The sequence below is a fragment of the Felis catus genome, chromosome B2 (genome assembly GCF_018350175.1).
Source record: "Felis catus isolate Fca126 chromosome B2, F.catus_Fca126_mat1.0, whole genome shotgun sequence".
NCBI classification, from domain to species: domain Eukaryota; kingdom Metazoa; phylum Chordata; class Mammalia; order Carnivora; family Felidae; genus Felis; species Felis catus.
Genome location: NC_058372.1, coordinates 127,679,713 through 127,823,891, shown reverse-complemented (window position 1 = coordinate 127,823,891; position 144,179 = coordinate 127,679,713). Strand labels below are relative to the sequence as shown.

At 36.7% G+C, this 144,179-nt stretch overlaps 3 protein-coding genes and 1 long non-coding RNA gene across 4 annotated transcripts in view; 2 read left to right on the top strand and 2 right to left on the bottom strand.

Annotated features, from left to right (window-relative positions):
* Positions 1 to 31,381: 31,381 nt before the first annotated feature.
* Positions 31,382 to 100,854, bottom strand: VTA1 (vesicle trafficking 1). The gene is made up of 8 exons (XM_003986613.6): positions 100,704 to 100,854; positions 78,705 to 78,799; positions 75,765 to 75,892; positions 75,023 to 75,098; positions 58,193 to 58,301; positions 45,239 to 45,412; positions 39,126 to 39,206; positions 31,382 to 32,477 (listed from the first exon to the last, which is right to left on the bottom strand). Exons 1-8 carry the CDS (start codon positions 100,813 to 100,815, stop codon positions 32,332 to 32,334), a joined length of 921 nt encoding a protein of 306 aa, XP_003986662.2. The 5' UTR covers positions 100,816 to 100,854; the 3' UTR covers positions 31,382 to 32,331.
* Positions 41,486 to 70,029, top strand: LOC123385561. Its single transcript, XR_006598349.1, has 4 exons — positions 41,486 to 41,668; positions 54,991 to 55,075; positions 60,738 to 60,790; positions 69,787 to 70,029. It is a non-coding gene; the product is annotated as an uncharacterized LOC123385561 (long non-coding RNA).
* Positions 100,855 to 109,772: 8,918 nt separating the features above from the next.
* Positions 109,773 to 112,183, bottom strand: GJE1 (gap junction protein epsilon 1). Its single transcript, XM_019831654.2, has 3 exons — positions 112,061 to 112,183; positions 111,192 to 111,374; positions 109,773 to 110,660 (listed from the first exon to the last, which is right to left on the bottom strand). The coding sequence occupies exons 1-3, from the start codon at positions 112,097 to 112,099 to the stop codon at positions 110,265 to 110,267; spliced, it is 618 nt and encodes a 205-aa protein (XP_019687213.1). The 5' UTR covers positions 112,100 to 112,183; the 3' UTR covers positions 109,773 to 110,264.
* Positions 112,184 to 137,709: 25,526 nt separating this feature from the next.
* The window catches only part of NMBR (neuromedin B receptor), an 18,598-nt gene continuing 12,128 nt past the window's right edge, over positions 137,710 to 144,179 (top strand). The window contains exon 1 of the mRNA XM_003986612.5: positions 137,710 to 138,762. Coding sequence (XP_003986661.1) covers positions 138,341 to 138,762 — 422 coding nt within the window. The 5' untranslated portion in view covers positions 137,710 to 138,340. The remainder of the gene's footprint in view (positions 138,763 to 144,179) is intronic.

Below are 144,179 nucleotides of genomic sequence, written 5' to 3'. Positions count from 1 at the left end.
GGGAGCTATAAGCATCCAGCCTCTGGGCTGCCCCCAAAGCACAGCACTGAGGCCCTTGTTTCCCAGAACTAACTGCACATTAGAATCACCTGAGAAATGTAAATTATAATGTGGGTTGGTGGCATTATTGGTTTTAAAAGCTCTGCGGGTGATTCTCATACTCAGCTGGCCCTGGGAACCACAGACCTAAGTGGTGGCCTGGCATGGCCTGATCTGTGAGCTTGCTGATTTTGCTGCTCTTGCTGTGGCCTCCCTCCTCTGTCACGGTCATCTGCCAGCCCTCTAGTCTCACACACCTGTTTCTGGACTTATGATTTACAGCCATACCCTAGCCCAGCCAGCCTTCCCACAGCAGATTCTGCTGTACCTTGAACTCTGCTTTGGCCCCAGCAACCTGCTTATTTTTCTTTACTTCACAGCAATTGTTAGAGTTTCAGTCTAATTGATATTGATAAAGAGGTTTCAGTGATGCTGTTAATAGGGTTAAAGTGAATTTACAGTCAGACAGGGAGTCATTGGTTATTTGGTTTCTCCTGTTCATCTCCTATTATTAGCCAAAAGAAAATTAAGGGGGGAGAGAGAATATTTTCCCCAGAGTTGTCAGAGAACCCAGAACCCGGAGCCATAGAAGGACCACTGGAGACATGTAGTCTAAGGTAGCATTAGCATAAAGAGGTACAGAGACGTGGAAAACCCACCTGGACACACTGAGAACTCAGCTCTGCTCACGCCCAGGCAGAGCTCTGCCCAACATAGGCTGCCGTCTTCCTTCAAATAAACATTCATTTAAAGCAAAATCAAATAACTTGTAATCCATATAACAAAGCAATTATTTAACCGTCAGAATGACTTCTTAAAAAGTATGGGCTGGGAAGGGAGAAATATCTATGTTTTGTGGATTTCCAATATCATATAATTTGTGGGACTCTCATTATGGAGAAGAATGAATCAGGTAGGAAAACAAATACTTATTTAAAAACCAAAAAGAGGGGCGCCTGGGTGGCGCAGTCGGTTAAGCATCCGACTTCAGCCAGGTCACGATCTCGCAGTCCGTGAGTTCGAGCCCCGCGTCGGGCTCTGGGCTGATGGCTCAGAGCCTGGAGCCTGTTTCCGATTCTGTGTCTCCCTCTCTCTCTGCCCCTCGCCCGTTCATGCTCTGTCTCTCTCTGTCCCCCCCCCCAAAAAAAATAATAAAAACGTTGAGAAAAAAAAAAGTTGAGAAAAAAAAATTAAGAAAAAAAAACCCCAAAAGAAATAATAACTGATTTTCAAAAACCGATACCACAAACCTGAAAATACAGAAAAGGTATTTCATTAATTAACTGCTGAGCCACCTTATAATACATTTTTACTATCTATGTTTTGCTGTATATAACAACTGTTATTTTACTCTTTTGACAAGAAAGGGAAGAAAATTCAATCTTTCCAACATTATGAGAGGCTAAAATGATTAGTCATTAATTAGTTTTTGATATCTTAGAAAGTTTTCAGATTCAAAACCCAATACTGATAATGTTATAAATTTTTAGGATTGTTATAAATTTTTAGGATTTTTTTAAAGTATATTTATATATTTTTGGAGACAGAGAGAGAGAGGGACAGGCAGAGAGAGGGGGAGAGAAAGAATCCCAAGCAGGCTCCATGCCTTTAGCACAGAGCCTGACATGGGACTTGAACCCAGGAACCCCGAGATCATGACCTGAGCCGAAACCAACAGCCAGAAACTTAACTGACTGAACCACCCAGCTTCCCAATTTTTAGGATTCTTACCAAATCTAGAGAACCTCTATCAAGTGCCTTTTTACATTTACAAGTTATAGGATTTTTGACATTTAAAGTTTTCTTTTCTATTGACTTATTTTTTTAATGTTTTTTTTATTTATTTTTGAGACAGAGAGAGACAGAGCGTGAGCAGGGGAGGGGCAGAGAGAGAGCGAGACACAGAATCAGAACAGGCTCTGAGCTGTCAGCGCAGAGCCCGACGCGGGGCTCGAACTCACAAACCATGAGATCATGACCTGAGCCGAAGTTGGATGTTTAACCGACTGAGCCACCCAGGCGCCCGTCTATTGGCTTATTTTAAATGCTCATTGAATTGCCAACACTCATTAACCAGTTTGTCGTTGATGAAATTAATAAGGACATGAACAAAAAGCATGGTCCAGGAAAGGAAGGAGTGAAGTTTGGATGGAGTGTGCTGTATAGGGAGAGCGGGAAGGGAACATCAACTAGAAAGGTCTGTTTCAGCCAAGTAGGACATGGAAAGTAGTGTCACATGATGTTTGGTGGCTGAGGAGAGACTACCATGCTTTTAAATGAAGGAAGCAAACACTCGTGTATGGATCACTAAGCACATGAAAAGCAGGGAAGGGTCAGGAGCATTATCAATGGAGCCAGACAAACCTCTAAATCTTACCTCCACTAGACTGTGATGCCTCCCTATAACCCTGCCAGACATAGGAGTGACTGAAAACTATATAAATAGATTTTGCTAAACCTAAACTAAATGTATCATCGACTCAACTCCCCCTTAGCTGGATTTCAAAAGTGACGTGGTTACTCCAGCTCTAGTTGGCTTGAGAGATCTCAAGTTGGAGTGGAAAGGGAGAGGGAGAGTATTCTTGATCAGTTGGCTAAAATATCTTATTTTTGCAAATCTTGTAAGAACATATGACCATGTGAAGATATTATGGGGGTTCCACCCAGAGCCTGGGAGTGGTCCATGCAAATGAGAAGTCCCAAAGTTTAAGCTTCATTAACTCATGGTAAATTCTTAGCTTAGAGCCAAATGCCTGGGTTTGAATCCTAGCCTTGTACCTTTCCTAAGTTACCTATCTGGTGACTCCAGGCCACAGTCTCCTCATTTGTGAAGTAGCAATAATCATATTATCTACCTCGTAGGGTCATTGAAAGAATCAGTTCATATACATAAATAGCTAATAATGGTGCTTAGCACATAGCAAAAATCTTTCCATTTCAGAAGTAAATTAGTAATCGATTGCATCTGTATGGTATTCTTAACTTTCAAAAACCTTCATTCTAATTCATCTGATCCTTTCAATATACATGTGGTATAGTTATTTTTGTTTCCATTTTTCAGGTGAGAAAATCCAGGTTCCAGAGTTTAAGCAATTGGCCTCCCAATATGTTAGATGTCTCTCATTGGTTGGGGCTTCTTTGCATACTTTCTTAATGCACAAATTATATTGTAACTTTCGTATTTGTCCATCTCTTTTATTCAAGTCTAACCATTGAGGAGACAGGCCAAGGTTTTGTCTGACTCCTAATCCCCAGTGCCTCTCGGTGGGCAATCAACACACGTGCTCTTTATATGCCTACATTTCTTAAATGACTGGTACTTATGGCCACCATCAGGCTTCACTTGTAAGCTCTACAGGTGGTTCTTCAAGATATAGAAATATGGGGGCACCTGGGTGGTGCAGTCGGTTAAGCGTCCGACTTCAGCCAGGGCACGATCTCGCGGTCCGTGAGTTCGAGCCCCTTGTCGGGCTCTGGGCTGATGGCTCAGAGCCTGGAGCCTGTTTCCGATTCTATGTCTCCCTCTCTCTCTCTGCCCCTCCCCCGTTCATGCTCTGTCTCTCTCTGTCCCAAAAATAAATAAACGTTGAAAAAAAAATTAAAAAAAAAAGATATAGAAATATGAACATCTCTGGACATGGTAATGGTAAGAATCATTTGTAGTTCCTATTCTTTAAGAACAAGGCCCCCTTTCTCACATACAGGTCCTTCATTCATTTTGAGTTTATTTTTGTGAATGGTCTAAGAAAGTGGTCTAGTTTCATCCTTCTGCATGTTGCTGTCCAGTTCTCCCAGCACCATTTGTTAAAGAGACTGTCTTTTTTCCATTGGATGTTCTTTCCTGCTTTGTCAAAGATTAGTTGGCCATACGTTTGTGGGTCTAGTTCTGGGGTCTCTATTCTATTCCATTGGTCTATGTGTCTATTTTTGTGCCAATACCATGCTATCTTGATGATTACAGCTTTGTAGTAGAGGCTAAAGTCTGGGATTGTGATGCCTCCCGCTTTGGTAACCATCAAAACCCTAGAGGAAAAAGCAGGAAAAAACCTCTCTGACCTCAGCTGCAGCTATTTCTTACTTGACACATCTCCAAAGGCAAAGGAATTAAAAGCAAGAATGAACTATTGGGACCTCATGAAGATAAAAAGCTTTTGCACTCCAAAGGAAACAATCAACAAAACTAAAAGGCAACCGATGGAATGGGAAAAGATATTTGCAAATGGACAAAGGGTTAGTATCCAAAATCTATAAAGAACTCACCAAACTCCACACCTGAAAAACAAATAATCCAGTGAAGAAATGGGCAGAAGACGTGAATAGACACTTCTCTAAAGAAGACACCCAGATGGCCAACAGGCACATGAAAAGATGCTCAACATTGCTCCTCATCAGGGAAATACAAATCAGAACCACACTCAGATACCACCACACACCAGTCAGAGTGGCCAAAATGAACAAATCAGGAGACTATAGATTCTGGAGAAGATGTAGAGAAACATGAACCCTCTTGCACTGTTGGTGGGAATGCAAACTGGTTCAGCCACTTTGGAAAACAGTGTGGAGGTTCCTCAAAAAATTAAAAATAGATCTACCCTATGACCCAGCAATAGCACTGCTAGGAATTTACCCAAGGGATACAGGAGTGCTGATGCATAGGGGCACTTGTACCCCAACGTTTATAGCAGCACTCTCAACAATAGCCAAATTATGGAAAGAGCCTAAATGTCCATCAACTGATGAATGGATAAAGAAATTGTGGTTTATATACACAATGGAATACTACTTGGCAATGAGAAAGAATGAAATATGGCCTTTTGTAGCAACGTGGATGGAACTGGAGAGTGTTATGCTAAGTGAAATAAGTCATACAGAGAAAGACAGATACCATATGTTCTCACTCTTATGTGGATCCTGAGAAACTTAACAGAAACCCATGGGGGAGGGGAAGGGGGAAAAAAAGTTACAGAGAGGGAAGGAGGCAAACCACAAGAGAGTCTTAAAAACAGAATAAACTGAGGGTTGATGGGGGGTGGGAGGGAGGGGGGGGTGATGGGCATTGAGGAGGGCACCTGTTGGGATGAGCACTGGGTGTTGTATGGAAACCAATTTGACAATAAATTTCATATTAAAAAAAAAGAACAAGGTTCCCTTTTACATTGTGGGAAAAACATGTAAATCTTCTGACTATATTAAAGCATGAGAACTACTCATAATGGGGAAATAAAAAAAAAATCCTTCCTTTTAACTGCAGCCAGTGGAGAGAGACAGAGCCCTGCAGGCTGGAGCCCGGGCCATCCTCACCATTTTTGTTGGCCTTTTTGTAATAATTGGCATTTCCTTTGGAAATCACTTATTGTAGGTAGTTTCCCTCCCCTGGCCCACTATTTTTAGAACACACTTATTGGTTGTAATTTCTTGCCAGCGTGTGAGTTATTTGTAATGTTTTCCACCATCAAGCATGCCTGTTGTGGTTTATTTTTAATGGACTTATTGCCTATTCCCAGTAGGAAAGTTTTACGATGGAATTTATAGCTACTCAATTACTTTCTTCACGTGTTTTAGATTTGTGAAGCTCCTGGGAAGCAGTGTAGAGCAGAAATGTGGATCTGGCTCGGTCTGTGATTTTTACTCTGTGCCCCTGCAGGAGTATTCCAGCCTGCACAGTGGCCAGCCTTACCTCCTCCCTTGTCAGGTTGTGGTACAGCCTCATCCATCAGGAAATCGAACAAAAGTAAAACTGGAAAGTTCTCCCTTACACTCAAAATCATTCTTGGTTCATTTCAATTTTGTTTCCATTACAACTTTGAAGCACCTCAGCTGTGTGGGAAAAAGGAACTTGAATTGGGGCTATTTTCAGGCCTGAGCAGATTAGAATTGTTTTTTAATTATGGGTTTTCTTTGTCTTTGAAACACACACACACACACTCTTTCATCCTTTTGAGAAGATTCTTGCAAACTGAGTAATAATTTTAAAAACTATGCAACTACTTTTCAAACTAAGAAGACTTGGTGTGTGAAAGATCTGGGTAACCAGAGCTGTTCTGGGACACAGATGTCCCCAAAATGTGTCTGATAACCCTTCAAGGAGCAGACGCCCTCCCCCTCCCTTTTTAAAAAATGTTTTGGTTTTGTTTCCATCTAAATTCAGGGGGAAAGCATTTTGTTACTTAACTGATATTTAAAAGCGAACATTGATGAAAAATTAAGACTTTTTTGAGCAGAATAAAACCACTGACTGGGAATAAAAAGTTAACGGGTAAAATGGAAGTTAGTGGAGTGATAGCAAAGACAAAATATCAATAGTATCTGCATTTTTTTTTTTTACATCTTTAGACTTTTTGAATCTTTAACATAATCTTCACTGATCCACATGTAACTTCCCTGAGAGGCCTAGGAATAAAAGATAGGACTCTATCACTCCTTCCCAATAATAGGAAAGAGAGGGGAAAAGGATATTTCATAACAAATGAACTGACCTTTTTTATGTTAGATGTATTCCAAGGCTCCAATTTCTAGAAATTTTAAAATAAGGAGCTTTTCTTCATTATTAATGGAAAGTTACATCCACTTAAAGGACTTAAAGTTTTGAATGTATCATTTGGGAGCACTTTAATGAGTAAGAATGTGTTACTCATTCTTTCATGATCTCAGTATTAATAGCTGTAATTCAAGTGCACCATAAAGGTTCAAAGAACGTTGATCCCCCGGGAGTTAAGGTCCTATTTTTCTTATACACTGAAGAGGTTAATTAAGAGGCTAAAGGACATGGGGTAAAGAAACAGAACAGTATTTCAAGTTTTTATTTTGTTATTAACCCACCAATCCTAGCATTCTTAACCTCTTTCCTTTTCCTTAGTTATCGTTAGTAATTCTGAAGCCTCTGCAGAACATCTCATGGTCTTTTAGGAAGGACCCACTAGGAAGCAAGATGGAGTTAATCAAGAGTGGATTTAGAACACCGTCCTTCTTGGGAAGTCTGGTCCATTCTCTGAAGCTCCAGAGAACCTCGGGGGAAGGAGGCAACTGGATCCTTGAGTGTGTTTGAAATCATGATAAGTAAATGCTCTTTATACTGAAGGGCCAGTAAGAGAATAAACAGCCCTATAACACATTCCTTGGTAAGAACATAAAATTAAACAAGACTTCACTCACCAAGTTCTACAGGCCAGGGATCATATAGCCAATGGAGGATAATACAGAACTCCCCATAAAGGTTGGGAAGAATCAGCCCAATTCAAGGGCCAGATTTTATATTTTCCAGTGCTCAGGTATTCAGTTTGGTTCAGTTCAATAAACTCACTGAAGGCCAGGTGTGTGTTAGTGACAGGTGCTGATACAGTGCATAAGGCATATGGTTTCTTCCCGCTAAGAGCTTGGCAATCGATCACCCAATGAACTGAATCTTGAATTCTTCCCAACCTGACTATCGGTGCAGCCCTGGGTTTGTGTGGAGTTTTGCTTCCAAAGATAAAACAGATTCAGTTTCTTACCTGCCTCACTATATGTCTTAGTCCTTTATTTGGGTTATTTGTTGGCAGGAGTGGTTATTGAAAAGTTATTCTAGATATATGGGTCTCTTTATTACAATTTCACTTAAGCAAGTTTGCTTTTCATGAGCCCTTGAGATTTATCCCTGGGTTTTTCCAAGTCATATATTATTAATTTCCTTCTCTCTTTATCCCTGGTCCTGACACATTTCTCTCTCTTTTTGTTAAGAATAAACCAAAGGCAGAAGGCAAAACCTTGCTGCAAAACTAAAATGAAGGCTAAAAAATATTAAAATATTTAACAGGTAACTAGGGACGCCTGGGTGGCTCAGTGTGTTAAACGTCTGATTTCGGCTCAGGTCATGATCTCACAGTTTGTGGTTTCAAGCTCCACACCGGGCTCTGTGCTGACAGCTCAGCGCCTGGAGCCTGCTTTCGATTCTCTCTCTCTCTCTCTCTCTCTCTCTCTCTCTCTCTCTCTCTCTCTCCCTGCTTCTCCCTTGCTTACTCTCTCTCTCTCCTTCAAAAATAAATAAACTTAAGACACACACACATAAACACACACACACACACACACACACCAGTATTTAACAGGTACTACATACAAACTCGATGATGTATTTGGCAAATAGAATGGGAATAAAAGATTATGGTACTTCAACTTCGTGTGTAAGGACTTATCTCGTTAAAAAACTCTGAAGTAGCTACTCAGAAGATGTGAGGAGCCTGTTTGCTTCAACAGGCAGATCCATTAGTTTTTGCTGTCCTTTGAAGGCTGATTTTAGTTTGTAGAATTCACAGGTGAATGCGTGTGCTCACACCACACACTCATGACTTTACTGTGAGGATAAAGCAAAAACTTCTTGGGTGCCTATGAAATAAAATACAAATGCTTAGTCTTAGAAATTATGGTCATCTGTAACTTTTCTGTCACTTACCTCTCCAATCTTTTTCTCCCTCCCTTCCTTCTGTTTCCATCTTGCTGCCTTCTTACTGCTCCGTGATTTCCTGCCTTCCCACCTGTGTTCATGATCTTCCCCCCGCCCCCAGCTGCATGGCCCTGAAGCCTACCTACTCTGCCTTCACTGTCTCTCTCATCACGAACCTCTTAAAACATCTCAGACCTTTGAGAATAATAATAGTAACAATAACATCAACAATAATGTTATTAGAGGCGACCATGTGTGCCTGCTTTGTAGCAGCCAATTACCATGCTAAGCATTCTGCCTGGTTGGAATTGAAGCCAAGCAGAGAAAAACCATGTACTTTGAGATAATATCTTAAATACAACCTGTGGCATTTTTCTCTGAGTAACTGAGGTTAGTCCTTGGCAGCCTTTCTGCCAAGAAGGCTAAGACCTAAGCCTGATTTTATTGCTTAACGGCAGCAGAAGGAAGATCCAGACAAAGAAATTTTTAGACAATAATCATTGTTCCGCTTTGAAGTTCAAAGAGAAAATTTTGAAGTCCGTCACGAGATGACCGTCTGAAAGAAGTCTTTTGATTTGTCAGAGCCTTTCTTTGTGGGAGAGAAAGAGTGTTCTTAGAATTTCCAAAGCTAGGCTTTGAATATTAAGAGTCATAAACAGGACTATAGCATAAAGTCTTAATATTAAATTATGGAACAAAGAAGGATGTGGTTGTGACATGAAGGCAGTTCCTGTTAGGGAGGAAAAGGAAATCAAAATTCTTTCCAAGTCTAGGGGGAGGAGCTGGGGTGTGTGGGGAGAGAGAGGGTAGAAGAGAGAGCTCATGAACGCAGTGAAACACGAAGAGAGGAGCAGATGGGCCAACTGGGGATCCAGTCCATGCTCCATTGCTGCCTCACCAAGGTAAAGGAGTAGAGGATCTGGTGCCAGGCCTTGTGGTGGAAAAAAACCCAGTTGGTTTGGGAAAATCCGAAAGAAGAGGACTGTTCCTTCTTTCCTATGGCATGGCCCCTCTGAAAAGGCCTGCATTCAGCATAATCCCAGAGCAGAATGACATGCCAAGAATACAGTCATGAACAAAACAGTAATGTCAGTGACAAAGAAGGGGTTTAGGTAGATGGGCCTTCCGTGTCCCTCCTGGTTCCCAGAGCCTGTGTGTGGATTGCAAGGTATCCAGGACTTTCTGTATGTCTTGGAAAGGAACACGGAAGTGGTATGAGACCCAGCAGAAGCCATGAGGGCAGGACATGGCGGCAGACTAGGTGAGCCTTTCCTCTTCACGCAACAGGACACAGAGGCTACATGAGACGTTACATCACCTCCGGTCAGACAAGCAGAAAGGGAAGACGCAGAGACAGTTGAGGGAGGAGCATAAAATTTATTCTAGGATTTAAACAAGAAAGACATTAATGAATATAAATTGGCAGGCAGAAAAGGCAGAACAGCATGTGGGGTTATCTTCAGACGAGGCAGTTTAGATAATTTACAGAAAAAAAAAGTTTACAGTTTTCTTGGAGCGCGTGGGTGGCTCAGTCGGTTAAGCATCAATTTTGGCTCAGGTCATGATCTCAAGGAGAGTTTGAGACCCTCTTTGGATCCTTTTTCCCACTTTCTGACCCACCCCCACTCATGTGCATGCATGCTCTCTCCCCAAAATAAATAAATGCTATAAAAAAAAAGATTTTAAAAGAAAAATAAGTTTAAAGTTTTCTGAATCTGAGTTAAAGTGGGTCCATTCTGATTTCTCCACTACAGATGATCTCAAATCAACTTTGTACTTTATGGTGTGGTACCCAGATTTGTGTCATTAACAAATGGAGGCTATCTGGTAGCTTCCTATGTTAACTATTTTTTTCTCAATATGTAGGTGCTAAACTCAGATATTAAATTTCGGAATTAAGAAAACATTGTTTATTAAAAGCCATGTGCCTTATAAATGTGAATAGCTGGGACAAAGTTCTAGTTGTCCCACCACAATTACACTGATGAAAATAGGGAGCATAAAGAAAAAAAAAAAAGGCTTGGGAGGGAAATTTATGAATTCATTATTTAAAAAATTTTTAATGTTTATTTATTTTTGAGACACAAAGAGAGACAGAGCATGAGCGGGGGAGAGGCAGAGAGAGAGGGAGACACAGAATCTGAAACAGGCTCCAGGCTCTGAGCTGTCAGCACAGAGCCCGACGCGGGGCTCGAACTCACGAGCTGCAAGATCATGACCTGAGCTGAAGTCAGACACTCAAATGACTGAGCCACCCAGGGGCCCGTATGAATTCATTATTTTAACAAAATTTTTATTTTAGAATAGTTTCAGATTTACTGAAAATTTGTAAAGATTGCACAGAGGGTTTCCCTCTACTCACACTCAGTTTCTCGATTCTTAACCTCTTAGTGTGGTACATTTGTCACAATTCATGATCATATATTTATACATTATTGCTAACTAAAGTCCAGACTTTATTCAGATTTCCTTAGTTTTAATGTCTTTTTTTTTCCTGTTCCAGAATATCTTCCAGATTACTACATTGCATTTAGTTGTTATGTCTCCTTGGGCTCATCTTGTTTGTGATGGTGTCTCAGACTTTTCTTGTTTTTGATGATCTTGTCTGTTTTCAGGAGTACTGGCCAAGTATTTTGTAGAATATCCCTTGATAGGGATTTGTCTGATTTTTTTTTTTATGATTACACTAGGATTATGCATTTTGGAAAGAAGACCACAGAGAAAAAGTACCATTTTCATCACATCATGTTAAGGGGATGTACTATAAATACTGTGGTTGATCTTGATTATCTGACTGAGGTGTTTTCCAGACTCCTCCACTGTGAAACAATCCTTTCCCCTCTTTTTCATACTATACTCTTTGTAAGGAAGTCACTGTGCACAGCTCACACTTAAAGGAATGGAGAAATATGCTTCACTCCTTTGAAAGAGAAGTTTGTATAAAAAATGAATTTTTAAAAAAATGTTTTAATCTTAACCTTTGAGAGAGAGACAGCATGTGAGCAGGGAAGGAGCAGAGAGAGAGGAAGATACAGAATCTGAAGCAAGCTCCAGGCTCTGAGCTGTCAGCACAGAGCCCAATGTGGGGCTCGAACTCAAAGATTGTGAGATCATGACCTGAGCCGAAGTCGGATGCTTAACTGACTGAGCCACACGGGTGCCCCAAAAATGAATTCAGTTTTGACACACAGAGTTTGGGATGCCATAGAAATAAATAGTGGATACTCTCTGAGTTTTGAAAATGTAAAATTGTAGCTCCATGGAAAAATGATGGTGAGAAAGAGAGAGAAAAAGACATCAGTGTCGTAGAAGGATGATATTCAGCAGATATTCAGAAGATGAGACAGATGGAGGGAGATAGAACTAAGAATAATGCACTGGAAGCCAATAGAAAACAGTTTCAAAAGGAGGAAAGATTTTAAACACTGTCAAAAAATACAAGAAGTTCTGGAAGCCTATTAATTAACAGAAACTAGAACATGTTCTTTTGAGTTTATATCATTGTCAACTCAGCCATTCCCACAGTTGACATGCCTGCCTCTCCACTGAACTCTGGCCATGTGTTATCTTGGTTTTCCAATGAATTCTTTACTACCATTATTACAAATTGGCATCCCACAAACCAATGGAAGGCAGGGATTCCTGATGTAACAAAGTGTCATATGCTTTTAGATTACAGTTGGGTATTGTCTTATGAAAGACTTTTCTTGAGTGAGCTTCTTTTAAGTTCAGTGGTAATGAAGAAAACTAAGGGATGAGTAGCCAAATAGTGTTCCAGAATGATACACTGGGAGAACATTCCTTGGGAGTTCAGCATACAAATAGCACCCATGCCATCAGTAAGAGATGTAGAGGTGCAGTAGGAGAGGCAGGAAATGGAATGAGGAGAGCTACACAGTATCCTGATCTGCATTTCTCTTCAAGCTGCATGATGTCACAGGGAGACTCCTCCTCTTCTGAGTTGACTTCATCACCTATAAGGTGCACCTGTAAGGTGCAGACTGGGCTTGCTGCACCCTACGTGTCTTTCATTACGTTATGTGATCTGAAGTGTACAAGGTTTGATATTGAATAAACTTGAGATACAAATAAATATTTTATTCTATATATCAGTAAACATCTTCTAAACTAACTACTTTTAGGCAAAGGAGAAGAGCACATTTATACCTCAGTGAGATCCAGTTATTTATAAAGTCAATACTATCCAGGGTTGCCTGGGTGGCTGAGTCAGTTAAACATCTGACTCTTGATTTTGGTTCAGGTCGTGATCTCATGATTTGTGGGATGGAGCCCCACATCAGGCTCTGCACTGACAGCATGGAGCCTGCTGGGGAGTCTCTCTCCCCCTCTGCCCCTCCCCTGCTCACGCGCTCTTTCTCTCTCAAAATAAATAAACACTTAAAAAAGTAAAAAAATCAAAATATAAAGTCAATACTCTCCCGACAGCCTCAGGGCCTTGTCAAATATTTCAGTCAGAGCCACATCGGAATTTTTCTCGCTTAAAGCTTACTGTAGAAATGGTCAATTCTAAACCAAATACTTGTGATCCCACATAGATGAAAATCAAAAGGAAATTAAGGCTTTTAGGGCCTTGCTTTTCAAACTCTGCCCTTGAAGTAGTATTTGGTAGATGAAGGGAAGGTTGTTCCTAGAAATCAAAACATTGTTGGGAAGACTAATTCAGGGCTCTAGGATAAAAATTTGTTTAAAAAGACAATTCTGAGGGAAAAAAAAAAGAAGAAAAAGAAGACTATTCTGAGGAATTCTGATAGGGATCATACATGTAAATCACCCAGAACCATCTCTGGTTCATGATAGTAACTCAATATATCTAACTTTTTATAACAAGGCTTAACTTTCATTGTGTACTAATTAACTGCCTTAGCAATGGGCAGCCAAAGTACTTTTCTTTTTCTCCTAATGCAACATTAAGGCGCTAGTGATTTCCTTTTTTTTTTTTTTCTTTCAATTTTTGGCTTTCTCAGGAGAGTTATGTATAAATCTTTTATATTTTGAGCCATTTTAAAAATTTACCAGTGAAGATAATACTTATAGGAAACATGACTTTTGAAAATAAACATTTTATTTTTTAGAAATTGGGCTGTGGAGAAAGATTTCCAGGATCTTGTTGAATTTATGCTAACCAACCCCAACTGTGGAAAGATTACCCTGCCTGTTCTGGATGGAAGCCTGATTTCCATTCCATGTACACCAACTTGAAAAGAATTAAGTCCAGATGAATGCTTATCACACTGTTGTACTTATTTATTTACAGGTCTCTGTCCCTTGAACTAGACCCTGATCCCTTTGGGAAAACATATTGTGTCTTTGCCTGGCACTTGGTAGAGTACATATGAGGTACTCAGTATATAGTCAAAGGACAGGTGTTATCTTTAGGCTCCAAAAGTAAGGATAAAACCAGTTCTTCAACCCAAATTTCTGAGATGGTGGTAAGGGGTCACTGGGTCTGAGTGGTGGGTAGAGGTTGTGGTTAAACATTCTCCATAGTCTTCACCACCACCAAAGGTACATTATTAAATAAAGTCAGAGTACAGGTCAACCACGCTTCAAAGCAGATCTGTCTGGTTCTCCTTCCAAGTAGATGGCCTCTAGGCCCAGCTACATAGCAATTTTAGAGCTGATGGTGCTAAGTTATATTTGAGTGCTTTCTGCAACTGCAAGTATTCCATTGATGTGAAAATTTTATTCATGAGCTTTGAGAATTTTCCCAGAGCCTAGATTCATTGTGTTTTTCCAAGAACAAATGCACTGGGTTTATTGCATGTTCATCATTTTACACTCCTTCAGAGGTGAGCTCCTTAGAAGTTAGGAAGAGCAATTTTTGCTCTCTTTATAATTTGTCCTTCCATTTTATGGGCTTTATGGCTAGTATGATGCTTTTTTGCATAGTCAAATCTCAATAACTATTTTTTTTAGGTGAATCTATATGCAAACCCACCCTAATGGACTTATAACCTCATTGCTTTATAGACAGGTTGTTCACATTGCTCTGGGTTACTCAGTGGCTGATGCCCCCTGTGATCTATGCTTGTACCTGGAGAAGCCTCTGCAAGTAGACATCTATAAAATATCAAGAATAGTATTCATACTACTACTTTTCACCGTGTCTCAGTGACCCACTGTTCTACCAAAATGAATAAATGAATTAATAAGCTCCTAAAGTATTACTGTATCTATTACATTAAGCATCAACTCCATGTAGTAAGCAATCCAGGCATTTCACACCATTATTTCTGGCTGTTTAAACAACTCTTCATTGTTATTTCCCTTTGCAGGTGAAGAAATTGAGGCTCAGAGAAGTTAAATAACTCTCCTTCACATAACAAATGGCAGGCCTAGGTTTGTAATACATTGACTGCAAAAGCCTCATTTTTTTGTATTACATAACCAGCTTCCTCAGATCAAGATTGCCTTGGCTTCCCTTGAATAAAGATCTCACAATTTCCCCAAAGGATTGTTTAAATAGTGACTCTCTACTCTCACTTTTAGCTTTATAGGGTTTGAGAGAAAAATTGTTTTTATCATGATAACTATTTTGATACTATTCCAGGTGATAGTTTTTTTCCCCCTAACTAGATTAATTTATTCCTTAAAGAAAATTCCCTCAACAGGTGTGTATATATATATATATATATATATATATATACCATAGACAAAGCCCTGTTCAAATTGTGCGTCTTACTGGAAAAGTACCAGTGTGCTGGGAAGACCTCAAATGTATAAGATGCACCTTTTCATTGAGATTTGAAGGAAATTTTTAAGCTAACAAATATAAAAAATAAGATGTAGAATATAACATTTTTATGCATCATAATTGACACCTCATGATTTCAGAGACATGTCATGTTCTGCTCTGCTCCACAACACTTGGCAGGTGTCCATTCATTCTCCTCTGCCTTCCAGAGAACATTCGAGAAGCATCGACTTATTCTATTTTCAAAAAAGCAATCCCCTGCCCTTTACCAATTATATCTCCCACTTTATTTAGACAATTTTTTTCATATTTTAACATATTTTTTCTTCAGAGACTAGAGTTTTGGATATGTCAATTCTATAGCTTGAAAGGGAAGAAGTGGATTTTAGGGACAGCTTTTCCACTGATGGTCACTGCTGTGCTCTTACTTCACGCTGAGAACCAGATTCAGAAGATACAATGTTTTTTTCATCATCATGGATTAGGACTCTTTGCATCCTGTGTTGATTTATCACCAACTTGAGTGTCCAGAGATGGGAAAAGTTGATGGGCCCATCTGCATGATTCATCACGAGCATGCCCTAAAACATGTCCATATATATTTTACTCTACACAAGACATCACATAAGTGCTTCAAAAATATTCTATTTTTATTCAAGCAAACCTTATGTGGTAGGTGTTATTATATCCTCCATTTCATAAATAAGGAAACAGAAGTTTTGTAGTTTTAAGTAACTGGTCCATGGCAACATGGCTAGTAAGTTGCTGAGCTTGAATTTGTTCTGGTTACTGGAACTCGGGGCCTGTATTTTTATATTTGTTTATTTTTCCCCATGAGGAGATAATTATTGGCATTTATCATACACCCAGAAATACAAAATTAGAGATTAGTTTATGTACATAAGCATGCACTTACTGATTCTACTGAGGTTGAGAGAGTGAAAGACATACTTTTAACAACTGCCTCAAAGGAAGTATTGAAATGTTACAGTTCTAATTGGAGATAAGAGAAATATTCTCTTGGCTGATCAGAATCCAGTGCTAAGTGATAGAAAAGAAGTTGGTGAAAGCCATTGCCTACCTCTTGTTAACATATCTAAAGGATTTGGTTTTTAGATAAGTTGGACACATGCACAATAAGAAAAATCCTTTTCTTCAATGAAGATGGCTTTTTCCCATCATAAACTAAGACATTCTTAAGAGTAGGGTCTGGTGACTGACTAGTTACTCCCAATAGAAGAGCTCAACATCATAACATTAACTTCTACACACACACACACACACACACACACACACACACACACACACATTTTGGTATACATATCTAACATTCAGAAACTACAGTTCTCAGTCACTCTTTAGACAAATTAACTGATTCTGTTACTTTGGAGACTTTTGAGGGCAACTCTTCCTGTTGGGGCCATCAGAGTAGAGTATAATTTATACTAGATTTTCTGAAGAATTCATTCTTTATGTCTTTCAGGATTACTGGTACTTCCTGGCATTGAACTTTCTAGATTAAAATCTTTGTCATTATATTTTATGACAGGAGTCAGGAAACTTTCTCTAAAGGGCCAAAAAGGAAATAGTTTAGTTTTTCTTTGGCAGGGAGCTATACAGTTTTGGTCATGACTACTCAACTACTTGCATTGCATCATGAAAGTAACCACAGGCAGTACATAAATGAATGAGAATGATCATGTTCCAGTAAAACTTTATTGGTAAAAACTAGTGGTGGGCCAGATTTGTCCCATAGATCATACTTTGCTGATCTCTGTTCTATGATATAGAGTCCTGAGGTTTCTTCCTATGGGTAGCATTGTTTAATACCTTGACAGAATCAGTGCTAATTTGCCCTAATGAAGGGATGCATCTTCTCCAGGCAAATATACTCTTAGTGTTCTTAATTCTTATAATGAAATGTCAACTTTACTTGAATACACAGTGAAGTATGAGAAGCACTTAAATTACTAATAAAATATATATTCATTAGTAATTTTTCAAATAACTGTAAAATCTAGAACTTAAGATCTCTTCTTGCAAAAGTGTGTTAAAACACAAATGTTTCCATATGCAATCTATCTGATGTCAAAAATGAATGAGATTGAACGAGATTAAGTACAGAATGAAGTTGAGGGAGAGAGTGTTTCTAGGCATAGCTTCAGTACATGTGAAAATTCTGGGACAGGATACAGCAATGACTTTGGGGGACCAAGAAGAAGCCTAGGGTGGCTTAACCCAAACAGCAAGGCAGAGAGTGATATGAAGCCAACTAGAGAGGCAAGTGTGGATCAGATGACAGAGCACCTGAGAGGAATGGTGAAGGATTCTGGTCTTTATCCAGAAACTTGACCTCTGCTCAGCAAGTATTGCTTCTTGAGATCACACGAGTGCCCTCCTCTTCCTCCCGGTGGTTTTCCTTCTTGGGTGTCCTGTCAGAGATCCCAATTCCCCACACATCGCAGAAAGTAGTCAGCCATGATGGGGGCGATGGGGGGGGGGGGTTGTCATCCTCCAAGCTCCGTGCAGTGGGTGGATGAGGGTGGAAAGTGGCCTCATGGGGAAGAGTTGAAGTAACTGTGTACAGTGGGGGTTATGATTTTCATAATTCTTATCTATCCACAGTGTTAGGCCAGAGAGAGTGGAAGACGGACCAACACAGACAAATGGAATTTCACTAAGAAAAGCAGGCCAGCCTAGGAGATTTTGACATGCTTTTTCTACATAGATATAGCTGAAAAAGTACAACAGACATTGGGATTTCTCTTTACACACAGATGCTAAAAGAGGTGAGTGGGTGAGATAAGCAGGGAGCTATCAGTATTTCTTGGGGAGGAGAGCTTTTCTTTTTCAAACTCTTCACCACTGGCGAATTAAGTTTGCTAATACTTTGTTAAGGATTTTTCCGTCTGTGTTCATCAGGGATATTGGCCTGTGATTTTCTTTCCTTAGGGCATCCTTGTCTGGTTTTGGTAGTATGCCATTTTCTGTGAGAGAAAATTAATTAAAAAAAATCAGAGCTGCTAGGTGCAAACTGTTTGCATCACCAATATGCATTTTCTGCCTGTTAACAGCATTTACCATACAATGCACAAGCATTTAGGAAGTGTGTAGTTATATGAAAATACCAACAAAATGCTAGTCTCAGTTGAGGGTTGCTATTAGAGATGTGAGATGTTTTTCAGGTGTGAAAGTATGCAACTGCTTTAGTGAAAAAAACTTCCTATAAAACACAAGTTAAATATTTATGGATTTTTTAAGCTAGATTTTAGCACCACGTTTTCACATGTTATTCATTTTAATTTTTTTTAATGTTTATTGATTTTGAGAGAGAGAGAGCACGCACGTGTGGGGGAGGGGTAGAGAGAGAGGGAGACAAAGAATCCCAAGTAGGCTCTGTGCTGTCACCATAGAGCCAGACACGGGGCTCGATCTCACAAAACCTGAAATCGTGACTTGAGCCGACCTAAAGAGTTGGACGCTTAACTGACTGTGCCACCCAGGCGCCCCATACTTTTTTACATTTTAGAAAACTCTGTATAAGGCATTTAAAAAATCTTCCATGTAAAAATACACGTCATTTAACACAACTTTATGTCCCTGAGGCCAGAATGACTATGCATCTTTAGTAATGAGAAATATTAGCTTTGAATTCCTGAAAATGCATTGGGGTTCGTGAAGTATGGAAAGCAGATGTATCAACTAAATTAGACCTTGCACAGTGGAAAGCTGGCAACATTCTAGGTTTGGCATTCCATTTTGTCCAAGGTCCAGATATCATACTTTATTATATACTGTATGTACTTGACCTCAGCAGAACTAGCAGCTCTGTCTTTAATCACCCAGAGGAGCCAGTCCTGGGAAAGGAAGGTTAGATTGTTTTATGCATATTTTCCAAAGCACACTGATCAATAATTTAGAATTTTACAATGTTTGCATTGGCAGTTCTAATTTTTTTTTGTTGTTGTTGTTTTCTGTTTTCCTAAGATCCAAAAGCACACATTTAGCAAGACTGCTGGTAACAAGAGAACGCGGACACGCAGAGGGGTGTGTTGTAAGTTGTGCCTCAGAGCAGACAGATGCCGCTGCTGTTGACAAAGGCATATTCGTGTTGCTTCATGATTGTGGTTTTCTATGGAGGAAGAAACATCTCTTTTGGAAATACAAAGAAAGATTTTTTTTTTCATTCTGATACACACAAAATAATAGATAAGAATGCACTGGTAGAATTCTATCAGGTACTTCCCTAGAACTTTACAGAACCCAAACATTGTTACCAATTCTAATTAATCAGATACTTCAAAAGGTGCCATTTACTTTTAACAAGTAAGGAAATGAAAACTCTTTTTTAAAATCATTTTTGCATTAACATGTTATAACAAATTAGGAATTGATCCCAAGAATTTCAGTAAAGAATCTTCAGAGACTCTATCACCACTGGGAATGGAAAACACATCTCCTTTGGCACAGGTCCTCTTTATTCGGTTTTCATTTCCTTACAACAGTTCCCTCGCATGATATTTTGGAGGCTGCTGGGTTCATTTGGAAGCTCATAAAGTAATAATGTCGATTAAAAGGATTAAAATCACTCCTCCCTTGGCTCTCATTCCCACATGAATGAGCTGCATATATGAATGTAATCCAGATTTGGAAATGTTGGAAGCCAGAAAAAATACGAAGCACTGAGAAAGAAGGTGGGAAGAAAAGTAAAGCTTGAATAAGAACTATAGTTGTGATTTTGCTACAAAAATTTCTACGGGAACATTTGAACCATTGTCAAAAAAATATACAATCTACCTTTGGGGCCCCAATACATACTGACAGGTGTCACTGGGCAACTACCTAAGGTTTTCCTTTGAACTGCAGCAACAGACAGAAGTGGGCAGTTTTCAATCTATTTTTGTGCATAAATGCCCTTGGAGAAGTTTCTCAGAGTATTATTTTTAAATATATAAAATAAATAGTATACTAGCTTTCTATTGCTGCCAGAACAAATATCCACACAGTTAGCTGGCTTAAACAGCACAAATAAACTATCTTCAAGTTCTGAGGGTCAGGAGTCTGACAGAGGTGTCTCAGTGGGCTAAAATGAAGGTGTTGACAGGGCTGCACTTCTTTCTGGAAGATCTAAGGGAGAATCTGTGTTCCTTGTCTTGTCCAGTTTCTAAAGGCCACCCACATGCCATGGCTGCTGGCTTCCTTTTTCCACCTTCAAAATCTGCGAAGGTTGATCAAGTCCTTTTCACATTCTCCTCTCTGACCACATTGGGAAAGGTTCTCTGCTTTTAAGAATGCTTGTGATTAGGTTGAGCTCACCTGGATAATCCAGGATAAGCTCCCCACCTCAAGGGCCTTCACCTTAATTACATCTGCAAAGTTCCTTTTGCCATGTAAGGTAACATATTTACAGATCCTGGGGGTTAGGGTGTGGGCATCCTTGAAGGCCATTATTTTACCTAATTAGGATTATGGATGAAATAGTTACGCAGAAATAAGTAATAAAGATACATTAAAATCCAAATGTGCAATATAATAGTACATGTTTGCCTTTATTAACACACTAATATCTAGAACAGGTCAAATATTGTCTGTGAATTCAAAATAGTGGTAACCATAAATGACTTTTCTTTTTTTTTTTAATGTTTATTTATTTTTGAGAGAGACAGAGTACGAGTGGGGGAGGCAGAGAGAGAGGGAGACACAGAATCTGAAGCAGGCTCCAGGCCCTGAGCTGTCAGCACAGAGCCTGACGTGGGGCTCAAACCCACAGGCTGCAAGATCAGGACCTGAGCTGAAGTCAACCATCCGACCGACTGAGCCACCCAGGTGCCCCCAAAAATGACTTTTCAATATATCAGTAACAACTGCAATGGCTGTAATGAGGTAGGAAAATCTCTGTAATTTTTCTTGGTGACAGAGTCACAAGAAGTGCTAATTCTACTGATTTATTGTTTGTATTCATAACTGCGGGAATGTTAAATGTCAGCTAGAGATTAAGAAAGAAAAGATGTATTTTTTTTTCTCATCCAAAACCACAGATCCTTTTTCAGGATAAATAAAAAAAAAATGTTCTAAAGAGACATCAAGAAATGATACCCTGAGGTCGCTCTGACAATGGCAGAAAGACCACAGAGCCTTATACAGTCAAGTAAAGTATCCTGGAGCATGAGGCACAGTGAAGATAGCAGGTAAGTGGGAGTTTCAATGACGCCAGGAAACCCTATTATGTTCAAGCTCTGCTTTCTCCATAAAGCTGGGAATCAAAGAGTTCATGTCACTTTACTAAAATTTTTAACACTTCATTAGGACTGAGTTCAAGTTTCCAGGATTATTCAGTTTCCCCAAGCCGTTTAACAATTTAAATGTCTGAAGATTGAGACTTTCCTGAGAAGGTAAATCGTGACTCTATCACACACTCTCCTAATACAATTTATTCCTTCTTTCAAAAGACTCATTTGAAGTGACAGGCTATCTCCAATCCTAGTCCAATTCTTTCATACCCAGATGAAAGAGGGATTAGTTGGTAAGGTCTTCAGAAACTTTTTTATGAAAGCATGCTGTGAATTTTTCTACAACTTTCTTACAGAACTTTGAGCATCCAGATAACATACCTTAAGCACTCCCTGAACAGACAGGGCAGCAGTGAGTCTCCGAGCAGGACTTTAGTGACTTTTCCTGTAAATGGTTGAGACGGAGTTGCCCCCTTACTTCTGTCTTCTAAAAATCTTAAAATATCCACCTCTTCACCTGCCTCCCATTTTCTTCCCTACCCTGCTCTCCCCACAACCCTGTTCTGTCTTGTCTGTTCCACAGGACTCTCCCCAGGGTGAACCCTTCCTTCCTTCTATCCTAGTCTCTAGGAGATGTAAGGCACAGAGCAGCATGGATGAAGATTGTCAAGAGAACTGGGCTTATATCAAGTTGGCATCTACAAGCAGATACACGTTCAGCTTCAGAAAGAATAAAAACACTTTATTTAGGAGGATTTAGAATTTCCTTAGGATTTATATAGTAGGAAAGGGTTTAGACTCGAATCTGTTCCATCTTTAAGAGATTTTGCTGCCTATCTCTCTGGGACGACATTACTATACTCTGTTAGGTGGTTTCTCCTTATGGCTGTTTTGCTAGAATTGAAGAAAAGGTATCATGCACTTTCCCACTACTATATTTCTCTTTTTATGCTTTTCCCTTTACCTTAATTACCCACTTCATTTTATTGGAATAAGGTGCAGCTCAAAGGTCACCACCCCAGGAAAATGTCCTGTCCAGATTCCGTAGTTTGGGGAAAAAAATTATTTTATTTTATTTTATTTTATTTTATTTTATTTTATTTTATCCTATCTTATCTTATTTTTGAGAGAGACAGAGTGTGAGCGGGGAAGGGGCAGAGAGAGAGGGAGACACAGAATCCGAAGCAGGCTCCAGGCTCTGAGCTGTCAGCACAAAGCCTGATGCAGGACTCGAATCCACTGATGGTGAGATCATGACCTGAGCCGAAATCAGATGCTCAACCGACTGAGCCACCCCAGGTGCCCTGGGGAAAAAAAAATTATTAAGTTTCAATAGCAATTCATGACTTTTCTCTTTATGGAACTTAAAACTATGCCTCCAGTTATGTTTACTTGTGCACATCTGCCTCCTTACATAGATTTTAAACTCCTGAGCAGCAGAGACTTCTAATAAAACTTTGTGCTCTTAGGTTATAATAATAGAAAATAAGTTATTTCCTAATTTTCTTTGCTTTTTGGTCCACATAACTTTAAAGATTATTTTCAAAAGGATTACTACTATCTGATACATAAACATCAATATATGCATATATGAGATATATATGATACATAATATTTTATAAACACACACAAAATATATACTTAATGGGATTCTCTATGTTATTCTATCTGCAGTACTGGTATTTTTCTCAAAAATGATACAAATAAATAATAAAATTAATCTGAGAGTTTCTGCTATAGTAACCTGGAATACATTTTTTTCCCAAGCTGCAGGCTTACAGGCAGCTTGGGAAAAAATGTATTCTAAGTCACTATAGCAAAAACTCTCAGACTAATTCATTTTGAAAATACATAGAATATCAGGGATTTTTAAAAAGTTTATTTATTGGGGCGCCTGGGTGGTTCAGTCAGTTGGGTGTCCGACTTTGGCTCGGGTCACGATCTCACCACTTGTGAGTTCGAGCCCCACGTTGGACTCTGTGTTGACAGCTCAGAGCCTGGAGTCTGCTTCCAATTCTGTGTCCCCCTCTCTTTCTCTGTCCCTCCCCCACTCATGTGCACGCTCTCTCTCTCTCTCTCAAAAATAAATAAACACTAATAATTTTTTTAATGTTTATTTATTTATTTTGAGGAGAGGGAGTGCACACATGAGCAGGGATAGGGGAGAGAGAGAGAGAGAGAGAGAGAAAGAGAGAGAGAATTCCAAGCAGGTTCCATGCTGTCAGCATGGAGCCCAACTCGGGGCTTCAACTCATGAACCGTGAGATCATTACCTGAGCCAAAATCAAGAGTCAGATGCCCAACCAACTGAGCCACCCAGCTGCCCCTATCATGGGTTGTTTACAAGCAGCATCACAAGACAGTATTAAGAAAATAATCAATAAGTATATATACTCAATAAATATATATACTCATTTATAAATAACTGAACACACCCATTTTATTAAAAAATTAAGTTTATTTATTTTGAGAGAGATAGTGAGGTGGGGGAGGGGCAGAGAGAGGGAGACAGAGAATCCCAAGCAGGCTCTGCACTGTCAGCTTGGAGCCCGATGTGGGGCTTGAACTCATGAAACCATGAGATCATGACCTGAGCTGAAACCAAGAGTCGGAGGCTTAACCGACAGAGCCACCCAAGTGCCCCCACTCCCATTTTAATTCATCACCGAAAGAGGCAGACATGTTTGCAATCTTCACACATATAGAAATAAACTCTCCAATCATGAGAAAAACAGGGTCATAAGGACAAATCTAAGGGTCCAGTATACCAGTCATATTTTCCTACTGTTCTATCAATTATTGACATGGGTATTAAAATCTCTGATTATAATTGTGGATTTGTTATTTCTCCTTGCAGTTGTATTAGTTTTTGCCTTATGTATTTTGAACTTCTCTTGGTAGAAACATAAACCTTTAGGATTGTTATGTTCTCTTAACTAATTGACTCCTTTATCATTTTGAAATGATTCTCTTTATCCCTGGGGATATTCTTTGCTCTGAAACCTTCGTTGTCAGATTTTTGCTCACTGGGAATCTTCACACTGGCAGAAGAAAATTCTCTATCCAAAGGAACAGTAATTATTTAGCCGTCCTGATCCTTCGTTTCAATATTTATTCAAAGGGATGTATTGCTGAACTCTTGACACATTGACCTAAGATATTCAGGGGATATTTATTTATGAAATAGGATGGATGTAAGGATTTAAATTTTGAAAACATAATGTAACAATGAATCTAGTTCAGTAAGAGGCGATTCGAGGACCGCAGACCTCAAATTTTGTCTACAGAAGTCTAAGAATTATTCAGAAGCATAAAGAATCTTAGATCTTCAGAAGGATGTTAGGTCTCCAGCCCCGTCCCCTCACGCTATCTGTGACAGGATTAATGTTTAGAGGAGGGTCAGGAAAGGCAAAGTCTGTGGTAGAACCGACTATGGCAACAGGGGGACCAGAAACCCAGTTTCCTGTCTCACAAAAGAATACTCTTTACGTTATGTCACCCTATGCCCATGGCTTTATAATTGTCACTCCTTTTTTTCAGTTGTTTGTCTTTGGACCAATGGACAGAAGAGAGTATATGTATTGAGGAAAAAAATTCAAATGAGTTCCAACTTCCCCCAAAGTGTTCGGGTTTCAGTGTTCAGTGGCAGTTTCTATCATTTTAAACGTCCGCTTCTTTGTCCATTCACCTGTAAAAATAATTTTTCAGTTACAATTCCCTCAGACACACTAATTATTTTCAATTACAATACAGTCCACGTATTTTCCCCCTATTTTCAATACATGCAGGTTTTTCTGTTAAATAATCCGGATGGCTTGAGCATATTAATCTCTCCAAGAGTATGGATAGACCAAGAACACATAAACTATCTGCAGAGAACATGGATGTTGTTATTCGGATGTTATTAGTGTATAAGGATGCTCTGAGGACATCTGATTCACTGTTACCCTTCACGGTTTCAACAGATAACCATGCATTTGAATTAGTAATCAAGACTTTCTGGGCGGCATGGATGAACTCTACCCAATATCCCACTATTCGGATGTTACCGAATGAGGATTTTTTAGATAACAATGATCAATGATTTCAGAGTTTTTCGATGCAATTCTCATTCTAGTTTTATCTCACACTACAATAGCAGGGAACAGAGTTTTCTGAACATAATAAACCTTAATTTGATGATTTCAGTATAATTTCTTCACTCAATCATCTATTAATTTTACCAGTTAGTGGGGTGCCAGGATGGCTCAGTTGGTTAGGTGGCCGACTTCAGTCAGGTCATGATCTCGCAGTTTGTGGGTTCGAGCCCCGTGTTGGGCTCTGTGCTGACAGCTCGGAGCCTGGAGCCTGCTTCAGATTCTGTGTCTCCCTCTCTCTCTGCCCTCCCCCTGATCACGTTCTGTCTCGCTGTCTCTCTCAAAAATAAATAAACACTAAGAAAAAAAAATTTTTTTTTTTAATTTACAGGTTAGAGATACTTAGTCTGCATCAGGCATCACACAAAGTACTAGGGATTTACAGATTTAAATAGCTCTCACCATTAAGGAGCTTAGCATCTAATGAAAGATTTGTCATAATAAAGCTTAACCTACATGATATACAAAGTGAACAGGTAAATTGCTAAGTTATAGTCAGACGGGTATAGTTAGTTTCATACAGAAAGTATAGAGGCACGGCACAACAGACACATCTAAATGTTCTTCCTTCTGAAGAAACTCTGAATGTCCCCCATACTGCCACACAAATACCATATCTGAGGGGTCAGAGCCAAGAACAATTCTATGGGTTACCCAATAAAGCAAGCGATCAATATGGTCGAGAGCATATTTGAGCAAAGCCTTTATAGAGATTTGTAGATAAAGACCATTTTCAAAAGTGCAAATTGGGCCACAGATTTTAGAGGAAACTGAGAATTGGAAATCATGCTTTCCATCACTTTCGAGATGAAAATATCAATTCTTTGGCAGGACTCTCAGTGCCTTTATCCTTTTGCCCCTGTTTTATTCGGCCTGGGCTGCCATTACTAAATACCACAGACTGTGTGGCTTAAGTGATGAAAATTTATTTTCTCACAGTCTGGAAGCTAGAAGTTCAAGATCAAGGTGTCGTCATGGCTGGTTTCTGGGGAGGTCTCTCTTTTCCAGCTTGTAGATGGCTGCCTTCTTGCTGTGTCCTCACATGGCCTTGTCTCTGTGTGCATGGAGAGAAAGAGGAAAAGAGAGAAAAAGGGAGAGAGAGAGGGCAGAGGAGAGACACGAGAGAGAGATATTTGGTGTCTCTTCCTCTTTTCATAAGGACACCGGTCCTATGGGATTTGGGTCCCGCTCCTCATTTGGTCTTATCTCCGGAAAGGCCCTATCTCCAAATATGTCACACTGTGGGGGCGGGGGGCGGGAGGTGAGGGGGCGCTGGGGGGGAGGGCTTTAACATACAGTTTGGCGGGACACAATCTAGTCCTTAACACCTCTTCACCTGTGTAATCTCACACTTACAACTCCTGTTCTTGACAGGCGTTCTGCCATAGCAACACTTATTCAAATTCCCCTAATTTCTTACATTTTTTTTCCCCTGATGCTGCTGTGCATGCTTTTATTTTTGCTCACTTCTTCCTGCTTCTCTGCCTGGCATACCTATAATTCAACCTCTTCTTCGAGACCTTCCCAGATTTTTCCCAGGAAGAATTACTGGGTCTTGTATATAACCTCCAAGGATACAGCATTATCACGTTGAACTTTAATTGACAAAGGATGCTCAATACATATAAATATTTTTGAACATATGGAAGATACTAATATTTTTACAAGATCTCCTAATATCGTTGAACTACAGAGCTAATTCTCTAGAAAGCTCTGTCGTGGACTATTGTTATACAATAATCTCTGCCCACTCCCCCTTTCCAAACTTCAGGGGGTTTCTGAAGAGACAGGTGCTCCTGCCTCAGACTTTCAGGGAGAAGTTTGAGGAAATAACTAATTATAAAGATTATTGTTAATTTTATATTGACGTTCATATTCCAATTGCATTTCCTGAAGGTAAAGTCTAATGTATTTTAGAATAAAAATATTTAAAATAGACATTATATATTTGAAATGAAGATAATAATGCTATTTAAAAAAATGGGAAACTCGGGTCTCCCTAGCAATGTGGGACATGCTTTTCAAGAGAATATATTAATCTATTTGTATCCTGGGTATTTTCTCCCTGGACTCAGTCCATTTGCTGCCAGGCCATCGGCTCCAGAGTTTGTGTTCACGTTTTTTATTCACTGCCTAGCACCCCCAGTTAATTGGAACACATAGGCCAGATAACAGAAAAGTCTAGCTGAACACCTCTCACTAATAACAGGAATTGTGACGTTGGTTGTGACCCATAACCTTGATAATGTGGGGTTCACTTAGAACTTCTCACTATACTTACAATAATTTAACCGATGATTTACCTAATGGGTGATTTACCTAAATGGGTGATACATATTGTCTGAAACCGGTAACCTGAGCTTAGAAACTTTCTGTATTAGCTGTTCAGCTTCAGCCACATTTACTATCTGGTGGCTCAGTTTTCTCACCTATAAAACGGGGACAGTGAATGATAGGACCCCCTCTCAGGATCGCTGGCAGGATTAAATGTATTAATACATTAACATTAATCATTAGTTAATAATTTTAATTATTGATTTTAATTGATTTTAATTAATTTTACTTAATTAATTTTAATTAATTTTAATCATTTTAATTAGTGATTATATTACTATTATAATCAAAAATAATAAATAAGTTAATAAAATATATTTAATATAATTTTACATTAATATAATTTTATATTAATATAAATTTATATTAAATGTTTAATTAAATAATAAAATATTAATGATTATTAACATTAATGATATTAATATTAATTAGTATTAATGTTAATACTAGTTTTAATACTTAGAATAGTGCCTGGTCCCTAGTAAGCACCTAAATGTGAGCTACTATATTTATTAAGTATTCTTACTTAGAATTACTTCTACTTAAATAAAGTCCAGTGAATGAGGTTTTGGTCTCAGAATTCCATACACGCATCAGAGATTATAACCAGGTAAGCATACCTCCACGTGAGGGGTGTCTTAAAATTTTGTGAGCAGTACTGGTGGAGGTTTACTTATGGTCCAAGGTAGATGATCTGCTCCAACTGCTCGGATACATGAAATGAATTTTTTTTTTTTTTTTTTTTTTAATGGGGATAGCTAAAGAAAGCTGTGCAGATAACCAAAACTCTTCAACCCCTTGTCAGTTATCATTTTTTCAGTTGAAGGTATTTATAACGATGCTGCTAATAGGGTGTAAGTTTCTTTAGAAAGAACAGCATATAACCTTTTAGTGCATACACAGTAACCTCAAATTTCTACATGTCATATAAATAGGGAGATCAATTCTATGAACACCCTAGGCTGTTAATTTTCAGGACCTGTAACCGGGATTTTTTTCTTGGAGTAATCTTGAAGGCTGCATACTTCCTTGGCCAGGCTAACCATGGGCTCTGTCCTTGGCTTCTAGCTCCAATTCAGCAGTGATTTGGCGAGATGTCTGTGACAATCAATATAGACAGAACTTACCTTTTTTCTTCTCCCTCTGTCTGCATTGGCAAACCAATGTTATTGAATAGCTTTACTTGGGATGGTCACCAGAACTTGGGAACATTGTACTTCAGCCTAAACGTCAGCAGAATTTGGCCACTATCCATATTGCAATTAACAACTACTCTTCTAAGTGTTCAGGTTGCAAATTTGGGAGTCAATCTTCACTCCTTCCATGCTCAGATCTCATATCCAGTTTATCAGAAATTCGATGTCTCTACTTAAAAGGACAGCCAGAAACCAAAGGCATCTTATTACCTCCACTGCTACCCTTGATCTAAGCCATCATATCTCACCTTTATTATTGCAATACTCTTAACTGCTCTCTCGGCTTCCACTCTTACCCACCCTATGGTCTAGTCTCCACACAGTAGCCAGTACGATCCTCTTAAAAGTTAAGTCACCATCAGGCCACTCTTCTGGTCAAAACCTCTCAGCAGCTCATTTTGTTCAAAGTCTGGTCTCTTATAAAAAGCCTGTATATGTTCCTAAGCCTGTGGCTCCCTTCGCCAGTCTTTGTCGCTTATACCTTCTGACCTCTTCTGTCTACCTCCCTCTGCTAGGAATGCTCTTCCTCTACCTCCCTCAGGCAGTCACCTCAGTGAGGCCCATCCTCTCCTACTTAAACATGAGCATGCATGTCTACACCCATCTAAGCATCTCCTATCCCATACTCTAGTTTTCCCCACTGAATTTATCACTACTACATAAACTCAAGTATGATCCCCAGAACTTTCTGGCAAGTTCCCAGGTGATGCTGATAGCTAGGGGTCCAGGAACCACACACTTTGTGAGCTACTGCTTCAGGAGAATCTCTCTTCTCACGTTCCTATTTGTGATTTGGGTAGGACTGTATCACTTAAAACTTTAGGGACCATCAGACTAAAGTGTTTCTTAACCCAGAATGCTGGGCCCCCACCCTTACAACTTTCTGATTGGATAGGACTGGGGCAGAGCCTAAGATTTGCCATTTCTAACAATTACCCTTTGAAAACCACTGGTTGAATATAAACTTTTTATTAAGTTTGTTTCCTTTCCCTAAGAATATAAACTCTAAGAGGCCAGAATTCTTTTCTTGTTCTCTGCTGTTTTCTCATGCAAAGGACAATACTAGGTACACAATAGCTGCTCAATAAATACACGTTGAGTGACTAAATGAAAATCGCTTATTCTAGCACTACATCAAACAATTTTAACCTTATTTTGACAGATTTTATATAAAGACATGCAAAGCCAAAAATCTCTACAGTTCAATCCTCTCAGGTAAGAAAGCACTGCCAGAGACAACTGGGATTTCCTGATATTTGGAAAACAAATTATTAATAATTTACATTATCTTAACACGAACATTAACAATAAACGTTTATGGTAAGCTACTGGTTCTTGAGCACTTCATGTAAAGTATCTCCTCTAACAAATTCTGAGGAGGCTGGTGATATGGCTTCCATTTTAGAGATAAGGGCTGTTATAACACAGCGCACTTATCAGCGGACTCCAGGGTTTCCACATTATCTTTTCCCCTCAATGTGCTCTCCCAATAGGGAGCAACACAGTAGGGTGTGAGATGGGAGGTGACAGTTTTCTTTCTGGTATCCACACACGTTAAAATCTGAATTAAACTTCACTGAATTTATTTACTTCTTATAACATTAAAAGATCATCCTAGACACTCTTGTACTACAATAAAGTGCTAGAGGAATGTTTCAGAGCACTGGAGTTCTAGATGCAAATATCAAATTCCACAAATGTTATAGGAATTTAGTTGTGAAAGGTATGAAAATGTTTTTCAGGAGGCATGGTTTGTGGGCTTGTTTTTGTAATGATTTACAATAGTTTATTCTGTCTGAATATTCATTCTATCAAATGCTATGCAATAGCATTATACTTACACAAAGAAAAACTGAAAGACGAATGGTTATGAGATAATGATTCATTTTCTTTGGAATAGACTGTTAGAACAGGTTCAGCAAATGTTTTCTTAAAGAGCCAAAGAGTAAATATTTTAGACTTGCAGGCCATGTGATTCTGTAGTCAGGAAAAGCAACCACAGATTAAACATAAATAATGGGCAAGGTTTTAGTTCAATAAAACTTTATTTACATAACTGGTGGTCTGCCCATTGACCGTACATAGTTTGTGGACCCCTACGTTAAATGACTCCAATCTCAGTGGGATGAATGAAATGGACCAGATAAATTTCAGGTAAATTTAGCAAATTTACCTCCCTCTTTTTAAAAATTGTTCGCCTTTTACTTTAGAAACATCCATGTTCCTGTAATTAAACATAATGACTTAAAAAAAAAAATGACAACTCTAGCATGCAAATTAAAACAGACATTTGGCTTTGTAATAAACAGAACGAGTGAAAAGAATCCTTGTATTTATTTTTTACACAGCACAAATGTAGGTGACACACAGTAAGTCCATCACTTCCTACAAAACTTATAAACTGAACAACTGAGAGTCTAAATTCTTGTAGTCTTCTGCAGCGCTCAGAGCTATCCACTTTATGGAATCCATTCCATAGCAGCAGAGGAGAACCTTAACTTAAAGCACCAAGTTTCCAGGCATTACTACAAATGTCTTCTTTTCATTCCCTAATACATGCAGTCAAACTGCCTATGAATAAATACCAATTCACTTTAAGCTTCAATAGAGAAGGGAAAGCTGTTGGGAAACCAACATTATTCTTAAGTCTAAAAGTGATTCTACCTCTTTACCTTGGTTTCTTCTGTAACAATTTTCACTTTTAATGTAGTTCTATTAAACATGAACATATTTTAATTTTGAACATAATCCCTTTCAAATTCATCTAACAGTTTAGGATGTTCATATTTGTTTTATAAATCCGGGGGGGGGGTGGAAACATGATCTCTAATCTAGAATATTCTGGCAATTTCTATTAAAAGTTAAATTTAGAATTTCATAGCAAAGTAATATAGCCTGTGCGTCCAAATTATAAGATTTTTAAAAGTCTTTAATTTATGTATATTAAGATACACTGCGAATCCCAATACATTTTATAGAAGTGTGATTTCATTCTCTGAAGCAGGGTTCAATGGGCATTTCTGGATCTTGCTAACATCAGCCCGATATACCCGGAGATTACTGGATCCACTAAATGGACAATGAAAACTGGTTGAGGCTGCTGCTGAATGCTTCAACAGGAATCTGATACACAGACACAGATTTCATTGTTATAGTCAATGCAACTGAAGTCTTCCTTAAAACTGTGCTCCTGATAGGCTGAAGAGAGAGTAATGGACTGTTAGTTCTTTAAGCCAAAAATGTACGGACGTGTGGTACAAAGGCTTCATTCTCTGCCCGTAGTTAGCAACTTGAGGGCCTTCTGTAGATTCTGCACCGCTGTGCTGACATCCTCATACTGCAGAGCACTGCCAGCATACTTGCAGTATTTCTGAGCTCTGGCAAAGTCCTCTGGTGTTAGACGGATATCCGCTGGAAGACAAACAGAATAATTAAGACTATCCGCAAGAATAGAAACGTGTTCTGTTAGGTTAAATGCTTACATTTAAAGTTATAAAAAAATATTTAAGGTTATATAAAAACATGAAGGCTTTTTTCAACCCCAGGGTATTTAAATACGTTTTTTCCATGCTTTTCAAATTTTTTCTTACTCACATAAACTATACACATGCCACTACACAATAACTTATATGAAAAGGTTTTTTTCCCCCAAGTAATAAACTAGAGGCCTTTGTATTTTGGTAGATTAATTGCAAAAAAAAATTATATTCTGTGTAAAATAAGGACAGTAGTTGGGGTGTTTATGTTAGAATTGCTCAGCCTCTCTCTTCATGGAACAATGCACACAGACTAAACCACTGAACCCTCATCTGAACTAGAATATAAAGATAATTCTCAACGACAAAAATAAGTAACATTTTTAAAAAATTACATAAGCCATTTGACTTTTATTTTAGCATGAAAATATTTTGTGTTTTTGTGCCATCCGTATATAAAACTCTGAGGTTTAACGAACATACTATCATTGAACTACAAAATTCAACACGTGAACAACTTTTACAATTTATGTCCAAAATTTATTCTTGGCAAGTTTTCCAGTTACATATATGGTTAATATGGGTAGTGCTCAACTAAATAACCTGGGTAAAAAAGAAAACCAAAATGCTAAAAACATTTCATTTAATCTAAAATTTGAATATACCTGAATATATATTTCTAAAGACGAAATTAAAAACTGACTTTATGTCTTGTCTTTTGAAATACCATTTTCTTTAGAATTTTTTATGAGGATTCTAAAAAGAAGTGATAGGAGGCTGAGGCACAGAATACAACGAGCAAATAATATATTTCAAATTCTATTTATAAGTCTGTACTTATAAACAGACTATTTTTGTTTAGTTACCTTTAATTTTGCCAAAGATATATGTGCGTATGTTATACATATCTACACATATAGCAACGGCAGGTATCTGAACACTAAGTTCTGATCCAAATTATTGTTTTCTTTAAAATTTTCAAAAGAGTTCTGAAATAATGGATCATAAAGTTTCTAGGGCAGGATCAGGCACCGATAAGTGCTGAAGAACTTTAATGAATGAATATGTTTCCACTTCACATTATTTCCTACATTTTAAAACGAATCAAGTTCACACAGAATTACATATTAATTTCTGACTTTAAGAGAATATAAATATACACATATCTACATATGGTAACTAGCCAGTGTGCTACATATAAATTCTTCAAATACTTGTTGAATGCTATTAAAGTTATAATGGTTAATCTTACTATTGTAAGAAATTACACATTCCAATTTTGACAGAACTTACTTCAATTTTCTTAAGTTCCAGTCTTGCTTTTTTAAAAAGCAAAAAATACAAATCAATAAACTAGTAAAATGTAATTATATATTTAAAAAAAAGTTCTCCAGTAGTACTAAAAGTTTTAGTACTACTGAAAGTACTAAATTCTTTTAGTATTTAGTGACTTGGCATTTGTTACCACTTAAACTTAAAAACCAATTATCCTGCAACTCTATTGACAATTTAGTCAGGACACTTTAGGTTGTATTTTTTTCTTGAAAATACCTACTAGATTTTTCAAAGTTTTTTCTAGATATATTAAGAGGCTCTGGTCATCTAGAGCTAGACATACTATCTAGGTGTGTGAGACATTTTTGAAAACTGAGTTTACCCCACTCATCATTTTGTACTTTAACAGCCTGTCCTCTTATCTCAGGGCAATTTTTAAATATGTAGGGCATCCATCTAGAATTTACTGGACTTGCTGGAAGGAAACCCAATGCACAGAACTAATATTTTTTATACCATTGGACTTAGCACTGTTTTGCTGACATACCACTTACTTATTAATAAGATGTCTGTAGTGGCAAGAACTCTGTGACTATTTTAGTTTTTACAAACTAAACTTATACACCAATGATAAAACTATCTTAAAACACAAATATTCAGAAAATATGAATGGAAGTATTTTAACAGGAAAATGTCATTACAGATACATATGTATCTTATAAACTTGTATGAAATTATGTAACTAGCAGATAAAATATCATTAGATAATAACCATCTTACACAGATACAAAATGTAACTTACAGATTTATATAGAGATGTTAGATTTATTTTCAACAATTAAAAGAACTTAAAAAGCCGTGTCAAATAGTTACTTTTGCTATTCTGTAACACTTCAGGCTTTCCTTCATTTAACAAATATCATCTAAGAGTCATCAATAATAAAACGTCATTAAACTTTCAGGGGCTCCTGGGTGGCGCAGTCGGTTAAGCGTCCGACTTCAGCCAGGTCACGATCTCGCGGTCCAGTAGTTCGAGCCCCGCGTCAGGCTCTGGGCTGACGGCTCGGAGCCTGGAGCCTGTTTCCGATTCTGTGTCTCCCTCTCTCTCTCTGCCCCTCCCCCGTTCATGCTCTGTCTCTCTCTGTCCCAAAAATAAATAAAAAATGTTGAAAAAAAAAATTTAAACTTTCAAATTAAAAAAAATAAAATCTGCTTAAATATGATTCTTTTAAATTAGCAGTTGAAAACTGAAGTGGAAAATACATAAGAGAACAAGTGTTCAATTTCAGTATCTGATATTATATTCCAAATTGTAAAAACTTCTTCGTGCACCCATATAGAAGCTGTTTTTTCAATTATTAAAATTTACTAGAGGCCATAATCAGACCAGAGAGAGTATATTGTGGACCTAAAAGGTGTTTAAAGGATGAGAGAGGCTGTCTAACAGAATATCTCTTTTCTGAACCCTATGCTTAATATGTTCCAAATGGCTTTAGGCAAGACAGTCCTCATCACAGGGCTGCTTTTCTCCTTTACAGGGCAGTACGAGAAGGCAGAAGACAGCCAGGGCTATTAGTGAAGTTCCCTATTGCAGCACAAAGAGCCTGGGTCAGCACTGGATCAAAGATAACATTTTTGGTGTAAAGAGAAAATCTCTGCACACTCAGTTGACAGGATAGAAGAATCCATTTCCAAGGTTGATTTATCTAATGTCATGACAGAGCATAGAATATTTCATTGTAAAAATTTCCAAAATGGGTCTTTAAAGACTCTTTTCTATCTAACTTGGTAATTTTAGAAATTCACGTCAGGGACTTTGGATAATCTGACCCTAGTGGACTCTATAATCCTCTGACTTGAATGGAAAGCACAGGCAGGATCATAGGGGAACCATCTGATACCCAGTAAACCTTAAGGGTAAAGAGAAACCTCAGTACTAAACCCTTATATCCAGGCACTGCCAAGATATGTCACTTAAAAATGGCAACAGCAGTAATGATTTGAGGCAGAATTTGACTGCATCGGGCACTGTGCTAAATACTTTTCAGATATTCCATTTAATCTTCAAAAAAAACTTACGAGGTACGTTGTTATTCACATTCTAATACTATATAAACAAGTTAAAAAGGGAAATGCTCTGCTTCCTGTATCTACCACCTTTCCAATCCCATTCTCTTCTCCATAGTCAGCCACAGACTCACTACAAAAATATTTAATATATTAACACACATATAATATGGGTATTAAAAGGTGATGAGTACTAAGCACTAAAGAGAAAAATGTAGCAGCAAAGGGGTTTAGGGAGTATTAGAGGTGGTGGTGAAGCCAGTGATGGTTATGAGACGACTAGTTGTAGTCTGTGCATTCTCTAGAATTTTTCTATGTACTTAAACACATACGTACATGCGGGAAGATAGAGTCTTAATCTTTTTTCCCTAAACAGGCTCATACTATACAGAATGTTCTACAACTGCTTTTTTAATTCAGTATGTGGAGGAGATCTTTCATGTCAGAGTTACTATATTCTTTTTTAATATGTGCTCAGTAGTCCATAGGACAAATGGACCATAATTTTCATTATTATTAAATAATACCATAAGATTATTTTCTACTACTATGATGATGTTGAAATAAAATATCCTTGTAAACATGTTTAGTGTTCATGTCTACGTTATTTCTTTAAGACAGATTCCTAAAAGTGGAATATAGCCGGGTCAAAAAATTAGTGACATAATACTGTTGCAAAAAACTTTACTAACGTATACTGCCCAGCAACAGCATGCCAAGAGTCATTCCCTAGGTCTTCACTGACACTGTAGATTATCAATCCTTTAAAATATATTTTAATTTTTGTAATTAAAAAAAATTACATTCCACGTTAGTTAGCATATAGTGCAACAACGATTTCAGGAGTAGATTCCTTAATGTCCTTAATTCCTAATTCCTTCATTTAGCCCATCCCCTTCCTACCACCCCTCCAGTAACCCTCTGTTTGTTCTTCATATTTAAGAGCCTCTTATGTTCTGTCCCCCTCCCTGTTTTCATATTATTTTTGCTTCCCTTCCCTTGTGTTCATCTGTTCTGTGTCTTAAAGTCCTCATATGAGTGAAGTCATGTATTTGTCTTTCTCTGATTCTGCTTAGCATAATACCCTCTAGTTCCATTCATGTTGTTGCAAATGGCAAGATTTCATTCTTTTTGACTGCCGAGTAATACTCCATTATGTACACACACACCCCCCACATCTTCTTTATCCATTCATCCATCAATGGACATTTGGGCTCTTTTCATACTTTGGCTATTGTTGATAGTGCTGCTATAAACATGGGGGGTGCATGTGCCCCTTTGAAACAGCATAACCTGTATCCCTTGGATAAATACCTAGTAGTGCAATTGCTGGGTTCTAGGGTAGTTCCATTTTTAATTTTTTGAGAAACCTCCATACTGTTTTCCAGAGTGGCTGCACCAGTTTTCATTTCCACCAGCAGCGCAAAAGAGATCCTCTCTCTCTGTATCCTCGCCAACATCCGTTGTTGCCTGAGTTGTTCATGTTAGCCATTCTGACAGGCGCGAGGTGGTATCTCACTGTGGTTTTGATTTGTGTTTCCCTGGTGATGAGTGATGTTTAGCATTTTTTCATGTGTCGGTTGGCCATCTGGATGTCTTCTTTGATTCATGTCTTTTGCCCATGTCTTCACTGGATTATTTGTCTTTTGGGTGTTGAGTCTGAAAAGTTCTTTATAGATTTTGGATACTCTTTATCTGATGTGTCATCTGCAAATTTCTCCCATTCCGTCGGTTGCCTTTTAGTTTTGCTGTTTCCTTTGCTGTACAGAACCTTTTTATTTTGATGAAGTCCCAATAGTTTATTTTTGCTTTTGTTTCCCTTGCCTCTGGAGACATGTTGAGTAAAAAGTTGCTGAGGCCAAGGTCAAAGAGGTTTTTGCCTGCTTTCTTTTCGAGGATTTGATGGCTTCCTGTCTTACATTTAGGTGTTCCATCTATTTTGAGTTTATTTTTGTGCATGGTCTAAGAAAGTGGTCCAGGTTCATTCTTCTGCATGTCGCTGTCCAGTTTTCCCAGCACCACTTGCTGAAGAGACTGTCTTTATCCCATTGGATAGTCTTTCCTGCTTTGTCAAAGATGAGTTGGCCATATGTTTGTGGGTCCATTTCTGGGTTCTCTGTTCTGTTCCGTTGATCTGAATGTCTGTTTTTGTGCCATAAAATATTTTATCTATTGACATAAAACGAAATTCCTACTAATTCTCAATTTCCCTGATTATTAGTATGGCTGGGCATCCTTTCATGTGTTCACCGCTTATCTGTGTTACCAGCCATATTCTCTGCCTGTTTTTTGTTTTTTTTTGGTGAACTGAGTTTTAGTTATTCATTTGTAGAAGCTCTTTATATATGCTCTGGACATTAATTCCTTAAGTTTCAATTCCCTCCTGGTCTATTAGTTGCATTTTAAGAACGTAATAGGGAAGAGGGAATCTTCCGTGGTATGGAATTTATTATTTTTCATTAGTTAAGCCTGTTAAGATGCAACTAAATCAGATACGAGAACTGGGAGACAGAATCTAATATATATTTTTTCCTGATAACTAACTGTTGTAACATCACTTCTGAATATATACTCTTGCAACATTGCTCCAAATGCCACCTTTATCATTAATTTCCATACTGTGTGGCCTGGTTTCCAGATTCCCTACTGTGTCATTGATCTATCTTTTTCAGATATTTTCACAGTAGATTTTAGATAGAGCTTTTAAAATTGAGGGGGATTATAGAGGGGAGTCTGGAAACCAAGTTTAGCAGAGGAATATGGTATTCATTGGGCAGGTGATATGTTTTCCATTATGTTGTTGGGTAATCTGCCAGTTTATTAAAGGTTCTTTTTTGTTTTTATTTTCAATTACAGTCAGTTCTCTTTTCGGATAATCTAATAATTTAATGTAGTAGATAAGGAAGACCATAATCATAACACATGGTAATTCTGAAGTAAAGTCATCTAGTATAAGCTTTCATGATAGCTTTGGCTATATGTTTGTGCCACTATATCCAGCATTATACAAAAAAAGGAACTGTAAAACTAAAAAAAAAAAAAAAAGGGAATGCCTTCAAAGTTGGGTATTTTGGATAATATGAAATAATCTTGGCTCACTGGAGAATCTAGTGAACACAGCCATTCAAAGAAATGTGTTTCAAATTACCTAGGCATTCAAATATACAACACTCTTAAGGTAAAATTACCAAACAATGCCCAAAGCAGGAGATACAATATATCACAAAAACAGCTGACTTACCCTGGGACACTGTACTGAAAAGTGCAGGATCAATAGCCGGAACAGTCTGAGGAGTAGGCTGGATAGTATTACTTGTTACACCTGCAAATCGGAAAAGCACAAATGGGTATTACAGTTATACCTCTTAATTATACACTAGGAAAGCGTTTAGAGGATCATGAAGGAATTTCATTTCTTAGTATTTTGGAACCTTAATGAATTATAATTTGACACACTTATTTGATGTTGGAAGCTGCAATGGAAAACATGCAGGAAAATATATTTTGAGTGCTTACATAATGTATTTAACGCAAATGGTAATATGTCTTGCATACTGTACTATTTTGTACATTTTTCACTTAATATATTTTCGCAATTTACCTTATTAATTTACATGGGTACATAAGTGCTCCATTTCATGTAGGAACCACAATTTATAAAGCAGTCCTTTACTGATGGACATGTAGGTTGCTTTCATTCTTTTGCTACTATAGATAACACTACAGTGAATATTCTTATATACTGTGTACATAGACATATGTACAATGTGTATGAATTTATAGGAAAAATTTAAAGAAGTGTAACTGCAAAGTCAGGTTTTAATTTTAAACTGACCAATTTAATGACTATCTTTTGCTTGATTTTGATAATTGCTAACCAAATATATTAAACTATCAACATCTGACATAATTGTTCCCACAAAACTTGTTAACCTTTAAAGGCACATAATAAATAACATTAACAAAAAAAAGGGAATGCAACCTTTGGGAGGGATCTTCAAGACTACCTAATCAAGTGTAGTGTTTTGATGTATCTAAAGCATAGAGACGTGACTATATATTTTTCATATTGATGTTAAAAAAAATGAGCAGATCAATCTAGATATCATTGCCATTCGTGGCTAAATAATTTGTGTTTCTATCTAAATTAAGTTCTCCAAACAAATCCGTTTCTCTAGGAGAAGGAATATTTTTATTAATCAGCATCTTGTTATTTAAAAATTTTTAAAAATGTTTATTTATTTTTGAGAGAGAGTGAGCAAGAACGAGTGGGGGTGGGAGAGAGAGAGGGAGACACAGAATCCGAAGCAGGCTCCAGGCTCTGCGCTGTCTGCATAGATCCCGTTGCGAGGTTCAAACCCACAGACCTCGAGATCATGACCTGAGCCAAACACTTAACCTGGACACTTAACCAACTGAGCCACCCAGATGCCCCAATCAGCATCTTGTTATTAAATTTTAAATGCTTATTTGTACATCTTCACATGACTAAGTAGACAATATTAATTAACAAGAACAAAACAGAATTTGCACAGAAATTTAGTTATGTAGTAAAATTTTATTTAAGCAATACTAAAAAAAATTATGTGGTGTGTATTTTATTTTTTATTTATTTATTTTTTTAATTTTTTTTTTCAACGTTTATTTATTTTTGGGACAGAGAGAGACAGAGCATGAACGGGGGAGGGGCAGAGAGAGAGGGAGACACAGAATCGGAAACAGGCTCCAGGTTCCGAGCCATCAGCCCAGAGCCCGACGCGGGGCTCGAACTCACGGACCGCGACATCGTGACCTGGCTGAAGTCAGACGCTTAACCGACTACGCCACCCAGGCGCCCCCGTGGTGTGTATTTTATTAAGAACTTGTGGTCACAGTCGTTCAACCAAGACTTGAACTGACAACACAGGCTGCTCAGCGCCTCACGCAGCAGTAAGAAGATGCTGCCTCCATTTGTCCTGATGCACTAGCCAAGGGCTGTCCTTTGGCAGCCATCATGACATGTTCCCAGGGGGACCTAGTGTACAGGCCCAACACAAGCTCATAAATACTTGTTTTGTTTTTTTACATTTTATATATTTTTGATAGAGAGACAGACAGACAGAGCACAAGTGGGGGAGAGGCAGAGAGAGAGGGAGACACAGAATCCAAAGCAGGCTCCAGGCTCTGAGCCCGACACAGGGCTCAAACTCACAGACCGTGAGATCATGACCTGAGCCGAAGTCAGGCGCTTAACTGACTGAGCCACCCAGGCGCCCCTCATAAATACTTGTGAAATTTGTAAAAATAGCTTGTGGTTTATGTTACTTTTTTTTTTTTTTTTTCCGAGATGCCCAAATCTATTTTTCTTTCTTTCTTTCGGGATTTGGAAAGGTCTCGTTTTTCAATTCATAAATGGATCGCAGTCCCCAAGACTGCAATATGCTGGAGTGATGTGACCATAAAAACATTCCTGGGGAAAGCAGAACTGTGTTGGAAATTTCCTTCCTTCTGTTATTTAACAAAAAGAGATATTAACAAGTAACTTCTGGTTAATTTTTAAGTAGATGGTTACATAGCTTATTAAATGGCATTAATATACATTCAAGAATTAAACATTAAAAAATGTCTAATTGAGTACTGAATTGTTGTACTGCCTACATGATGTGGGGATTCTGAAAAGGGAGAAATAATAGGTAGTGGTTAGAAAACTAGAAGATTATCCAAAAAGTATAACCCTGAAGAGTAGCATTTGGAGAGGCAAAGAAAAGAAAGACATGCTATCTACAAGGAACACTGTAAGCAGAGGTAAGAAAATGGGAGGACTGGGTTGAGTAAAACCTCAGTATAATCACGGAAAATAGCATTGATTGAAATGGTTAGGACAAAATATTAACAACTCTGAAAGCTGTATAGGAGAACTCAAATGCAGTGCTGATACTTAAAAGAACAACAATAAAAGCGCTAAGTTTTTGATCTTTGTATGTGCTGAGCTACATTTATCATCAAAAGGCTAGCATTAAGTATAAAACAGTTCTAATATTTAATCTACTTAGATTTATTACTGAGCTCTTCTTCCTGAGCACTTACAGGCTGTGTAAAGCGTATGTTTCAAGAGAAAGGAAAAACCATCTGCTCCATCACCTACTTCTGATAGTCCACAGTGGTTAAATACAAGAGGCAAACACTCCCCCTGCTTAAACAAACGTTATCGCTGCCCTCCTTGCACCTCGGTACGGTTTTGTGGAAGAACTAAAAACTGTATATTAGTACATACTATTCTTTTCAGCTATCTTAAGGATTTCCCTTTGATAAAAGTGCATCCTGGATCTTTATATGAGGGAAAGTAAATCAATCTTAAAGTGAGCAAGAGGGGAAACATCTGCTATATTTATAAACTAGAAATGTTATTTCATTTGCTATTAGGCAACTGTGGACTTTTTTTTTTTTAACTGTTTTAAATATAATAGAAAAAAAAAATCTGCCAGCTAAGAGGAGATTCCAAAATCTTAAACCAGTATTAAGGGGTAAATTACTATATGGGAAAAGTAGATTTTGATTTAACAGGGTTTTAGTTCCTTGGAGGAAGAGACATAGAAAGGAGGTGCCAAAAACAAAATCAGAAAGACACGGGTTCAGTTTCTAGTTCTGTCACTAACAGGTATGCCTGTACATTTGTTTTCATGGGACAAGTGCTTAATTTCTTTACAGTATGTAAATAAGAGACAACAATTTCTAATATAGTTGCTGTAAGAATTAACTTATAAAATAGCTATGGCAATTATTTAAATCCTAAGTCTATTTAGAGTGTATATAAAGTAACACAAGAGAACCTCAACCTAAATAAGTTCCAAGGCTTTTGGTTTTATGTGCTTGCTCTGAGGAACAAAAGAGAAAACATAAAATAAAATAACTAAGGTTTATGCCAGTTAACTGGATCAAAATTAACTGCTTATGCCAGAAAACTTCCTAACAGAAAACTACCTCGATATCTATCTTTATGTATGTCATGGATATTCTAAGCAGGAGATACTGTTAGTCTGAACGTATGGAACTACTAATATTTGATCACTTTCGTTGTACCAAACCTAATTCAGCCTTCCTACTAGAAATAAGCTTTCCCTCTTCTATATATGTACTGTAGAACTATATAGTAAATATACAAATATATGCCTCTACAGAATTCTGCCCAAAGATATTTTGTCTAAACCAACACCCCTCATGCAACTTTTTTTAAGGTCAATATCCTACCCCCAAAGGTGACACTTCCCTTGATTCACAAAATGGTTTTAAGTGTTCATTAGCTTGCTGCTAAATACCCGGTCTTTGGCACAGAAATAGGAAGGAAGCAAAAAAAAAAAAAAAAAAAAAAAAGGAAAAGGAAACTAATTTGCTGAACACTGATTTTGTGTTAGGCATAGTAGTAGTGAATTTTCAACCTTTTTCCCCTTTAATAATTAAAATCACTATGAGAGTCTGGTTAATTTCATTTTAGAAAGAGGCAAAACCTAGATCAGGAGAAGCTGTATAACAGTTGAGTCTGTGCTTTAGCAAGGGGTAGGCACTAATAACCAATACAATTTGACTTCAAAATGCATTTTATTTTCTAAAACTGGTGTGTCTGAGGCTCCTGGTTAGTGTTTAAATTCACTAGTATAATTAGAATAGTATTAACCTAAAGCAAATACATATAAGTAGTTGGTGGTGTTGCTTATATTGTTCTACCTGAAAATATTGAGTATTTCTAAAAGAAAAGAAAATATTTATAATTCTGTTCCATGATACTTACAGAACAAACTCAAATTGGTGTGTCTATTAAAGTCATCATACAGACCATAAAACAAAGTCAGGTTAAAATATGCAGAATGGTGACACAAAAGAGGTCAGTGTTAAAATGACCACATTCATCAATATTCTTCAAGACCAAAATAACAGCAATATTTGCAGGTAATATAAAACTAAAAGTTTTAAAGGTTTTCTTTTTGTTTGTTTGTTTCTTTTATTTATCTGAGAGAGACAGAGGCTCAGGGAGGGGTGGGGACAGAGGATCTGAAGCAGGAAATCCTGACCTGAGCCAAAGTCGGACACTTAACTGACTGAGCCACCAGGTGCCCCTAAAGCTAAAAAAGTTTTAAAATAGGAGGAAAGAAACTAACAATAACTGGTACTACAATGGTCAAGTAGAACACTTTTAGATAGTGGTCAACTCATGCAAAATAACCTAGAATGGTTTGGGTAAACTGAGGCTGAAAATTTAAAAGTCAATGAAGTAATGATGTGTTATTAATGGGGCTCAAAGGATGACTTTCCTATCGATCAAATATTCTGAAATGTTTAGGGGCGCCTGGGTGGCTCAGTTGGTTAAAGTGTCTGACCCTTGATCTCCGCTCAGGTCATGATCTCACGGTTCATCTGTGGGACTGAGTCCCATGTCAGGCTCTGTGCTGATAGCAGGGATTCTCTCTCTGCCCCTCCCTTGCTCACACGCATGCTGCCAAAAAATAAATAAACATTAAAAAATATATTTTGAAATGTTTGTACAGTTTACTACCATAGATTATGCGGAGATAAAAGAAATATTGTAAGAATAATTTTTGGAAAAAAATCAAGATATTAAATTATGGTTTTAAATGCCCTTCTATTTGAAAAGTAAGGGTGATCTTTTGTCAACACTGCAAGTACATGTCTGCAATTTTTAAAAGTATCTTTCATTTACTGACATTGACATTACTAGAGACTAGTGTTGTCAGATCTGTTCCATGAAAGCACAGACCTATGATACTGATTTATTCAAGGATAGTAGTTATCACTTCCCTTTTTTTTCCTTTAGTCAACTGTTTGTAATATTAAAAGAAACAACCCAAATCCCCTGTTTTCAGTTGTCTGTGATTCCACTGCTACTGAGATTCTGTGCCTCAGTGCCTGCTCCCTCCATCAATAATGTCTATGTTGAGGGCAGAGGTCAGGTCCTAAGGAAATAAAGCAAGAAAAATGAAATCTTGCTCATACAGTGGGACGCTGACCAACACTTCCTGTAATAGACCAGCTCACCTCACTGCTAATCCTGAACAGCACTAAAGGGCAAAAAAAGGGAGAGGAAAAAAAGAAAATGTGACTCATGAAAAGCACAGAAGTTCTTAGTAATAAAACATATAAAGTTAATAGTAACATATGTAAATGTTTTATCATTTCTCAAAAGAAAAGACAATTACTATTAAAACTTCAACAAAAAGGATTTAACATTTTTTGTGGGTTCAAATAGAATTTAAAGATCTTACCATGTTTTATGACCATCACTATGAGGCATAAACATGAGGAAAAGTGCGCTTCTTGTTTACGAAAGGAAGAGTTCAAAACTGGTTAACTTGAACTTCCTACCTGCGCTGGAAGGCACTTCCGCTGGCGTGTTGGCTGGAGCGTGCGCACCGGGGGGGATCTGGATTCCCGTGAAGCTGCTGGACGGCACGCTGCCTGGGTCGTAAGCTGAAGATGAAGGCCGGGGTGGCTGAGTAGGCAGGGGTGTGGCCCCAGCCTCTTCATTTTCTTCAACATCTATTATATAATATATATGTAAAGCGAAATTAGGTATTTTGAAATAAACACGCCAAATATTCTTATCTCGCTATACAGATAAGACAAACAGACCTTCAAAGGCAATTCTATTTAATGCAGTCGATAAGCAGGCTTTATCTCTTAAAATACTAGTTTTAACTGTTTTCTTTTTTTGAAACACTTAATTGTGCCTGACAACATGATTGTCACTTCTTTTAAGTTAAGACTTTTTACAATTATATAAAATCTTTGCGTATAGTATATTTTTCTTAAAAATCAGTTTTTTTTAAACTCACTCTTTAAACTTATGAAAAACAGGATATTTTTGGCAAAACATGTCACATTTAATGCTATCCATAAGAACTTTATTTTTCTGACAGCAGCCTTTTACTGAGCATTTGTTGTTTACACTAGCTATAAAATGATTACCTGTGTGTTTGTTGTTCAAGTATTAGGTTCATCAACAAAAACAAAGAAAATGAAATTTCACATTGAGCTACCTGCACAGAAAGTAGTGACAGACTTGTGTTGAGAAGTTTTGAGATACAGACTTAAAATATACTATATTATTAGCTGAATTTGATAACTACCTTGGGAAAGTTAAATATTGACAGTCTATTTAAAAATTACAATTAGTGGGGCGCTTGGATGGCTGAAGACAGTTAAGCGGCTGACTTTGGCTCAGGTCATGATCTCATGGTTCATGGGTTTGAGCCCCATATCAGGCTCTCTCTGCTGTCAGCACAGAGCCTGCTTCAGATCCTCTGTGTCCCTCTCTTTCTGCCCCTCCCACTGCTCATGCTCTCTCCCAATCTCAAAAATAAACATCAAAAAAAAAAAAAAAAGAAAAAAAAGAAAAAAAGAAAAAAAAAGAAAAAAAATGACAATTTGCCACTTTTGGGAATCTTAGTAATTTGAAATGCAAACTACAGCAACAGATTTCTGAAATCAATTTATTTCCTATGAACTTTTTAAATAACATTTTTGTCTGATCACAGCCACATTATATATCCAATGCAGATAATTTTAAGCAACCAAAAAAATCTACCTACTCTGAAATATATGTTACTAAGTAACCGTGTACATGTATTTATATTTTATATACACTAAAATAATTTTCTCTTCTATTAGAGAACTGTAACATTAGTTCATCCTAAATGAAAGATAGGAAGGAACCTCTCAGTCCAATGTTTAAAGGCACTAGAGGGGCGCCTGGGTGGCGCAGTTGGTTAAGCGTCCAACTTCAGCCAGGTCAAGATCTCGCGGTCCGTGAGTTCGAGCCCCGCGTCAGGCTCTGGGCTGATGGCTCAGAGCCTGGAGCCTGTTTCCGATTCTGTGTCTCCCTCTCTCTCTGCCCCTCCCTCATTCATGCTCTGTCTCTCTCTGTCTCAAAAATAAATAAACGTTGAAAAAAAAATTTTTTTTAAAGGCACTAGAAAGTGACTAAAAGTCGGAAGAAACCAGGGTGAAGATGGCCCCCAGGAGAGGAAATCTCACCAGGCAAGGTTTGCTTTCATGTGGCTTTTCACCTGCAGCACTCAACAGTCTGAGCAAAAGAAAGAACTGGAGAGAAGTGAGCCTTGAAATATGTGTATGAACCCCAACTAAATACTGTACGACCCTGAATTATGCACGCACAATCCAGAGAGATTCTTGAGGGTCCTGGTAAAGGCAACAGCCTTAAAGGTGAAAGACGGACGGTGTTCGAGTTCAGGCAAGTTAACTGCCATCAGAACAGTAAGCAAGAACTTGCAGGGGAAGATAACAAAATGCAAAGGAGCTACAAGAGGTGATCAGCAATAAAAATTAATAGAAATATGGGTGGGAGGGAGGAATAAAATGTGACCAGAGTCAGGAGAAAAGGAGAGTCTATAGAAATAGATCACAAATGACCCAGATATCAAAATTAGTAAAATAAATAAATAAACACATAAATAAATAATCACTTTAAAGCAGGTATTATAAATATGTTCAATATCACAGAAAAAAATATAGTTATAATGAAAGAAAACTCACCAGAGAAAAGAAACTGTAAGAGGGACAAAAACAGGACTAACAGAAAACAAATGGTAAAAATAATAGGCTTAAATCTAGCCATAGAAATAATTACATTAAATGGACCAAATATTATTTTGAAGGCTGATGTTGACCGACACAAAATACAACAACAAAAAACAAACAAAAAAGGGGTGCCTGGGTGGCTCAGTCAGTTAAGTGACTGACTTCTTGGGTTCAGCTCAGGTCATGATATCACGGTTTGTGAGTTTGAGCCCTGAGTCGTGCTCTGCACTATCAGCATGGAGTCCACTCTGGATTTTCTCTCTCCCTCTTTCTCTCCCCCTTCCCTTCTTGCTCTCTCTCTCAAAATAAATAAATTTTTAAAAAAATGAAAAACAAACAAAACCCTATATGCTTTAAGACTCAGATATGTTTATACTAAAATGATGAAAATAGATATACTATGTAAATACCAAGTAAAAGTTGAAATGGCTAAATCCAATAATAGACACAATAGGATTAATTTCAAGGAATATTAGTAGAGATACAAGGAGATGTTTCATAATGATAAAAAGGTGAAGTCATTAAAAAAAAATCAAACAATTATAAAGGTGTATGTGCCTAATAAAAATGAAATGAAAGCTGACAGAACTAGTAAAATCCTCACAGTTGAAACTTTAATATGCTTCTATGACTCACATTCATGGGACACCACACAAATAAATGCAGAATATTTTCTTTTCAAAGTAGCATATTCACCAAAACAGATCATATTTTGTACCATGAAATAAATCTTAGTAAACTCTGATATATTGAAATCTTGCAAAGTATGTTCCCTGACCAAAGAGAATTGAATTAGAAATCAAAAAGAAAAGTCCTAAATATTTTTAAATTACACAATATATTTCTAAATAATCTATCTCTCAAAGAACAAAGGAAATAAATATTTTGAATTAAATGATATCAAAATTTGTGATGTCATGAAATCAGTTCCCACAGGGAAGATAAATGATGCTTTAAGTGCTTTTTCTAATAAAGAAGAAAAGCTTAAAATAAAAAGTCTACATTTTCTCTTAAAAAGCTACAAAATCAAAACTAAAAGAAAATTAAATCTCAAGTACAAAGAAGGAAAAAATAATATAAAAACAAACATAAAGGAAATAGAAAATAAAGATATTATTAGAACAATTACAAAAACTGAAAAATAGCCAGATTAGAAAAAGGACAAATGGATAATATAAATATTAGTAATTAAAGAGGCACTATCAATACATATTCTTCAGAAATTAAAAGGATAATGAGGAAAGAAAGGAAATATAAAGTCAATGAATTACACAATCTAAGGGAAATGTCATTATCCTTTCAATGTCTGTATGATTATCATCATTATGAAAAATACAGACACAAACTACCAAGACTTACCCAAGAAGAAATGATCTGAATAGTTTGGTATCTATTGAAGAAATTGAACTCACAGCAAAAAAACTTTCTATAAAGAAAATGCCTAGCCTAGATAAAGTGGCAAATTCTATCAAACATTTAAGTAAGAGATAATATCTGTCTTATGCAAACACATTCAGGAAACAGGAATAGGAATCACTGTCAACTTATTTATGAGGCTGGTCTAACTCTGATAGCAAACCTCATAAATGTGAACACATATCCAAAGATCCTTAGTGTGAGAACCAAACCTGGCTATATATTGTAAAGACATTACACATCATGACCAAATGGCGTTTACCAAGGAGTGCAGAATTGATTTATCATTTGAAAATCAATCAATGTCATTCATATTGACAGAATAAAGAAAGAAAAACCATATGATAATTCAATAAATGCATAAAAAGCACTTGATAAAATTTAACCTCCCTTTAAAACAAAAGTTTTCAGTTCCCTGGAAGTGGGGCTTGGGGGGGGAGGGGATTCCTTAGATGAGATGGGGCCATAAACGAAACAAAACCACACGCATAAATATCATTGCTGGTGCAACAGACAAGAAAAAGAAAGAAAAGACATAAAGACTGGAAAGAAAGAAGCAAAACTGTCTCTCCTTACAGATAACATGATTACCTACACAGAAACTCTCAAGGAATCTACAAAGCAACCACAACTAACAAGTAAATTTAGCAAGGTTGTACGATACAACATCATTATACAAACATCAATTGTATTTCATATTAGAAGTAAACAAGGGAATGAAAAAACACATTTCTTGGAAATTAACAAAAGAGGTTCAAAATCTATATTCTGAAAAATACAAAATACTGTTGATAAAAATTAATGCAGGCTTAATAAATGGAAAGATGTATCATATTCGTACAATTAAAGACTCAGCTTTGTTAAGGTATACATTCACTCTAAATTGATGTATAAATTCAATGTAATATCACTCCTAATTCCGGTAGGTTTTGTTTTTTTTTTTCTTAGCAGAAACTGAAAAAACCTACTTTAAACTTTATGTGGAAACTCAAAGGACACAGAACAGCTAAGAACATGTGGATAAAGAAGATACCAGAACAGGTGGATGACTTCTGCCAGCTGACCTCAAGATTTACTGTAAAAAGATGGAAGGCAGTGTGCTATTAGTATAGACAAAAAAATATACCAATGTAACTGAACAGAGTCCAGAAACAGAATCACACAATTAACTAATTTCTGACAATGTGTAACAACTGGTGATGAAATAATAGGATACCCTCATGGGGGAAAGAATCCTGAATCCCTACCTCACAAAAAAATTTAAGGTCTCTCACAAGCCTAAAAGTAAAAATGCAAACTACAAATCTTCAAGATTAAATATATATAAAAGAATTTTTGAGGTAGAAAAAAAGACTTGGCAGGACACAAGAAATAGCCATAAATTTTTTAAAATTATAAATTATACTTATCAGGATTAAAGATTCTTGTACTTAAAAGATAATTAAAAGAACAAGTTAAGCAACAGACTGGGAGTCAATATTGGTAAAACATGTATGTGACAAAGGACTTATGTTCATAATTTATAAAAAAAAATAAATACTAGAATGACAGATAATCCATTAAAAACTGGCAAGTATACTAATGTTCATAGCATTATTCACAACAACCAAAATGTGGAAACAATCACAATGTACACCACTAGATGAATAAATACAATGTGTATATGCATACAATGGGATATTATTCAGCCTTTGGAATGAAATTCTAAAACATCCTATAACATGGATGAACCTTGGGGTGCCTGGATGACTCATGGATGAAGATGGCTCAGTCAGTTAAGCGTCCAACTTCAGCTCAGGTCATGATCTCACGGTTCATGAGTTCAAGCCCCATGTCGGGCTGTGTGTTGACAAGTGTGGAGCCTGGAGCCTGCTTTGGATTCTGTGTCTCCCTCTCCCTCTGTCCCCTCTACCCCCTACTCACACTCTGTCTCTCTCTCTCTCTCTCTCAAAATATTAAACGTTAAAAAAAAAAAATGGATGAACCTGGAATACATTTCAATAAATGAAAGAAACCAGTCACAAAAGGTCAGAGACTGTATGATTCCACATGTATGAGGTACCTAGAGTAGTCAAATCCACAGATACAGAAGACAGAATGGTAGTGACCTGGGGCTGGGGATCCACAGTGGAAAGGGGACTTACAGTTTAATGGGTACAGAGTTTCAATTTAAGAAGATGAAAAATGTTTTGGAGATACATGGTGATGATAAACTGAACAAGATGAATGTATTTAATGCCACTGAACCACATAATTAAATAACTAAAATGGTAAATTTTATGTTATGTATATCTTACCACAACAAAAAAGAACAGGCAAAAGATTTAAACAGATGCTTCACCAATAAAGATATAGGAAAAGCTAATAAATACATTTAACAGAGTTCAATAACATTTAGTCATTGGGAAAATGCAAGTTAAATCACAATGAAGAGTCACTTTACATGGGTCAGAATGGCTAAATTTAAAAATGCTAACAATACCAAGTGTTAGCAATGACATAGAATGACAGAAACTCTAATACATGGCTGTTGAAAGTGTAAATGGTACAATGACTTTAAAAATAGTTTGGGAATTCCTTAAAAATTAAACGTATATAACCTAGCAATTCTGCTCCAGCTATTGACCCAGAGCAATGGAACACATGCCATGTGTTCACATATAATGTGAAGTATGCCAAAAACCACATGTATTTGCATTTAAATGTCATGTATTCAAGTGTCAAGAAGCTTAATTCTTCATAACCTCAAACTAGAAACAGCTAAAATATTCATTAGCAGATGAACTGATAAATAAATCATTGGTATCCACAAAGTGAACTACTACTCAGCCGTAAAAAAGAATGGATTACTCATACACAAGACACAGATGAATCTCACAGATGTGATGCTGAGAGAAAGAAGCTGGGTGCAAAAGAATATTGTATGACTCCATTTACACAATGCTCCAGGTCAGGTAAAACTAAATTTTGATTAAACAAACAACTAAATCAGTTGCTTCTCAAGGTAGGAATGGACTGGGAAAAAGTATGAGGAATTTTGAGAGGTAATGGAAATATTATTTATTTAGAGGGATGTGTGTCAAAAGTCACCGAGTCACTGAATTACTCTAAGTAAACAGGTAAACTTTAATTTCTATCTTTGCTTTTTTTACAGTGGTACAGATTACTAATTCTGACTCTATCATTTGTTTTCCAGACATGAGTAAATGGATGACTAAACTGAAGCTAATGAAAGCTAGAATACTTAGTGTTGAAGAATGAAAATAATGTGTGTGTGTGTGTGTGTGTGTGTGTGTGTGTGTGTGTGTGTGTGTGTCTCCCTTGCTCTGTGTTCTGAGAAGGCCTAGAAGCAATGATTTATCAGCAGCAATGCAGACACCTAGTGCCTATCATGCCCAGGTTCCCAGGTCTTGGCTTCCATTCTCCAGTAAAAAGGACCAAGGGCTCTTTAAAGAAAAAGCTGATTCTAGTGCTGGGTCAAAAAAAGAACTAGATGCACTTGTAGCATTCTGATGTGTCAGAAAGCGAGGAAGTGTATACCACCAAGAATGATAGAAACACACAAAAAGGACACAGGAGCCAGACTGAAAAACTCCCACTGTCTGAATCTGGGACAATTCTGACCATCATAAAAAGAGATGATAGTAATGGATTATAATCACTGAATATAAATTCATGAGCCCATACTGACATAAATAATTAAATGAGTAAATACACAGACGAAGGAGATAGGAACACTCTTACAGTATAATGCCAACTTATTAATATAGAAGGAATAATGGTATTAGAAAATCATCAGTAGATGCTAACGATGGTGGGGTAATATTCCATTAAAAATAGGGTATTTACATAGCCTCAAAGTACCTTCCACAAACAACTTATTAATAACAAAGGGAAAATTATTTTAAAGTATAATAGCCCAGAGGATACCACATTATCTGAGTGATCAGTTAATATCACCATTATTTCACCAATATGTCACAATATTATACACTTCCAATGTGAGTTAAGGAACACAATCTCATTCTAGAGTATTTCTGCTAAAAATGCATAATAGTAATCTAATTATGAGGGACAGTCTATAAGTAACTAGCCTGTGCTCTTCAAAAACATCAGGCCAAGAAACACCTACAAAGGCTGAAGAACCATTCCAGGTGAAAGGGACTAAGGAGACATGAAAAGTAGATGTAATGGGTTGATCCTAGACTGGATCTTGGACACAAAACGCCACTAAGGAGATTACTGAATCAACTGACCAAACTTAATATTTGAAATATTTAGAAGTAAAAGAGTGTATCTCCAATTTATTTTCAAATTCTTCAAAAAATGTGTATTTGTAAAATTATATCCTTTTGTAGAGCCATAAGCCATTTCTGAGAAGATACTGTTAAAGTTATGACATCAACACTAGATTAGGACACTTTAAGATTACATTTTAGATTCATAATGTATTGACTTATTTTATATCTCTCATATTCTTCAACTACAGGTCTTAATAGGAAATATTTATCGAGGCTAAAAATGCTGAGGTTAACAGTATCTTATGGTTTGTTGAGAGTAATTTTAAATCACTAGAAATATGAAATATGTAATTACCTTCTTTAGTTTTTATTGCTGGAGTATAGGTTAATAATGACCAGTCAGAAGTAATACCATTTTGCAGATACTGAATTCAAATGGACATGAAAACCCAGAGTTTGAATGTTAACAGAATTCCCTTCAGTTGAGCCTTTTCCCTAGAATGCTATTTTTGTACTAAGCATGTGGCTTCTTTATGGGCTTAATTCCATACAGTACTATTTTCGGGAGTAAGTATATTTCTCTTTTTTCTTACTCTAAGTTAACTAAGGTGTGGTATCTACTTTTTTAAAAAATGTTTTTACTAGAAATTAAATTCCAGAGAATTAGACTTTTGTTAAATGTAATACTTTTTACGTCAGGAGTTAATTTAAGAACACTAGAGAATATAATGGTATATCGAGAAAATCATAGTTTAAAGAAGACTTTTCTCTTACACATTCAGATTTAAGGACATCCTCTGGTAGAGCCATAAACCACTTCTGAGCATATACTGTTAGAGGTTATGACATTGACACTGATTATGCCACCAGGTTACATTTTAAGTTGTTTTGAAAAAGCACAGAGTGAAAAAAACTCTTCATATTTTAAAGGATTTATTACTGGTATTCTGTAACTCACCATTTTCTACTATCTAGAAGCTCCACAAAAACAGAATAAAAGTAACGAATACAAATTACAAGCTCCACTTAAGCCAACTTTTGGAAAACACAACAAAAATTATATAGATCTAATATTCTAATAAGGTAGTATTATAGAACCTAAAAGAAACCATTTCAGAACAAAAGTGATCATGATAATAATCAAAACGTAATACTTTTTTTTTTTTAACGTTTTTTTTTTTAACTTTTTTTTCTTTTTTCTTTTTTTTTTTTTTTGAGACAGAGAGAGACACAGCATGAACGGGGGAGGGGCAGAGAGAGAGGGAGGCACAGAATCGGAAACAGGCTCCAGGCTCTGAGCCATCAGCCCAGAGCCCGACGCGGGGCTCGAACTCGCGGACCGCGAGATCGTGACCTGGCTGAAGTCGGACGCTCAACCGACTGCGCCACCCAGGCGCCCCCAAAACGTAATACTTTCAAGGGCAAAAGTTAAAAATGTTAATATTAGAGAAGTCATTGATACTGAAAGAATGTCTAAAAAATAACACTGATTATCTATTAGGCATTTTGATGTACCTAAAATGACACATTTGAAATAGTACTGAAAAAATAAAATGTTAAAATAAAAAAGATATTTTCATGGTATATTTAAGAATATATGTATACCATATACAAGAAGTAAAGTGTCTCCAACCAAATGTTTGAACGTAATGAGAACTAGAACATGAGTAAATTTACTACAAATAATGTGTAAAAGGCACCTTAAATGTTATCAGATAATAGAAGTGGTTCAGCTTCGGTTTCCAATTTAATGTAATTACTGAATGTGAAGAAAGTTTCCATCTCTGGCCTTAGGTCCTAAGCTATCCATTCTCCATGGGTGATCCAACATTTTACTTTGGTTTCATCTCTTGCTTTCAGGCTGACAACTCCAAAGTTCTACCTTTAGCCCAGAACCCTCTCCTGCAATCTTTGGAAGAAGATCTGCCACTTGCGATTTCTCCAGGTAGTAATCACATGACTATCTCAGTGTCTTCTCTTAATTTTCCCCACCAAACCTGCTCATGTTGTATTAGTCATTTCTTTGAAAGGCTGGAAACTTAGGGATCATCTTCCATTTCCTCTGTCACTGAAGTATTCTACGTTCTATTGATTACACTTCCTTCTGTTTATCCTCATGGCCAATATCTCACCCAGGTTTTTGTTATTTATAATTTAGGTCATTAATAGCCCTTGAATTCATCTCACAATATGCAGAATTATCCTTCAACTCACTCCCCAAAATGCTCCTCCCTGCAAACAATACTTACAGTCCAGCCAGTTCTCAACTGGTCTCCCTGCTGCTTTGAAAGATGCTTTTTTCATCCTTTGTTTTTTGTTTACCTGACTTAATTCAACTTCTCTTTGGAGACTCAATAAGCACAATCTCTTACTATCATGTATTTATTATAACTGCTTATTAAACCTATTGCTCCCCATGAGGACGTAAGCTCTTAAGTAAAGGAGCTAAGCTTCTAAGGAGCTTGTAAGCTCCTAAGTAAAGGACCATGTCTCTTATTTATCTCTGTTACTCCCTGGTATCTATCCCTCGTACTATCCCTGGTACTCAGCATTAGCTGATAAATGACTTTTAAAAAATGACATTAAAACAAATTTAAATGACATTTAAAAAAATTTTCTTCAAAAATGAATGAAAAAAATTACATTAAAAAATCTAAGTACAAAGGTATATCCTGGGAAGTGGGAGTTCATTCCAAATTTAGGGCTCTACATCATGTCTAAAGCACAGAAGTGTTCCTCATAATGTTGGTACTATGCTCTCAAGAGAATGTTAAATGAACAGTTATGTTGACTGGCTGACGTAGAAATTTTCTCGTAACACTCAGTGGGGAAGACAAATATGTATTACGTCTTGTTATCTAATGTCAAACTGGTTGAAGGAAAAAATGCATCTGCTTAAATGTATAACGAGTACAGACTTCAGAATTAGAAAGATTTGGGTTCCAATACTGAGTTTCATTAACTAGTTATTAGAGCTTGAACAGGGATGTGCAGCTACCTTCAGAAACTCTGAGAACTAAATTATATACATAAAATATTTAGCACAGTGCCTAATACCTAGCAAGTGCCCCATAAATGATAAAAATTAACATAAATTATGAAGATACTTTATTAAATGCTATATATTTTATAAAGACTTTACAAACATATATAAACAAAATAGCTCTGCAGAAATTCAGATGAAGGAGAAAATATCACAGACAGGATTCAGGTAAGTAAAGAAAGATGAGTATTCTAGGAGGGAGAAATGGTAAAGTAGGTTGATGCCACATTGTGGTTACTCTTGCTTTGTAGCCTGAGGATGCTGGCCATTTTCCCATGGACGCTTGTTAACAGTAGGCCTGACATAGAACATTCTGGACTACAGTCGATATTAAAGTAGGAAAGGAAAAATGTGAAAAACACAGGACTCCGAGTAAGTGGGCCAAGGCTCAAGTTCTAGTTCTCCTCTGTGAGGTTCTAAGTCCTTAGGCAGGCCCAAACCCCTCAACTTCCTCCTTTGTAAAATAGTAGTAACAATTCCTAAGGGATTTCTGAGGACTTCAGAAATGTGAAAATAATCTGTAAGCTTTAAGGCACTATATGAATGCAAGGTATTTATTACATAAAATAATTACAAGAAGAATTCTATGTGTAAAAGACTATTTAAAACATTAGATAAGGGGGGCGCCTGGGTGGCTCAGTCGGTTGAGTGTCCGACTTTGGCTCAGGTCATGATCTCACGGTTTGTGGGTTCGAGCCCCACGTCTGGCTCTGTGCTGACAGGTCAGAGCCTGGGGTCTGCTTCAGATTCTGTGTCTCCCTCTCTCTCTGCCCCTCCCCTGCTTGTGCTCTCTCTCTCAAAAATAAATAAACATTAAAAAACACTAAAAACAAAACAAAACAAAACATTATATTAAGGGCATATCATGAAGAGTGCTTCAGGAATAGATAGCAAGAAATTAACCTGAAATGAAAGCATGAAATGCATGAAAGCTTGCGTCTCTAAGATGTGGACTACAAAATCATTTACACAGAGTATTCATATACAAAACCACAGGGTACCTTTCTCACCAAGTGGCATTATAACACTCTAAACAGTCTCCTGAATACTAAATAAATAGAACACAAAGGTTTCCTTTGTCTCCCCCCAACCCTTTTGGTCTTTAAAAGGCAGGTTTAGTGATACATAATTTATATACAGTAAAATTCTTACTTTTTGGGTATACAGTTTTGACAAACTTATATACTGTACAACCACTACATCCCATCATCTCCAAAGCTTTCCCATGTTCCTTTGTAGTAAATCCACTCCCTCACTCTAGGTACTCACTTATCTGATTTCTGTCCCTAGAGCACTGCCTTCTCTGGGATGTTATATCAATACACTCATATAGTATTTAGCCTTTTGTGTTTGGCTTCTTTCACTTAGCATAATACTTTTGAAATCAGGTGATATGGGCTCTGCTTCAGATTTTATGTCTTCCTCTCTGCTCCTCCCCCGCTCTTTCTCTCAAAAATAATTAAAAACCTTAAAAAAAAAAAAAGAGGATATATATTCCTATGTACTTGTAAATTCATAAAAAATCATATGGAAAGGTACACAAAAAACTGAAAATAATGTTTATTTGGGTTTTAGTAGAATCTGGGCAAATGAGGGATGTGGTGGAAATGAGAAACTCATTTCATATATTTTATATCCTCTATAACTTTTGAACCATGTGAATGTACTATCTTCCCCTCTGCCAAAAAAATCTACCTCAAATAGATATGTAAAAAATAACAGTGTCTTTGTGGTTTGGAAATATTTTATAAATTATAAATGGATTGCCTGTTCTATGTTGGAATAAAATCTGATTATAGGTAGGAGAGAGGCAGGCCATTTTGTTGACACAGACATTAGAGCAGTTTGGCCCTAATCTCTCACTGTCCCTAGATTTATGATTTCACACTTAACTTTCACAGATTTTAGAACTAACGCGACAAACAAAAGTGTACAGTTTCTTCCAAAAACTTTGAGTAATAATATTTGGAACAATTATGATTCTGCTAAATCATTTTGCTTAGATAAATAAATACATACCATTATCTTCTTCAATTCCAACAGGCCCTGCTTGAGGAGTCTCTCCATTCTTTAAACAGTTATGGATATATGTTGCCTTCCACCTTGCATACTTTCTGTGTTTCACATTCTAGAAGGAATATTTTAGTATTAGACTGCAGTAAATAAGTCAAATGAAAATATACATTTGTGATAACCTACATGGTATTTCTCAGATAAAACCCATTTTTGCATGTTGTATCTCTGCAAGTATATGGCAAAGAATCCCCTTTTCCCCACTGGATCCTACCAGCTGTCTGGTGCTTGACAGACCATAAAAAGCTATCTTCCTCAAAATACATGCCTAGTTCCCTTTTATGATTTTCTAATTTTAGAAAAGGTCTGCAATGAAAATATGGGAGTGTCCTTCCAGCAAAACTTGTAACTCTAATGGACAGGGGAGAACTAAGCTAAATGGAATTCTAAAATTAAATGTAAAAGATAGTAACAACAGGTTCAACTATTTCCACCAAAGAAGAAAAAATTGATCTGTACAAATCTATGAAAACACATTTATGAAAACAAAAAGAAAAATAAGATGATGCAGTTGATAAAACAGACACTAGACAGACAGCTAGGCAAATCTGACCTTTTAACTTTTTGACCACCTCCGAATCTCAGTTACCTCAATTCCAAAAAGGGGAAAAGTAATACACCTCATGGGGTTGTTATGAGAACTGAAAATATCAATAAAGAACCTACGAGTTGCCTCCTCTTCTTTCCTGCCTTCAAATTGATGCTTACACACTATAAAATTAAGACAAAAATTTATAAATGTGAAAGCTTTTAGAATTTTGGATAGGTTAGTAATTTTTAGTTTATATTTCAACTGACCTTTATGATAATCATGACTGCAGCTTGTTAGAAATGCAGAATCTTTAAGCACCTCCCAGACCTACTGAATTAGAATCCGCACCATAACAAGATCTCCAGGCAACTTGTATGCGGTTTCATTATGTTGGAAACAATTATAATTTGCCTTTTGCAAAGATGCACTGAGTCGCCAATAAATAGAAATACTGCACACAGCACAGATACTTAGTTTTTTATGCAAAATGATCTAGATACTACTACAGATAAGTATATAGATACCTAAAAAAAAGTTAACTCCCAGATTACTGAATTCGTACCATATTTAATTTCCCTTTTCTTATCAAACAATCCTCATATATTCTACTAAAAAGTCTTTTGTACAGGGTTTCCATTTTCTTCCAGGTATGATTATAATTTATTCTACTTCACAAAGAAGCTCTTCAAAAGAAGCATTCACACTTAAAGTTTTCATTTCTTCACAGTTACTCTAGAGAAAAAAGCCTCTATTTCTCTTCTGTTTGGTTCTCATTTTCATCACACAAAAGGTCAGAGTCCAGATAGGACTGGCTCACCTACAGTGTTTTCTCATGCTAGTCTCCCTATCTAAGATGGTTTCCTCTTCTGACAAAAGTCTCCTTAGGCTCAGTTCAAATGTTTACTTCCTTATCAGGCTCCCTGAATACCAGCAAGTCAACACATAATTTATCATTTATTCAAGTCAGGCACTATGCTAAGTGCTGGGGATAACGATGAACAAAGTAGGTGTGAACTTTGGAATCCAAAGTGAAAGCTGGGCAATAACTTCCATTACTACACGTGGCACTTGTACTACCCAAAGTCTGTAATCTTTCCTTCGCCTTTCTCTCTTAGGATTCTGCAATCCCATTATTATAAATATGAGGAAGTGGCAATGCAAAAGTAAATGGTTTACCCAAGATCACACTATTTTGCAGTGAAGCCAACCACTTGATTCAGGGCTGCCTTAATAAGCTATAATTAGCACAGTGCACTTTGCAATTTAGGAATATATGAAATAAGGGAACACTAGCTTTAAAAGGTCAGCTACTTAATGCATGCTATATAGGTTGTACTTTAGTATATATAAAGAGGACCCCTTTGAAAGAAAATGAATAAATTGCTTAAGAAAGTTTAATTTGCCTTCTTCAGCTTTAAGAATAGGACAGATTATTCTTGGCATGAAATAATTTAATGCTAAAGACTGAGTTGGGTTAAGTTGTATTGTGTTAACCTCAGGAGGTTCCTTCATTCCTAATATCATAGTACAAATAGTGTAAATATTTAAACCACATTGGGTTCCTTCATTAGTATGTGAAGTTTAAAAATGTTACGCTAACCTAAGATGGCTTCATTTTAGTATATACATTAAAAAAACATTTCCCCAGAGCAGATAAATCCATACAACAGTTTTTTTATTCTGCACTGTTTTCAAAACACCCCTGCAACCTGGAGCTTATAATATGTAATACAGAACATTTTGGCAATTGTTACAACGAATTTGCTTTTTAATTTTATTTTCTTTAAAATAAAGGATGCTAGATATAAAACAATGTTTTAAGAGGAAATTTTCAAGATGTCAATATTTTTGACATCTTTTAACTCTTTTTGGCTAATTAGACATCCTTTCTGGGAAACAGGAATTACAAAAAGAACTTTTACTTTTGTCCTTGGCCTTTAAGTTCCTGTTTTGTTACAGGATTGATGAGAATCACTGACAACTGCAAATTTGGGCCCCTAGAGTCAACAGTGGTAAGTAGAATTTCCATTTAATTTTTAAATCATTTGCGCTTGTTACACTGAAGAATGGTTAGCAAATACCAAGCACAGGCTACAGCAGCGGTTCTCAAACCTGGTGCATGTAAGAATCCCATGAAGATACAGTAACAAAACTTCTTAGCCTAAACTATGGGAAATCTTATGAAAACATTCTCTATTAGCATACCAAAAAGCCACTTTGAAAAAGAATGCTCCAATTCTTCCTCTTGGATTTTGGTCTTGAGCCCACCCAGTCAAGTTCTTGCTTTTGTCTAGGTTACAGATTACTTCTCTCTTGCAAAATCCAGAGTTTAGAGGTCATCTTACTTGACTCTATCAGAGTGAAAAGTTGAGCACTTCCTCCTCTTTGCAACCTCCTTTCACTTGGTTTCCGGGTTATCAAGGTCATCTGGTTTTCTTTGCCTGGCAGGGTGCTCCTGATTCTAGCTCCAGGGTGGGGAAGGCCAGAGGCTTCAGTTCTTGCTTGGACTTCTCATCTTCTCTTCTGACACTTTACCTGAAGGAGCTCATCTACTCTTATGGCCTTAAGTACCACGTTAGGTGGCCAACTCCCAAATTCGTATCTTCTGCTCAGTTCTGTCTTGTGAAAGTCAGGACTTATATTCACTGCACATTTCACTTGTATGGCAGATAGTTGAAAACATTCAAAGTTCAACACCAACTTCTGATCTTTTCCTACTAAATTTGTTCCTTCATATGCCAGTAAATGGCAACTCCATTCCTGCAGTTGTTCAAGCCCAAACCACTGGAGTCATTTTTAGTCCTCTATTTCTCTTACAATCTACCAACAAATCTTTTAGAGTCTGTTAGCTCTCTGTTCAAAATATATCCAGAGTCCAGCCACTTCTCAGCATCTACTACTGCAAATTCTGGTCTGAGCCAGTACTACTTCTGGTTTTGATTATTTAGTAATGAACTAATGGGTCTCCCTACTTCCACACTTGACCATTAGAGTGAAAGAAATACTTTAAAAATAGCACTTAAATCCTATCAATTCTCACTGAACTCCTCCTCCCCCAGCCTCACCTCCTATTAATCTCTCTCACTCCAGATTCAGCCAGTCTTCACTGCTACTACCTGAACTTGAACAGACCTCCTTTACTATTTCAAAAGGTTTGTACTTTCTCTTGCCTCTTTCTGAACATCTCTGTATTTCATTCCCTTTATCTTTCAAGGCATTGTTAAATGTTGCTAAATGTGAGGCCATCGCCAACCACCTGTTTTAAATAGACCTTCCTATCTCTACCTTGAGTTTCTCCATGGCACTTGCCATCTGACATACTATGTATTTTATTTATTCATTTTTTCATTGTCTGTCTCCACCAGAGAAATATGATTCCCACGAGGACAGGGATTTTATTCACTGCTGCATTACTTGTGCCTAGAACCATGTTTGATATATAGTAGAGCTTAATAAATATTTGATGAATGATAGGATACTAGATTCTGAAATACATGTTTTTTTAAAATCAAATACCCCAAATGATTCTGAAGGTGGCTGTCTTGGAACTATACTACAAAAAACACTAAACTGGAATGAAACATTTTTCACTAAGGAATAAATGTGAATATTACATTCGAGTATGCAGTTTGACTTGGGCTTGCAAAGAAGGGTCAGTGGTTAGGGTAGAGGGTGTCTGTGAAACTCGCAGAATTATATGCAAAAATGTGATGCACAAATGCATGGGAGAGAATCCATAGCTTTCATAACATTTCAAAGCACTTAATGATACAAAGGAGAGGAATAATCTCTAACTCTGTGGCAATACCACAGATAATATATTTATACTTAGCCCCTCGATGCCCCAAATATAGTATAGAAACAAGGGCTCTATTAAATTCCCAGGAACACTGGACAAAATACAATGAGAAATGCTTGAAAAACACACATTCAACAAATTTATTACCACAATGACTCAAACACTGAAGTATTTATAATCACAAATTACATGTACAAATATTACATGTATTATTAAGATATATTTAACATTTTTATACTTTTATATTTTTCTTTTTTAATGTGTATTTATTTTTGAAGCAGAGAGAGACAGAGCACAAGTGGGGGAGGGGTAGAGAGAGAGGGAGACACAGATCCGAAGCAGGCTCCAGGCTCTGAGCTGTCAGCACAGAGCCCCATGAGGGGCTTGCACTCACAAGCCGTGAGACCATGACCTGAGCCGAAATTTTGGAGGCTCAACTGACTGAGCCACCCAGGCGCCCCTACTTTTATATTTTTCAAAACAACTAGAATTTTATAAAACTGTACCAAAAAATCATACCCATAATACATAAACATTTAAATTTACATGTACTTACATAAATAAATATACAAAACTATAATACACAAATACTTAAATTTAACTATCCTAGTTTTATAATATTTGGAATGTACATTCACATTTAGCCAAAAGATTTTCAAAGAAGGTATGATTATTAACTGTTTAATACTTAATCCACTGGGGTAAGAAAGAACCAAAATTATCTTAAAATACATATATATATATAGAGAGAGAGAGAGAGAGAGAGAGAGAGACACACACACACACACACAGCTTTGTGAAATAATTTTTTATACAACTTCATGAAGCTTAGAAGAAAGTTTTACAAGACACTCTCTCATATACCTTTCATTTAGATGCCCCAATTGTTTACATTTTATCAATCCATTAATATACACATATTTATGCATATATCAATATGCAAATTGCTTATTTATATATATGCATTTTTTTTTCTGTACCATTTAGGAGTAAGTCAGAAGTCACTGTGCCCCTTACCCTTCCATTGTGCATTTTCTAAGATCAAGGACAATCTTATACACAATGGTTATTAAAATCAGGACATTTAACACTTATATAAGAATATTCTCTGATCCACAGTTCCAACAAATTCTGTCAATTTTATTAATGCCCCCAGTAGTTATTCCTCTTCTGGGTTTATATCATTTAAGAAGCTTGCATTATTTAGTTGTCATGTGTTTTTAGTCTTTAATCTGGAACCGCCAGCCTTTGTTAGTGTTTGCTTCTCAACCTCAACATTAAAAAACAAAACAAAACAAAACAAAACAAAACAGCCTAAGTTGTAAAGCATGTATTTATTAGGATTTGTCTGATATCTCCTTATGATTAGGTTCAGGTTATGCATTTTTAGCAGGATTAGCACTGAAGTGATGTTTGTCTTTTTCACTTCATCTTATTAGAAGGCATATGGTATTGGTTGGTTCCAATACTGGTTGTGTTAGATTTGAGAACTTGGTTAAAGTGATGTCACACAGGTTTCTCCATTGAGACTATTTTCTGCTTTAAAATTAGTACGCAGTTTGAGAGGAGACATTTAGAAACTAACAGAAATACCTCACTCTTCATCAAACTTCCCACCCATTCGTTTTAAACCCGATTATTTCTACCTTTATCATTTTTCTACATTTATTAGAATTCTACTGTAAAAGGCCTTCTCTGTTTTTCCATCATTCATTCATTCATTCATTCATTCATTCATTCATGTATTTCATTGTATATTTCAGTACAGACCCATTGATTCTTATTTTATTCATTGAGCTATCACTAATATCATTCTCATTTTGATTCTCAAATTGTCCCCAGCATGGACAGTGGAAACCCTTTCCAGTTGGTTTCTGGATCCTTTTGATATGTTCCCAAGATCATATAAACATTTTATTTTCTAGCACAAGACAAAGGACCAGCTTCATCTAGTGTCTTCCCTGACCCAGTCCTAGATTCAGCCTTTCTATAAGAGTCCTGGTTCCTTTTATAGATGAACAGTATTTAGAACCCCAAATCAGACACTGGGGTACTCTCATAGCTGTTGGTGCGTCATTGCTTCTAGGTCCCTTATAAGAACTATATTTTATGTGCATGCATACACACATCTATGTATGTATGATATGTGTATATACACAAATACATATATTATACATACATTTATAGTATATATACTACCTATACTACTATACAATTACTATACTACATGTATCCATTTTGCTCTATTTATCTAATATATTTAATAAACACAAATAATATGGACATCTCCAATTCCAACCCAACAGCATAACACAATCTGGTCTTCTCCCATCCCATTGTAACTTCTTTCCCCAGAAGTGAGAAAACTGGCTCTCTCAATATATTTCTACTCCTATGCTCCATCCTAGATTACAGAATAAGCAATTTTGGAATTGCCAACCTAATACCATTAAGAAAAACCAAACCTATAAACAATAGTTCAACATTTAACTTTTTTTGCAGCAATAGTGATACACCTTGAGATGCATAAATCTTGTGTATGAGTTTTGACAAATAGATATACCTATATAAAACATACTCCTATCAAAATAGAATACTTCTAGTTCCCCAGAAGTTTCCTTTATATCTCTTTCCAGATCAATTTGCCCTTGCACACACATACACAGACACAAACCCTAACTTTTTCACTAGAATAAATTTGTATATTGTACTACTTTATATGAAAGGAATCACAGTTTGCATTCTTTTGAGTCTTCTTTTGCTCAGCATAATCTTTTTAAGATCCATCCGTGTTGCAGGGTATATCGGCAGTACCTTTTTACATCTCAGTAACAGCTGAGATCAATTCGTAGGTTGGTAGGCATCTGGGATCTTTCCAGCTTTGGGCTATTATGAATAAAGTTCCTATGAGCTCTCTTGAACAAGTCTTTTTCTGGACATAAGTTTTCATTTCTCTTGGATAAATACCAAGGAGGAATTGCTGGGTAAAAGGGTAGGTGTATATTTAACTTCATAAAAATATGCCAAATCTTTTCCCAAAGTGGTTATAACATTTATCATTTTCACCAAGCAATGTATGAAAGCTCTTATTTTTTCTACATTCTAACCAATATTTGGCCAGTCTTTATTAATTTTACTGTTTTTAAACTACTCATTCTAATGATAACTGGGGGTGTTAATATTTGAAACTGTGATTATGAATTTTTCTATATTTTTATTTCTATTAATGTTTGTTTTATGTAGATTACAACTTAGTATGTACACATCTATAACTATAATACCTTGTTGATGAACTGAACCCTTTATTGTTATAAAATGTCCCATTTTACCTCTACTAACACATCTTCTTAAAGTTTGCTTTGTTTAATATTAATATTTCACCAGGAATTTTGTTTATTTAGTATTGGCATTCAATATTTTTTCTGTCCTTTCATTTTCAAAATATGTTTCTGTACTTAAAAAGTGTCTCTTGTAAACAGTATAAAATTATAGCTTGCTTTTTTATATAGTTTGACAGTCTCTACTTTTAGAGTGTTAGTCCATTTACATTTATAGTATGTATTGATATAGCCATATTTAGGCCTAAAATTTGCTAAATTGTTTTATATTACTCCCACCTGTTTTTACTTTCCTCTCTTCCCTTTATCTGCCTTCTTTTGAGTTTACCAAATATGTATATATAGTTATAATAATTTTTTACTTAAATAGGCATAGATCTTTTAAAGAAATGAAGGAAGAGAAAAAATATATAGTCTTTTAAATATATTTATTTACATATTATGTCCAGTGTACTTCATTCCTTCCTGGAAATCCAAGCTGCCATCTGGTATCATTTTCCTTCAGGCCAAAGAAACTTTCTTTCTGCTGTTCTTTAGTTCTTTAGAGCAGATTTGCTAGCAGTGAGTTAACCTGCCTGAAAATGTCCTTTATTTTACCTTCATTTTTTGAAGGATAGCTTTGCTCTATACAGAATTCTACACTGACAGGGTTTTTTTCCTTGCTTTTTCTTCCTTTTTCCTTTCAGTGCTTTAAATATGTGAATTTCATTATCTTTTTGCCACTACTTTTTCAAAAAATGAGAAGTCAACTATCCTTCAAAGCACTGTTACCTTCAAAGCACATTATCCCTTGTACAATGTATTATTTCCCAAGATCACTCTCTCAAGATTTTCCCTTCCATCACTGAACTTCACTGGTTTGACCAAAATGTTCTCAGGTATGGTTTTCTTTGTATTTATTTTACTTAGGGTTCACTGACTTTGTTGGATTCATTTTAGAAAATCTATGGTCATTTATTTCTATAAATATTTTTTCTTCTATATTTTCTTTCTACTCTCTTTCTTGGGACTCCAACTGCACATGATGGGTCTCCAAACATAGTGGTAATGATATATAATGCCTACTTATTTCTGTATAATAAGTATTTCTGTATAATAAGGCATAAATTCATCTTAAGTAAATACATAAGATTGAGCAATTTAGGATAGTTTGCATTAAAACTGCCATGTATTTGCTGATGCCCTTTATAAATATAGTACAGTACATTATCCATCAAGGAGTGGAAGCAAAAACTAATGTTTTTTAAGCATCTACTATATGCTAGGCACTTTGCTAAAGGCTTTACATGCAGTTTTTCATTTGAAGTCTAGAAAAACTTGAAAGAATAACTATTATAATTTTCTTCACCTTACAAACATAGGAACAGGCTTATATAAATCAAATAACTTACCAAAGTAACACAATGATGAAGTCCGTATGGAATTCTGAAGCCAATGCCTGTAGCATTCTTAGTCACATTGTGCTAACACTACATGCAAACATACTCCATTCATTCACAATTAAATGAATATGAGGTGCACACACTTCTTGGCAATTATTACACAGAAACAAATACAAAATATATGGAATTCCTACTCTAGTAAGAGATACTACCCTCATATTTTTGTTTGTTATTATAATTGCTGGGACCTTCAGTGTACATACAGTGAAAGTATAAAAACCTAAGGTATGGTGTATGTACTGAACACATGCTTTTGTAATTAGATAAATTACTCCTGATCCACCATGGTTTCTAGGTTAGCAATAAGATGTTGCTTAATTTAGAACCTTCTAGTGCAAATGGATACTTTAGACAGATTATCTCCTTCCCAGCCTGCTATTCATATATATAATCACTGCGTTAAGGTTGCAAAGCTCTGTTTTCTGAGCAGGGAGAGTCAGATCAGGATATAAACAGGATTCTCTGGGGGCTTCAAGAAAAGCCAATGATCAGTGCCAATCAAAAGACACTCAGTACGGGTGTGCAAACTGTTTACCAGTTTGTGACAAGATAGTACAGAAATTCGGAGTATTTAGGAAACTTATAACAAATTAGGCTTGTACTTTATATGTCCTTTTAAAAATTTTTTTGTTTTTAATTTTTATTTGAGAGAGAGAGAGAGAGAGCTTGTGACTGGGGGAGAAGGGCAGAAGGAGAGAAAAAGAGAATCTCAAGCAGGCACCGTGCTCTGCTCAGCGTGGAGCCCAATGTGGGGCTCAAGCCCAGGATCCTGGGATCATGACCTGAGTCAAAATCAAGAGCCCGATGCTCAACTGACTGAGCCATTCAGGTGCCCCTTACACATCTTTTTTAAATTTCACCTTTCTAGTAATTCAATTATTACCTGTATTTTACGAAACTATCAGTCTGCAACATAATGGAAAGTACAAAGTAAAAAAAAAAAAAAAAAAAAAAAAAAGAAAAAAAAAAAGGCTGGATGTTCATCAGAGTTTGAGAATACTGTTCTGGGTCACAGCATCTGGGGACAAAGTACTTATATTTTTCTGACTGGTGTTCTTACTGTAATTCAGAGTCGTAAAAGGTGAAATAAGGTTAATCTAAATTGTGTAAGCACAGTGCCAGGCAAGTGGCGGGAGTGGAATCTCTTCCCTGTACTTTATCATTACTACACCATATATCCTCATAATTAATTAGTTTGCTTCTCTTTTCAAATTAGAACACAAGCTCCGTGAGGGCAAGAAAACATGCCATATTCATTTGAGTCCCCCCCAAATTAGCAGAAACTCAATAGATAAGAATAGTATTTTTACCTTTTACCTGCGATTTTTATTTTCTTCCTAAACTGCAGTATTAAACCTAAACCAAAGACCATGAAGGAAAAAGGGCAAAATGCTGTCTGCTCCTCAACAGTGCAAGAAGTGAAACAAATCTAAAATACAATAGAAGTCTATCAACAATACTGGTCATGAACAGACTGCACAAGATACCATAGAAGGAAAATAAAGTATTTATGTTTTAAACATCCCTTGCTTTAAAATACAAAATTAAAAATTTTAATATATAGTCTGGTGATTCTATTGCTAAAACTGGGACACTGATTTCCATGTAGCTACAGAAATGCCAGAAGTTTATTTTAACAACAAATTTAAATACGGAGATGGAATTATAGAAGGCACAGTTAAAAGAGTTAAACAGGTACAACTAAAACAGAGATAGCAGAGTTAAGATACAGAATGGTGGCAGATAAAATATTAAAAAAAAAAAAAGTCAAAAACTAAAGAAGATACAGACTTTACTTTTGTGCAACTATGACCTGTATTTAAAATGAAAATTGTCAGGGAACAGACCAAGAAAAATGCTGTGAGTAAATGAAATCTATTACATTTTAGAAGAGTTAGGAAAGTTGTTCTGTGTAAACAAGTCTGAACCTTATCTCCATCTATAGACAGAAAAATGAAAAGCTAAACTATAGCAACATCTGAAGTACCAACTAATCACTGTTATGTTAATGGTACAAAAAAGCCTCTGTTTTTTACTCTGAGATTTTCCTCAGGGTGGAAATTTACACTTAATGCCAAAGAAGATGTAAGAGTAGAATGAGACAAAGTCCTCCCTGCAAGGCAATACATTATAGAAGACTCAAAATTTTCACATACAAATGTCATACAGAAGGCCCCAGGTGGTGTTCAGCTTGCCCACTCTCTGTGTTACAACACTCGGATAATGGTCCCTTTCCTCTCCCTTCCTCTTACTAGAAATTTGTACTTTGTGATATTTTCAGTGGGTCTACTTCCCACTTTCATTTATGTAACGATGTAAGTTAGCTTTTCACCCCTCCTTTTGTAGCTTCTAACCTAAAACTATTTTTGCTTTGCTTTTCTCCTTATTTTGTCTGCTTTTTCATCTGTTTCTCATTCTCCTTTTCCCAGCACCTCTCCCACACATGGCACATATACTCATAGACTGGTGGAGCTGGCCTCCCAGTTTACAGAAGAAAAACCAAGTCCAAAGAGGTAAAATGACTTCTTGGTTTGGAGTTGAGTGGGGCTTGCGTTTGACAACCACTATCTCTTTACTTTTAAAGTAAATTTTCAGGGCTGATAGCAAAAAAAAAACACAAAAAAACAAAAACAAAAACAAAACAACATTTTAAGAACTTTAAAAAACATTAATTTAAAAACCACCATTCCCTTGTTTGTAAAGATGATAAAGTTAAAAGATAATTTAAAAATATAGGGGCGCCTGGGTGGCGCAATCGGTTAAGCGTCCGACTTCAGCCAGGTCACGATCTCGCGGTCCGTGAGTTCGAGCCCCGCGTCAGGCTCTGGGCTGATGGCTTGGAGCCTGGAGCCTGTTTCCGATTCTGTGTCCCCCTCTCTCTCTGCCCCTCCCCCGTTCATGCTCTGTCTCTCTCTGTCCCAAAATAAATAAAAAACGTTGAAAAAAAATAAAAAAAAAAAATAAAAATAAAATAAAAAGTATGAGACAATTATAATGCTTTTCTCCTCCCCACTGTGTTGTTATAGATTTTAGCACTTCTTAAAACAGCATTCTTTGAGAAGCAAGGAAAACAAGTATTTCTGAGGAAAGCTGCAGATTTGTTAACAAGCTTTGGCATTTATCTAGTTAAATGCAGCACTGCATTCACCTTATACATGAACAAATAAGTTATAGAATCCTGAACTATACCTACAGGAGTATATATTAAAAAAAAAAAAAAATCTGCCTACCTGAAATCCTTAAACTCATTCTTTTCCCACTTGTTTCCTGCTAGTGTTTTTCAAGTGGATGAAACTAAGTGGAAGTGGAAAGGAGGGAATGAGTTAAAACTGCTAAATGCTTCAAGTAGCCAGTTGATACCCATAGCTTTTGAAACAGTTTTGTTTTTTTTAATTTTTTAAATGTCTTATTCAGTTTTTGAGAGGGAAAGAGACAGGGCGTGAGTGGGGGAGGGGCAGACAGAGAGGGAGATACAGAATCTGAAGCCGGCTCCAGGTTCTGAGCTGTCAGCACAGAGTCCGATGCGGGGCTCGAACTCACAGCCTGCGAGATCATGACCTGAGCTGAAATCGTGATGCTTAACTGACTGAACCACTCAGGCACTCCTAAAACAGCTCATCTTTTTAACAGTTATTTTGAAATAAGAAATGTTATAAGAGTCAGTGTCTTGTTTTAGGCATACTGGGCTTACATCACAAGTAAATAAGTACAAGCCTCAGATTTTCTTAGGACACCCACGAAGACGTAGGGCAGAGGGTTGATGCCAATCACCATCCTGCTCATCTGTACTGGTGACAGCTGGTAAAGTCACAGCCAGAGTGGAATGCTCCCTATTCCACTCAGTGGAGCTTTACCTACAATTATCTGACATTTCAAACCATTATTTGGAAAAACCTAAATCTCAGTAATAATGATGAAGATGCCATTAGCAGACATGGAACATGATGAAACAAAAATTCAACATTAAAAGTAAGAGAAAAGAGAATCTGCAAGTATGCCGATAAACTGGTAGGCCTAGGCATTATGTTAATGGCAGATGGACAGTCAGTCTCACCCTTATTTTACTTTCCTTGTTGGCCGACTCTCTGTATTTAGTTCATGGTCAAAAATCAGTTCACAAGTCATATAAGAGCACTGTATGATAATGAATATGAGAAATGTCAGCACTGTGTGTCAAGCAATTTGTTGATTTTGATATGCACAACTTTCAATGGATGTACAAACTTTGCATGTTATAACATATGTAAGTCAGTGAAAATATAATTACACATAAATTGTGTGTACACACATTTCTCAATTTAAATGTGCACAACTGGGCACCTGGGTGGCTCAGTCAGTTAAGCATCCGACTTGACTTTGGATCAGGTCATGATCTCATAGTATGTCGGTTCGAGACCCACATCGGGCCCTGCACTGACAGTGTGGAGCCTGTTTGGGATTCTCTCTCTCTGGCACTTTCTCTCTGTCTCTCTAAATAAATAAACTTAAAAAACAAGATTGCTTTTAATCAATCAATCAATATGCATAATTTACATGGTGAAGGTGAAAGAATAAACCTCACCCCAATCAAATAACTAACAACACTTTCTTTTCAGGCTGGCCTTAGAATGCCTAACTTCTGTACCATCTTGGACCCCTCCAGCTACCTGGATCCTTTAACCACCAAAACAGATGCTATTTGAGTCTAGTACCAATGCAAGGCAGAAGAACTTAGGTAGCAGGTTGGGTGGTGAGACAGGGAAAGAAAAGAGCGTCAACATTTTGGGAAAGTGTCTCTTTACTCTGTTGCTACATATATTCTTCAGTATCTTCAGTCTCTAAACAATCTCCCCTAACTCCTTTTGAAGCCCTCCCATTTACCCAAATATTCAGAGTCCCTGCCCTAGTTACTATATTCAAACAACTAAGGAAGCTGTTCTCTGTTAGGGATATCTAAATGTAAACCTAGATTTTTCTTCTGAAATGCAGATGAACCTCATGCTAATTATATGTGCAAGTATCCATGTATCTTTTAAGTTAAAAAAAAAAAAAAAAAAAAACCTGCATTACTCACTTAGGACTTCTGGACATTTTGTTCTTTTCCCCTGTATTATTACTTTATCTACTATTGGGGATCCTCACAGTTGGCATTTAAAAGTTCAAAGGACTGTGGTCTTTCTTCTGAAAAGGCAACAAAAGCAGCTTCCCTAAGTAAGTAGAAGAGGGAGAAGCAAGGCCAGTCCTTTTGGAAGTCTTGGGCAAATTCGATCTGCTTTTCTGCCTTATCATGATCTTCTCTCATATCTTGACTTTCTTCACCTCTGTATTGCTTAATTCACATCTTCCTCTTGCATTTTCAATAGGTGTTTACTAGGATGTTTACTTGACCATCTACTCTTTCAAACTATCTTCTTCCCCTAGTGTTTGTATAATCTAACTTGAACTGTCACCTCTATTTTTGCAGATTTCTTGTCTGTATTCCTTTTTTTTTTTTTTTAACGTTTTACTTTTTGAGAAGCAGAGAGAGACAGAGCACGAGCAGGGGAGGGGCAGAGAGAGGGAGACACAGAATCTGAAGCAGGCTCCAGGCTCTGAGCTGTCAGCACAGAGCCCAACGCGGGGCTTGAACTCACCACCTGCAAGATCATGACCTGGGCCGAAGCTGGATGCTCAACCAACTGAACCACCCAGGCGCTCCATCTTGTCTTTATTTCTAAGAGTCTTGTGTTGATTTATTTGTGGATGTCATACCTGCATCTCAAATTTTATAATCTGTCTGAACATATCGTTTTTCCTCAAATAAAAAACCTACCTTGTACAAAGTTCCACAATAATTATTAACAGTTCTTTCATCAAATGACTTGCAGTTCTTCCTCCTGCTAGTCCATTCTACAGATTCCTAGCATACAAAGTACACCCGAGTATAGTTCTTTATTCAAAAAACCCACTAACTGAAGATTCCAGGCCTTCTATCTTCCTTCTGATCTGTCTTATGACTTACTTGTCTAATCTGAAGCCTCATTATTCTCCTTCACCCACCTGGTACTCTCCAAAACCATAATGAACTATCTAAAGCTTTAAACGTGACTATTCCACCATCATGTTTAAACCACTTCTGTATCCTCAAGTATCTAGTATGGTGCTGCACACCGGAAAAACAGAAAGAACATCAGATCAGCAATAAAAGATGGGAAAGGGCGCTAAAACAGAGTGGATCTATAGGGACCTCAGAATACAAAGAAGGGATACCCACTGAGAAGCATTTCAGGTTTCACACTCCAAGTCTGTTTTCTCTTATACTACTTTGTCTCAAGGAAACTCAAAAACACTGACTTACAACGGGCATTGCCCCATACCCTAGGCATTGTTTTGGAAATATTTGGGGGTGGCTTCTGGTTATCTGAATGATTGGGAAATGCTATGTGGGCAAGGCCAGGGATGCTTGATGTTTTGAAATAAAAGAGACAGTACAGTTCCACATAATAAAAAACTGTTCCTTACTGGGCAGAACCTTGAAACGTCCTGTACATCTCTGCCAATGCAAAAACCTAGCTTACAATCATCAAGCCCAGAGCTTAACTTAATTTTACATATAAACATAAATAATGGTGAGGCGCCTGGGTGGCTCAGTCAGTTGAGCCTCCGATTTGGCTCAGGTCATGATCTCACGGTCAGTGAGTCGGAGCCTGCATCCAGCTGCGTGCTCACACCTCAGAGCCTGGAGTGTTCTTTGGATCCTGTGTCTCCTTCTCTCTCTGTCCCTCCCCTGCTCACGCTGTTTCTCTCTCTCAAAACTAAACATACATTAAAAAAAATTTTTTAAACATAAATAATGTTTTACACAGTTTTTCTATTCTGTTTTATGAAAGTGCAAACATCTCATAAATAATATTTCATTTTGTTTTGAACTTTATACTATGAGCTGTTTATCATTTGGAAAAAACTCACATCACAGAAAGCAATGTTCTTCATAAATTCCAAATCACTAATATAACATGGCTTTATCAGTCTCATTTGTAGCTGTTTTTTTTTTTCTGTCTCTAGATTAATATCTCCCCTCTCAAAAAGCACAATTTCCACGCCAATGGTAAAGTCTGCTACAGTGAAAACAACACTGAACTCACAGCAATAACTTCATCACTTAGCCTCAATTTGCTCATGTATAAAATGAATATATGCTCTACTTACCTTAGAGGTTATGAGAAACAACATGATAAAATGGATATGAAGCATCTCAGAAAATATCAAGTTCTATGGGTACTTTACAATGAGACAAATCATAATATTTCTGACTAGAAATGAAATAGGAAGAAGGTCCTAAAAGTCTCTGCCCCCAGTATATTGATGAAATAACAGTGTAGAAATTTACTAGTATACAGGATTAATAATATTTAAACACTTAATAAAATCAAACCCTAAACCTGTGATACCCAATACATTAGCTATGCTTTTGCCAAATTGTAAAATACACACTAGATGTAAAGAACATATACTATTAAAAATAAAATATATTATTAAGAAATGTTTCATCTTCTTACTTTTACAAATGTAGCTAGTGGAACATTTTTTGCTTACACTGCATTTCTGATAGGCATGCTGCTGTAACTAAGCAAGGCAATAACAAAACCAAAAAGGGGGGCCAATACCGATCTTTAGCTAATAAAACAATAAAGAATGCATACTCACTTCATCAGTGAGTTCTCCAAACACTGTTATGACATCTATTAAAAGACTTGCAGTATAGAAAGACTTGATCATGTTTCTAAACAAGAAGAGAGAGCTGGTTGAGTTAAATGAAAACCATTAAGCTGCAGAATTAGTCAGGTAACTATAAGAAAAAAAATTCTAGTGTTTTATAAAAGCAGTCAAAAATTAATGTTTTAAATAAAATCAGATTTCAAGACCACAACAAAGCTCCTTTTATAATCTGTATTGGGGGAAAGTAACAACACTCATAAGTAAATATACTACAGCAAAGTTTTATAGTCTACTTTTCATTAAAAAATGCAATTATAGTATTATCCAAATCTGTATCAAGCTACGTTCATTTCTTTGCGTTATTATTAAAATAATGACAAATCATTTCACTTGGCAGGTTGTGATAATTAAAAAAAATCAGTTTCACTGAAACAGGCTGTTGTTGGCTAAAATCAACTCTTAGATTTTACCAAATGTTAAATAATGGCTATTTGCAGAGTATTCACTGAAAAAATAAATCTGCCGTTGGTATTCTTCCTTCAGCAATTTTCTCTAAAAAGGCAGGATTGCTCTTGTAACTCAAAATCATTCTGAGATTCTACAAGTAATTAAAAAAAAAATCTAAATCATTAATCAAGAGGTCTGAAAGCATTCAGTGGAAGACTGGATAATTCCAGTTACACAGTAATTTCAATTTTTAAGTTTAATTTAATTTTTCTGCCTTACTTACTTGTGAAATCGTCCAGCACGATCTTCATTATCTGCATACAAAAACATTTTCAAAGCATAATTCTCCAAGTGGGCAGAACCAACTATTTCTTGAGTAATAGCTTCATTATCACCCAACTGTTTCTTAAGCTAAAATTAAATCAGGTACAAAGCTTAAGATTTGGACTCACAAGAAGTCTACTTAAGTACAAATAATCCTATAATCCTAATAATCATTTTATATTTTAAAAATTACACCCATTTCAGTAGATCTATCAATGAAATCTCATAAAAATTGCTCTCCCTTAGCCCAAGGTTTTTAGAAAATCCAATGTTTACAAAATTTTGAAGAAACATATTTATAATAACCTGAAAGGATAATTTAGCTCTAAAAATCAAAATAAGCAAGAATAAAAAGATAACACATCCAACTATCTATGTAAAGGATCAGACAATATTTCAAGATAATAGTCAATATACTATCAGGTATCCTAAAAACAGAATTGGGAAATTCTTATGATTAGGAATTCCTAATCACAATTTAAAATTTTAATTTATTCCCATTTCAATTTCTTCTATCAAATATAAAAAATGAGATTAGGGAAATCATTATATCCTAAAATAGTATCACTCAGAGGATACTGTGAAAAAAAAAAAAAAGATCTATTTCTACAGTATAAGATCACAAACTGAGACTAGGATTACAGAAGTTTTTAAAATTTAGCCTAATACCTCAAAGTTAAAACACAATTCGCAACTGTAAATTTTCAGTCAGTACATCCCTTTCCCACACATACAATAATTTAAAATGTCTTAAAATTTATTTATTTTGAAAGAGAGAGAGAGAGAGAGAGAGAGAGGAAGGGGGAGAAAGTGAGCGGGGGAGGGGCAGAGAGAGGGGGAGAGAATCCCAAGCAGCCTCTGCACTGTCAGTGTAGAGTCGATCTTACAATGGTGAGATCGTGACCTGAGCTGAAATCAAGATTCAGATGCTTAACCGACTGAGCCACTCAGGTGTCCCAATAATTTAAAATATTTTAAACACAACAAATTAAGTTCCTACATCTTACCCAGACTATTCTACTGGAATGAAATGACTTTCTGAAATATTAGATCTGAGTACCACACTACTGTTTAAAAATGGTTTTTCTCAAAGACACCATGAAGTAAAAAATCAAATTTAAAAAAAGGCTTCAGGATTTTTCACAAAATCAGGAAAATAAGTATCCTTAAAATTACAACAGAATAATTTAAGTTCCAGAAGAGATATAATGTTGGAATTTAAGAATGTTTTCCCTATGCTTATCCTGATCAAAAACAGAAAAAACCCACATCTAACACTAGTTTACTGTATCCATACTATGATATGCTTCAATTCTAGATTTAGTTCTAGAAAAATTTAGCGGGAGTATGTCATTTCATCTCATCTTCAACGTGAAATATCGGCAGCAAAAGCATCATACATTCAGTTTACTAACTGCAATCTAAACATTACAGCTCAGTGGTCACTTCGGCAGCACATACACTAAACATTACAGCACAGGCGGATGGGCTCTCACCATGCAATATGCTTATTCTACCTGCTGTGCAATTTAGATAATAATACACTCCTGCCGAGTCCCTTTATAAATGTGATTTTACACTTCACTTACTATAAATAACTATTCTGAGTTCTGTCTTATCCGTAAGCTATTATTTTAGTTATTATTTTTATACTGTGAAACTAATAAAGAGATATATGCTATATAGTTTATTAGTGACAGGATTTTAAAAATATATTGTTATGTGTGGAACATATTTCTCCTCTCCTAACCGCACCTTCCAAAAAAAGAGTACTCAAATTTTTCCTGTACTTACAGAACCCATGTTAGAAGTAGGACAGACAGCCTTCAAGGGCAGCTGGGTTTCCATCAGTGGTGCCACTAGGTTCACCATCAGTGGTTAAAAGTTGCAATGACAGGGATTCCGGGTCAGAAGGCCCATATCAAGTTATAACCCTACTGCCCATGGCTGTTTAATCTAATAAGGCTTTGATCTGGATAACTATCAACATTTATAAAAGCTCTGGGCTGACTATTATAAATGTTTTGATTTTTAATATATCTAAATTTTGTGTCTTTAAATAAATAATGCAACTGGTCAAATAAATATTTAGATTCATAATTCTCCTGAGCAGAAGCACATAATTAAATAAGTAAATAAAAAGTTGCAGCTATTAATATAACAGCCTCTGAAGAGATGAATTAATGACGAGTAGACCCTGACATTGTTAAAAGAGAAACCAGGACTGCTGGGAGAGGAGGCACAGGGTGGAGCCCTGATTACTAAGAGGGATTACTATGGCTCCCCCTGCCTTCCTGTACTTCAAACCCATTCAATTTTCCCTGGATCGATGCCTCTATATAACCTGTGAAATTGTATCATGGTTCAAGAAGGTGACTCATACATTAGTCACCTACCACATTTCTGCTAGCAGGGAAGAATGCCTGGACCAGAAAAGTACCTTGTGTCCTGGTACCGAAAGTAAGACAAAGAGACTACAGGCAACTGATACCATTTTCTTCAATGTCCCTTTCACTAAATAAATAGCCCGTTTCATTATTGTAAGAGCTATCTAAGAATTCTCAAATCAATCATCCATGTGACTGCACGAAGTAAGGTTAGAAAGGGTCTGTCACCTGTGAAAAATGACTCAAAGGCCATCTATAACATCTATAATAACAAGATATAGTGGTAAATGCAAAGACACTGAAAACTACTTTATGCTTACAACTAACTCCCTTAGCAGTAAGATGTAAACAAACAAACAAACAAAAATTGCGTCTAATTTTTTCTCAGCTGTAAAAACTTTGTGGATTGCTGTCAAGGGGAAGAACTAAAATGGCAAAATACACATACACAAATGCAATAAAATGCCACTTAAAACATTAATCAGAAAATCAATGATCAGTGTTTAACTTACAGCTTCTAACTGATCCATTAGCTTTGATAAAAATTTACGACATTCTGGAGTTTTACTATCAATCTTCATTCCAGTTTGCATTGCATATAAACGACCTACAAAGAAAAATAAGATGGTTTGAACAATCTCATTTTTTAATGTTCCTTTCTATTACTAAATGTCTAAATATTTTAAATGTTTTTATTTGTTTTTGAGAGACACAAGAGAGACAGAGCACGAGTGGGGGAGGGACAGAGAGAGAGGGAGACACAGAATCTAAAGCAGGCTCCAGGCTATGAGCTGTCAGCACAGAGCCCAATGTGGCGGGACTGGAACTCACGAACTGCAACCGTGAGATCATGACCTGAATTGAAGTCGGACATTTACCTGGCTGAACCACCCAGGCGCCCCTCTATTACTGAATGTTTAAAATATGTGTTCTAATAAATAATTTAAAATTTAAGTGAATTTAGAAATAAAACTTTGATTTACTATAGATCTTATTTACAAAAATAAAGAACACACAAATATTATGCAAAGAATGCAAGAAATTCATAATGATAATAGCAGTATTTTTTACCAAGACCTTCTTTTTTGACATTATGATTAAGAAAAAAAAAAAAAAAAGACCAGGTCCTAAGCTGACAAAAGGCCTGTAATTTAATTGGCAAGTTAAGGCACTCAGAAAAACAACCACTTACACAAGAGCACTCATCCAAGTGCCAGTTAAGTGATACTGATAAAATATATAATATGGGATAGAATACTGGGAAATGTATCTTGAGCTCAGGCTAACAGGGAGAACTGTTTTAGTCATTTTTATATATACAAAAAAAAAAAAATACACACCCTTTCTTTTTAAAAAGTTAATAAAATTAGAGAAAGGCTAAAGCTAAAAACCTCTGTGACACCATGACCCTAATACCTTTCCCAGTGATGGGAGCTATGAACAGTTCTGTGGTAGTTGTTGTTACCACTGGTGTATACATATACCACCTGCGATTTACTCTTATAGTCTATAAATATGTTCTGGAAATCTGTGATAGTGCTACAGTGCTCCACCCTGTGGACAGACACAACATTCACATTCAGGTAGTTCTTGGATTTTGAGGACTACAAATCATATTGTGCTACTACACCTTCTTGTGATACATTCAAGAGTTCCCAGAGGCAAATACCAAGAAATGGAATTCCTGGGTCACAGTATATGTATTTTTTTCACTTCTGAGAGCTACTCTCAAGCTGTCCTCCAAAACAGATTACCAATATGCAGTTATATCACGAACATATACAAGCGCTCATTTCCCCAAACCCATGAAAATTTGATACTATTAAACTTCCTATCAGTCTCAGGATTTTAAGTGATTTTTCATTTTCATTCCTAAAAAAGTACTGCATATTTACTGCATAGCTCTATATTCCCCTGTATCAATTAGGAGTAGTTATCAATAAAAGAAAGAAAATCTGTCAAATTTTGTTGTTTGCTTTTTAACAAATTGTCTTGTGGCAGTTCTTTACACAGTATAAAGGAGGAATAGAATGTTTTCCCCTCAAATGGCACCTTGTGAACACCATCCCTCTTCCCTGCTTTACTTTTCTCCTCAGCACGTAATCATATTCTATTTATTTATCCACTATCTCTACTCCAACTCAAATTTAAACTCTGTGATGATGGCGATTTTCGTCTACTCAGTTTGCTGATGTACCCTTGGCTTGGCATGTAGGGTAATGCTTGGCCTTCGATAAACATTTTCTGAATAGATAAGTACATGGACGAAAGAATGGCTCATTCTGCCCCACTGACTGAAATGCCACTTTTAACATTCATTATCATATATTAAGCTTCCATGGGATAAAAGGGCCCAATTCTGTATACTGTCCGTCCTGTTTCATTTGTCTCCTGGCCTATCACTGCTTTATTTACTAGAGCTTTATAACATGGCTTGGTATTTGTTACTCTCAGGATTTCCAATTCAATTATGTCTACTCGATCATATCTTTTAAAAATATATTAAGATATATATACATATATAATATGCAGTTATTTACTCTCTCTTTTTAATTTTAATAGCTTAATCTGAAGAAACTACTTTTTAATGCTTAGGCTTTTAGTTTATGCCATGTTACATACAGAGTTTGATGTTTATTAATGTATTTATTTTCATATATCGAATTTAAGGGTCTGATCCATCTAGGTTTTTATGCAAGAAAAAAATGGAGTTCCAAAAGTACTGTACAGATTTATACTGCTACACAGTTTAAAAAGCATGGTGTTTTCATTTTCCCTGCACACCAGCCAGCACTGGGTATCACTTTGTCCCAAAACCAGGTTCTAATTTGAAAAGCAAAAAACCCGATCATTTTAAACATCCATTGGTCACAAATGTGACCAAATTTTCTTCTTCTTCTCTTTCTTTTAACCAGTCATATTTCTTTAGCATGTTGTCTGTTAGGTTTCAGTCATCTCTCCCTTCCCCCCACACCTTTTAAAACATGGTTGAACACCCTTTCCTTTTAAACCAGTCACATCTCTTTTGAGCTGATCAAGATCTGTGCCTGCCTTAAACTCCTTTTCTTCTTATGACTGTGACTGAACTCCCCAAGACTTCCTCTTTGTGAGCTGTTCAGGTTTTTTCTTCCAGCATTTTTGCTGCATTTTTTCTTCTAAAGTACATCACATGAGCTCTTTGGAAAACAAACATATTGGCTGCAAATATGATGCCGTCTTTCAATTTTTGAATGCTGATTTGAAACACAGAGGCTTGAAATATTATGTACTCAAAGCTATTATTTGTGATTTTTTTTTTTCTTGTCAATTCTGTGCTTAGAAAAGTTCTTTTATCTCCAAGGGACTTGATACTCATTTACATGATTTTTCTAGTTTTTCCTACATTTTAATTTTTCAAATTTAACTCTTTTACTTGCATTTCCTCTCCTCCCAAGTTACTGGCAACAATCTCAAATAAACTTAATAAATGATCCTTCCTTTCTCCAATGATCTGTGGTTCCCTCTTTAATATATTTTTATTTTTTAGATTTCCTGGCTATTTGATTTGCTGAAATCACAGATCAAATGTCATCTTTACAAATGACAATATCTGTAACTGGTAATATGCTTCTTCTTCCTCCAAATTTAATCTTGCCATGTTTTACAGTATTGCCAAAATTCTACCAAGAATTTTAAGTATTCTTGCTCTTATTTTTAAGAGGAAGGCTTCTGCTTGGCAGTAGGGATCAATTTCGTGCCAGGTTGTTTATAGTCACACTACTAGAGTCCCCGCCCTATGCTATATTGAAACGGCAGCCTCTGGGACCTACATGATCCCAAGGATTGGCAAGAAAACGAGCTGGAGTGTGGGAAAGAAACTATTAGCATTTCTACTGATAATTTGTATATCATTCTTTATGTTTCTATGTTTCTGTATCTTTAAAAATACATATAGTGTTTTTATAATACATTAGTACATCAATATGCAAATATAATTTATAATTTACACAATATAATTAAAGATTAATTTTTTTAAAAAAACTCATGGATAGGTTAAGAATCACTACTCACAGCATCCTTACTCCTCTCAACTATAAACTATATTTTCTTACCCCAACCTACCACTTACGTCTTCCACAGGGCCCCATTCCTTCTACCATATCCCTTGGAGCTACTGCTTTATAATCGGAAAAATCCCCTACATGTCCTCAGATTCCTTCTCCCTGTCTTCACTAAACCTTGATGTCACCTCAAGAAATTCTCTTATATTCTTCGTATCTCGGGACTGGCAAGTATAATGGTTTTTTTTTCTGTGCATTCCATTGCTACTTACAGTTTTTTCTCCATGTTTTCTAAAAACACTGGTCTAGGGCTCAAGCCCCTCTCTTCCACCTGATCTTGTTAATGCCTGTAACTGCCCAAGGACCTCAAGGTCCTTCTGTGTCCATCATTGAAAATTTTCCTGTTCATGTGGATAATTAGTAATTGTGGCAGAGACTGCTAACTGCCTACCCACATTCTTTCTTCCTACCTCCTTTGCTAACGAGCCCCCTTTATTATTAAGGGCATTGTAATGTACCTAGCCAAAAGTACATTTCCCAGTATTCCTCAAAGCACGATACGACCAAGTAACTAAAACTGGCACCATATTATCAGAAGTTGTTGGAAGAGAATTCTGGAAGTCACCTTAAAAGGGGGAATGACAGCTGGGGAAAGGTTTCATTGACCCTTTCCCTCTTCTACTTCTGCTGCCTAAAATAGAAATGGTATGACTGAAACTCTAGTAGATACCTTAGATCACAACGCAACCCTGCAAATGGTAATAATCATGTGCTGGCTTGTAGAGCTGAAATTGGAAAGCACCTTGGTCCCTGCAGACTTCATGGATTTGGCACACACTGGGTACTACCAACATCAGACTTTGTTTTAAATGAGGAAGTCAAGTCCTTCTTTTACTTAGCCATTGTTATTCTGGATTTTCAGCAATAAGAAAGCAAATCTAATCTTAAAAATACATAGAACCATCTTCTCAATTCTTATTGACCTGGTCTCCAAAATTTGTATGCACTCTCCCTTATATGCCAGTCACTCCATAATTAAATTACCACCTCAAACTGTTGTACTTCCAAAATCAGTATATTAAGTACCAAGTCTAAATACAATTTCCCTTTTTTCCAACTTAAAGTTATGCCTATTAAAACAGGTGTCCAGTTCACGGGTGTCTATTTCTTCATTTACAATCAAGTCTTTTCTCCTTTAACTTCTCTCGGCAACCAGCTTTTATTTTACAATGTATTTTTCTAGAATTTCATTGCCCTATGTCCTTCTATCCCATAATCTTTTTACTATATTCCTCTGGCAAAAGTACACTCATATATAAACTCAACAATCCTCATTCTCTATGCCTATATTTGAGAAATACCACTAGCAGATTAGCATCATTATAATTATTCAAATTATCAACCTCAAATGAGCTTAACACATGCCTTCCCAACCTCCCAAATAACTATTTCAAACATACGTCAATCTATTTTTTTTTATGTTTATTTATTTTTGAGAGGGAGAGAGACAGAGTGTGAGCAGGGGAGGAGCAGAGAGAGGGAGAGACACAGAATCTGAAGCAGGATCCAGGCTCTGAGCTGTCAACACAGAGCCCAATGTGGGGCTTGAACTCATGAACCGCGAGATCATGACCTGAGCCGAAGTTGGACATTTCACCGACTGAGCCACCCAGGCACCCTTTGGTCAATCTCTTTAAACAACAACCTCAAAAACATGCACTGAAAATGTAATATACGTTAGTTAATTATTCACTACCTATATACACTACTGGCTAACACGATGTCATGAAAATGTGAGGAAATACAATACAAACAGTTTGGTTTTCCTAGGAGGTCTTTCTCCTTACCTTCTTAACATGGTAGTGGACACTATATGAATCCTACAATCCATGGAGTATAATTAGCTATTTGGTGAACGAACTTTGGGGATAAATGGCTATCCAGCATAGACAGGTTGAAAAGATGAGATGGATTCTTAGGTTTCCAATGGCTTAAGTGGCAGCCATCTAGGACTTGACCATTAAGGAAACACGCAGAGATTAATTGAGCAGTTTTCTTTTTACCACGAGAAAATGATTTAAGTGATTTATTCATATGCAAAAAGTACAATTCTCAGGGGGCACTTGGGTGGCTCAGTCAGTTAAGCATCCCACTCTTGATTTCAGCTCAGGTCATGATCTCAGTTTGTGAGATAGAGCACTGAGTCAGGCTCTGTGCAGACAGCGTGGAGCCTGCTAGGGATTCTCTCTATCTCTGCCCTTCCCCGGCTCTCTCTCTATCTCAAAATAGATAAATAAACCTTAAAAAAAATTTTTTTTAAAAGTACAATTCTCAGTTTCTAATTTGTTATTTTTAACTACCACTGTTATTTACAATAAAAATGGAGAGTATCTAAATCTTATTTCTTCGGAAGCAAAAAATCAAATTATTCTCAATTCACTATCACCACAACCATTATTATACTTCCTCACAACACAGTATCAGCTCCTGTCCTTTACCAGTTAACCTTAACACAGATGTTTGATACTTGCTATAAAATGTAATGACAATACAGTTCATTGGTTTTGCCTTCATACATTTTCTTTCTTGGTTTATGTGCATAATTTAGTCTTTGCAAATACAAGTAACACCCTTAATTGAAGAACTGGAAAGAATCATCACAGAATTGGAAACAGGATAAAATTGGCCTGGCTTTAACATTTTTTAATATATCACATGTTTGATTTCTTAAATACAGAAAATTATCTTCTGATACATTTTTTAATATTAATAAAAGTGAGAAGACCTTAAATCTACTTGTGAAAATTAATATGTACACAAAAAGATCTTTTTGCCAGAAGGGATGGAAAAGGAATCACTTTCATGTACAGCTCGAGACAAGTAATTCATTGTAGCAGCAGCAGGATGATGAAAAATTAATGTCTAACATGGAAAATTACCTACTAAAACAGAAAAAATATGTAGCTAAAATCATGTATAAGAAAATATATTTGATTTATTTCATCAAGGAAATGTGTTTATTTTTATGAATAAATATTATTTGAAGATGAGTAATGAGGCACATTTGCAAAAGGATTAACTACTTTCCAACCTAACTTTAATTTAATGTGAAGCATTTAGGAGATAAACATTTACAAATCCTGAAGGTATGTGTAATTCAAAGTTCCATAAAATCTAAACATTAACATTCTAACACATCCTTGCTTAAACATGAGAAATATAAAACTATGAAATGCATGATATAAATATACAAAAAAAAGATATATAAAAGCAGTTGTGAAGAGTGATGCTTTGATAGGTGAAATAAACATGGCACTCAAATAGGAATCATTATGATTTACACTGATGTTTAAAAGAAGATTTTTTTCCAATAAATAGAACTGAATATATTACTCTATTTGTAAGTATATTGTAAATATTTGCTATATGGTTAGTATTAGCTTTTGTGAAGGGACTTCTGAGCCAAAGATTAAAAAGAAAGTATGAATGAGTGTCTACTAATAAAGGGTGTTTACTTTGCTCATTCCTTCATTTAACAATATTTTTGGAGCTCCTGTCATAATATAGTAGCTTTAAGAAAAAGTGAACTACTCTTGAATTCTTACTAGAAGATTATGCTGGTATAGAGCAAATACTAAGTGACTATTTGATTACTAAAACGAGACCAGATTCAAATTTTGGCCATGATGGAGTAATGAGACTTGCCATTCACCATAAACATCAAAAAACTAGACAAAATATATGAACCACATTTTCACAAATGGAAACAGATGGGAAGACCATGACACCTGGAGAAAGGAAACAAATGAGACGACCACACCAATGATCAGCCCAGCATTCTTCCTGGAGGCACATTTTTCTTTTTAATACAGAGCGCGAGTGCGGGAGGGGCAGAGTGAGAGGGAGACACAGAATCCGAAGCAGGCTCCAGGCTCTGAGCTGTCAGCACAGGGCTGGATGTGGGGCTTGAGCTCAGGAACCATGAGATCATGACTTGGGCTGAGGTCGGAAGCCTAAGCAACTGAGCCACCCAGGTGCCCCTTTGGAGGCACATTATAAACTAAGGAGTAGGGGGGAGACCCAAGCAGAGCATAGTCTAGTAGAGTTGAGAAAACAGACTATAGAGTTCAGGTCTCCAGAAGCAGCTATAAATGGAGGCGCAGAGTTCGGAAGAGTGGAATCCATGCAGAAAAGAACCCCAAAAATCTGACCAAGGATAAACTTGAGGCTAAGCTGAATACTACCAGGTGTAGGTGTACAGGGAAACTCCACAAAGTCAAAGAGTGAGCAGAAGCCGTGAGTGGAACCAACGCCAAAGCACATCCCCAAAACTGGGATGCTTTCAAGTTCCAGCCAGGGTGCAGAGCCCTTAATGCTTATCCAAAATATTCAGTAGAGACCCTAAATTTGGGATATGCTTTAGTAGAGGATTATCGTGTCCTCAGAGCTACTTTAGACCGGCTGCCAAAACTAATAACAAACAAAATAAGGCACAAACATATCACACTGAACTGCAACTAACTTAACTGTAGGCCAGATCAAATCTGTTCAAAACTATAAACTCTAGATGTTCAAGAACTTAAAATTCACTGCCCTACAACGAATCAAAAATTACTAAAGTGGCAATAAGCAGGAGAATGTAAATAGCCCAATAAGATCAAACACTGACAAAATAACAGAAAGTGACATTAAAAATAGCAGTGACATTAAATTACTGGGAAATCATAATGAAGTATTTAATGGAAAACATGAACGAGGAGAGAAACAGAACATATATAACACAAATGGAACTTCTGGAGATGAAATATACCTGAAATAAAAAATGTATTGGATAGGGATTAACAGAAGTTTAGACACCATGAGAGAAAGATTAGTATACTTCAGAACACAGCAATAAAAACTACTCTACGCAGGGAAAAAGGGATTGAAAAGAAAAAGAAAAAGAAAACCAGAGTCTCAGTGAGTTATGAAAAAAAAATGTTCTAATGTATGTGTAACTGGATTCGCCAAAGAGGGTGGGGAGGTGTGGTTAAAAAAAAAAAAAAAAAAAGAAAGAAAGAAAAGAAAAGAAAGAAAAAGAATTGAGTGCTGAAGAAAAATATAAACAAATTAAAATTCTTTATCCAGCAAAAATATCTCAAAAATAGATATGAAATTAAAGTCTGTTTCACACAATAGAAGCTGAAAGAATTTGCCAGCAGCAAGCCTACGTAAGAAATGATAAAGCTCTTCCACAGGAAAGAAAATGATACCAGATTTCAAAGTGGGATCTAACGAGAGGAGTAATAAGTGCTGAAAATGGTAATTATGTGTGAAAATATTTCAACATCTTATTTCATTTTATAAATTTCTTGTAAAAAATGACAGTTAATGAAATTGAAATGTATGCTAGGGTTTATGACATATCTACAAGTAAAATGTATGGAAACAAAGGATAGGAGAAGGGAAAAGAAAAGTTCTTACTTGGATTCTGAGGCAGTATGTTATATGATAGTAGACTATGATAAGTTAACATAAACGCTAGAGCAACCACTAAAAACATAAGACGAGGAGGAATATCTAAGAAGCCCATAGTTGAGGCACAAGGGAATCCAAAGTGCTTCCAAAGAGAAGCAGTAACTGAGGTTAAGAAACATCTAAAAACCAAAAAACCCTGACAAGCCACAGAAAAATAAACGATGAAGTGAACGAAAGCAGGAACTTCACAAGCATTGAAACCTCTTTCATGTAATAACATGCTGCTCAAAAATAAGTTTTCACCTCGAACGTCAAACATAATTGTCATAAAAAAAGACACTTTAAACCTGCACAGGTGCCAAAGCAAAACGATGACAGTAAAGGACGAATTACCTGACACCAGCCCCCTGGGCCTTCAACCTTAGGGACAGACTGAGAATCTAAAATGAAATGATTTACCTCACTCAAAACTAGGAGGAACTATTGGGGCGCCTGGGTGGCGCAGTCAGTTAAGCGTCCGACTTCAGCCAGGTCACGATCTCGCGGTCCGTGAGTTCGAGCTCCGCGTCAGGCTCTGGGCTGATGGCTCGGAGCCTGGAGCCTGCTTCCGATTCTGTGTCTCCCTCTCTCTCTGCCCCTCCCCCATTCATGCTCTGTCTCTCTCTGTCCCAAAAATAAATAAACGTTGAAAAAAAAAAATTAAAAAAAAAAAAAACAAAAACTAGGAGGAACTATTAAAATGATCATTTTTTTTTTTTTTTTTAAATTTTTTTTTCAGCGTTTATTTATTTTTGGGACAGAGAGAGACAGAGCATGAACGGGCGAGGGGCAGAGAGAGAGGGAGACACAGAATCGGAAACAGGCTCCAGGCTCTGAGCCATCAGCCCAGAGCCCGACGCGGGGCTCGAACTCACGGACCGCGAGATCATGACCTGGCTGAAGTCGGACGCTTAACCGACTACGCCACCCAGGCGCCCCTAAAATGATCATTTTTAAAAAAATAAAACTCATGTTTGCAACACAATTCCACAAACAAACAAAAGGTAAATAAATGGGGAATGTTAATGGATAAATCAGCTGTCCAACTGTGCTTTATTATTAACCTGTGATTGCTACAATCATGTAGCCTGAGTCAGCCTGTAATAAAAAATGGTAAGTACTCTGACAACAGGACTACAGACTTCCATTAATCACAGAGATTCACAAATCAGTAAGAAAGGGGGAGATCTTTACTGGTCTAGTTAAGTTTGTCTCACTGGCTTCAAAAGATCTAATTTCTGTGTGATTAACAACAGAAAAAAAATAATAGGCAACTGGTTATTAATCCTCAAACCCATCTGATTTAACATATCAATTAAAAACTCCCTTATTATTTAGCCTTTATTTAAACTAAATTACAATTTTACACCCCATGTTCTGTTACAGCTCAAAATTGAAATGGCCATACCTGTTTACAACTTCCTGAACAACTGTTTTTAATTTTCCTATGATCATAAACAAATGACTCTCAAAGAACATCTACGCTTTCATTAAGTCTGTTAATTGTACACTGTCACCCTCTAGAGGAAACTTTAAAAAACCGAACTTGAAACTATGTTTAGTTACTTAAGCTAATACCAAGGGAAGGACTCTTTATGGGGTTTAGCTTTATCTACAACACCAAATGACAGAATCAAAATATTTACCATAAAGAGTCCACATTTAGAGACTCAAATATTTTCTGGCTTCATTAAAGAAAAAAAAAAAAAAAGAGAGAGAGAGAGACACACACACACACATGTTGCTCAAAATTATGTTAATAACATCAAGCCTGTCCTCCATTTCTACCCTTCAGTTATCACAATCTCCCAGATTACACTGCATTGGCTTTTTGCCCCCCTTTCATTTTTCACCAATTAGGATAGTCCCTTTACCCTCACTCACTCTGCAACTGGTTTTCTAATTACCACCTACTATCACAGATTTTTCATACAACTATTTCTCAACTAGCATCTGCCATTCAGATCCTGGTTCCATCACTTACTAACGGAAGAATCAGGATGATTTTAGGGTTCAAATCAGATATCCTGAAAGAAAGCATTGTTACAAATGCCAAGAGCTACATGAATGTTGTCTGCTTCTTTATCCAGTGACAACTCTATGGCCATAGTTCCCTCTAGGGACCACAGGTTGCCTTACAATCCAAGTCAATTTAACAGACATTTTTGAGCCCTTTTTCTTTACTGTGTCAGTATCTCTAGTGGCCTAGCACTAAGTGACACTGTAAATAGATAAAAAGCACCCAGAAGGGTGCTTAAGTTTAAAGCCTAGAAGACACAATAGGCCTTAAGTTTAAAGCCTGGAAGAGACAACAGAAAATGAAAAGCAGTTAAGGTAAAGCCATACAAAGCACGATGAGGACAAAGAAAAGAAGCACCTTAGGAAGTTTAGGAGAAGGCCTCCCAGAAAAAGTGACATTCAAGTAGTACATAAGGATAAAGTAGAGTAAGGGTGGTGAAGAAGTAAAGAGTTGTCAGGACAGAGCGAACAAAATGTTAGAAGACTTGAAGACAAGAGACAAATGAGAAAGGTTCGGGAAACAATGAAATTCAGCTTGATTAGAACTGCTAAAGATGATTTCAGAGTTCAAATAACTAAGGGCACTTACATATGGAGCTACTATAGGTGGCTTTTATTTAAAAAAAAAAATTTTTTTTTTACGTTTATTTATTTTTGAGACAGAGAGAGATAGAGCACGAATGGGGAGGGGCAGAGAGAGAGAGGGAGACACAGAATCGGAAGCAGGCTCCAGGCTCCGAGCCATCAGCCCAGAGCCTGACGTGGGGCTCGACTCACAGAAGCGAGATCGTGACCTGAGCTGAAGTCGGACGCTTAACCGACTGCGCCACCCAGGCACCCCATAGGTGGCTTTTAAAAAACAATTTGGTTTTAATATAGCTTTTGCTTTGAAATTTTTTATGGTATGGAATATGTTCACTTACAGAACAGAAAACAAACAACAAAAAATTCAAAAGAAACACTATATGAAACTAAAAGCCACAATCTTTTTCTCCAAGTATATACACATTAAAAAGTTCAAATTATGTGTGTGTGTGTGTGTGTGTGTATATACACAATTTTATATCCTGCATTTTCATACAAACTTCCTCCCATGTTACAAAAGATGCTTTGTAATTCTTAAATGATTACATTACTTTCCACCCAGTAGATATGCCATAACTTAATTAACCATCTCCACAGTGATCTGTATTTTGGTTATTTTGCATTTTCCACAAATGTATAAATAATCATCCAGAGAACTCCACATAAAGCCCTCAATATATTTGTGATTATTTCCTAAGCACAAGCTTTCCAAAACTAGAATTACTGAATTACAGATATTTTTGTGATTCAATCCATTTTGCCAAAATGCTTTCCAAAACTTTTGTACCAATTCACACTGCCTTGTCAATGGAGATTTCACTGTAAATTCATCTGCACTGTTACAATTTTACAGCCAAAAAAAATTAGTGATTTTTTGTTTTTAAAATTTTTTAAGTTTATTTATTTTGAGAGAGAGAGAGAGAGGGAGAGAGAAGGGGAGCTTGAGTAGGGCAGGGGCAGAGATGGGGGTGGGGGGAGAGAGAATCTCAAGCAGGCTCCGCACCATCAGACTCAGGGCTTAAACCCACCATCCAGGAGATCATGACCCGAGCCGAAATCAAGAGTCAGACACTTAACCTACTGAGTTAGTTGCAAAACGTAAGTGATTTTAATTTACATTACTAGTTATGCTGAATTTTAATGATTCCCATTCCTTCTTTCAGCAGTTGTATATACATGTTCTTTGTCCATTTCTCTATGGGTATCTTAGGTTTTATAAAATGATTTTATATGAGTGTTTTATATACCACGGATATTGGCCCTTTGTCTCATCTACTGGAAATATTTTTCCTATGCAACGTTTTTAAAATTGTAGTGTGTGTCATACAGAATTTCTAAGTGTTTACAGTTAACTCTATCATTTATTTGTTTATTTATTTATTTATTTAAACTAAGCATTTAAAACAGACTACCTGTTCTAATCTAGTGGCTCAAGGGATGACCTGTCTGAAGTAGAAACTTGGAACCTCTGTCAGTAGTTTAGGTGTAAGATAAGGGTATGGTATATACCAAAAGAAAATGAGGAGATAAGTAAAATTTTTAAAATTTAATGACTGATTGATTGTGAAAGATATGAGGGAAGGGAAAAAAGGTTAAGCTTGTAATTTCTAGTTAATAAATTTGCAAATCTGACAGAAATGGAAGATATTCTAGAAAACTTTAATATATCAACACAGGTTCAAGCCAAAAATGTGTATTTTTTAAGTTTACTTATTTATTTTGGGAGAGAGAGAGAGTGCGAGTGAGGGAGGGACGGAGAGAGAGAGAGGGAGAGAGAATCCCAAGCAGGCTCCTCACTGTAAGTGCAGAGCCCGATGTGGGGCCTGAACTCACGAACCATGAGATCATGGCTTCAGTCCAAGTTGGATGCTTAACTGACTGACTGACCCACCCAGGTACCCCCAAGCCAGAAATATTTTAAATGGAAGAAATTGGTAAATATATAAAATAATTTCCCCCCAAACAACAAAGGTCTGCTCTACAAGGACTTCTTTAATCAAAAGAGAGAGATAGATCTACTGTGTTTTAGTCCAAGTCAGATAGGAGAACCTTTTCAACAAGTATTTAGGAAACCAGCATGACATTGTTACTAAAAATCTGACAATGATAACACTCAAAAAAAAAAAAAAAAGAGCTAAATCAATATTATTTAGGAACTCTTCTTGGGGGAGAAAAACAAAAAACAGACTAGGACACTAAGAAAAATACACAATAAAGCATACAGATTTGATACCAACAGCATATAAAAAAGCAAAAACTGAAAAACTGGGTAGTAGCAAAATTTAAAACTTTGTGACTCCATTATGAAGACAAAAGAGAAGCTACAGACTGGGAAAAATATTTGCAAAACACATATCTAAGAACTTACAGTAACTACAATATATAAAGAACTCTCAAAACTGTAAAGATAAAGGGGGGAGGGGCAAAAACACATTTTGTTGAAAGGTGATATACAGATAGTAAATAAGCACAAGATGTTAATTTCATGGGGAAATAAAAATTAAAGCCATGATGTTAACATAACTACCAGAATGACTAAAATAAAAATAGTGACACAGGAAGCCTGGGTGGCTCAGCTGGTTGAGCATCTGACTCTTGATTTCATCAGATGCTCTGTGCTGAGCATGGAAGCCTGAGATTCTCTCTCTCTCCCTCTGCCTCTTTCCCCTGCTCACACACACACTCTCTGTAAAAATTAAAAAAATAAAATAAAAAAAGAGTGACATACCAAATGCCAGCAATAACATAGAGAAACTGGGTCACTCGCCACTCACGTTGCTGATTGGAATGTACAATGGTACAGCCAATCTGGAAAAGTTTTGCTAGTTTCTTATAAAACTAAATACCAAGAAGGGGTAGGGAGCTCTGTGGGATCTCTTTCATAACAGATCTCTTTCATGAGGCCTCCATTCTTATGACCTAATCGTCCCCCAAACACCTCATCTACTAATACCATTACTTTTGGGGGGTTAGGATTTCAACACGAATTGGGGAGGAGGGAGGCAACCATTCAGATCATAGCACAACCCAAATGTCCTTCAATGGCTGAACTGTTATACTCTGGTACATTCATACCATGGAATATTACTGAGCATTAAAAAGAAACAAAATATTGATACATGTAACAAGTTAGACGAGCTTCCGGGCAATTATTACTTGCTGAGTGAAAAAAAGTCAAGTCTAAAGGGTATATAATGATTGCATTTATATAATATTTTTAAATGATAAAATATAATATAAATGATAAAATATAATATTTTTTAAATGATAAAATTTTAGAAATGAAGAATAGGTTAGTGGTTGCTAGGATACAAGGATAGGGTAAGGTTGACAAGAGACAGATGTGGATTTAGAAAAGTAACATGAGGGATCCTTCGTAGGGAACTGTTTTCCTGACTATGGTGATACAGGAACCTGTATCTGATAAACTGCTTGGAACTAAATACACACACACACACACACACACACACACACACACACACACACACACAGGAATATACATAAAACTGGGGAAGTCTGAATAAGATTGGTGGATTTTATCAATGTCAATATTCTGGTCATAGTATTATCGTTTTTGTTTTTTGTTTTTTTTTTTGCAAGACATTACCACTGGAAGACATGGAGTAAAGGGTACAGGATCTTTCTGTATTATTTTTGGGACATGCATGCAGATCTACAAGTATCTAAAAAAAAAAAAAAAAAAATGGTTAATTAAAAAAAAAAAAAACTAATGGGATTCTTTCCAGGAATGGAAGGATGTTTTAAATGAGAACATTTACTATTTTGTTATAACTTACTAAATTAACAAGTTCAAAGAAGTAAGCACAAGCACATTACCACTTGCACAAATAGTACAAAAAGGTAATTTGATACATAGCATTCAATATACATTCCTGATTTAAAAAGAAAACAAAAGACCAAACAACATAAAAATATAGAAATATTAAGGTCATAATTTAAAAAATGATAAAACACTAGGGTATTCACATTAAGCCCATAGATAAATCATTTCTGGAAATCATATAACACCAAAATGGAGGAGGCACAATAACTATACCTTATGCTAGATACTATACCTCTGACTTCATCTAAAACTCATTATAAACATAGTAAGGTAAGGGGCGCCCAGTGGCTCAGTTGATTAAGCATCTGACTTCAGCTCAGGTCATGATCTTGCAGTTCATGAATTCAAATCCCGAATCGGGCTCTGTGCTGTCAGCTCAGAGCCTGGAACCTGCTTCAGATTCTGTTTTTCCTCTCTCTGCCCCTCCCCCACTCTTTCTCTCTCTTGTGTGTGCTCTTTCTCTCTCTTAACGAAGGAGTAAACAGTAAAACATTTTTTAAACATAGTAAGGTAAATTATAAAACAGAGCATTGGAATTCTTTCCATTACATTTCCTTACTGTAGCTAGAGCATGTCAAAAAGCTATAAATTACTCTATAGTCACTATATAGTTCATTTATTCAATCAACAGACAAAATTTACACATATCCACCATGTCTTAGGTACTATATTAGGAGTCAGAGATTCCAAGATCATCAAATAAGACATACTTTGCTCTCATAGAGCTTATGCTCTAGTGAAATGTTAGTAACATTTAGAGAGATGGCATTCATTAAATATTTATGAATGTCAGTTGTGTGCCAGGTGGTGAGAGAAAACAAGATACTTATTCCCTGTCCTTCAGGAGAATCTGGAAGATTAAAAGGTAAAAAGGTGTTTATAACACCATGTAATTAAGATGAGGGGCACACTGGAACAATTTCTAGAGTATCCTTTGGAGGTAATGAAAAACAGCCTATAAAATGTAGAATTTGTATTGGATCAGTACTAGTAAGTTAGCCAGGTGAAGAGGAAGTCAGGGGGATTCCAGGCAAAGCCTCAGAAGTAAAAGACAACAGGGAGCTTTACTGGTCAGCAAGTACTTCAGCATAATAATCTTCTTTTTTTTTCCTCACCAAAAATTCTTTGCTCTAGGAAATTTAGAAAATTGTTTGCACGAAGATTATAGAAATGTATCCCTTCGCACACTTTTAAGTTGACATCTATCACTTTTCATCAGATATTTAAGCAAGTATAAAAGATGTAACTTCTGTACATCAAATTCAGACATCTAAAATTGTATCACTCTTTCAGCTGTTAAGTATCATTAACAATTTGGTATCATAATCTATTTTAAAATGGAAAAAGCTCTTTCTTCAAGAGTCAGAAATGATACATTTTGTTATTTCTTTTAAACTACATTTCCATTTACTTATCCTACTGAATTTTATTATAAAAGAATATATTTGTATGCTCAAAAGTCCTAACCTGATTAGCATACTTCTCTGCAAAAAAAAAAAAAAGTATCAAAATTGGGGGCATCTGGGTGGTTCTGTCTGTTAAGCATCTCTTGATTTCAGCTCAGGTCACAGTTCATGGAATTGAGCCCCACAACCAGCTAAGCGCTGTCAGTGCTGAGCCTGCTTGGGACTCTTTCTCTCCATCTGCCCCTCCCCTGCTTTCTCTCTCTCTCTCTCTCTCTCTCTCAAAATAAACATTTAAAACAATTTTAAAAATGTATAAAAACAGAAATTTAAATTTATCAAAACTTCCTGTGAAATAAGGTGCTCAGCATTAAAGTTTTTCCTCTGGATTTGAGGTTTTTGTGATTATTGTAATGAATAATTGATCAAAACAACATCAATATTTATACATTTCAATAATAATTAAAAAGAAAAAGTAAAATTTACTGTTAATGTGTCTTATAATGAGCTAAACTGTGTATCTAGGAATCAGTATGATTTACTGTCATAATGAACCAGAGTAATGTATTGGTTCTATTCCCACTTTTATGAATTTAACATAGGAGAAAGTTCAGAGAAACTTTCTCTTTCAGAGAAAGTTCATTCACATAAAACAGTAGATGAGAATGGAAGTTTTGTCACAGCAGAATCATAGAATTCTTTTCATTCCTTCTGGGTTTCAGGCTAAAAAGCATATAATCATCTATCGTCAAATACTATTTTTAATAATCTCTCTTAGCTGATATTTCATATAGGTCAGCCTCAAAATTTGTTTTAAAACGAGAAAAGGACTTGTCACCCCATCATTAGAGTTATTCATTTTCTCAATTCTGTGAAGCATACCAAAAAATCTTACGAGGATTCATCATGTCCTTTCATTCAGAGGCTTGTTTATTCTAAGACACTGAAACAAGATTGGGAAAACTGAAATGCTGTTCATTTCAACATGCTCTGGCAAAGAAAACAAAAACATTAGAAAAACTCAAAACCAATTCAAATGTTTTTATGTTATTACTTGCTTTAAATGTATTTCTGAAAAAACAAAATACCTCAGAGCCGAAAATTAGGCTCATTTAGTTGGAGCATGTCTATCGTGTAACATAAATGGCAAAACCTGCTGCTAATGCCAAACCAGCCTGCCAATGGTGGCTTACTTTTCAGAAAAATACGATTTAATTTTCCAATCAAATAAGTGTTAACCCATGTCCCCATTCACCGCATCTCATCTGACTTCTAATTCCAAAATTTCAGTCAGCCACAAATCCTTATGTCACTTGGATGAAACAAGGCACTACCCCTTCCAGCATTTCTCCTTTGCTTTTTGGGGTTTGCTCTTCTATCAGGAATGATATTCTTTCATAATGAATAGAAAATGAAAAGGTGAGGTCATTTCAGGAAAAGTCTTACATTCTGGGAATTCGGAACACTGCAACTCAGGCCAGGTTTTAATGCGAGGCTTTGCCCTTAAACAGATACATTTATAAACATACGAGACCTCTGAAAGACAGACTTTTCCACTGTGGTCCTTGCATGTCTTTGTCCTCACAGCTAAACCTTTTCACACTCTCTCACACATGACTCTGATCCCAAAATGCCCCTCACCACCCCTCTGGATTAAATCCCAAATGATCAAACAATGGCTACTAATATCTAAGGACAATCCTTTCTCTTCCCCCTCATAAAATGTTCTGCACTCATTCCCCAAATTAGAATGTTGCTTTTGCCATCTTTTCTCATGCCCAGCGTTTTCAAATAAAGGCTTATTCTTTGCTCTGATTTTCTTCCATATAAAAAAGGGAAGGGCAGGAAGCTCTCCTTAATACCTTAATTAACAGAAACTTCACTATACCAGTAATTTGAATTGTCCCTTTTTTCCAGACACCCTGGAAGGTTTTCCACCTTCTCCCCCAGGGCAACACACCATAAGAATATTCACGAGGCATGGGAGTATGCCTTTCTTCTCTAAAGTAGGAGAAGGGCAATTGTGAACAGGATGTGGGAAAAGAGGAGCAGCATACTACTTTGCTACCCTGATCAAAGGAGCTTTGTTAGAAAAGAAACACAGAAGTTGAGAACTGGGGATATGATTCCTGTAGAATTACTTGCACCCCAAGGTTTGAAGAACACTGGTTTGGTATGTGTAAAGCACAAATCACAAGTAAAGGGGTCACCACGAGCAGTCTTCTGTTACACAACAGAATCAGACTCACATGTACAGCAGCTATAGGAATGATCAGAACACAAATACAAACAAATATTTACAAACCTTTTAAAGAAATAAGTGTTTAAAAATATAGTAACAAAAGACTATCAGAAACGGCTGGGCCAATTTAAAAACAACAAAAAGAGAACACCCAGAAATAAAAAAAAAAAAATGAAAACAGAAATTCAACAAATGGGTTATACAATAGGATATATGGAGGTGAACACAGACCTGCAGAAATTATACACAATGTAGCACAGAGACACAAAGGGATGAAAACACTAAGAGACAAAGGAGAAAAGTGAAGCACGTGTCTCATCAAAATTTCAGTAGAGAACAGAGAATACTTGAACAGATAATAGAGATTTTCCAGAATTTATGGAAGACACCCATCTGCAAATCCAGTATGCCAAAGTCCCAAACAAGGTAGATGAAAAGAAATCAAGTCTTGGGAAATTAGAATATAAATCAGGAGAGTGATAAATTGGCTATATTTTAAAATTAAGAACTTTTGAACATCAAAGGACTTCACAGAGTAAAAAAATCAAACTATGAACTTGGAGAAGACATCTGCAATGCACATATAACAAATGATTAGTATATTATTAAGAAAAGATAAACACTGAAATTAAAAAAAATAGAAGCAATAAATAGGTATTTCAAAAGGGAATCACAAATGGTAATTAACATATGAAAAGACGCTCAACCTCATTAAGATCAGTGAATTGCAAATTCAGCTTGAATTTCATGCTCACCAGATTGGACAAAATTTAAAAGTCTAATAACTTCAAGTATGGTGGGTACCTCAGTGTTCATTTTATTATTCCTTAAACCATACACACGTTATATGTATTCTTTAATATGCGTATGTTTCACAACAAAAATATTCTTTAGCTACCACTTGGATTTAGCAATGCAAATGTTTGTTCATGGCCCTGTTGAGAGCAGTTTTGGTGAAATAAAAGGCATGAAAAGCAGACTGCAATGAGCTGAAAAGGCTCTGGGAGAAAGGGAGGTACAGACAATACCCACGACTATTTCAAGCTTACCTTTGAAGTTAGGCAGACAGGACTATAACTTTACACGAATGTCATAGTGGCAGCTTTTCTTTTTTCTTTTTAAATTAAAAAAAAAAAAAAACTGGGGCAAGTTTAGAAAGAAATAGCGAAAGGGGGAAGATGACACAGAAAATAAAAGTCCCTAGGTATTCACAAAGGTATGTAATACAGAACTCATGAACGGGAATTTGTTTTAGACAGGAACAAGGGTTCCTACTTACTTCATTGTTATAAGAAATTACCTCTTTGACCTTATCGCATCATTTTTCTCCTTGCTATAGCCACTCCAGTTACAATGGGCTCCTTGATCCTCCTTCAAACAAGCCCCTGCCTCATGACCTTTGCATATATTATTCCCTCTATATTTTCCAGATGATGCAAAGCCTGTCTTTCTCTTCGTTCAAGTCTTTGCTCAGATGTGAACTCAGTGACACATTCCATAACTACCTTGAAAGTGAAACCCCCTCCTTGCTCCCTACCACCCTACTCCTAGTACTCCCTTCTCTTTTCCTTGCTTTGTCTGTCTTCAAAACCTTCTACTAGTCCATATAATATGCTCATTTTATTGTTTAATCTCCTCTCTTCCTCACTTGTATATATGCTGCATGAATGCAGGAACTGCAGCCACAGTGCCTAGTAATGCCTGATACAGGAAGAAGTTCAATAAGTACAAGGTGATTAAATGATTAATAGTCCTTCCTTCTTGTGGAACCTGAAAAACAAATATAATGGAAATAACACTGTATGATTTGAACAAAATGGGAGACAGCCTAGAGAATAATCAACTTACTGCCTACAGAAGAGGTGACATTTGGGTTAGATCTTGTATCATGAGGAGTTTGCCAAGTGGGAAAAAAAAAAACAGGTAGACATTCCAAGAAACTGAAGAACGTAGAGGTGTGAAAGGGCCTTGAATACTTGAGAAATGGGGGTACTGGAGTTTGACAGGGATGAAACTAGACCAGAGTTTAGTGAACGTTTCAATGTTCACAAAAGAGGACACATTATATGGAGCTTTTCAATGCTAAAAGTCCTTCACAGAAGATTACAATTGCTTGGTAACTTGTTTTATTTGCCGTCAAGTTTAAAGTTTACATAAAAAAACTACTAGACATACTACGAAGGAAAAAATTTGAACAACCTAATTTGTTCTCTATCAACTGTAGATTATAGGTCTCATAATCAACCCAAGTGATAGTATTGCTACCAAATGTCTTGGCCCCAGGTATTATTCAAAGAAGACAAAAAATTCCCACTGGTGGGAAGATGGTCAAATTCAAGTGCTAGTTTCCTAGCAACTCATCTCCATTTCATCATTTATGAGTTTCTGAATGGGCTTTCATGTTGTCATAATTAACCTGCACTCATTACTATGTTTTCAATTAGTCTACCTTCTTCCTTTTGTCCACATCACTACCGTCTTCGGGACACTCACCTTTGTTTTAGCCCCAACACAATTAACTTAACTGTCGAGGTGATTTTGGAGACAGAAGACTTGCTGAGTATACACAGAAAACCTTAAGATAGTGTGTCACTGAGCTCATGAGCCCATGCAGCCAGTTTGGCAATATTTAAGCCCAAGACTGGAGAGGCGACGAAAACCAGGGGTGCTTTTAAGTTTTGTCTCTCTGGGCCTGCGAGGGGGAAAAAGGGGGGAAGGTGGGGAAATCCCAGAGAAGGGCGGGGCCGCACTGTGTTCCCAGGGCAGGCCAGAGGTCAAAGCTCAGGTCTAAAGCTGAAGGGGCGGGGCCTGCCTTAATAACCAAGGGGTGGTGTGTGGGCCCCGGAGGGTAAGGAGAGGCACGGCGACTCGGAAAGACTCACAGTAATAAGCGACCACAGGGTCCCGCTTGTCATGCTCCTGAGCCGTCCTCAGATGATGCTGTATGCTCTTAAACTGGGGGGGGAGTGGGGGCAGCTGAGCAAGCGCGGCCATCTCTATTCCAGGAATCACCACTTCCTACTCGCGCGCTACCGACACTTCCGCTTCCGTCCGGCAGGTCGCGCGCACGAACGCGCAAAAATCCCGCCCACTTTCCGTTGCTCAGCGACAGCAAGTCAACTACGGGCTCCCAGCAGGGACAGTCTCAGTGTACCCGGCTCCGGGGGGGTTAGATACCAGTGTAGGCTAAGCGGCACCGCCGTGGTGCCGCTTGTGGCACCAGCGCTCTCTGCTGGCTGCGGATGGGAGGGAAAAGAGTTTTTGTTTTCTTTTACTTTCTTGCGTCCCCCAGACCTTTTTTTTCTTTCCTTTTTTTTTTCTTTTTCTTTTTTTCTTTTCTCTTTAGCGAGACGGAAAGTAGAAAGGGGAAAACATGAAGAGAATAAAGTTTGCTGATTGGGAGAAAGGGTGAAGTGGATTGTCGTTGACATCATTCAGGAATTATCACTTCCAGTTCCTCAGATTATTTTAATAGCGTCCGTAGAAATCTTTCTGATTGTAGAAACAGTAAATTCAATTATTGCCTGAGATGAGAGATGATGTGTTTAAAATTTTATATTGAATTCTTTTATATTGATACATTGGATAAAATAACCAGACTTTTTTTCAGCTTAAACACTTAAGCACATAAGCTTAAAGAAAATTGAATTTTTCTTCTGAACTGGGTGGGTATCCGCTAGCGAATGAATAATCTGAAGGTAATTTATTTCTGGGTAATGATGAATAATTTGTCAAGTATTTTAACTCATACCATTGTAGACATCAACTTTTCCTTCTACAACCAATGACTTCAATTCTTTTTCTCTTTTCTCATTCTGTCATCTGGGACTTTACACTTCATTTGCCTCCTCCAGTAACGTTTATCTTTATTGCTTTATTTCCTCAGTTCCTAGTTTTGAAGGTTCATCTTAAAACTAGTTTTCATTGAAATCATACTCTCTCCAAAGAAAAAGATCTCAAGCTCTGAAATTTGCCCTGCATGCTGTTTGCTAATCACCAAATCATCCTCCCCTTCCCTCAACCCCTGCAGAAACTGCCCTGTGTCCTGTGTCCGTATTTTTATCCCTACTTCCCCTCCTTTGTCCCTCTCTGTTGGCATAGTACATTGCTCTAGGTCTGCCTGTTTTTTACCTGACAGAAACTGAGTTATGTATTCTCCCCAATCTCAGTAACACATTCACTATCACTTGAGAATGTAGGTGCTACAGACTGAATATGTTAAAATTCGTTTGTTAAAACCTAATACCCAGTGTGATGGTATTAGGAGATGGAGTCCTTGAGAGGTGATTAGGTGATGAAGGCAGAGCTTTTATAAATGGGATTAATGCCTTCATAAAAGAGACCCCAGAGAGCTAGCTGGCCCTTCCCACTATGTGAGGATACAATAAGAGGGCAACAGTCTGCAACCTAGAAGAGTGGTCTCACCAAAACCTGACCATGCTGGAACCCAGATCTTAGACATCCAGCCTTCAGAGCTGTGAGAAATAAATTTCTATTGTTTGTAAACCACACAGTCTGTGGTATTTTGTTATAGCAGCCTGAATGGACAAAGACTGTATGGTTTCTCTCTCCTCTGATTCTCACTATTCTAACTTCCAGTCATAAGTTGCTGGATTGGTAGAAACTAAAGCAGAGTGGGATAACCATAAATGTCATCATTCTGTCCTTATGACTTCTCATTTATTATTTTCCTATTCTTCATTCTCAACTGTGCTTATCCTTAAAGTTCACCTAAGAAGTTTGTTCTGTTTTTGTTGTTGTTTTGTTTTGTTTTGTTTTGTTTGTTTTAAAGACTTATATCTAAATATCACCCCCAGGCAGTCAGATGTAATTGCTCTTGGTTGGAGCCTAAATATCAGTATTTTTAAAAGGTCTTGGGGAATTTTAATGACACATCTAGAGGTGAGGACTAGTGCCATAAAGAATCTTCAACACATAGCTGATGTTTCAAGTCTTCTCTGCTGTCTTTAATCTAGACCCTCTGCCCTGATTGCCTTGATGGGACACTAAAGTTCCTGCTGTTGAGATTAGGGTCACCAGATAGGAATTGTTTGACCTCGCCTTTGCCACGACAAAGTAATAACAACTAGCTAACACTTGCTGAGCATCTATCATGAATCATGTATGTTTCTAGGGATTTAACGTCAACTCATTTCATCTTTACAACAACCCTATGAATAAGGTATTATTGTTTTCACTATCTTACAGAAGAGAAAAATGAGACACTTAGAAGTTATGTAACTTGCACCAGATGACAGCCAGTAAATATGAATGTTTGTTATTAAAAATCCATGTGCTTTGGTTTCAGAGCCTGTAAATCTAGTCACTACTACTTGACTTTAATATCTCTAGACCAATATGTTATTGTATTTTATGTTTTTCCTATTGAATGATCCTGTGTCTGAAAATCATGTGTTCCTATTCCTAATGAAGTCTATACCTTCCTGTTATTCTCCTTTTTATTATTAATATCAATATTTAATGTTAATATTTTAAATATTTGTTCTTTAATATATTTAATATTAATATTTTAATATTTAAGTTTTAAATATTTATTTAGTTTTGAGGGACAGAGACAGACAGAGCGTCAGCAGGGAAGGGGCAGACAGAGAAGGAGACAGAACCCAAACCAGGCTCCAGGCTCTGAGCTTTCAGCACAGAGCCCGACTGGGGCTCGGGCCCACCAACTGTGAGATCATGACCTGAGCCGAAGTCAGAGGCTTAAGTGACTGAACCACCCAGCACCCCTTCCTATTATTCTCCTGATCTCTCCTTTCAGGACTGGAGGTTGCTCAGTTCTCTTTCTCATTGGCATATGTTCTAGGAAGAAAGGGTAAGCAAGTAAGTGAAGTGGTTAAAATTGGATTTTACTCCATCGCCAACACACGCTCTCTTCTTTCTAAGTAATGAACTCCCATTAGGAGAGGATAATTGATAGGAGGGAGAAAAGTAACAGAGACTGTTAGCTTAACAGCACATTGAAATTATGCTGTGAAACAAAATAAATCTTAACATGAGGTTGTTTTTTCTTGTTGATGTTTTATAATGAAGTAGTTACTATGAAGACAGACCCAAACTCTCCTCCATCCAGCTCTGAACAGTTGCTCAGGGATCTTACATCACCCTCCAGATTGGGGCTTGAATCTACGCAAGGTAGAGGAGGGCATGGATGGAATTCACCAGCGAAGCTGCCTGGGCTTGGCATTTTCTTTGTGGGAAGGCTTTTGATTTTTAATGTAATTTCTTTAATAAGTATAAAGATATTCATGTTTTCTGCTTAATTAAGTTTTTAATAATATATGCTTTTCAAGGAATTTGTTCATTTTATATAAGCAGCAAACTTATTGGCATAACATTGTTCATGATGTTTCCTTAAAATCATTTAAATAGTCTGTTGTGATGCCCCTTTTTTTTATTTATGATCTGAGTAATTTTCATTTTCTCTTTTATTATCTCAATCTGTCTATGGAGGAATGTATCAGTTTTACTAATCTTTTCAAGAACCACTTTTGTTCCACTGATTTTTTTCTATTGTCTTTCAGTTTTCTATTTCAAAGTTTTGTGCTTTTTAAAAAAATTTCCCTCCTATTTAATTTGTATTTAAACTGTTCTTTTTATAATTTCTTAAGGTGAGAGGCTTAAATCACTTTATAACTCAATTTTTTTTCCTACCAGAACATTTAGAACTTTTAATGTTCTGTTAACTAGTCTTCTAGCTGTTTTCCATAATTTTTCAGAAATCATGTTTTTGTTAGCATTTGTTTATAATAGTTTTCAATTTTCCACATAATTTCATCTTTAATCTATGGGTTAATAAAATTGTATTATTAGTTTCTCAAATACTTGGGCATATTAATTCCTAGTTTAATTCCATTGTGATCAGCTTATATACTCTGTGATTTAATTCCTTCAGACTTTCTCATGGCCCAGCAAATAGTCTCCCTTGGTGAATGTTCCATATATGCATGAAAAATATATATATATAATCTGCTGTGGTTAGGTGATTTCTAAATATCAATTAGTTCAAGTCATCTACTAGTAACGTTTAAGACTCCCATATCCTTTCTGATGTTCTTTCTATCTTCTTGATTAGTGAGAGATGGGTGTTGAAATCTTTAATTATAGGGGCACCTGGGTGGCGCAGTCGGTTAAGCGTCCGACTTCAGCCAGGTCACGATCTCGCGGTCCGTGAGTTCGAGCCCCGCGTCGGGCTCTGGGCTGATGGCTCAGAGCCTGGAGCCTGTTTCCGATTCTGTGTCTCCCTCTCTCTCTGCCCCTCCCCCGTTCATGCTCTGTCTCTCTCTGTCCCAAAAATAAATAAACGTTGAAAAAAAAAAATTAAAAAAAAAAAAGAAATCTTTAATTATAATTGAAGTTATTTCTTTTTTGAATTTTATCAAGTTTTGCTTCGTGTAGTTTGCTACTCTGTAACTGGTGACATTACAGAACTGTTATGATTCCTGGTGATATTACACTTGAATCATTATTAAATGTCTCTTTTATCCCTGTCATTATCCCTTGCCCTGAAATCTACTTGAGTTTTCTTATATTATAGCCACTTTAGCTCTCTAACGCTTTTGCATGATATATCTTTTTCCATTTTTTAAAATCTATTTGTAAAAATATTTGAATGGCCTAAGTACTAAATCTTTAAGTATTCAAAAATATTTAAAGTGGGGTTCTTGTTAATTGTTTGGTCTGGCTTTTAAAACAGTGCATTCGTTTAATCTTTGTTTTTGTTTAGGGTGGTAAGAGCTTTTATACGTATTGCTACTATCGATATTTTTAGGTTTAGGTCAACTGTCTTATCTTGCTTTCAATTTGTCCCATGATTTTTTGTTTCCCTTTTCTCTTTCTGCCACCCTCTGGACTAATTGCATGTTTTATGATTCCATTTAATATACTTTGTTGGCTTTTCAGCCCAAATTTTCTTGTTTTGTTTTATCAGCTTATATGTCATAGTATATATCTAAAGATATATTACCACAATATACTTTAACTGATAATATACAACTTTATATATTGTAAGGATCTGATAATAGTATACTATCACACTTAATTTGATCCACCAGATTTATCTATTTTATTACTGTTTTCTAGTACCATTTTATATTTGTATTTTATGTTTTATATGTTTGTTTTCTAATTTATTACTGTACTTTCTGACTTTATCGTTATTAAACTATTTTAACATTTTTCAAAAAAAAGTTTATTTGTTTATTTTGAGAGAGAGATCGGGCAGAGAGAGAAGGAGAGACAGAGAATCCCAAGCAGGCTCCACACTGTCAGGGTGGAGCCCAACACAGGGCTCAAACTCACTAACTGTAAGATCATGACTTGAACTGAAATCAAGAGTCAGAGGCTTAACCAACTGAGCCAACCAGGCGCCCTGAATTATTTTTGTATTTTTTAGGTTTTTTTTGGAGTTCTTATTTTTACTCTTTAAATTACATTTATTATTTCTTTTTAATAAGAAAATATTTTCAGCTGTCAATTTTCTGTGTACTACAGATTTGGTCCCATCTCATGGCTTTTAATATGTAGCATTTGACTGTTCATTTATAAATACAGAAAAAAAAATCATTTTAAATTATCTTACTTGATCCAAGAGCTTTTTATGAAATAATTTTAAATGTATTTTCAAATGGTTAAGTATATGTTTAGCTTTTACGTTCTTACTAATTTTTTACTACATTTGCATTTTGGTTAGAAAGTATGTTTTTTGTAAATATTTTATATTTACTTTATAAATGCCATATTTATATATATCATTTATTATTCAGGAGTATATAGCTGTATGCTAAAATCCTGATATAATTACCAATGAAATGAAATCATAAAAAAGTAGAATAGTAAGGAATTAAAGATTGTCCAAATCAACTCTCTCACTGAATCTGTATCTTTAAACATAATAACAGGTACTGTTTGCTGAACGGAAGCAGAGGTAAGCAGGGTTTTTATGGTGGCTTAGAAATGCCATTACCTGTCCAGTGAGGAGAGAGAGTATGGGGCGGGGGGCAGGGGTGGGCAAGGAGGCTAGATTTTGCAGGGCAAGCTACCTTAGGGGAGAGAACTGCAAAGCAAGAGAGCTCCATAGATCTGTAAAGGGTCTCCAATGGAGTCCTGATCGGTGTAACATCTTTAAATATCTTTAAAAGAGAAGAACTCTTGAAAAGATTGAAAGGAACAATTTTCAAGATTCACACAAGATTGAGACTTGTTGCTTTTCCTGATAGCCAAAGTAGAAAATCTCTCTAAAAAGAGTTAAACTTTGACAATGTCCTAGAGGACGAATCAGAGTATAGATCAGAGTGATTAGTGACACTAAGGGGAAATCTGTGGGTTTTTGGGGAAAAAAGAAAAAAACAAACAAAAAAAAATCTTCCCTGAGAAAAATCCTAAGAGGCAAACCAGAAGAAGGTCCTTTGTTCTTCTCCCTTCTTGGGTGCGGCAAAGACTTGCTTCCTATAGTTATAGCAATTTATGTTGCATTCATGAGTGTGATAAGCTGAATGTTTGTGTCCCCTGCAAAATCCATATTTTAGAATCCTAACCCCCAGTGTGATGGTAGGAGGTAGGACCTTTGGGAGGTGATTAGGTCATGAGGGTAGAGCCCTTTTAATGGGTTTAGTGCCCTTATAAAAGGAACCGTAGAGTGCCCTCACCTTTTTCTACCAGGACAAGTGTGTATCTCAGAAGAGGGTTCTCACCAGAACTTCACTGTACTGGCACCCTGGTCTCAGACTTCCAGCCTTTAGAACTGAGAAATCAATGTCTGTTGTTTATAAGCCGCCCAGTCTATGTACTTTGTTATAGCAGCCCAAAGGGACTAAGAGGAATGAACCAGTTTGAGGATGGTAGAAACATAACATTTCCAAAATACTAACGGGTCATCTGATAGAGTACTCAGAAAGGGTTTGCCTTGGTAAAGGGGCAAAATTAGTCCTTCAGTGAGAGCTGCACTAGTCCCATCTAACAAAACTTGAAAGGATCAACTGCAAAGGATCAACATTTCTGAGCAACTTATCCGCGCCCCACATTACAGTTTGAGTATATTCATGGGAAGACAAAAGTATCCCACATCCAACAACAAGGTAAAACACACAATGTCCTGTATCAAAAATAAACAAACAAACAGCCTTCCAAAGGTGCAGGAAAATAGATCCAAAAATGTGTTATCTGTAGAGAATCTGGAAATAAGAATAAAGTGGACTAAACATTGTTGCTGTTTATTAGCAGATAGGGCCAGGGATTCTTTTTTTTTTTTTTTAAGTTTATTTATTTTGAAAGAGAGAGAAAGCATGAGCAGGGGTTGGGGGGATCGAGAGAGAGAGAGAGAGAGAGAGAGAGAGAGAGAGAGAGAGAGAGAATCACAAGCAGGCTCCGTGCTGGCAGCACAGGGCCTGATGTGGGGCCTGATCCCAGGAGCTGTGAGATCATGACCTGAGCCGAAGTCAGACCCTTAACTGACTGAGCCACCCAGGTGCCCTGCAGTGATTTGAAACAAAGATAGTGAATACATAAATACTTCTTCCCTTCAGGGTGGGCTATTTCCACAGCCCCACTCTTTTGGGATGTCACCGACCACTCACGAAACATTTCATAAAGATACTAAATCTTGGTTATCTTTGTATGTGAACTCTTTTTTTTTTTAAGTTTATCTTTTATTTTTGAGAGAGAGAGAGAAAGTGCAAGTTGGGGAGGGGCAGAGAGAGAGGGAAAGAGAGAGAATCCCAAGCAGGCTCCACACTGTCAGCGTGGAGCCTGAGGCGGGGCTGGAACCCATGAACCATGAGATCATGAGCTGAGCTGAAGTTGGACGCTTAACCGAGCCACCTAGGTGCCCCAATCTTTGTATATGAACTCTTAATGCAGTACATGCTAACTGTCAGATACTTAGCAGCTCTTTGTTGAATGCAAGTGAGTTGGCTTTTCTCCTGTGCTTTTTATGTGGAGGAAGCCTCAATTATTTAAAATCCTTAAGTCGAGAAATTCACGATATTAAGCATAAGCTGAATAATAGTTAAGAAAAATTGAAAACCTCAGTATTTGACTGACTATAGTTTCTTTACTAATGAGGCATCAGTACAAGGCGGTCATACATAAAGATTATAAATGAGGAGCGCCTGGGTGGCTCAGTTGGTTAAGTGTCTGACTCTTGATTTCAGCTCAGCTCATGATCTCACTTTTCTTGAGATCAAGCCCTATGTCGGGCTCTGCGCTGACAGCAAGAGCTGCTTGGTATTCTCTCTCTCCTCTCTCTTACCTTCTCCCCCACTTGCGGTCTCTCTCTGTCCCTGTCTCAAAATAAACTTTAAAAAAATGATTTCAAATGATATCAAATAGATATGATTATTGGTAAAGATAAAAAGAATACACTGAACTAATATAAATTTCTTTGAAATAATTTTATAACTCTTTAGGAAGTCTAACTTAATATAAATATACTTTTCCATTTCAATAATCTTGAACATAAAAGCTATCATTATTAGGATATCCGTGAGCACAGAGTTTTTTGTTTTTGTTGTTTTGTTTTTCCTTCAATAAGAAACAAGGAAACCAGAACACCTGAGTGGCTCAGTCAGCTGAGTGTCTAACTTTGGCTCAGGTCATGGTCTCACAGTTCTTGAGTTCAAGTCCCACATAGGGCTTTCTGCTGTCAGGACAGAGCCCAATTCTGATCTTCTGTTTCCCTGTCTCTCTGCGCCTCCCTGCCCCCACCCCCCTCAAAAATAAATAAACATTAAAATAAAAAAAAGAAACAAGGAAACCATTCACAATATTTGCCATAGCATTTTTAATTTATTTGGTGGCTATATTACCATATTTGATGTTAAAAATTTCAAGAAAACAGTATAATATTAAAAATGTAATTACTCCATTTCTTTAAGTTAGTGATCAAACTATAGAATGACTTTTAATAATTAATTTACAACTTTTGCACTTAAATAAGTTATATTTATATGAATGCAAATATAATTACACCCTCAAAGTTTAGCTGAAAGTGTTCAGCCTTTATATTTATGGGATCTTAATTCTAATGTGGTTGTATGACTTTGGGCATACATATTAACCCCCCTAAGATGCAATTTTCCACTCTGTAGAAGAGATAATAAAACTTCTCTGGCCACAAAATACTGTGATTAAGATGTTATATGTGTGAGAACTCTATACAAGTTCTATTTTAAAAAGAATTAACATTAGTTCTGTATATATTTTCTAGTATGTGACAAAATTAAAATAGAATGAAATGTTTGTTCAAGAATACTTGCCTTGGAACTTAGTATTCTATTTTATATTAGACATAAAGTTTAGACACACTGAGATAAGTTTAAAGAATAGATATTTATGTGTGAAATTGAGATAGTCAGTGAATAAGATGAAACTGAATGAACATGACTGATAAAGAATTGTGGCATATCGGCAGGTAGTCAACCTTTTGGTCATTGCCTAATTAGAAAGCATAATCTTCTAAATATGATTTCAAAAATTTCAGCAACACATAATACTACTGTAATTACAGTAAATGTATACATTGCAATGAGAAAAATGGTCTTCTCAAAGTGTTCTGGCACCATGCATTTTATAATAGTAAATTTTTCCCCAAAAGATCCAGCATCACACAAGTAGAGAGGTTTAACTTGGAAACCAAAGAGGTGAATCTGAAGCCAAAATGCTATCACCTCTAGACTAATTCTTAATAAAACAGAGAGGATATAAATCACAGTGTAGACAGGCTTTTGAAGAATGCATTCTTGATTGATGCTTTTACATGCAGCATAAAGATGGAAAATAGCGCCAGGAACCAGGACAATCACTAGTTGTAACGCCCAGAACACCTAAAGTATGTCAGAAATATCTTAGTCAAATCAATCCACATGTTACCAAAAACACCCTAAAGAGATTGTCTCTCAACAGAAGCAAACTTAAGAATTCTATGTTTCATAAGTCTTGCAAGCAATAAAAATAATATAATGAAGATAGTATTATTGAACATGTTTACTTACTAAGATATTTAAAATGTTAAACATCTTGGTAATTGTGAAAATGTCATATTTTGCTGTCATCATCTACCAATTATTAATTATAATGAAGTACTTTAGTAGCTACCCAATTTCCATTTTCTAATTACAGGTCTAGAGTATAATTCTAACATCAATAGATAACAGAATTCTGGAGATGGAAGAAACTCTTGACCAGCTCATATTAATTCACCTGAAATATACAGCCAGTTAGAGAAAAAGTAATAATTCTACAAACAATGCCTGTTAGGACATTCTTCATCTTATCGTGACATTATTTTACATTTAAAAAGAAACCAATTTTTATCCAGTGTAGAGTAAGGCTTACGTGCCCACAGAAAAACTTACCTGTGGAGTGATTGGCCTGAACTGATTATAACAGAAGAGGTTTATTTCTCTTTTGTCTGGATCACAACTGAAGTGCAAAGCCTCATTCCCATAGACCGCAAAGCCTAACACACCAAGGAAGAACATTCTTACTGATCCAAAGAATAGGGTGTGGAATTGACCAATCACAGTTGGAGGCTTCACCTGTTAGTGATTTTAGGAGAAAAAAATGTTTTGACAACAAACATTAAAGAAGCACATGTTAAAGGATGTTTTCTTGATCACATTTAAAAATATTTAATATTCATGAATTTCTGAAGCAAGATATAACTTTAGACATCATTAAGCCCAATACAAATTCTGCATTATGAGATTGCCCAGCCCTTTTAACTCTGAAAATATGAAATGCAACTATCAGGGACACGTTGCTAATCAAATGTATAATTTTGGAAATATTTAAACAGCTCTGAATTCAATGAATATCCTTACCCCCCTAATCCTTCTGCAATAAAATCAAGAGAATCTTAGAATATCTGGGACCTCTTTTAGAAAATTAGATAACAAATCTAACATTAAACTCATTGGTATGCATACTATCTGAACAACCAAATGATGTTTATTTAATTGTCATTACAGCTTATTTTCTGCTTCTTAATTATTGAATTGAGAGATAGTGAGCTACTTTAAAACACTAATAGCTAAAAGTACTTCCTGAATTATTCAGGATATAGTTTTAAATTCAGCATATTTTGAAGTATATGGTTGATGTTTATATTATTCTCCATATATGTAGATGTTCTCATTCATCAATACTTATGCAAATCAGATTAAAATACAAGACAAGACTCAAACAATTATTTTTGCTTGTTTTTTGTTTGCGTAATACTTACACATCCTTCATAGAAGTTTTTGATGTAATTTAGAGACATGTCTCAGGAGTTGTTATCCTGGCATCCCTGTGGGTTAATTCTTGACCCACATTGCCACTTTGCTTCTGCCAGAATCAAACTCATATTCTCCCATGACTCTTACAGCAGAAAACACTTATCACTGCAAATTTCTCTCCCCTCCTCCTTTTCTGTCTTTTTTTTTTTTTTTTTTTCATAGATCTCTGGGGCCCCAGTCAACTTTCCTATCTCTGTCCCAAAGCAAAACAAAAACAAAGAAAAGCTGAGGGCATGTGTTCAATCTAATAATCCCTTGACTTACACTGTCAGCATAGCCAGCCAGACAGACGGGCATGCTAGCAAAGCAAGAGGCCAGCTCAACAAGGGCTCTGAACACTCAGTGCCTCTCAGTTACCTGAGAATTGCCTATTGGTAAATCAGTGGACTCTTAGGCTTAGAGTTTTCTCCAAAATGTCAAGTGATTTTTCCCCCTCCCCCTCCATTTAGGAGTATCTGAAAAGATAAGCACATAGAAAATATTCCTGATTCTTTCTTGTTTACCTTTATGGAATGGAACTAATTTCTGGGACATTTAAGAAATTGTAACAGATTATGATAGGTGTTACAGCATCGGATATTACTGATGTGTTGCCATATTTATCTTCTTGTCAAACGCTTACCATGGACATAAAAAATCTGTGGTTAGATCTCTATTCTAAGTAAAAGATGGTTTCCTACCAACCAAGATAAAACCGGGATCTGCACAAATCGTGTGAACAATCCTGCCTTCCTTTCTTTTGTCCTTCAGTAGATACATCGTCTGCTAGGCATTATTATGGGTGCTGAGATCAGCAGAGGCCAAAACAGATAAGGAGATGCCTTCCAACTGATATATCTGTATAATATCTTCCACCCACTGATACTTCCCTACAGCCAATGGTGAATCAGATCTGCTTCCTTTACCTGCATTTCTCATCTTTGTTTTGTTTGTGATCTGCAATCTGTGAGGGCTGTAACTCTAGACAACTGCACTGCTCTCCTCAGCAAGTGAAGAAGCAACTGTATAACACATGCAGTTGTAGCCAATGGGCAAGGGGCAGTGGCCTTGTTAAATTGGTGTTGTAGAGGATAGGGAAAAAAAAACATGGACAACGTAATGATCCCTCAGAGCTGTTGCATGAGAGCAATTGGTCTATATTCTCATCTTGTTCAGAAAAAGAATTCCAGGTTTGCTGTGTGTCAATTCCTATGAAGAAGCATCCAAAAGCCAAAACAATCTTTTACATGGGATGAATTCTTCTTTGATTTCTACCATGTACAGTAATGAATGTGATCATTTAGACCAACATATGCTAGGGTCAGACAGGTAGAAACCATCAAAGTCTTCCTGTGTTTTTTCAGAGATGAGCAAAATTGGCTTGGACCTTAATTTTGTGAAATTGCATGTGTAGATGGGAGAAACACAGTATCATTTTCATTGTTGGGATCCATGTGAGGCCAAATAAATAATACTGCTCTTCCCTTTATAGGTTATGATTCAAATGAGTCATAAGACAAAGGAGTAAAGCAGTTGGAGGCCAGAATAGTGCCCTTATTATACTTATCACCATAAAGATTATGTTGGAGGAGGGACATGGTTTATCTCTTTGGGAAAGTGTGATTCCTAGGCAGACACAGGTGCAGGCCTGGTCAGTGCTGTATCATGGCTGCCTTCCCTGAATGAAGTGCCTCCCTCCCTCTATGAGATTTATGTATGAGAACAGAGTAGAAGTGCTGATCTCTGTGAACAACTGGCTCCCAAGGGGAAAGTCCCAAGAAATGATGAAAGCCTAGTTTTACCTTCCAAATGTAAGATAAACTCACCAGATAAGACAGTGGCTATAGTGATGCTGGCCTCGTATGCATGGCAATTAGTAGAGCTGTTAATTAAGATGACAACCTGAGCTGCTTTACATGCTAAGACTTGCAGAGTACCAGGAACAGCAAAAAAAAAAAAAAAAAAAGGCAATCCCCAATGTGCAAGCATCATTTAGTCCTCTTCTTGCTTTAGGTTTGCTAATATTACATTAGGCAAAGCCAACCCAGATTTGAGAAATGGCTACTACCGCTTGAAGGATCTGCAGTCATATTGCTTAGTACCAATATCCGTACCAGTTAAGAATTATTTCATAGCAAGGCATTCTCACATTTAATGGCCAAATAGCAAACATTCATATAGCTCATGGTTTGAGTGCTTATTTCTCCTGGTCTGGGTGGCTCAGTGATCTCTGCTGGGTTCTTGCATGCGAATGTGGTCAGGCAACAGGTCAGCTGCTATGTGGATTATCCGGGATGACTTAACTCACATGCCTAGAGGTTGGCAGACTTTGGGGAGAGTGATCAGGGTGACTAAAGCACATGTCTGTTTGTCATTCTGGAGACTGGCCCAGACTTTTCTTGTGGAGGGCGTTACAGAGTTTCCAAAGCAGAAAGAATTGTAAAGGCCAAAGTGCGAGAGCATTTCAAGCCTCTGCTTGCTTCAGAGGGGCTAATGTCCCACTGGCTAAAGCAAGTCTCACAGCAAACTTGGACTCCAGCTCTCAGCAGGAAGATCTGAAGTTACATTCCGATGGCGAAGGATTTGTAGTGATTTTACAATCAAGCCTGAGACTGAAGGGCATTAATTGAGGAAATCTGATATTCAAGAATCATGTCTGTTTCAAAATGCATTTTGGAAATCAAGGATTTGTGCTTTCTTCCTAGAAAAGCCTAGAATCAATTAATGAAAACTACAGTTTGGGGCCATGGGTATATGCTGCCCACTGAGCCCTTTCTTCCTGATGTGAAAGGGACGGGAAAAGAACTAGAGCAGATGGGGGGGGGGGGGGGGGAAACTGGTCTACAATAAACATCCAGTAACAATGTATTAGCCTATGGAATGGTTTCTATTTGCTATTAAGTATTTAAAACAAATGGTCTCCCTGAATTCTTGCAGCTCTGTTCTCTTACAGGTCTATTCTACAGATAGGGCCTAGAGAGGTTAAGTAACTTATCCCGAGTTACAGTTAGTAAGTGGTAAAACCAGGTAGTGAAAGATAGTGAATGAATTGCCTGTTAACTGGTGGGGCTGCAGGCACATGAGAATATTATTAGGCTGATTACTAGGACCCTGAAACATGAGGAATTAAGGGGAAATAAGTCCAGACTTTCTTATTTTCTCCCGGGAAGATCTCAGGGGTTATTGGGATACATAGCAGCTGGATGGTGCTCCAGAGCTTGGCTATTATCCCATGCTCCTGGCCTGACCTCAACAGGAAGAGGAAAACCAAGCAGAGAACTAACAAAGTATAATGCGTGCCAGGGGAGCACTTGAAAACCATGAAGGCTTCCACAGAAATTCAGCTAAGTTGCTTTCTCATTTGGTGTCCATGTGAAGAGGAGGAACCATGTGGTATCTGAGGCCATGGGCTCTGGAATCAGAAAAACTATATTTGAACCCTGGTTTCACAACGTGGTTAGATTTGAAATCTCAGGAAAATTATTTACCATCTCTGAATTTCATTTTCTCCAACTAGGGTTGATGGTACTATTTACCTCACAGAGTTACTGTATGGGGATTATTAAAGCATTTGGGAGAATATTCCTCCTTTCTTTAAAAAATTTTTAAATTTTCATTCATTTTTGAAAGAGAGAGAGAAAGAGAGGGAGAATGAGTGGGAGAGGGGCAGAGAGAGAGAAAGAAACACAGAATCCGAAGCAGACTTCAGGCTCCGAGCTGTCAGCACAGAGCCCGATGTGGGGCTCCAACTCAGGAACCGTGAGAGAACCGTGAGATCATTACCCGAGCCGAAGTCAGATGCTTAACCAAATGAGCCCCCCAGGTGCCCCAATATTCTTCCTTTCTTTACTGAGACCTGAATCTATTATTTTCTATTAATTTTTCTTTTTTATGCAGATTACATAATGTTAACAAATTAATCATCCTTTTTAAGCAAGGAAGAATCACTGCTTTCTCTAACGTAAAGAATATTTGTGTTGGCCATAAGAACATTTTAGGAAAGAATGAATAACATATGCAAATCCCATATCTGTTTTTTTTTTAACATTTTTCTTGGGGTATAATTGACATATAACATTATATTGGTTTCAGGTGCACAATGTAAGGATTTGATGTTTGTATACATTGAAAAATGTTTTTTTCTTCTGATAAGAACTTTCAAGATTTACTCTTTCAGTAACATTGAAATATGCATGTCTATTTCCAATGTCTCTCCTCTATCTCTGTTTAATCTTTTTGGGAGGGAGTGTCTCTTTCTTTAGAACCTCCTAAAATGCCAAGATATGGGCTTCTGCTCAGCAAGACTAGTGAGATTGAACCCTGGTGGAGCTTCAGTAAATGTAATCATTAAAATGTACCTCTGCTCTCCTAGCTCCAAAGGTTTTTTAAATGACCAAGTCACTCCCATCAGTTTCCTAAGTAAATGGTCTAAAATTTGAGGCAGTAGCACTAGCTTGCCTAGAGCTTTTCATTGTAGCAGAGGAGTGAAGAAAGGCCCAGGTATTTTTCTACTATGACTACTGCTGCTACTTCTTCTACACACACATACACACATGTACACACACATACACAAACTGATGACATTTATTCATTACTACTGTTTCCAGTAGTGCTGTAAACCACGGGAGTCTTGTATAATCTTTGGCCAGATACTCTTATTTCTGAGATTAAAACCATTTAAGACCTGTGTGGTCTAGACCAGAAAGGGGATAAACCTCTAATTTTGTGCAGAAACCAAGATAGGATTGAATGAAATAAAGGTGCAGAAAAGCACTAGTTATGCTGGCTAACACGTATCAACCCATATATATTTTTTATTATTACTAGTTACAAGTTGCTCTAAATTAACGTTTTAAATTTAGTCACATGTTTTGTTTTGTCTTTATTTTATTTTATTTTATTTTATTTTATTTTATTTTATTTTTTAGAGAGAAAGAGCACACAAGTGGGGAGACAGAGGAAGAGAGAGAGAGAGAGAGAGAGAGAGAGAGAGAGAGAATCTTAAACAGGCTCCACAGTCAGTGTAGAGCCCAATGAGGTGCTTGATTCCATGACCCTGGGATCATGACCTGAGCAGAAATCCAGTTGGACACTCAACCAACTGAGCAACCTAGGCACCCCTGCACGTACTGTTTTAGACCTATGCTTTTCTAGAGTTTGTGCTTATTCACCCTTATTTTTTTCATTAACCCAGTAAATCTTGAGTACCTACAATGTCAGCTTCTATGTACATTGTTGAGAATGTGTGAGAATAATACAGACCTTGCTTTCATGGGTCTTATAATAGCATATGTGCTTATATGTATAAGTAAGTATGTATGTATGTACATATGTATAAATATATGTGGTTTATATAATGCTGGTAATTTGCTTAAAATGAAGAATGATTTATGTGCAGTCCTTCAGAGTATGGTCACAGACTATCTTGGCTTATTTTACATCTGGAAACAAGGAGAAATAATCTCTTTATAAGTTTCCTCTCTAGCATTCTTTGATTCTCAGAAGTTCTCATTGTGTTACAGTAATTTACCCTCCTCCTCCTGAGATATCCAATGACTTTTGAATGGGATGAAATAGAGATCAATTTAGGTACTCCCAGTAGTAGATTTCACAGAAGGACAGCTGAGATAAGGCAATCTGGACATCTGCCTCAATTCATAAATCACAATCCTTAACCAATTCACATCTCACTGAAATCTCTGACCTGCCAAAATTGGGTTTGTCTTTCTGCATGAATAATTTATGTTCTCTAGAATGGAACTGGGAATGCCTTAGCAGAAAGGGTCAATAGCCAATCATGTTATTTTAGGCAAATGATTTAACTTGCTGGGTTGCATTTCCGGGTCTCCAAAAGGAATAGGCTGGATGCAACAATCTGTAAATAACTTTACAATATTGTGGTTTTAGGATTCTAAGTCTTGTAAACATTCTTGGAGCTACTGTACTTGCTGTGAGATTTATTGTCAGTAATTTGTATGTTGCCAATAATTGCTTGACCTAATGGTTAAATTGAAGACGTCAGTTTTCTTCTTTATCAGTGAGTTTATACATTTTAGATATTTCCAATATGCCTATACTGTATGGCTTATAGTTATACAACACATATGACTTCTTTCTTTTTTGGATGCTTTATCTATACAGTCAAGCCCCATAGGAGAATACAGTCTATAAATCCAGAAGACCTGAATTTGTGTCTTTTTTACCATCACTAGTTGTTATTTAAACATTCTGTGTTAACTCTCTAAGTTTTAGTTTTTCTAATTACAAACTCTTACCCAACAGATGACATGATTGAGAGAATAGATGAGGTAATATCTAGCAAAATGCCTGACACATAGTTGATTTCCCAATAAATATTATTTTTGTTCTCGTTATGGAGACTCTACTCATTGTATCAAACCTGAGAAGTATACAGATAGGTATACTTGAGTTGGCAAACATAGATTGAATCACAGCTTGTGATAAAAATGCCTTGGGGGAGCACCTGGGGTGGCTCAGTTGACTGAATGTCTGACTTCAGCTCAGGTCATGATCTCACAACTTGTGAGTTCGAGCCCTGCGTCGGGCTCTGTGCTGAAAGCTCGGAGCCCGGAGCCTCCTTTGGACTCTGTCTCCCTCTCTCTCTCTCTCTCTCTCTCTCTCTCTGCCCCTCCCCACTTGTGCTCTCTCTCTCTCTCTCTCTCTCTCCAAAAATAAATACACATTAAAAAAAATGCCTAGGGAAAATGAGCTAACAACATTAAACCTCACTTTCCTGGGAGTTGCTTAGCTCTCTGGATCTGTAGATTTGTTTTCAATGAATTTGGGGGGAAAACCAGCCATTATTTCTTCAAATGTTTTTCTGTCCTTTTCCCCTCTTGTTCTGGACTCCAATTACATGTATGCTAGAATGCTTGATATGGTACCTGATCCTCTCTAAATTCTTCTCTCATTGTGTGAATAGTTATTGTAATGTCAACGGATCTTTTCTTCTGCAGGATCTCATCTAAAGTTGATCCTATTCAGGGCATTTTTATCTGTGATATTGTATATTTACCTCTGGGACAAGGGTCAGTAAACTGAAGCCCATAGATCAGCCACCCCTTTTGTGAAGTAAGGTTTCATTGCAGCATAGCCATGCCAATTCATGTTGTCTGCAGTTGCTTTGTTCTACAAGGTCAGAGCTGAATAGTTGCAGCCGAGATTATGGCCCATGAACCTAAAATATTTACCATCTGGCTGTTTAAGAAAAAAGTTTGCCAACCTTTCTAGAGCCAATCCTGCTCTAGAAGTTGAATGTGGGTCTTTTTTTAATCTTCTGTTTCTCAAATCATCTTGTAATATTTTTCCCTACCCTTTTAAAGGTAAATGGGATACATTTTAACAGATGTTTAATGTCCTTGTGTCTAGTTCCATCATTTCTGTCATTTTTGTGTCATCCTAATGATCGATCTTCCTCATTGTGGGTTATATTTTCTTATTTTTTGTATGCCTGGTAATTTATAACTGGATTCCTAACATTTTGTGGGTTGTTGCATTTTGTTGTTTTCCTTTCAGTGGTGTTAGAATTTTTCCTCACATGCAGGTAGGCTACTCAAATCAGTTGGCTACCTTTCAGTCGTGTTAAGATGGGTTTAGATTAACTTGCAGTAGGGCAAATCTAGGTTCACAACTAAAGTAATATGTATGTATGCTGTGTATTCTACAGTATATACCTTGCATTACAAAGTCTTCCCACTCTGCCTGTGGAGACACAAACTATTCTCAACCCAGTTTGTACTTCAACTCTTTATGGGTGGTTCTTTCTCTGACCTTGGGAAGTTTCTTCTATGCTTGAGCAGATCAGTACTCAGTCAAAGCCTCAAACGAACCCCCACTGCTGATCTCCAGGGTTCTCTTTGTTTAGCTCCTGCCTCTATCGTACTCTGTTCCCCAAATTCTAGCCATCTTTGTCTCTTCAAACACTGATTTCTAATTCCTCAATTCAGTGAGGCCAATGAGCTTTGTTAGGGTTTCCATTTCCTGAACAGTGACCTGAGCTGCATGTGGGCTTGCTTGGTTTATTTCCCTTTCCCCAGTGACTTCAGTCCTGTGCTGCTTGTTTTCCAATGGCTGTCTCATATTTTACAACGATCCTTCCTTTTTGGGGTCCAGTTTTCTAGTTTGTAGCAGAAAGCAGAAAGAACATCCAGTCCTCATCACTCTATTTCTACCATAACACAAAAGCCTTTAAAACTAGTTTCATGGTTCTCAACAATGTTCAGAAGACTAACGGTCGTGGGCACTCTGAATAAATATAATTTCAATTTTGCAGTATGCGTAATACGGTAGATCTTACTTTATACTTAAAATTTAGAAGCCAACAGAATACTACCCAAGTGTCATGTGGTATAGGGTCAGCAACAAGTCAAGCTGCATTGATAGTTTAGTAAAGTTGCTCAGAATGAAGAAGTCTGAAGTCCTTCATTTCAAGCTGTACAACTCACCAGTTGTGTGATGTTGGAGACATTTCTTCTTTTTTTCATGGGTTTCAATTTCCTATCTATAACAACAACAAAAAAGTAATGCCCATCTCATAGGGTTGCTATTGGGATCAAATGAGATAGATTATGTATTTAACATAATATCTAGCACTGTAAGTACAATATTAACATAAATATTATTGTACTGTTGTTGATATGATTGTTATGGAGAAGGTGGTCACTTATTGTACTGAAAACGAGTCTGTAGGCCTTTAAGTACCCACCATGCTAGAGTCCCTGGAAATTCTTTGTGCTTTATCATTTGGATGAAAGCAGACCAATTTACTTGGCTGCAACTGACTGGACCAGCTCTTAGGGCACCAGCCAAAGCCATCCATGAACTGACTTAACTCAGAAGGTCAAGCCTAACAAGGTCTTCTTATTTAAATGGGGTTAGCCTAACTGAGTTGTATCTCCCTTCCTTGTGTATTAAAGGCTATGGTATTTTTCCTATATGCTATCCCCCCACTGCTGGGAATATTGGCTGCTGGCCAGGTGTGACTACATCCTTCACTGAGCATAGCCCTCTTCTGCAGGGAGACTTCTCACCTGAGCTTGTGTTCCTTCCCAGAGGGTGACACATGGCCAGAAACGTGCTGAAGCAGAGCCGAAAGGCCCACTCCCATTCCATTTCAGAAAAACCATGAAGGGCATCTCAGCTCTTGGAATGATGGAGCCTTCAGGTACAGCCACTTTGAAGGTGTTTCTTCATCTGCTCAGTCCTGCCTTCCTCATTTCCTTCCAGGGTCAACTCCTGAAAGCACTTCAATAAACCTCCTGCATACATGTTGCCATTTCAGAATTTGTTTCTATGAAACCCAGACTAAGACACTTGGGGAACATGAGAACCTGCATCTTATAAATGTGATTTTGGAGGGCTCTTATCTGAAGTGACCACAAATTGCCATTAGCAAACGAAAACCTTTGACATCCAGATTGGCTATGTGCATGTGATTAATATTCTTATTAATAACTTCATGATGACTATGAATAGGAGTGTGTTAGCATACACCTTCCAACATGTTCAAGTTTTCATGTTATTTCAAATTATTTCAATGCTAAAAGAGTTAGTGAGCATTATGGCACTGTGACTGGATCCTTTAGATTTATTATTGGAGGTTATTCTCATCTTTCTGAAAAATATTGAATTTTTAAATTTGGGCATGCCCAGTTTTATTTATTTATTTTTCATGAACCAGGTTTCTGTAAAGAGGTACACATCTGATAGCACAAGGTTTTTTTGTTTTGTTTTGTTTTGTTTTAATTATTTCCTGTAAACTCAAACTCAGAAAGCTCATGCCTAATACTACTCTTTGTTGGTGACTTTCCCTTATTTCACACCAATTTTCATCACTATAAGTTCTGTAAATCATCAATTTGTTGTAAGTTTTCAATGTTGGACATACTGAGAAATTGTAAATACTCCTGTTGTATGCTTTCATGCGGGGAGAATTTGTGATTCTTCTATGTTTGGTAACTGCTGCTTTATTTTACTATATGTTGACTCCTATTTTGTGTTTTTGAAATTCATAGCATTCCTTTAATTTGTGAAATGCTTATAGAATCAAACTTTAGTGCATATATTCAGTCTTATGTGCACAAACTCCAGATTACTGAATTAAAACCCCATGCTAAATTGTTGGGCTATCATTAGAATTTCCATTCCTTATTCCCTTTGTGACATGTTACCAGGGAAAATTCATTGCTTTGAATAATAATGAGCTGGAGACAAATTTAGCCTTTGAAAGCTGATTAATGCCTTTCTCTGTTTTGAACACCTAATATATAAGCCACCTTTACTTCTTTTTATAAGGAAAATTTAATGGCCATTTTTCTATGAATTCCTACTTATTAAGTATTGGAATGTGCTAATTTATCTTTAAAATGCTAATATAGATCTTGGGATGGAAATGTACTGGAGCTAGTAAAATATGAATCAATATGTGAGATGACTTTGTTAATATGCTACTGACTATAATTATTTGAGTTTTATGAGTCATATGAACTAAAACCATCACATATTCTGATAGTTTCAAAAAAATGATTTTTCCAGCTTTATATGTTATGAGTATAAACTTTTCCAGGTGTATTAAAAGGTTCTGTGAATATCTAGTCACCCTATGATCACAAGCATTCTTTGACACTGAAGTGAATGGATACCAATGCCATTTTTTGTTGTTATCAAGATACAAATAACTTAAGATGAGTGTTGTGCTGTTTCTAATAGCATTTTTTATCTGTAAAATTAATAAGGGACTTCTTAACTTATTTTGGGTGAGGTGGCAGGTTTCTAGCAATATTAATCATGATAATGTTAGAGGTTTATTTATTCAAACAATTATATTAAGTATGAAGATAATAAATATGGAGTTATTTGGCTAACAGCCATTCAACTTTACGGTAAGTAACAATAAGCTGGAAGATGACTTTGTGCCAACAGATCTGTTAAAAACTTGTAACACTGAATTATGAATGCAAACTTAAATGGATAAGAAAATGAAAATTGTTCATTTGTTATCAAATGACCTGAAAAGATCTTGTGAAAAAGCAAGACTCTTTTGGGGTCAATTCCCTGGAGTTGATAGAACAATTTGGAATTGAATGGTATCACAGACATGATATAGAGCCCTTCCATTGATTGCTGATATGTGAGAACTCAAAAGTATCAACAATCTATTAGGGTTTTGAGACTGTCAGTAGGGGCACCTGGGTGGCTCAGTCAGTTGTGTCCGACTTGGCTCAGGTCATGATCTCACGGTTCATGGTTTGAGCCCCACATGGGGCTCTGGGCTGGTGGTGTGGAGCCTGCTTAGGATTCTTTCTCTCCCTCTCTCTGCCCCTTCTCCACTTGTGTGCTCTCTCTCCCTCTCCCTCTTTTTCTGTCTCTCAAAATAAATAAACTTCAAAAAAAAAAACTATCAGTAGATGTGTGGTTCTATTAGTTTACCCGTGAGTCCTTCATAAAATATAGAAATCCTTGGTCTTCTCTGTGTCCAAATAAGATTTTAATAACTCTTCACACCCACTTGGAGCCAAATATCCTATATATATAGCTTCTTATAGTAACTGTAGGCTGAAGATATATTTTTGTGTAGATGTGGGTATATGTGTTTGGGTAAGTATCTTTTTGTGAGATTAAGAGACTGTAGAGAGCCGTGGATATTGAGGTTCTTTCTTTGATTTAACATTTTTGTAAAATCACAATTCAAGGTCTTTGGATAGTTTTTCACAACCATTAACCCTATATCAAATCTCAAAAGATCTTAGTGTTTTAACTCGATGCCTACATGGAAAAATATTAGAATAAGAACTTTAAAAAAAAAGCGTTCATAGGAAGAAAGAACAATAATGCATTTCTAGTGATTGATTATCTCTCCCCTCCTCTTCCTCTACTTCTACTAGTGTAGTTCAGGTCTGGTATTAATAGTTTGAGGTTGTCTTCTTACTGCCATATTACCTGCTCAAATGCTTCTACACCCAATGTCAGAATAATTGTCCTACATGTGGTTTTGTTGTTTCCCTCCAAAATCCTCTTTGCTCCCCAAATCTTAATCACCAGAGACTACATGCCTTAATTTAGCATTTGGAGTATTCTACAAGTTGGCCTTTTTCAGTCTGTTCTCCCATGCTTCTAGAAAATTCTATGTTTCAGCCACTCCAGACCATGTTATATACCTCAAATGTAGCTTTTTTTTTTCCGTATGTAGATCCTTTGCATTTTCCAAAAATGTCCTCCTATTTTATCTTCCCACCATACTGTTTATTTTCCTCATTAAAATCTTACCTATTTTTTATGGCTAAATTTAAATTTCTTACATCTATGATTCCATCTCTGATCAACTGAGCAAACAGCAAACTTTCTCTCTGAATTTTCAAAACATTTGGAAACATACAGGGCTAATACTAAACAAATTAGAAAAACCCACTTCATCTGGACGGACAGTCCCATAGGCACACAGCACGGTGAGCAGACTGATTAGGAAAAGGACCTCCTAAACCTTGTAGATGAAGCTCCTTGCCAGAATGCGGGGCTTAAAGAATGGAGATTCGCTAGACTTCAGTTCTCTTTTCTGTCACTGGCTGACCTCAGATGTATTATTTTACCTCTCTAGGTTTAGTTTTCTTCCCTGGGAAATGGGGATAATAATATGAAATTCATACTATCGATAAGAATAATATATAAAATAATGAATGTAGGGGCGCCTGGGTGGCGCAGTCGGTTAAGCGCCCGACTTCAGCCAGGTCACGATCTCACGGTCCGTGAGTTCGAGCCCCACGTCAGGCTCTGGGCTGATGGCTCAGAGCCTGGAGCCTGTTTCCGATTCTGTGTCTCCCTCTCTCTCTGCCCCTCCCCCGTTCATGCTCTGTCTCTCTCTGTCCCAAAAATAAATAAACGTTGAAAAAAAAAATTTAAATAAAATAAAATAAAATAAAATAAAATAAAATAAAATAAAATAAAATAATGAATGTAGATGTCTAGCTGGATATTTGGCATACAAACTCTAATCAGTAAACTGTATTGACCTTCACAATTATTATGTTTTATGCTACCATGGTTAGTTTCAGGGTTAGTCTGTTTTTCTCCTTGAATTAAAGTTTGGGGTATGGGAATTAAATATATTTGTAGACACAGATGCACTTTTGTTTCTTTGACTGAAATGTTTACTGATGATCATTATTAGATCAGTACCTCTTAAATAAATATTAACAAGACTATGTTTCTTGAGCCAAGATGTTATTTTCTTCTGCTGTTGATATTAGCTAGATACATATAGACATATGAGCCTAGAGAGAGAGAAAATAAATATGAGGAAGGTAGTAGTCTTATTAATACCCTGACCTTGATTTAAAGTTATGATAGATTTTGAGAAAGACATTTGTTAGTATGATCAATCATTCCCATTCAACTAATGAGAACATTTTCCATTTTCTGAAAGACAATTTGTGAAAAAATATCCGATTACTGACCACAAAAATGTCAAAACCACTTAGTTATCTGGAAGAAACAGCGATAGAGATGATTCTCCATACAACACCAAAGAAAAAGACCTTAGCCTTGACCCATGGAGATTGCCTTCAAGGCAACAAAGTAATTTATTTTTCCGACCTAAGCTCATTCAAATTCTTGTCTTCTCTGGCAATATTGCTTTAGGTTATATTCAGTGGACCAAATTCATATCAGTCTTTTAACCTCTCCAGAGCACTCTGTAACTGTATATATCGGCTTTGAGTGGAACTTTTCCTATTTCATAATTGGGCTCTTCATGCCAAGAAACCTTTGGGGGATGAGGAGGGGCAGCCAGGAAGATATGAATGTAGGAGGGAATTGGGCCAAAGGAAGATATTTGTTAAACATTCGTATATTTGCTTTGGGAGAGTGTATGTGACTTTAATATTTTGGCTATGTTTATATTTATAAAATATGAAAGCCTCCCTGTGAAAAGGAAGCATTCAGGTAAAAAATGACAATTCAGGCAAAAATGACAAATATTTGAATGTTTATAGATATTTAGATGCTTCCAAGTTCTGTAATCTGCTTGTTACAAAACTGGATACTGCGGATAAGAAAATAAACAATGTAAGCCTTTGTTTGATTCCTCAGTCCTGGTGTTCTACCTGTACTATAGTCGAAAAAAAATGAGTAGTAATAAATTCACTTAATCAGATATATGGAATTATTTCCTTTTTATTTTATTAATTATTATTTTATTTTATTTTTATTATTATTATTTTTTTATTTATTTTTGGGACAGAGAGAGACAGAGCATGAACGGGGGAGGGGCAGAGAGAGAGGGAGACACAGAATCGGAAACAGGCTCCAGGCTCTGAGCCATCAGCCCAGAGCCTGATGCGGGGCTCGAACTCACGGACCGCGAGATCGTGACCTGGCTGAAGTCGGACGCTCAACCGACTGCGCCACCCAGGCGCCCCTATCTTATATTATTTTATTTTTTTATTATTATCTTATTACTTCAGACAAGATTCACAGGTAGGTGGTGAAAGAACCAGACTTTGTGGGAGGAACTTTTCTTACATGAGATCATTCTGTTTCATAATACTCACCAGCAGTCAGAGGTCAATGAACTTGATACTTAACCACACTGAGTTTTTCATGTGCTTCGTGACTCAGTAGTTGCAGCAAAATAAAAAGTTTGAATTACCAACTATGTTTTTGTTAATGAAATCATCTTATGCTGTGTTTAGTGTGTGAGACTCAGTGTATTTTCAGAACTGAAAAATAAATATGACTTTAGGCTATAAGGCTAACTCCTTTATTTTTGTTTTTAGAAATGAGAAGCTAAGAGAAGGGTGTTCCAAACCGTCAAATGCAGGAAAATGCTTTCCAGTGAAATAAAATATTTCAGCTTTTCGAAGTGCTTAAGTCGATGGAACCTAAAGTATAAGTCTAGCTTGGATCATAAATTCAGCTATGGAATTTTAAAAATTTTTGAAGAAAATAAAAATAAAAGTGAAAATACCATCCCATTGTGGGTTGAATTATACAGCATGTTTTACATTTTTAATGTTTTGTGGCTTGCAAAGATTTCTTTTTTGCATGCATTATTTTAGGTAATTTATATCATAAATCCATGACATGTGTAAGGTAACTATGACTTAATAATATTTGTTTTTGTCAAGGTAAAGCCTCTATTAATCAAATTAAGTATCATCCTTATATAAGTAAAATTTAAAGCTAATTATTTTTCTGACCTCACATTCAAGGTCTGGTTACTGCACCTATACTCAAATAGCACAGATGAAAGGAAAATGCTGGAGATGTAATAATTCTATTGTCATTCTTTTGTTATTTTGATTTGGTTCTTGCATTTACAAGCAGTTGATTTGTAATTGAGATTTACGAAATGTGAGCAGCACTCAGCAGGTGGCGCTAATGAGACACAAAATATTGAATCGTCAACTCCTACAGCCAGAAATGTATTAGTTTAGCAAATAAGAATGTTGGGGGTAAAGACAGTCTGATCACATTTTTTTCTCATTTGAGGAGTGCTGAGGCCACATAAAATGGTTTTAAAGATTTATTCAGCCCCTACTTTATACTCAATTCAAAGATAATGTTTATTCCTTCTTTTCTACTTCATAATATTTGAAAAAAAAAAATAAAGCACCTTCTTTCACTGAAAGCTAAACTTTCAGTTTGCTCCTTTGCCCATATGAACTTTCTTCCATTCATATGCTGGAAAAAACTGAATCACATTGTGGTTATTCCTTTAAGCACAAAATGTGGAATTCAAAAGAGCCACTAACTCCCAAGAAATTATAATCCTTTTTATCTTTGAGGATTTTTAATCTTAATCTTAGTAGATTATTTACTAGTTTAAGATTTAGGCCAAGTATTCCAAGGGGGGAAATTCCTTTTGTCCTGTGGCTCTACTAAACATTCAGAATAAAAACCTTTGTACTGTGGCAATTAAATGAACTTTTCAGCATAAGGAAACACTATTTAATTAGAAAAGATAGAAGTATTTGCTTATTTTGTCAATTTAACAAGCTACACAAATAGCATACACTCATGTGTTATAAAAGTGCCTCGGTGGCCCTGAGCAAGTTATTTGAGCAATATCCCACCAAGAAATAAAGAGTTGCGTTTTAAATGGGGAATTCAGCAGAGTTAGCACAAAAAACATACTAATACATGTTCTCTGAAGTTACATTTCGACATAGATTAAGTGTCCATGGACATTTTGGTACCCTCAGTTTTTCAAAGTTTAATTTTCTTCCAGTAAGAACCAATATCATCCCAATTCTATGTTCTTTTTTGAATAAAGTGGTCAATTTCACATTTTTGTGTATCCTATTTGAAACTAGTGATAGATAAAACTGCTTCAAGGAAGTTCCCTCTAAATGACTAAGGTTAAGAGACTGCTGTATAAAGGATGGTCTAGTTACCTTTCTTTTTTTCCCCTAAATAACATTGATGATTGGAGACTCATAGAAATCACATTATTATATAACCAGATCAATTTTTTCTCATGAAGAAACATATTTAACTTTGGTTTTTATCAACAAATCAGAGATTATGACTGTTGTATCCATTGCCCTTTCTCAATAGGAATGATCACTTCCTGGTACCAGATTTTGTTGTGCATAGTGGTGTAACCAAAGGCCATACATTAATGAATTCAGGGTACAAATATTTTATGGACATAGCTATAGATCTTTGATAATTTTATAGGATCAAGTTGAAATGGTTTCTCAACGAAAGGAGTCTGCTAAGACAGCCATTCAACTTTTTGGTAGGATTTTCTGAGAAAATTTTAATGTTTCCTGTCCCCACAAGTTCCCTAATTGGATATCAACTGATTAGTTTAGGTTGTTCTTTTCATTGCTTTAAGATGAAAGGTTAGGGTAGTAAGTTGAGATTTTTCTTTTTTTTTTAATATAGGTGTTTAGAGCTATAAATTTCTTTCTAAACATTGATTTGGTTGTATTCCTGTAATTTTGGTATTTTGCATCTTTATTTTCATCTTAAAATATTTTCTCATTTCCCTTGTGATTTCTTATTTGACACATTGGTTCCTGAGGAATTTGTTGTCTAATTTCCACACAGTTGTGAATTTCCTACATTTCTTTGTTAATGATTTAGAATTTTATTCCACTGTGGTCAGGAAACATACATTGTATGATTTTAATAATTCTATGTTTATTGACGATTGTTTTGTGGCCTGGCCTATGATCTATCCTGGAGAATGTCTCATATGTACTTGAGAAGAATATGTATTTTTCAGTTGCTGAGCAGATTGTTCTGATGATGTCTGTTGGGTTTAGTCTGTTTATTGCCTTCCAGTTTCTTGTTGCTTCCTTGTCTAGTTGTTCTAGTCATTATTGAAAGTGAGACATTAATGACTCCAGCTATTACTATTGATTATCATTTTATCCTTTTTGTTTCACCAATATTTGCTTCATGTATTTTGAGATGTAGTGGTTAGGTACAAATGTGTTTAGAATTGTTAAATATTCTGGATGGACTGACCCTTTTATCATTATAAAATGCCCTTTATCTCTAGTACCCTTTTTGTTTTTAAGGCTATTGTTTTAAATGTTTACTTATTTGGAGAGAGAGAGAGAGAGAGAGAGAGAGAGAGAGAGAGAGAATGAGCAGGAGAGGGGCAGAGAGAGAGGGAGAAGAGATTCTTGCCTCCACACTGTCACTGCAGAGCGCAGAGCCCAATGTAGGGCTCAGACTCGTGAACCGTAAAATCATGACCTGAGCCCAAACTAAGTCAGAGGCTTAACCGACTGAGCCACCCAGGCACCCCCATTTTAAAGGCAATTTTGTCTGATACTAGTATAGCACTCCAGCTCTCTCATGGCTGCTGTTTGCATATATTTTTCCATTTTTTTTCCCTTTCAACCTATGTGTACCTTTGAATCTAAAGTGTGTCTACCTCATGCAAATTTAGATCTCTCTCTCTCTCTTTTTTTTTTTTTTACTGCAGTTTGCCAGTCTCTGCTCATGACTTGCATTGTTTAATCCACTCACCTTTTATGTTATTATTGATACAGTTGGATTTTATGTGAAATTTTTCTTGTTGTTTTTTGCATGTGTCATATCTTTTTTGGTCTTCTGTTCCTCCTTTATTGCTGTCTTTTGTATAAAGTAAATGTTTTCTAGTTTAACATTTTAATGCTTTAAATAGCTGTTTTACTATATGTTTTCTTTCTTTTTTTTTTTTTTTTGTTTTAATGTTTATTCATTTTTGAGAGACAGAGAGAGACAGAGCATGAGCAGGGGAGGGGCAGAGACCTAGGGAGACACAGAATCTGAAGCAGGCTCCAGGCTCTGAGCTGTCAGCACAGAGCCCAGTGCTGGGCTCGAACTTGTGAACTGAGAGATCATGACCTGAGCTGAAGTCGGATGTTTAACCAACTGAACCACCCAGACACGGAAGTTTTCTGCTTTTTTCTTGGTTTGTCTAGGGCTTATCACATATATCTTATCAGAATCTACTTCGAACTTACACTAAATTAATACCTGTTTATGAGTGCGGTACAAGCCCAACAATACATTGTTATAATTTTTACCTTATATAATTTATTTCTTTTAAAGATTCTGGGAGAGGAAAGAGTGAGTATGTATTTCCTGTTTGTTATAGTAACTTTCCGATTTACCATCCTGGCTCTTTTCATTTGTTTTTGTGGGTTCATTTAGCATATTTTTCTTACTCGTATCTAGGTCTGTTCCCACCCACCTACTTTGTGCATTAATTGTCAAATATTATTATGTTTCTATATATTATGGGCCCAACAATACAATTTTATATGTATTGTTTTATACAACTGCTTTTAAAAATAAGAGATACGCTATCCTTTCTAATTAAATTTACCCACATTCTTTAATTTTTCATGTGGATTTGAACTACTGTCAGAGTCACTTTCTTTGTTTCATTGTTTTCAAGAGTATCTATTAGCTTGGACTTCCTCATACTCTGTTCCTGATATGGTTAGTTCCCTTAGGGAGAGCTTTGGAGCTCTCTGCTTTCACAGCTTATCTTTTCCTTGTGCAGAAACTCTTTGTCATTGAGTGCTGATTTGACTATGATGTACCTTGGTACCATTTTTTTTAAACCATAGGTAGAGGTTTTATTAAAAAAAAAAAAAAGCAAGAACAATCCCCCAAAGACTTCTTTTGACATTAAAATGTAGAACAGATAATTCTACCAAGGAATTCTTATAGACATAAATGTCTAGGTAAAATGCAGCACCTTAGTAACTAAATATGATTTTATCATAGTTATCTTTTTTAAAAAATACTTTATTTTTAGAGCAATTAAAATTTTTTTTTAACATTTATTCATTTTTGAGAGAAAGAGTGCAAGCAGGGGTGGGGCAGAGAGAGAGACACAGGATCTGAAGCAGGCTCCAGGTTCTGAGCTGTCAGCACAGAGCCCAATACAGGGCTCGAACTCACGAATCAAGCCATGAGATCATGACCTGAGCCCCAGTCAGACACTTAACTGACTGAGCTACCCAGGCGCCCCTATTTTTTAGAGCAATTTTTAAAGTGGCTTTAAGTTCACAAAAAAAGTTGATTGATAATTACAGATTTTCTATACATTACCTCCCCTCATAGCCTCACTATCAACTTCCTGCAAAGGTTGGTACACTTTTTATACCTAACAAACCAATACTGACAAATCATTATCACCAAGAGTCCATAATTTACATTAGACTTCACCTTTGGAACATCTATGGCTTTTGACAAATGAATGACATATATCCACCATTATGATATCATATGGAGTAGTTTCACTGCCCCAAAACGTCTCTGTGCACTGCCTCCTTTTCTCTGCATCCTTCCTAAGGTAACCTCTGGCAACTACTGATCCTTTACTGTTTCCATAGATTTGTGTTTTCCAGAATATTATATAGTGGAATCACACAACACATAGTCTTTTCAGATTGGCTTTTTTCACTTGCAACATGCATTGAAGTTTCCCCAGGTCTTTTCTTGGCTTGATAGCTAATTTTTCAATGCTGAATAATATTTCATTGTCTGTATGTACCATAGTTAATATGTCCACTTACTAAAGGACATCTTGTATACTTCCAAGTTTTGGCAATTATGAATTAAATTGCTATAAACTTCCTTAGAGAGGATTTCATGTGGATTTAAGTTTTCAATTCATTCAAGTCAATACTAAGAAGCACAACTGAAACATTTTATGATAAGAATATATTTAGTTTTATATTCCCAACTGTCTTCCAAAGTGGCTGTCTCATTTTGCATTTCCAGCTGCAATACATGAGAGTTCTAGTTGCTCCACATCCTCATCAGCATTTGATATCATCAGTATTTTGGATTTGGGGCCATTCTAATAGGCATGTAGTAGCATCTCGTTGTCATTCTTGTTTTGAATTTAAATGCATTTTATTTTTAGACGGCCTACATGACATGTTTCTTCTGCTTAAAAACAATTCCTATGCTTCAAATAAATCAAGGACAAAATAAATGAAGAACTCAAGATGATAACGTTCCCTTTGTCTAAGTTCTGGCATTGTGTGGATGAAAAGCAGCAGCCAATTATGGCAACGGGCAGTAACATCCAAAGTAGCAGCCAATTATGTTACCATTTTGTCACATGTGAACCGTCCTTATTGAAAATCATATATGGGGCCACACCATCCTCATGGTAGTCCAGCAGAACAACCATGTCCTCTGGATTTATGTTGTCATAAGTAGAGAATTGGTAGTTTTTGAAATTAGCAAGGATGTGCTTGATTTGTTCTACAGCCCCTGTCATAAACAGTTTAACTCTTTCTTGGTCTCTGTTCTTCAAGTTTGCCTTTGATTGATTTTATATAATCTTTGATGTGCTTCTCGGAGCTTTCTGTTGTGATTCTGGTTTCTTGCAAGTGATAGTTCATGACAATATCAACACCAGCAATTAGCATGCTTCCAGTACCTTCGTCCTCAGGGCCTCCAGTGAAAGCATTTCCACTAATGAGTGACTCATCAGTCTTACTGTCTCACTGACCTCATGGTTGATGAGGTCCCAGCAGATGATCATGACAATGGCCGCAGAGAGTCAATGGTGGTGCTAGCTTAGCATGAGCCCAGAGCTGGAAGTAAGTGGGATGCAATCAGAAGGGCATACTGGAGGAGGGGGAAATGGGTGGAAAAGCTCACTGTTTATTAATTTGTAATTCCCTAACTATGTTGAGAATCTTTCCATTTACTTATTTGCCATCTGTACATGTTCTTTGGTAAGCTGTCCAGATTCTTTTACCTATTTAATATTGAGTTTTTTGGTTCTTTATTGTTGACTATTAAGTGTTTGTATTTTTGAATAACATTTACCAGCTATATGATTTAGAAATATTTCTTTTCCCACTTTGTGATTTGTCTTCTCATTTTCTTGACAGCAGTTTTGCAGTACAGAAGTATGTAATTTTGACTCACTAATTTAGTCAAGCTTATAAATTCTTTCTTTTATGTATCTAAAAAATTGTTGCCATGCTCAAGGTCATTTAGGTTTTCTCCTATGTTATCTTCTAGGAGTTTTATTGTTTTATGTTTTACACTTAGGTTGATGGTTATTTTGTGTAGGGTATAAGGTCTGTGTCTTGATTCTTTTTTTTTTTTTTTTTGCATGTGTATGTTCAGTCGTTCCAATACCATTTGCTGAAAGACAATCTTTGCTCCATAGTTTTATGTATTATCCAAAATATTATCTTTGCTTCTTTGTCAGAGATTAGTTGATTATGTTTACGTGAGTCTATTCTGTGCTCTCTGTTCTGTCCCATTGATTTACTTGTTTATTCTTTTGCCAATGCCACATTGTCTTGGTCATTGTAGCTCGACGGTAAGTCTTCAAGTCAGGTAGTGTAAGTTCTCTGACTTTGTTCTTTTTCAATGTTATGTTGAATAATCTGGGTCTCTTGCTTTATCATATAGACTTTAGATTCATTTTGTCAATATCCACAAATTAACTCAAGATTTTGATTGACATTGCATTGTAATCAAGGATGGAAGAAGTGACATCTTAAAAATATTGAGTCTTCCTATCCATGAACAAGAATTATCTCTCCATTTATTCCTTTATTCGTAAGATTTCTTTTATCAAGGTTTTATGGTTTTCTTCATATAGATCTTACATATATTTTGTCAGATTTGTGCAAGTATTTTATTTTTGGGGTGCTAGTGTAAATGGTATTGCATTTTTAATTTCAAATTCTACTTATTCATTGCTGGTATATAAAAAAGCAGTTGACTTTTGTATATTAACCTTATACCCTGCAACCTTGCAACTAATCATTTATTAGTCGCAGATTTTGGTTGGTTTTTTTTTTTTGGATTTTCTACATAAACGATCATGACATTTTTGAATAATGACAGTGTTATTTCCTCCTTCCTAATCGGTGTACCTTTCATTTCCTTTTCTTGTCCTATCACATTGCTAGGACTTTCAGTACAATGTGTAATAAAAGTGGTGAAAGAGGATATCTTTTCCTTGTTCCTAATCTTGGTGGGAAAGCTTCCAGTTTTTCTTCTTAGTAGAATTTTCTTCATCTTTCTTCTGCCTGGGATTTGCTTTCATCAAATTTGGAAAAATATGGGGCCATTATTTGAAATCTTTCTCTCCTGTCCTTCAGGGACCCTACTTACAGAAAGATTAGGCCACTAAATGTTTCTCACAGTGTGTTGATACTCTGTTCATTTTTTTTCAGTTTTTTTTTTTTAGGTCGATATTTTATTTTGGGTAGCTTCTATTAGTGTATTTCAAGTTCACCAATCTTTTCTTCTGCAGTGTTTGGTCTGCTGTTAATCCTGTAATATTTCCCATCACAGACATTGTTTTTTTCCCCTGTGGAAATTTGATATATGTCTTTTTATAGTCATTTCTCTGTTAATGCTAATGTTTTCTTCTCCCTTACTCAAACACATGGTGTAAAGGTTTTGGTTACATTTTTAATATCCTTACCTACTTGTTGTAGCATCTGTATCATTATTAGCTTAGTTTTCATTGACTTCTTTCTTTCTTTTTTTGGTTGTGGTTTACAGCTTATTTGCATGAATTTTAAACAACAAGGAATGTTTACATATACTTCTGAATAGATTTTGTTCAGTTCAGGGAAATGAAATGTATAATATATATTTTATAAACATTGAATACTTCGGTTAAAATGTGTCCTTCAATCATATAGAAATCACATTTTTTCATGCAATTTTATTCTCTTGGTACAAAGAGATACGTAGACTTTGAAGGCATATATAATAAACGTCAAAATACCGTTTTACCAAAGTTTTTAGAAAATTAAGCAAGTTATCTTACCTTTATTGGCTTGATTGTCTCATATGTTAAATTAAGACTCAAATATGTACCTCACTGAACACTTACAAACATTAAATTAGATATGACTCTAAGGAACCTAATGTGATATATAAAGCACTGACTATAATTAAAAAAATGTCCCTTTGGTAGATGTCTTTTTTTTTTTTTCAACGTTTATTTATTTTTGGGACAGAGAGAGACAGAGCATGAACGGGGGAGGGGCAGAGAGAGAGGGAGACACAGAATCAGAAACAGGCTCCAGGCTCTGAGCCATCAGCCCAGAGCCTGACGCGGGGCTCGAACTCACGGACCGCGAGATCATGACCTGGCTGAAGTCGGACGCTTAACCGACTGCGCCACCCAGGCGCCCCTGGTAGATGTCTTTCTGATGTGTATTGATTCTATACAAAAGAGACAATACCCCTACACCTAAATATAAGTTGGTGATATATCCAAATAATAACTTCATAACATTTTAGTAAAATATCAGTAAGGCTATCAGTATTAAATCATTCATTATACTCTCCAATCCCATGAACCTAAGATTTTGAGTTAATACATATGGACTCACTTAAAGTGCAAAAATTTAGTGATCAAGATGCCTCATTTCTACAATGTCAGGCAATTAGATATTTATTAATGTCAGGCAATTAGATATTTATTAATCCAATTTTTAAACTACACATTTTTTTCATCTGAATGCTTACCATCATACAGACACAATTGGAGGAGAATACAGATATTCATAGAGCAATTTAGAGTATAATATATTTTCATATAAAATAGGTTAAAATGGGATAGTTGCAGGTTGAAAGTGAGAGATTTCATAATGTAGATTGCTTTAGTAGTTAATTTACTTCACATAATAAGGTTGGATGTTAAAAGACAAAATTTAAATAACTTTGAAGATAAAATTCCTAGAGACATGAAATAGGTAATATGAATGGCCTTGATATATGATATATAAAAGTGACTTATAAAAATTGTGATTTATATACATATATCCAAACTTATTTTATTTAGCCAAACTTAACCTAATAACAAATTATTTCAAGTAATGAAATCCAAGGAGAGTATAGTAAAGACTTGTAATCGAGTTAAAAAACATACAATTCATTATAGTGCAAATGTTTAACTTGTCTAATGGAACTACGATAATTAGATGCTGTTCTTGGTCAGAAACATCTGAAAAAAAAGTGTACATTTTAGAAATGGGTTGGCACATTTCATTAGCTTCTGGCTACATCATTGTAGGTAGTTCTTGACTAATTTTCTTTTTATCACATAATTTTCTTCTTTAATTACCAAGAACCTGCCTAATGTTTTTCCTAATGAAGAGTGTTAGTTGGCTCACTTCAGAACTGTGCCACTTCTGAGAAGATTACATTAAACTCAGATAGTGTGAATTTGGAAAGGCATTTTGATTTTAGGAACACCCTATTTAAAGCAACGTTGTCAGTGATGGGGATTAAAGAGTACACTTATTAGGATGAGCACTGACTAACATATGGAATTGTTAAATCACTCTATTGTATAGCTGAAACTAAAAAATAGTGTATTACGTATATATCAAGGATGTATTTAGGGGAAGCCTTGCCCAATCATAGGCATATGTATGTTCAGCCTTAATAGATATCGTCCAGCAAGTTTCCAGAAGGAAAAAAAAAAGCGGAATTCACTTTGGAAAATTTCCCATTTCTGCTAAAGTTGAACATATTCAATCATTGTGACCTAAGAAATCTACATGTGGATTCAAATATGCACCAGAAGACAGGCAAAGAGTATTTATGGAAACATTGTCCAAATCAGCTAAAACTATGGAGAATACAAATGTCTTCATTAGAAGGGATAAATACAGTGGGTATATTTATACTGGAATACTACGCAACAATGAAAAAATGCTACACACAAAATCATGAGTGGGTCTCACAGATGCAATGTTAACTGAAAGAAACTGGACACAAGATTAAACACTTATGGTTCCGTTTATAGGATGCTCAAAAGCAGCAAACTAATCTTAGATGATAAAAGGCAGAATAAATAGTGGTTATTTCAAGAGATAGCAGCTAGATTGTAGGTTCTGAATGGTGATTACATTAAGCTGTACATTTAAGAAGTGTGTACTTTATGCATGCTATATTTCAGTCAATATGTTTAAAACTAATATGCAGCTGTTGGAAAGAGTTTCCATCTTTGGGGTGAGAAAAATGGATCAGAAAAGAAGAGAGTGTGTGTGTGTGGGGGGGGGGGGGTTGCGGAATTCCGTTCATTTATTCCGTCCTTTGTCACTCATTGTCTTTCCTAAATTCAGTGTTACAGGGCCAAGGCCTTGACAGCTCAGCCCCTGAATCCTGAGGATTGCAAATTGGGGCTCCTCCCGCTTGGAGGCGGGTAAGGATGTAACTATGTAGGGGCGCAGAATGAGCGAGAGAGGACTCAGATCCCCTCCAATTCCGCACATTACGGCAGGCACTGCAGAAACGAGAGCAAAACTGTGCTAAGAGCAAAGTGCCTGCCGCCCCCAGGGTTTCACCTGCGGATCGCTGGGCAAGGACAAGGTGACTTCTTCCCCTCCCCGCGAACTGTCCGGCAGGTACTTTTTTTAATTCCGGAGGGAAAAAAATCTTTGTTCACAAAAGGACTGGTTCCTCTTTGAAAGGGAATAAACCGTTGAAGACTGGAACGAAGACGCAATTGCTCTGCCTTTTTTTTTTTTTTTAAATTCGGAGCCAGCGGAAGCCATGTGCCCCTTCCAGAAGTGAAGCCCCGAAGCGTGGGCACACTTCTCCCCAAGGCCCGATCCTCTTCTGGACGCGGCAGCGTGACTCGCTCTCCCCAGACGGTAAACTTGTCCCCGTGAGAGGGAAACTGATTAAGGCCAAGTGGGTGTTGCACTTTTCAGAGCACCTGGGCGCATGAAAACCCAGCGGACTGTCCTGGAAAGGAGAACATGCCCCCCAAGTCTCTCTGCAACCTCTCCCAGACCGCAGGCGCGAATCAGAGCGGCTTCGTTCCCGGGGTGTCCGAGGGGGACTTGCTGGCCGCCGCCGACGGGACGAGCGCCAAGTTCGCGATCCGCTGTGCGATCCCGTCCCTCTACCTGCTCATCATCGCGGTGGGCTTGCTAGGCAACATCATGCTGGTGAAGATCTTCATGAGCAACAGCGCCATGAGGAGCGCCCCCAACATCTTCATCTCTAACCTGGCCGCCGGGGACTTGATGCTGCTGCTCACCTGCGTCCCGGTGGATGCCTCGCGCTACTTCTTTGACGAGTGGATGTTCGGGAAGGTGGGCTGCAAACTGATCCCGGTCATCCAGCTCACCTCGGTGGGGGTTTCCGTGTTCACTCTCACCGCCCTCAGCGCCGACAGGTAAGGGCGCAGGTAGTGGTGGCCTGGAAAAGCGGCGCAGAGGGGCAGGGGTGCCCCTGGTGGGGGGGGGGGGGGGGAGGGAGAAAGGAAAGCCCGCAGGTGGGCAGGGAGAGAGGGAGAGAGAGTGTATCTGGGAACTGGAGTGAAAGGAGTTAAAAACGGACTGAGTTGTGAAGGTTGAAAAAATATATAAGAAAAATATTCTTTTAAAAATAATTAACATTGTGTTAGTTTGAAAGTAGTTCTAACATTGCATAGCCTAGTCTCCCTCCTCCCCTGCACACACTCTGAAAATCTTTACTGTCTATTTCATAGAAAAGCCATAGAATAATTGGGCAACAGGGCACCTATCGCGTAGGAGCTTTCCGTGTGTGCTAAAATCTTACAAGTGCACTTTCCTTGTTCAGTCAATAGGTAAGAATGTCTAACTTAATATTAGGAAAGTGTTTGATGTTGAGTTTTTTTTTTTTTCAAATATGGGGAAACATCATTTATACTTATTAACCAAATTCTGTTATTTATTCCAAGTCAAACAACTACACTAGTAAATGCTCTTCAGACAGTTGACTACACATTCTTGCTTTAATGCCTCAAGTTAAGTGATCCCCTCCCCTGCAAACAGGTAGGTACTGAATTTTAGTATCTTAAAATGGTGGTGTAAAAATACAAATTTGATATCAAACTTGCTTTTCACATATTTTAAAGGTGAGACAGGTCTAGTATTTTACCTTGCAGACCAACTAAGTTCAACCATGTCATTTTTTAGGTGTTGAGGTGAGATATTGAGGCCCAGGGAACGTGAATCCCGCTGGCAGGGCAGGCTGGAGAATCCAGGACTGCTGACTGCTGGTCCATGCCTCTCCCTCAGTCTCTCTATCATCATGCTTTCCCGCATTTAAGCAGAAGAAATGTCTGCATGGGGGTGCGGACAAAATGTCCTATTAGGCAACTGTGCATGGAGCCCTGGTTTAATTCTCTTCGGGATGGGGTGTTGACTTAAGCTATCTAGATAAACAATTGAACTTGGATGATTAAGGTGGTGGATGCACTCCTCTTCTTCAATTTACATGTTATGAGTGGAAAATGACTCCATCTAAGTGTCCTGGTATTTGCATTAATGCCTTTTCATCACTCTGGCATTGAAGAGTTAATCTTTGTTGAAGGAAAGACAACAATCACTGGCGAGTTGAGAGCTTCTGTCTTTTTAAACCAAATATTATTGGCTTTTTAGTTTGTGTCATATTCTTTCTAAAACCACATTCCTATAAAAATGGGTGCCTTTGAGTAAATTATATGTACCTCATTTTGCTAAGATGACACTATTTCTATTACCTTTTATACAGTTTTTTGAACCCTGTAATTAAAATATGACTTTTTAGTTTAGCTGCCCCTCTTTATAGGACCCATTTTAATTAGAAAGTTAAAAGAATACTACTTAATAATTAGAATAAAACATATTGAATAGCTATGAATACAATAGTTAAAGTTACTATCATTGTGCTTTGATTTCTGCTAGCAGCAAGATCCAGGGCTAGAGTTTATTTTATGCCATTTTTCTCAATCTATTGTCATGGAGACCCACAGGTAAATTGGCTGGCTCTGACCAAGGTCTGAGAACATGCTATTACTCATGTATTTACTGACCTTTTTGCTCTGTTATATATATCATGTACTTTGTAAATGCAGCGTGGATACTTTAATAATAAGGATAAAGAAAGGTGGGTTGCCTCTTCTGCTTGGTCCACATTCTACGTTGTGTGTTTTGGAAATATAAATTAAAGAACTGGAATCACTGGTGATGAAATTACCCAATACATTCCAATAGTCAATTAAAGTGGTTTGGAAACGTTCTGCTATATATTGTCTACATTTCTATTTTTCTTCCAGAACATAGTGATCAAGTGTTGATAAGTATTTAATCTCCTCCCATTTTATCTCACCAAATGTTTGGATTTCCTGTGAATTTGGAAACAAGTAGAGGACTAACTGTACTTAGCACTGTGCTTTTCTGTGTGTGAGTTTATTACCCTCACAATACTATGAAGCAGGCATTATTATTATTACTATTTTAAAGTGAAGAAATCTAAGCCTTGAAATTAAGCAACATTTTCATGATCTCACAGTGATGGAGCCAACATTTGAGCTCAATTCAAAGTCCATACTCTTTACCATTAAGCCACAGTATTACTTTTCCAGGCCTAAGAAATTATTAATGATTTTTCCTATTTAATGGTAAATAGACTGAAAAATTCAATTTAAAGCAAAGCACCCAAGAGTACAAAAGGAATAATGATTTCGAAAGCTGATTCATTAGATTCAACAAAAGGAAAGAATATCATAAAAATTCAAAATTAAGTAGTGGTAGTGGCAATAGGAAAACTTTTTAAGCAACAAATTCAATTGTTCATTAAACCAAATATCCTATCTTCATTAGATGGCTTCAATGTCTTTCCTTAAGAAAATAGAGTATAGAAGTAGAAATCACTGTAATGTAGAAAAAGAAACAGGAAGATCATTCTATTTCAGAAAGCACATCCCAATGTGAAGTGGACTTCAGTGTTATAGAGCATCGATATCAGCATCACCGGAGAGCAGAGACTGAAATAAGAAATATAATATTTATGAACCAACCTTGGGGCTTAAATCACCTTGTTCGATATGACCAAAGTGTTGGGTGGGTGACACTTTTGGTTCTTGAGATTATTATTCCTTGAATTGCCAAGCTTTTTTGAGAAGTTTCAACGGGTACATCCATAGGAAAGGTCTTTTGTGTCCACTGTAGATGTGCCTCAGGGGCATTTCATAACCCCAGTGGAGGAGGAGAGACAGGGCCCGATCCGAGATGGTGAGTCTGGTGATTTTAGTTTATTTTCTACTTTTATCTTGATGATTTTTTTTATATTTTGAAAATGTACTTGTTTGCTTGCTCACATGAAATAGCTGATTAAAGGCATGTGCATATTCTCTGTGGTATTATGTTTTTAACAGTTTTTCATACACACACACACACACACACACACACACACACACGCTGGGATACTGAGCAGGTGGGATCCCATAAACATACTTTGATTGTGGTTGGCTTACAGGTATCTCCATCACTATCTATTACAGTGGCTTCATTTCCAAACTTAGGATATAATTTCTTTGATTCCTGAAGACCTTTTGGCCTCTAAAAACCCCTAATTAAAATGCAAATAACTTTTGAGAATGAGTTCTCCTCTTTCCTTTAGAGGAAAAATTTCCCAGATTCCTAGGGCTGAACTATAAACTTAATAATTTTATGTATTTACCAATGTAAAACTAGGCTCAATTCTTCTTATTTTTTAAATACAACTGTTAATTAAAATGCATTTTTATTTTTTATTTAAAAAATTTTTTTTAATGTTTATTTATTTTTGAGACAGAGAGAGACAGAGAGAGACAGAGCATGAACGGGGGAGGGTCAGAGAGAGGGAGACACAGAATCTGAAACAGGCTCCAGTCTCTGAGCTGTCAGCACAGAGCCCGACGTGGGTCTCGAACTCACGGACCACGAAATCATGACCTGAGCCGAAGTTGGCCGCTTAACCGACTGAGCCACCCAGGCGCCCCTAAAATGCATTTTTAAATTAAATATTAAAAACCTATAAAATAATAAAAATGCAATTAATATTAATTTAATGTATCAGATTATGTTGTTTTTCTGGTATTGAATAGCCAATGTTGGATTGAATGCAAACACAATTTTTTGCCAAATCTAACTAAAGTGTTAACATATTAATGATTTCAAGCTTTTAGTTGCAAGTTAGGATAATCAGATTTAATTCCATAACTAAGCTAGTTCTGTTAGGTATGATGAACCTTGAATCATTAACATTATTTGGATATTACACCAATGCAAACAGATATTCTCTTCGGTATAATTATTTGTTAAAATATTGAAACAGATCAAATGTACGCCGTGGATCTAACAGTCCCAAGGCCTTCAGAAGCATTTTTATGAGTCTTAGTCCAGTGATGGGAGGGAATGCCATAATCTGTTTTCTGGGTTTTCACCAAAACTCCTGAGTGAAGCTCAGGTACTGATTAACCAGCTGGCCCCACTAGGGATGTTTTCTCCTTTGGTCTGGAGCCCTGGATAGTATGCTGAGAAGCCCTTACTTCTCGGTGCTGAGATTAGCACTCAGAGTGTGTTTCTAAACTCTTCTGGGGAGTTCAGATTGGCCATACCTACCTAAGAGAATACTCCACACTCACCCTACAGATAACCCATTTTACCAGAGCAAGGACTTTTTTTATTTTCAACTTGTTCCAAAAAGAATTTAAGGGAGCTTAAAAACAAAGATACAAACAACACACAACAGATATAAAAAAGGGAGGAAATCCAGGGAGAGGAAAAATAAAAGTTGAAGACTATAAGGTGACCTATACTGTCACAAATGTGAGTCACATGTTTGTGAACTTTCTAGCTGCCAATGCAAAAAGGATAATTTTTCATAAGAAGTGCTCAGCTGTTATTTTTATGTAGTCATAAAACAGGATAAATTGAAATCTGCACTTAGTGTATCAGTTTTTAATCTGAATTTATATGGTTTTTTTTGTTGAATAAAAGTTGCTATCTTTGACTCCAATAACTCAGATATCTTTTATTCATTAGTCTCAAATCCTTCTAGCTTATGTCTTTTCTCCTTCTCTTTAGAAGGAATCTGAGACATTGGAGAGGCTGTATAATTCTCACAATATTCATACTATTGCCATAACTTGTGTACTACTTTATAGTTTTTGAAGATTATTCATGCACCTTGGTCTGAAACTTTTGGGACACACTATAACTAAGGAGGGATGCCCCGGACATGTGGGTGCTAATCCTGTATCTGTTAGGTTCCAATGTTCTAGTTGGAGACGATAAAATAGTGCAAAACACATGCTCATAAGGCAGTATTTTCCTCATTTGCAAAATAAGAATAATGTCTTCAACTGTAGAGCCAAGAGACTGTAGATAGGATCTTATTTCCCTCCCTGAGTATTGAGTGGAGAAAGGCCCAAAGAGGAGAAGAGACACTATATTGGTGAGGCAGCTGAACGGTGAGTTCTGTCTCTGGGGCTCTATCACTGCCCTCCACGTTGCAACAAGTCTTTCAGTCACTTACGCTGATTCTATTTGGTCCACTTCTCAGTGGAAACACTCTCTACGGTGTACCTTGTCAGTCTTTTGCCTGTGGTGGGGCATTTAAATAAGGGGCCATCTGCTCCAGTTGAGCCAGGAAGTCAGAGAAGTTCAACACTTTCCCTATTGTTAGCTGTCCCACCAGTACACTTCCTGTTTGTGTGTTTAAAGAACAAAAATAACAATTTGCATTGGTCCTTTGGTTGCTGATTCCTCAGGAGGATTGACCGATCTCCAAGGTCTTTAATAGTTTTAATTGCATTCTTAT

Excerpts from the sequence above, each read along its gene's own strand:
- GJE1 (XM_019831654.2), bottom strand. The coding sequence starts at position 112,099 with ATGTCTCTAAATTACATCAAAAACTTCTATGAAGGATGT. Across the intron at positions 111,375-112,060 it reads AAAACTTCTATGAAGGATGT|GTGAAGCCTCCAACTGTGAT; the intron begins GTAAGTATTACG and ends AATCACTAACAG. Across the intron at positions 110,661-111,191 it reads TCAGGCCAATCACTCCACAG|GTGTTCTGGGCGTTACAACT; the intron begins GTAAGTTTTTCT and ends GACATACTTTAG.
- VTA1 (XM_003986613.6), bottom strand. The coding sequence starts at position 100,815 with ATGGCCGCGCTTGCTCAGCTGCCCCCACTCCCCCCCCAGTTTAAGAGC. Across the intron at positions 39,207-45,238 it reads GGAAGTGCCTTCCAGCGCAG|GTGTAACAAGTAATACTATC; the intron begins GTAGGAAGTTCA and ends TCCGATTTGCAG. Across the intron at positions 32,478-39,125 it reads TTTCAGTACAGTGTCCCAGG|CGGATATCCGTCTAACACCA; the intron begins GTAAGTCAGCTG and ends TTTGTCTTCCAG.